General features: G+C 32.1%; 11 protein-coding genes, 1 long non-coding RNA gene and 3 pseudogenes across 14 annotated transcripts; 8 read left to right on the top strand and 7 right to left on the bottom strand.

The window, feature by feature from the left end:
• Positions 1-8,252: 8,252 nt before the first annotated feature.
• Positions 8,253-9,585, top strand: LOC123219017 (annotated as a pseudogene).
• Positions 9,586-19,194: 9,609 nt separating this feature from the next.
• On the top strand, positions 19,195-21,790 carry LOC123218346 (beta-fructofuranosidase, insoluble isoenzyme CWINV1-like). Its single transcript, XM_044639767.1, has 7 exons — positions 19,195-19,390; positions 19,510-19,518; positions 19,607-20,469; positions 20,595-20,753; positions 20,948-21,186; positions 21,273-21,363; positions 21,446-21,790. The coding sequence occupies exons 1-7, from the start codon at positions 19,213-19,215 to the stop codon at positions 21,623-21,625; spliced, it is 1,719 nt and encodes a 572-aa protein (XP_044495702.1). The 5' UTR covers positions 19,195-19,212; the 3' UTR covers positions 21,626-21,790.
• Positions 21,791-23,464: 1,674 nt separating this feature from the next.
• Positions 23,465-25,724, top strand: LOC123218348 (beta-fructofuranosidase, insoluble isoenzyme CWINV1-like). Its single transcript, XM_044639768.1, has 7 exons — positions 23,465-23,538; positions 23,671-23,679; positions 23,753-24,615; positions 24,723-24,881; positions 24,970-25,214; positions 25,291-25,381; positions 25,460-25,724. The coding sequence occupies exons 3-7, from the start codon at positions 23,758-23,760 to the stop codon at positions 25,637-25,639; spliced, it is 1,533 nt and encodes a 510-aa protein (XP_044495703.1). The 5' UTR covers positions 23,465-23,538; positions 23,671-23,679; positions 23,753-23,757; the 3' UTR covers positions 25,640-25,724.
• Positions 25,725-35,115: 9,391 nt separating this feature from the next.
• LOC123219616 (protein SRG1-like) lies at positions 35,116-37,167 on the bottom strand. Its single transcript, XM_044641620.1, has 4 exons — positions 36,895-37,167; positions 36,554-36,795; positions 36,141-36,465; positions 35,116-35,472 (listed from the first exon to the last, which is right to left on the bottom strand). The coding sequence occupies exons 1-4, from the start codon at positions 37,147-37,149 to the stop codon at positions 35,200-35,202; spliced, it is 1,095 nt and encodes a 364-aa protein (XP_044497555.1). The 5' UTR covers positions 37,150-37,167; the 3' UTR covers positions 35,116-35,199.
• A 7,206-nt stretch (positions 37,168-44,373) lies between these two features.
• LOC123219016 (universal stress protein A-like protein) lies at positions 44,374-45,856 on the bottom strand. Its single transcript, XM_044640669.1, has 4 exons — positions 45,679-45,856; positions 45,259-45,326; positions 45,026-45,147; positions 44,374-44,479 (listed from the first exon to the last, which is right to left on the bottom strand). Exons 1-4 carry the CDS (start codon positions 45,854-45,856, stop codon positions 44,374-44,376), a joined length of 474 nt encoding a protein of 157 aa, XP_044496604.1.
• Positions 45,857-54,252: 8,396 nt separating this feature from the next.
• Positions 54,253-56,482, bottom strand: LOC123219495 (protein SRG1-like). The gene is made up of 4 exons (XM_044641483.1): positions 56,165-56,482; positions 55,823-56,064; positions 55,415-55,739; positions 54,253-54,765 (listed from the first exon to the last, which is right to left on the bottom strand). Exons 1-4 carry the CDS (start codon positions 56,465-56,467, stop codon positions 54,493-54,495), a joined length of 1,143 nt encoding a protein of 380 aa, XP_044497418.1. The 5' UTR covers positions 56,468-56,482; the 3' UTR covers positions 54,253-54,492.
• Positions 56,483-65,451: 8,969 nt separating this feature from the next.
• LOC123218437 (protein SRG1-like) lies at positions 65,452-68,154 on the top strand. The gene is made up of 4 exons (XM_044639897.1): positions 65,452-66,038; positions 66,300-66,541; positions 66,630-66,954; positions 67,672-68,154. The coding sequence occupies exons 1-4, from the start codon at positions 65,784-65,786 to the stop codon at positions 67,945-67,947; spliced, it is 1,098 nt and encodes a 365-aa protein (XP_044495832.1). The 5' UTR covers positions 65,452-65,783; the 3' UTR covers positions 67,948-68,154.
• Positions 68,155-74,132: 5,978 nt separating this feature from the next.
• LOC123218242 lies at positions 74,133-76,494 on the top strand (annotated as a pseudogene).
• Positions 76,495-78,280: 1,786 nt separating this feature from the next.
• On the top strand, positions 78,281-80,937 carry LOC123218241 (fructan 6-exohydrolase-like). The gene is made up of 7 exons (XM_044639536.1): positions 78,281-78,536; positions 78,685-78,693; positions 78,869-79,728; positions 79,808-79,966; positions 80,077-80,315; positions 80,424-80,514; positions 80,582-80,937. Exons 1-7 carry the CDS (start codon positions 78,317-78,319, stop codon positions 80,801-80,803), a joined length of 1,800 nt encoding a protein of 599 aa, XP_044495471.1. The 5' UTR covers positions 78,281-78,316; the 3' UTR covers positions 80,804-80,937.
• Positions 80,938-82,490: 1,553 nt separating this feature from the next.
• On the bottom strand, positions 82,491-84,571 carry LOC123218240. The gene is made up of 2 exons (XM_044639535.1): positions 84,004-84,571; positions 82,491-83,218 (listed from the first exon to the last, which is right to left on the bottom strand). Exons 1-2 carry the CDS (start codon positions 84,425-84,427, stop codon positions 82,731-82,733), a joined length of 912 nt encoding a protein of 303 aa, XP_044495470.1. The 5' UTR covers positions 84,428-84,571; the 3' UTR covers positions 82,491-82,730.
• A 3,514-nt stretch (positions 84,572-88,085) lies between these two features.
• Positions 88,086-100,905, top strand: LOC123218239 (WD-40 repeat-containing protein MSI4-like). Its single transcript, XM_044639534.1, has 15 exons — positions 88,086-88,416; positions 96,513-96,576; positions 97,040-97,126; positions 97,266-97,328; positions 97,477-97,542; positions 97,662-97,736; positions 97,956-98,031; positions 98,219-98,444; positions 98,610-98,691; positions 98,929-99,002; positions 99,196-99,307; positions 99,395-99,469; positions 100,090-100,169; positions 100,323-100,422; positions 100,509-100,905. Exons 1-15 carry the CDS (start codon positions 88,289-88,291, stop codon positions 100,605-100,607), a joined length of 1,407 nt encoding a protein of 468 aa, XP_044495469.1. The 5' UTR covers positions 88,086-88,288; the 3' UTR covers positions 100,608-100,905.
• A 1,072-nt stretch (positions 100,906-101,977) lies between these two features.
• Positions 101,978-105,387, top strand: LOC123218237 (transmembrane 9 superfamily member 7-like; the record flags this gene model as incomplete). The annotated part of the gene is made up of 7 exons (XM_044639533.1): positions 101,978-102,145; positions 102,588-102,752; positions 102,888-102,997; positions 103,136-103,244; positions 103,342-103,454; positions 103,743-103,893; positions 103,977-105,387. Coding segments are annotated over 7 exons (1,974 nt in total), but the record flags the coding sequence as incomplete, so codon positions are not given.
• A 495-nt stretch (positions 105,388-105,882) lies between these two features.
• Positions 105,883-106,666, bottom strand: LOC123218238. Its single transcript, XR_006502648.1, has 3 exons — positions 106,572-106,666; positions 106,310-106,469; positions 105,883-106,236 (listed from the first exon to the last, which is right to left on the bottom strand). It is a non-coding gene; the product is annotated as an uncharacterized LOC123218238 (long non-coding RNA).
• Positions 106,667-108,901: 2,235 nt separating this feature from the next.
• LOC123218213 lies at positions 108,902-114,427 on the bottom strand. 3 transcript variants are annotated; one of them, XM_044639506.1, is made up of 7 exons: positions 113,397-114,424; positions 111,251-111,303; positions 110,738-110,825; positions 110,542-110,640; positions 109,938-110,068; positions 109,739-109,827; positions 108,902-109,604 (listed from the first exon to the last, which is right to left on the bottom strand). In XM_044639506.1, the coding sequence occupies exons 1-6, from the start codon at positions 113,982-113,984 to the stop codon at positions 109,788-109,790; spliced, it is 999 nt and encodes a 332-aa protein (XP_044495441.1). In that variant the 5' UTR covers positions 113,985-114,424; the 3' UTR covers positions 108,902-109,604; positions 109,739-109,787. The 3 variants fall into 3 exon arrangements, with proteins under 3 accessions (XP_044495441.1, XP_044495442.1, XP_044495443.1); XM_044639507.1 differs by lacking the exons at positions 108,902-109,604; positions 109,739-109,827 and adding an exon at positions 110,181-110,223 and having other exon boundaries at positions 109,937-110,068; positions 113,397-114,427; XM_044639508.1 differs by lacking the exons at positions 108,902-109,604; positions 109,739-109,827 and adding an exon at positions 110,187-110,223 and having other exon boundaries at positions 109,951-110,068; positions 113,397-114,427.
• A 22,739-nt stretch (positions 114,428-137,166) lies between these two features.
• Positions 137,167-143,602, bottom strand: LOC123219324 (annotated as a pseudogene).
• Positions 143,603-144,179: the final 577 nt, after the last annotated feature.

Raw genomic sequence — 144,179 nt, 5'->3', positions numbered from 1 at the left:
TGATTGCTACATCCTGAATCAAGGTACCACACATCTTTTTTGTTGTCTTTGTTTCTATCCATACACGCCATCAACAACATTTCTTCTTGTGTCTCTGCATAATTTGCCTCTTTCTCCTTACTTGGACATTCCCATTGAAAATGCCCAAGTTTATGATAACAGTAGCATTCCACTGTGGCTTTGTCAAAGTTTTGTCTACCTCTTCCTCATCCTCATCCTCATCCTCTACCTCTAACACTTGTATGACCTCGACCGCTTCCTTCTGATTGATCTCCATAGGTGACCTTCAAAGCATGTTCTTCTTCGATGTGAGTACTCATACGTTGTTCATGTACAAATAAGTTACTTTGCAATTCGTCAATGGTCAAAGTGTCTATATCTTTAGACTCTTCAATAGAGCAAACCACATAATCAAATTTGGGAGTCATGGATCTCAAAATCTTTTCAACGACAACAACATCTCCTTTGTTCTCACCATTTGCTTTCATCTTATTTGCTATTACAAGTGTACGAGCAAAATACTCATTTACAGATTCTCCTGCTTTCATGTGAAGAACTTCAAATTCCTTCTGAAATGTTTACAGTTGTGCACGCTTGACTCGAGTTGTTCCTTGATATTTTTGCTTCATAGAATCCCATATGTTCTTTGTTGTATCCTTGTTAAGGATCGTTTCCAGGATTGAATGATCTAACGCTTGAAATAGATAGTTCTTTGCCTTTAAGTCTTTCAGCTTCTGATCTTCAATGTTCTTTCTCTGTGCATCTGTAAGCATTGCACCTTCTGCTGCTACAGGAATTCCACTCTCGATTAAGCCCCAATACTCCTTTGAACATAAGAAGTTTTCCATGAGCATTGCCCAATGATCGTAGTGCCCATCAAACTTTGGAATTGATGGCTGCACAAATGAACTCTCTGACATCATTGTTGAAGATTGATGTTTCAAATTTTAATCAAGCCCCATGATTGAGCTCTGATACCAAATGTTAATAACAAAAGAAAAGCTTATGAAAAGAATATTGGTACTGAAGATTTCGTCTTATTCAAAAATGAGAAAAATATTGGCTCTTAAATAACCTTACATAACAGCTTGACCAAGAAATAAGCAACCCACGTCTAACAACTCCTAGAGACGTGGAAAGACTAAAACAAACAGAAAATACCACCCTTAACAATAGGGATATTATTTGACTAGATAATTGAACAACTCAACATTTTTCACTCCAAGAGTCGTACACTCCCTCTCCCAGCCAAAGCTTCGATTTTTCACTCCACAACTGCACACTCCCTCTCCCAGCCAAAACTTCTTTGTCTTGTAGTTGGAGGTAAGCTTCTTCCTTCCATCTTTTAATTCTTCTTCGTTTATCCATATGTAAATTAAAGTATTTTTCTGCTTGTCAAGTTTGTCTTCATATTAAAACAGTAAAGCTCTCTGAAAGTTCTTGAAGGTATTTTTTTTGTTCATATACCTACACATACACAAACATGACACATGCACACACACATCAGTACACACCATTTAGGTCTCTTCACTAAAGCACTGCCATTTCATTATGCTGAGCCTAAGTTCATTCATTTTCTTTTACCAAGAACATGCTATTGGAATTTGTACTGTGATAAATTCTCAAATTATAATTGGAATTTGTACCAAGAGCATGCTCTCAATAAAGACAATTAAGAAGTTTATTAACAAATTACTCACTTTGTTATGATTCTATAGATTTCTTCTGCCTCTTTGAGTATGCTTAGACAAAACTCAAGATTCAAGAAATTTTCATTTGATAGTTATTTTCTAAAATCAATTTTAATGAATACAAAATCATTTTCCAATGTTTCCTGGAAACAGAAACATGTTTAATTGTTTTCATTTCATGTAGAAATAGTTCTCAATTTCTTGTTTTCTTAGTGCTATTTATTTTTCTTCAAATTAAATTAGTTAAAAGTTAATAATATTTAAAATTGCTTTATAGATCCTTGGGTTGTAGAGGTGTGAAACTTAGTTTGCTATTTCATTTTTCATATTCATATTTTGTATACAGATTTGTGAAACAATATTGGATGGCAATTAAACGATTTCCTGGTTCCCTTTAATTTTGTGTATTCAGTATGGTTGAAATGTGTTTCTAGTTGTACCTTTTATTCTTTATTCATCTTTTTTTGCTGGATTTCTCTTACTGTCATAAATTTGATAATCATTTCTCTTACTGTCATAAATTTTATTCTAGTTGTATCTTTGATTTTGTGTATTCAGTACGGTTGAAATGTGACTTGTGCATTATAATTATTCTTATTTAAGTGCTTGTATTTGTCCCAAATTTTTTGAACTTAGTTTTAGTATAAATAAAGTTTATTGATTGTGATTCACATTATGGGTTTTAGTATAAGTAAGTCCACATCGCAATAGACTTCATTCAGGTACACTGGAGGCATTGATGTGTTCTCAAAATTGGTTATGGGCTGACCTAAAAGGTAATAAAATGAATTTTTATCAACTTTTATGTAAAGTTAATAATTATTAGATTTTGTCTTTAATTTTTTTTATTTTCTTGAAAGGTGAAGAGTCTTGTTCGACAATCTACGATGATAATGATTCAAAAGATAGTAAGTATTTTTCATTAATCTCTAAAATATTGGTTTTTAAAATATTGCAAGAATTTATTACCTATTTTTTAACGTGTTGTAGTTGATAATTGATGACATGGATTTGAGTTTCACTGTCCAACCTTGATGTTTCGCATATAAGTGGATTTCAATTTTCTAGTCTATTTTAATTAGTTTAATATTTTTAATTACAAATTCGTTAGTATTTCTTATATAAGCTGTTTTTAAATTAATTTTGCTTTTAAAATTGATTATTGCAGGTTAGTTTTTAAAATATTATTTTGTATCAACATGAAGAATTAATGATGATATCAACAAGAAGAGCTACTAATGAAGAGATTAATTATTGCATATTTTTAGATTTTTCAGTTGTGACATGTATTTTTCTTGAAAATTTTTGCAAAAAAGTAGCAGATAGGCCAAGGGATCCAGCTAAGTGGATTGAGATTGCTGATGTTGTAGCAGCATTGTCTATTCTAGTTATTGCTAATGGCGATGTCTTTGAGTATGATGATTTTCAATGCATTAAAAGTGCTACCGGTAGATATTGTCTAATTGTTTTCTTATTTCTTCAAACTTCATAGTGTGATGGAATTGGCAATTTCAATGTATGAAGCAATGATTTGGACATTTAATTATACATCTTTTATTTTATAATATAGGAAAATGTGCTTGAAAGATTTAAATATTTTCTATAAAAGGTGGAACATTATACAGAAGTTGTGAAATCTTTTTGATATATTTTTGTTTAATTAATTTCATTCTAATAAAAAAGATACTTTTTTGTAGTTTCGTAAAATTTATTTATCGATTATTAGAATTATTAATAATGCACCATTGAAGAGTGTATATTTATAAAATATTGAGAAATTAAAATTTATTGACTTGGGTATGGGAAGAGGATTTTTCCCCTTAGGGACGGGGAGAAGATGGGGAGAGGATTTTTCCCCGCGGGGACGGAGAGGGGATGGGAAGGGGACTTTCCTTCGTGAGGAGGGGACGGAGATTTTTTGTTATCCCTGTAACGGGGACGGGCTGAGGACGGGGATTAATATCCCCTACGAGACGGGGACGGGGATTGATATCCCCTCCCCATTGTCATCCCTAATGAATATAGACACTCAATAAATGTTCATGATTTTGATGTTATTCCTTATCAACTTTCTTGATAGTCTCACCGTCAAATGTTCCTTAGGTGCAACTGGCTAGACACCCATCTCAAGTGTCTCTTATGCACTCGTATTGGAAAGGGCATGCATCTCAGATATTGCTTACATCCATTCCCATTGACTTGGACATCCATCTTGAGTGTTGCTTACAGCCCAGAGATGCCCGTCTCAGGCACCGCTTACATCCTCATTGCCTATTAAGTTAATTTCGCTTTCATTACTTGAAATCAAGACATCTCAACAATTGGCCTGTATTTTTTTTTTTTAATATCAGAATGTCTCATCAACTAACTTCTACATGATTTGTAACCGCCTATGCAAAATCATGATTACGTTTTCGGCCTGATCCTTTGCGGATTCTCATGGACACCAAATACGTCCCATGCTTATTAATAGAGCGATAATTACCTTCCCGAGATTTGATGCGAATCACGACATACTCAGCGTGGGTGCATTACGAGCTGCATGAGTTTCAAATGATGCAGGTGCTCCATAACATCTGTGGTTGTGCAAATGGCACCTCATCCTAAAACAAACACATTCCTAAAATGCAGCTATTTTTGTTTAAAGTTGATCAGAGATTTCGTCCTTGCTTGGCGTGTACGTCGTTCATCCAGCGTGCGCGTCGCACGGCCACCGTGCACGCTGTTATGTCTAGGCAGTGTGCGTTGTCTTGACGATCGAGGTGCACAGTTGTCATTCATTTGAATGTCGAGCTTGCACCTGTTAGGAGTCCAACTCTCGGCGGTGACCCAGCCAAGGCACGACCAATCAACTCCCATGCGTTATCATGCCTGGTTGCTACCGTAGCGCACTCCCCTCGTATTCCGATTTGGAATAACCATTATTATAGATTTCTTTACAAGCTTCCAACACATGATCGTCACTTTTATTTCTCATGTAAACTCAAGACTCATCCCAACATGCAACTTTCAATTCATCACCGCATATATCATCATCTCATATCCAAATATGTTCATTCACAAACATCTTACGCATGCATCCTAATGTCAAAAGTATACACACACAAACCATAACAAACATCATCGTCATATGACTGGACTGTGGATTCAGACATACAAAAATTTTAATCACAGAATTTGGCACAAGAAGAAATAGGGATTGAAGGCCTACATCTCCGACGATTACAATGGTTTTTTTGTGGCAAAGGTTTCTTCAACGATTTACTTTTCTGGTTGATGCACAATAGGTTCTCCCCTCTCTCCCTTGTGAGTGTGGATGTTGTGTAAGTCAAAATATATTCGTTAGTCCCCCTTCCGGCACCTTTGCTTTTGAATATAAGCTGAAGGTGATGCTTTACAAGGCAACTCTCCCTTATTCACATTTATCTTGACGCAAATTAATTTGGAAGTCATGATCATCAAGGTTCTTAATCCCCAAATTCCAATTATAACATATGCGTAATCTCCCATAATTTTATATATATATATATATGGACATCATACACAATCTCTGAATACGGGCACATACCCACAATTTGAAAACCAAAATTTGAGCAAACAAAAAAGGTAACACTAGATAATAAAGAAATAATTGAATTGCCCTTTATATTCACCTTACATAAATAAACTAATTCAAACAATTCCTTCATACACGACCTTGGTTGACTCATATATTCATAATCACAAATCACCTGTTACTCACAAAATAGATAGGAAATGGGTGAGAGTTGAACACTCAGTACGTATAAGACCATTATATCATACATTTCTTTTTCTCTTCTTTCATTTCCTTGCTTATCATCTCACAATCCCTATCTCATGAAGTCATCATCAATGAAACACATGTTGACTCAAATTACGATGACATAGAATGTAATGTATGCATGCCATAAAAACAATTTACAAATTGATGAAAGTTTTCTCATAAAACTTTGTTGAATACTATACTAACTATGTCAATCAAACTAAGTTGAGGAAAGGTTTGACACTCTGGCCATATGAGTATCATAAACTCTTGTAGTTTCCCTTTTCATACACAATGTAATTAGACTATCATAACACCATTACTGGGAGTGTGCCTTACTGTAGGCACGTATATGAAAAATCTTACAGGTGCTCTTTTGTAATAACCCTTAAGAAAATACATCTTTAGAACTCATAAGAAATCATGGTTTCATGAGTGTCATAAAACTATACAACTCATGGGATTAAGTCCAACATGCATAACAATAGGAACAAGTTGCATATGGCTCAACATCCTGATGAACTTAGAAAACATGTTAGATCTTCTAAATCATCTCATGTATGAATACTTGATATGTTTTTATAAAAACATAAACTTATGCTCAGGCCCTTATTAAACTTATCTTTTTAGTTTGCTAACACTTTCACCTCTTATATAACTTGCTCATGACTCATGTACTAAGTTCTACGTGCTTCATTCTTCTATGTGTTTGTAATGTCATTTTTAAACTTATGGAACAACTTGTAGAACAAGTGTCAATACACTGAAAACAACTGTTTATCTATTTGGCTATGGAATGGGTATTCACAATTGGGAAATGTGCATTCTCGCTCTACTTTATTGACTGGGCATTATGCTATTTTGAAGGTTTTAAGATTTAGAGTTTACAAGAGAAGAAAATGCACCTCAAAACCAAAGATTCTTCAAAAGTGGAAAAGGTTTGAAGGAGACTAGCCTTATTCAAAAGGAATTTATAAGAAGATTGATATCTCTATGATTATCACCGACAATAAGAGATAAGAAGCAAGGAAGACCTTTTACCCTAAACCCTAATGATAGTTCACATAACTTAGGTCTTTTTTCATAATTTACTAATATGGAATGGTCATTTTTCTATTTAAAATATACATTTTATTTTAACCTAATCTACATATATGGAACGACCATCCACATCCTTGAAATGATTGTTCCATCGAGTTTGTATTGATAAAATCTTTTGTTTTCATCAGAATTTTTAATCCCAATTCAATAAATAACAATTTCCTATTATCTAAAAGTGCAATTCCAACAATGACAACATGTAAAACACCTAAATGAGACCATTATCTATTTGATCTCATACATAATTCAAATTCTTCATAATCCAAGTAGTTATCAACAGTCATAGGATTATGCATACCATAAAAAATTATATAAACATCCAAACATTTTAGTTATCAAATATTGATCTTTCAAATCATATCATTTATCCTGGAATATCATAACTCTTATCTACCACAACTTCCTCAATCATTCATACATTCATACATGAAATTAAAAGTGAAAATAATCTCCTACTTGGATTCCAATGATACACTTGTTGAGACTTGAATTTCCTCTCTTAATTGATCTTTGAGGGTTGAATAACTAATTGATAAATCACAATATTTTTTTTTTCTATTTACATGAATAAATTTAATAATAATAGATTATTTATGCTCCATTTTTATCTTTTATAATTGAATCAGATTTAAGTAATATAGATATCATCATCAAAAATGAAAAAACACTTTAACAGTAAATATTAAAAAATTCTAAATCCTAAATTAAAAAAAATTCTAGAAAAATCATATTATATTTCTAAAATTTCTATCTTATCATACATCATTTTCCCTAGCTGAAAAGAATTTCAAATTTTAATGATTGTGTTACAAAATAGAATTAATCAAACTTGCATTTTTCTATATATGTATCAAGATTGGGCTCTAATGCCAAATAATAAAGATAAACTAGAATTTATCAAACCAATATAAATCAAGTTCAAGTTTTCTTTACAACCAAAACAATGAAGCCAAATTCGATCATTGCAATACTAATCTAGTAAAAATCTTATACAGCAAAAAGTTTCTTACCTTGACCAGGTTAACGATATGAATTGTTGTTTCCAATCATCAAATAATTAAAGGATAAAATGATAAGTTGGTCTGAAATATATAAATTAGGAAGAAAAAAAATAAGATTGTAAGAGATTTTCGATTTTAAAATAACATGATTACAACTTGACATTGTTTGGGTTGAGTTTTATATACTTTATGTAAAACAACGTTTTTTCTATTTTGTAAAATGATGTATTTAATCTTTTGTTAAAGAAAAAAATTAAAAAAATATAACAACATATAATACTAATGTTTAATACAGGTTTAATATGATAAGTATATAAAATTTGTGTTTTACATTATTTAGGTTCAAAGATATGACAGAATATGTTTGAAAAGTATAACAAACGCATGTAATATGCAAATAAAATTCGTCATGACTTTATAATTTTTTTCTCAAGTGTGTTTCTACCAATTTTCTCAAGGTGGGCATTTATTTATTATTTTTGAAGACAATGAATTTCTGTTGTCTTTTATGCTCCAATTCTATGGAAAAAAATCTCCATTTTTCTTTGTTTTGGGAATTTGGAGGTTGATTCTGAGGATTTTTTGTAGCATTTACAGGGCTTTTTTGAGGAGGATTTTGATTGGGTTGGTAATTTTGGTTACTTGTAGCATAAGCCAAGCCACTTTGATTTATACATGGTGCTTAAAATCATTAAGAGTTCTCCTGAAGACCCGTTGGATTACTTGACATATTCATGGAAATTCAACAATGCTAATGAAGGTTTCATTTGCAAGTTTACTGGTGTGGGGTGTTGGCACCCTGATGAGAGCAAAGTTCTCAATATCAGACTCTCATTTTTGGGTCTGAGAGGCCAGTTTCCTCACGGCATCATCAATTGTTCAAGCTTGATTGACTTAGATCTTTCCAACAACGATCTACTTGGACTGTTCCTTCTGATATCTCGAATAGACTCAAGTTTGTGACATTCCGTAATCTTTTGTCGAATAACTTTTGTAGTGAAATCTCCATAAGTTTAGAGAATTGTACTTTCGCGAAGTTGCTTAAGCTCAATAACAATAGGTTTGCGAGCAAAATTCCTTTGAAACTTGGCTTGCTTAACCGTAACAAGGAATTTATGGTAGCCAACAATCTATTGACAGGGCCAGTTCCCTCCTTTCAAAGTTGTTTTGTCATTATGGGTATCGTTCTGTATTACTTGTTGCGTGGAGAAGTTAAGAAGAAGGTAGATGATCCTAAAGGTGACAGATGGGTAACAAGCATCAAAGGCACTAGGGGCATCAAGGCAAGTTATCAGATTCAATATTCTGCTTCTTGTTTTACTGAATTTGCTATAGTTTTGATACTTAATGACACCACCTTATTCATTAACTAATAAGATTGTTATTGTTTTCGGGTTTCGATGTTTAAGAAGTCTGTTTCGAAAATGAGGTTGAGTGATCTTATGAAGGCCACTGACAACTTTAGCTATAAGAACATCATTGGAAGGGGAAGAACTTGAACAATGTGTCTTGGTTTGCTTCCTGATGGTTGTTCCCTTGCGATTAAAAGGTTCCCTTGAGAAAGAATTTGTGTCTGAGATGAATATACTTGGCAGCATTGAGCATCGAAACTTGGTTCCCCTTCTGCGTTTTTCCATGGCAAAGAAGGATAATGTACAAGTACACAGAAAATGGGACAATTTACGACAAATTACATCCTGTGGAACCAGAGGTCAAAAGCTTGGAATGGACATTGAGGCTCAAAGTTTCCATTGGAGAAGCTAGAAGCCTGGCGTTGATTTCAGGTGAGAAACCAACCCATTTGGTGAATGCGCCTGAGAGCTTCAAGGGAAGTTTACTGGAGTGGATCGAACATTTGTCAGATAACTCTACTGTGCAAACTGCCATCGACAAGTCCTTGGTGGAAAATTTTTGGGAAAATTGTAATAAATCCCTCCAATTCTGGTTGAAAAAACATTTTCTTCTACATTCTGATAAGCATTATGTATTTTTGATAAATGGCTACTAGTAAAAAGAAGGTGGAGATTCAAAGGCTTGAAAATGAGCTACAAAGAATAATTAATTCTTTTAAAAGACGGCAACGACTATTCAAAAAATCGCTGCAATATGCCAAGACCAGGGACGATTACCTCTATCCCTCTCAATCACTATCTAAATTGTTGACAAAATTTTTAAAATAACTAAAATAACTAAAAAATTCCATTAATTGACTCCAATATCCCAAGGAAAAAACAATTGTGGTCAACCCTTAACATATATATTAATCTTTCATTCCAAAAAATATTTTTATATCTGCAAATTTTTGACAATTTTTGTTATTAATTTAATAATAAATATTTTTACATATAGTTTTATTTCATGAAATATATCCATTCATATATTTTCTCGTTACTTTTTCAATTCATAAATTACCCATTATATTTTTAATTTCGTTATCTTTTTATGAATACTAATATTATAACATAGCCTCCATAGCCCATTAATATCTTTGATACACATCATCACATCTTTCTGAAGAGAGTTAAATTTAAATTGAATCAAGTAAAGTCAATTTAAACTCGATTCGATTTGAGTAGAGCTAAGCTCAAACTCGTTTTGAAGGTATTCGAGTCTGATTTATTTGAAAAATTCAGTTTGAATCAAGTTTTGAGTTTGACTTAATACTAAAATAATATCGTTTTGATACGTATTAGTTAAAACGAAATTATTTTAATTGTTTCGTATCGAATTTTTTAGATTCGTGAGTTTAACGAGTTAACACCCTTAAACTTTAAGCTCAAATTTAAGAATATTAAATTTTTGAACTTAAATTTAAATTCAAATTTATTTAAAATGAATTCAAACTTAAACTTTAATAAGTTTAATCCGAGCCAGTCTTATTTTTGAATTAAATGTCAGACAAAAAGTCTTCAAAGAATTTTCTGCCTTTCTCGCCGTATATTTCCAAATTTTTATTTTGTGAAAGACCAACTTTATCATCTTGGCCTTTTCCTTTGAACGAGCAAGAAACCACGTGCAATATTTGTTTAATTTATTCAAACATTTATTAATTTATTTATTCCTTTGACATTTCAAACAAACCAAATCTTTTCATAAGTGTCCCACGATATCCAATTTTGTACACAAAGTTGAACATGATAAGATTGTCTGCACATATGTGTAATTGTCACCCTATTCATATAACTTACCATTTTAGATATTAATAAGTATATAATATATTATAATAATTAATCGAGATATTATATTATAGAATATATTATAATGATTTGAAGAGATATCAAAATTATAGAAATAATTGATTTTATATTTACATAAATATATATACTAATATAAAGCTATCAAACTGTTAATGAGTCAGATCAGGCTGGTTATAGCTCAACCCATCAAGCTAATAGATTGGGCCAAGCTTGAGGCCCATATAGTAACCCATTAATATGTGAAGGCTCAAGGCCCAGCCTTATATATAGGGTTGAGCTGAGTCAACCCTTAAATGGGTCAGTTTAGCCCATTTAAACAATTTTTTTAATTTAATTAAAAATTTTAAATACATATTATTTTTCAATTATTAAAACTAAGGACAATACATCAAACATTTTATTTATAATTCATTATTTGTGGCAGAGAAGCCATTACCCTTTGATATATATATTTTTATTTTTTATTTTTTTAAATAATAATGATTGAGCTGAACTAGCCTATGACTCAGTTCGAAAGACTCATATGTTAGACCTGACATATTATAGTGTTAACTGGGCGTTATTTGGTTTGGTCATGGGTTTTAATAATAATATAATAATTTTAAAATTATATATACATATATAGCATTAATCTTCTCAAAATTTTTATTACGTACATTTTCATTAGTAAAATATTCTAATTGAAAAAAATGTATACTTTTTGTTCCTTATAACATGCGACACATGAGTTCACTAGAAATAAATAAGAATTTAACAATAAAACTATATATATAATTTTTATACATAAATAATGATATATTTTTTATGATTAAATATTAGTTTATTTTTAATTTTTAATTATATAATTATATGATGATATATTGTTATTTATACATAAAAATTATGTACATAATATTATTTGTGATTTAATAAATGATTAATAGATTGTACGGAAAAGTAAGAAAAAGGATGAGATCCGCAGATTACGACATAATAATGATTTTTTTATTTTGACTCCTGTAGAGGAAAAGTTGGTCTTGAACTTTTCTTCCATGTTTTTCATTCACATTTTGTTTTACTATTTTGTCCTTAATATTCATATAAAATCTACAATTACTATATTGTCCTTAATATTTAACTTTTGTTATTAATAATTTAAAAATATGAAAAATGATTTAAAAACTTTATATTTACTAATTTAACCCCAAAACTGACTAAGTCGATACCTCAAATAATTTGTGTTAAGTTACAATTTTAACCTTGAATATGCACAGTGACCAAACTTATCTTAATCAATTTCATCCCTTTGCAAAAATTTAGTGTAAAAGTTCTGCTACACAATCTGCTTTATCACCAGAAAGATCAATACCTATCAAGAAATTTGCATGCAACACCAGAAAAAAAAAATAACGAGAGAAAAATAATAAGAGAATAAAAAATAGATGATTATAAGTATTATTTTCATGATTTCATCATCTAATTATTTATATTCTCGTTAAAATTAAATAAATTTATGATTTTAATAAAAGAAAAGCAATTATCAAAAATCTATTTTTTATTATTAAAAAGTTTTAACGATAAAAAAAAATTTATTATCGTTTGTCGTTACCTTATCTCATTAAAAGTATTAACAATGAGAATATTTTTAATTAGAGAAGCTTTAACGATTGGTGACGACAAAATTTTCTATATCGTTAAATTTTAACGACGAAAAATAAACTTTTCATAATCATTTTCTCTTTTTTAAAATTATAAATTTACTTATTTTTAATGAAAATATAAATAATTAATCGATAAAATAAAAAATTAATATTTATAACAATAAATATTTATTTTTTTCTCCATATTGTGAGTGTTTTTTAGTGCAATCCGCATCTATATATTAACCCAACTGTTAAAAATATAGTAAATGGATGTAATCTTTTCATAAAAATATATATATATAGAATATGTGACCTGTTTACAAAAATTCCAACGCCGCGCCGCCGCACACCGCGCCCCCCCCACCCCCCCAAAAAAAAAAGCGGCATTCTAAGGAGCTTCAGATCTATATAATAAAAAATTAGCTATAACACTAATGTCAACAAAAACAAGCATATACTTTCTACGTTCATGGCTGTCATTGTAAATGGTAACTCTGGTGTAAGTTCTTCAACAATAACAGCTACCTACTTACTAATCTTCATCAACAAAATTTTGAAAAATCTTCATTGAAAAAAATTGCTTCATCGGCAAGAATTCCCTTGTCAACAAACTACTTGTATACCAACAGAAACAATGGAACAACAAAGCCACCTTATCAACAAAAAACCCCATCATCAGCAAAAACTCTTTCCTCTACAAACACGACAACTATATCATCAACAAATTTTAATCAAAGTAAATAGACGCTATAACAAATATTCAATTTGGGGATGAAACATTTAACTTTTAAGGCCCATATTTCTGACATTCAAAAACATTTGTTTACTTCTAAAGATAATTTTTTAATTTTTTGAGACGTAAAATTCTTGTCACGTGTTTTAAAATTTGTTGTAGTGAGAAGATTTTGTTCATTAATGATGTTATATGTTAGGTAAGAAAATAGGATTTATGTCTTCATTCAATGAAAAAACGATTTTAACATGAACATTAGATGAAAAAATATTAATCAAATGTTTTTTAGTATGCGAACTTCGATTATTGATAATGAGAATGTATTAAACATTATTCGTAATATACACAATATCATTAAATAAAATGTTATTTTTTACTTGTATCGTATTTTATATTAAATTATATTATATTAAATGGGTATGGCAGGCCATAGTTTGGCCATTCCAATATAAAATTCATATATTTCAATAATTCAATTTTAGGTCCATGATTTAATTATTGATACATATTTGTTAAAAATTGACCTTTTGATCCTGCGCAGAACCCTATTTTTTTTTTTTTTAATGTTATCATGTCCTATTGGATCCATCTGTCAGTCCATTTATCAACACCACGAAATTTAAAACATTAATTAACACTTAACATAATTAATTAATTAATATTATTGTCTTAAATGTCAATTCTAATTAATATATGATCAATAAATATATTAATATTTTTTGTCTGCTACAAATTTGAAGAGTAAAATTCTAGAAAATGTTTCACAAGTAAATATACGATATATTACACTAATGGTAACAAGTACATAGTTTTTTAAATTGAGTAAGATTAAATGTATTAATATTAACTATCATTTAGTGATTGAATATTATAATTTAAAACTAATTAATTATATGCTAACATATTATTATTAATATTTATTATTAATTTATATAATTTAATTATTTATAATTTTATTAGACATTGAATTTTGTAATTATTACAATTTTATTAGAAATTGATTTCAGTAAAACATCATCTTTGACTGAAATATTTGTTTATCCAAAAGGGTTTTCAAAATTTTCATGAGTTTTCACATTGGCGAATGGTAAAAAATTATCATAAGAATTTATAAGAAAATGCTCTCTAACTTGATATATAACAAGCCAATTAATCAATTTCTCTCCCTTCTAAATTTATAAAAGGCCTAAAGATTTATTCCCACCCAAAGACTCTTTAAGTTTTGAAAATTCGAATTTGAAAATTCAAATACCTACCTGTTAGCTATTAAAATTAGAAAAATTCATTAAATCTAAAAGTAGAATTATCATAAAACTAGTAATATTAAAAAAATGAAGTTTTATCTAATTTCTCTATTTAAATTTTAAAAATTAATAATTTTCTCTCAGCTTAAATTTTGAAAACTTAACTTTTGCCCCCTTAGGTTTTTATTTTCTTCTCCAGTGACCATCTCCGTCTCTAGCTGACTTCATCTTTCAACTCATCTTCTTCGTTGGCTCTCTCTCTCTCCATCTTTAGTTTCATTTAGAACGAAGACGAAGGGTTGATTCATCTTCATCCAAAATGACTTTTCAATTTGTTTTTGTCGACAAAGAGACGAAACTCTGTCCCTCTAACGTTCCATTTTGGATAAAGATGAAAAGTTGATTCATCTTCATCTAAAATTACTTTTCAATTCATCTTCATCTCCAGGCATTGACGAAGAGAGAGAGACCTGACAACTATATCATCAACAAATTTTGAATCAAAACAAATAGAAGCTATAATAAATATTTAATTGGGGATGAAAGATTTAACTTAAGGATGACATTTTTTTACATTCACGGATATTTTTTTAGTTTTAAAAACAAATTTTTAACTTTTGGAGATGTAAATTTTTGTCACCTTTTTTCAAATTTGTTGTAGTGAGAAGATTTTGTTCATTAATGATGTTATATTTTAGGTGAGAAAATAGGATTTCTGTTTTCAATCAATGAAAAAATGAATTTAACATAAACATTAGATAAAAAAAAATGTTAATCACATGTTTTTTTCATACGAACTTCTATTATTCAATTTATATAATATAATTGAATAAAATATTATTTTTTACTTGTGACATATTTCATATTAAATTATACTATATTAAATGGGTAATGGTGGTTTGTCCATTCCAATATAAAAATCATATATATATATATATATATATAAAAGTCAATTTATATAGGTAATGATTGTGACTTTGTGAAAGAAATCTATATTTTTGCATGATTTAATTATTGTATATATTTGTTAAAAAAATTAACCTTTTGATACAATGCAAAACGTTCTTTTTTTTTTTTTTTTAAATGTTATCGTGTCCTATTGGATCCATCTATCAATCCATTTATCAACACCACGAAATCTTTAAAAAATTAATTAACCCTTCACATAATTAATTAATTAATATTATTGTCTTAAATGTCAATTCTAATTAATATATGATCAGTAAATATATTAATATTCTTTGCCAGCTACAACTTTGAAAAGTGAAATTCAAGAAAACGTTTCACAAGTAAATATGTGATATATTACACTGATGGTAACAAGTACATAGTTTTTTAAAGGCAAAAAACATTCTAACGAACAAAATTTCATCTTTGTAAGAGAAAATATGTTTTGCTGATAGTTGTAATGTAATCGATAAGAAAAGTTAAACCGAAAGGGAGAGCCAATATGACTAAAGACGACCGTCTTCGACGATAGTTTACAAACCTTAGGAGAAAAATATTGATTTTTCAAACTTTAGGTATGAAAAATTATGTGATTTTCAAATTGAGGAGGGTAAACGTAATAAAATTTTAATTTTTTAAATTTTTTTGTTAAATAACAGTTTTACTCTTACTTATAACTGTGATTTTAAACCATGTAGGTGTGATTTTGAAAACAACACATAAACTTGGGTTTGGGGGGGGGGGGGGAAGGGGGAATAGTCTTCTGGCCTTTTTTAAATAGAGTAAAATTATATTTATTAATAATAAATATTAATTTATATATTAATATTAACTATTATTTAGTGATTAAATATTATTTTAAATATTACTAATTTAAAATCAATTAATTATGTGTTAACACATTATTATTAATATTTATTATTAATATATATAATTTAATTATTTATAATCTTATTAGACATTGATTTTTGTAATTATTATAATTTTATTAGAAATTGGTTTTAGTAAAACATCATCTTTGACTGAAATGTTTGTGTGTCCAAAAGGGTTTTGAAAATTTTCATGAGTTTTCACATTGGCAAATGGTAACTTCATATATATAATAAGCCAACTAATCAATTTCTCTCCCTTCCAAATTAATAAAAGGCCTGAAGGCTTATTCCCACCCAAAGTTTAGTCTATTATCAAACTTTTACATATTAAGTTTCAAAAATTTAAATACTTATCCATTAGTTATTAAAATTAGCCAAATTCATTAAATCTAAAGGTATAATCATCATTTAACCAGTAATATTAAAAAAATAAAATTTTATCTCATTTCCCTACCTAAATTTTAAAAATTAATAATTTCTTATAATATTAAGTTTTGAAAACTTAACTTTTCCCCTCTAATGTTTTTTTTTTCTTCGATGACTATCTTTGTCTCTGGCCGACTTCGTCTTCTCACCCTTTTTTTGTTGGTTGTCTCTCTCCATCTTCAGTTTCATTTCGAACGAATATGAAGAGCCGATTTTTCTTCATCCAAATGACTTTTCGATTTTTTTTTTTTGAAGAAGAGACAAAGCCCTATCCCCCTAGCATCTCATTTTAGAAGAAGATGAAAAGCCGATTCATCTTCACCTGAAATGACTCTTTGATTTGTCTTTGTTGACAAAGAGATGAAGACAATTCATCTTCGTCTTAGTGCATCGATGGAGAGAGAGAGCTGAAGAAGAAGATAGGTGTGAAATGAAGTCGGCTAGAGAAGGAATATAAAACACTCTAGGGGAAAAAAAATTAAGTTTTCAAAACTTAGGCTAAAAAAAAATTGTTAGTTTTAAAATTTAGGTGGTAAAATGAGATAAAATTTTATTTATTTATTAAATAACAATTTTACCTTGTGATTTACAGTATTTTATTAACTTTAATAGTTAACGGGTAGATATTTAGATTTTTAGAATTTAATAAGTGAAAGTTTGACGATAAACTAAACTTTAAGTGAGAATAAGTTTTTAGCAGTAATAAAATAAGAAGATTAATTTATAGAAAAAAAACTTAAGAAAAAAGTGCCATATGCGTCCACTAAAGTTTTGAGATTTTGTGGTACATATCAACTCTTTTTATTATGAAATAACTTACAAGCATTCTACCTGTAGAAAGAAAATGATAAAGGATTGGATCGACTGAAAGTGGTTGGTTAAGAGTTAATTATATCTTCTAATATGATGACCTGTAATTAAAACGAACAACTTAATAGTAACCTTATTGTTTGTCTACAAGAGACAGTCTTAATTAACGTATATTCAAGTTTAATTTCATGCCTGCATGATCCACAACTTTTGCGTAAGATTGCCCTAGCCATGCAGTGATTTGTTTTTGGCGTCGTGCTAAGTTTATTTCCCTCAAAAACGTGTTTAATTTGTTAATTGAATCTTAGTTAGATTGTTTCATTAGTATCATGTGTAACATTATATTTATATGCATATATTTTTAAAAGTCATATTGGGTTTTTACAATGTTGGGTTTATTTCGATTTCTCTTTCCTATGTTTACTTGAAATGTACTATATTCGTTTTGTTAAAAAGTAATAAATATCTTTATTAAAGAGAATTCTAAATAATTTTATAAAAAAGTGTTTGATAATCGAGAAAAGGTAAAAGACTTATCCACAAAGTCTCAAAACCCTAAATATTCATTCATAAACTGTTAAAGTTAATAAAATTCATTACTTTTAAAGATAAAATTATCATTTAATCAATTATATTAAAAAAATAAAACTTTATATCATTTTCCTCTAAAACTTGAAAACTAATAGTTTTCTCATAGGATTAAATTTTGAAAAGTTGCATTCTCCCCCCGTCCCCACTCCCAAAAGGTTTCAATTTTTCAAAGATAATTTTCCGACAAATGACTGCCTTCTTTAATATTCTCTATCCCTCTTAGTGATATCCCTTCCTCTCTAGTAACTTGAAAGTCACTCTCTTTTGACACGATTCGTCTAAGCAAATCAATAAAGATGAATTTCTCATTTTTGTCGATTCATTTGAATGAAAACTCGTCTTCTCCTAAGAAGACAAGTCTAAAAGAAAGGAGAGAGAGGATGCCAACTGTTGGAGAGGGAGAGGTTTTGCCAAAAAATTGAAATCTTTGGTGGAAAATATAAATTTTCAAAATTTAATTTTGTAGGAAATTGTTAGTTTTCTAAATCAAAGAGAAAAAATGTTACAAATTTTTATATTTTTTAATATTACTGGTTAAATAATGATTTTATGTCTAAAATTAATAGATTTTGTTAATTTTAATAGTTCATAAATAAGTATTTAAGTTTTTAAAATTTGGTAGGTGGGAATTTGTGAATAGAATCAACCTTGAGTGGGAAAAAGTCTTTTGGCAAAAAAAAAAAGAAAAAGAAGAAGGTGGGACAAGACCATAAATATTTGCAGAATATAGTTAGATATCTCTCCGGATATCTCTACTTCTGAGTCCGGATTTTCCCTCTGACTAACAAAAAGTCAAGAAAGTTAGTAGAATATTATTTAACAAAAACAAAATAGACAGGATTTTATAAACTATGACATACAAAATTAAATTTTATAGTGTAAATCGAAGTTTAATTATATTATATTGTGAAAGTAAATTGACACATCCATCTTGGGATCTTTCTAAGAATAACACCAAGCTTGACTTTTGACTTTTCTCTGATGATAAACACCACACATCTTTGATCTTCCAAGCTCTTTAATCTCCTTAATTTTAATTTCGCTTTCACTGCTCACATTCACAAAACAAGCAAATCCTTTTACGTCTTTAATTTTAATGTAACAAAATATTTATTATGTTTATATTTATTTTTCCTTTATAAATACCCTGGAAGCTTTCAGTTTTTTCAGAACTCATTGTACCACCAACACCATGGCCGGCTCTTCTCTTGGCCTGTTCCTTTTGTTCTCTCTCTTCCTTGGCCAATGTGTTGTTGAGCTTGAAGCATCTCACCGTGTTTTCCAAAACCTTCAAACTTCTGAACCCACTTCCGAAAGTCAGCCTTACAGAACTGGTTTCCATTTTCAGCCTCCCAAGAACTGGATGAATGGTTTGTTTTGATTTTATTCTCCTTTGTAACTTTCATTAATCTTACATGTTTATTTCCCTTGCTGACATTTGTTCTTTTGTCTTCTGCAATGGAAAATATGGGTGCTTTTGGATATGAAGATCCCAATGGTTAGGATTTTGATTTGAGCTTTTGCTTTAGTTGTGGTTTAATGTAAACGTTTTTGTGTTGACTTAATTAATGAATGCGAATTTTCAGGGCCCATGGTTTACAAGGGAATTTATCACCTGTTTTACCAATACAATCCAAAAGGTGCAGTGTGGGGCAACATTGTGTGGGCTCACTCCACATCAACGGACCTGATTAATTGGATCCCACATGATGCAGCCATCTATCCATCACAGAAATCTGATATCAAAGGTTGCTGGTCAGGCTCCACCACAATGCTCCCTGGAGGAAAACCAGCCATCTTGTACACAGGAATAGACCCAAATGACAAGCAAGTCCAGAATTTGGCTGTGCCCAAAAATTTATCCGACCCTTACCTTACGGAATGGGTCAAGTCACCAAAAAATCCTCTAATGGCACCCACTGCAATCAATCAAATCAATGCCAGCTCTTTCAGAGACCCAACCACTGCCTGGTTGGGCCCTGACAGAATATGGAGAGTGATTATTGGCAGCAAAATTAACTACAAGGGATTAGCAATTTTATACAGAAGCAAAAATTTTGTAAATTGGACTGCGTCAAAACAACCTTTACATTCTGCTGAGCATACTGGAATGTGGGAGTGCCCTGATTTTTATCCAGTGGCTACTGAAGGTGTCTATGGCGTTGATACATCGACGAAGGGATCATCCATTAAGCATGTGTTGAAAGTAAGTTTGGATGACACAAAGCATGAGTATTACACCATTGGAACATATGACACTGCTACAGAAAAATATGTGCCAGATGAAGGTCAAGTGGATAGTGATTCTGGATTAAGGTATGATTATGGTAAATTTTATGCGTCCAAGACGTTTTTCGATAGCGTTACTCTTCGGAGAATTTTGTGGGGATGGATTAATGAATCCTCAAGTGTAGAACATGATATCAAGAAGGGTTGGTCTGGAGTACAGGTAATTTGATGATTGATTAATTTTTGTTTAATTGAGTTGCAAGATCCATGTTATGGGAACAACTTAATTAATAAATATATTAGCGTGAAATCAATGAAAACTTTTTTCTTGTATTCTTTTGGCAGGCAATTCCCAGGAAAATTTGGCTGGATAAATCTGTAAAACAGTTGGTTCAGTGGCCTATTGCTGAAATTGAAAAGCTTCGTGTAAACCAAGTAAAATTTCCAAGCAAATTCCTGAAGGCTGGATCAATTGCTGAAGTTAAAGGTGTCACAGCTTCACAGGTTAGTTAATCTATATCAGCATGCAGTAAAAAACACTAAGAAAATTCATCAAAATTTTGTATTTATACATATATATGTTTACTATAATGTAATGGATAAAGAGCTTTGAATATATGAAATGAGTAATTATCTTCTCCCAAGACTGTTCAACCACTGAGCTAAAAGCCAAAAAATTGGTGGATTTTGTTTGACAGGCTGATATAGAGGTATCATTTAAGATAGCTGAATTTGAGAAAGCAGAAGTTCTGGAGCCAGGTTGGACTAATCCACAGTTGCTTTGTAGTCAAAAGAGTGCTTCAGTGAAAGGAGCGTTAGGTCCATTTGGGTTGCTAGTTTTGAGTTCAAAGAGCCTGGAAGAATACACAGCAGTCTATTTTAGAATTTTCAAGGACCATGAAAAATATGTGGTCCTTATGTGCAGTGACCAAAGCAGGTTCCTCTATTTCTCCATCTCTATTTAATGCCCTGTCAACCTCTCTAAGTCTTGTGTAGTTTTCCTTATTATGTTTTATATGACAGGTCTTCTTTAGACGCTGATAATGATAAGACCACTTATGGAGCCTTTGTTAATGTTGACCCTCTCCATGAAGAGCTCTCATTAAGAAGCCTGGTGAGTTCATCATGTCAAACCAACACCATATTTGATAACATTCCTGCAACAATAATGGTATATTAAATTGTTGCGTTTGCAGATTGATCATTCTATAGTGGAGAGCTTTGGCGGCAAAGGCAAAGCTTGCATAACAGCTAGAGTTTATCCAACTTTGGCAATTGATGATGACGCCCACTTGTATGCATTCAATTATGGAACCGAGAAGATAAACATCACCAGCTTGAGTGCTTGGAGCCTGAAGAAAGCTCAAATTAATTAGTTGAAGTTGGAAGAAGATAAATCAAAGAGCAATAAATAAGACAGATACCGCTAACAAATTCTTAAACATAGAAAAATTTAAGTTTCCTTTTCAGTTGTAGAACGTGAGCCATTGTTATTCAATGCAAAAGTCAATAATACATTTTGAGAAATACTATTATATCAATCCTAATATACTGGTTTATCCTAATATATGCCCTTTATTTGCATATAATACATGTTACATACAACATGTTTTTTGTACACATATTTACTCGTACGGGTTTTGTTGAAGTAAATATTGTTTTGTATTTTGTTAAAGAAAAAAAACACAAAAAGGCAAGGGAAATTAAATTTTTTATCTTAAGTTGCCTTACTTATATATTTATATCACACTTTTCATACCTTAAATATTTTTACCATTTTATATGTTGGAATATCTAAATTGTTCTTATTTTTAATCTTGAGAAATTAAACAAGGTAATATTATTCCTTATTATATATCATAGAAAAAGAACATATATAAATATTTGATATCAATATTTAAAACAAGATTTATATATGTACTAAATAAGATCAAATGAATTTAAAAACTTTTGAATTCAAATCTTATAGGTTAGATATCAAAAATTTTAGGTTTTATTTTTAGTGTTACAATGTGTGAGTTTGTCATTCAATGTGATAGTCTAGCGAGACCTATCAATGTGCATGTCGTGCTGAAATTGACATGACTCACCATGCCATATGTCATATCGGGTTAAGGTTGGCAAAATTGTCGGCATTGACCGATCATGTTGGCCCATAAAATTTGAAGACTTGGGACACGACCTATAGATTGGTGGACCATATTACTATGGACTTTTCCGCAAAAAATTATTTTTTTATAAATTTTTAAAATATTTTATAATTTTTAGGTTTTGTGTCAAACCTATCTATGGGCCCCTAACTGTCCAGTCACATTTGCAAACCTTGATTTGTTGGTCGTGCAAAGCCCGGGCATACCAAAGTCTGTGGGCCAGGACGCCAATTTAGCAGCAGCTGGAGGGTGTCCATTTTAGCAAAACTCTGCGATTCCCTATACAAAACATCTGTAACAAGAAAATAATATTATAAATTGGTGCATCCAAATCAGGCTGATAAATGTGGTAATGGCATGTCTTGACTCATATGTTCCTCGATCTGTCATCAGATCAAATGCTAAAATGCATATAGTCTAAAATATAAGTTTTAGTTTCTAAAATAGCCATATAAATCTAATCATGGACGAAAAAATTTCTTTTTTGTCAACTTAATTTACCAAAAATCTCAACTCAAGGAAATCCTCGGGCGTCAGCTAAAGTGTGTAGGCCAGGACGCCATTTTAGCAGCAGCAGCAGCTGGAGGCTGTCTGTTTTAGCAACTCTGCAATTTCCATATACAAAAAGATTTTGAAAATCTGTAACAAGAAAGATTTATATGGCTAAAATATTGGCGCATCCAAGTCATATTGATAGATGTGGTTATGGCATGTCTTGACTCATATACTCCTTGATTAGTCATCAGATCATTTTAGTTTCTAAAATAGCCATTTCAATCTAATCATAGAGAAAAATTTTCTTCATAGTCAACTTAATTTACAAAAGACCTTAATTTAAGGAAATCCTCAGGCGTCAGCTAATAAATCGCTTGAGCCATCACTTGAAGTTTAATCCTTATAAATAGCAGCCTGGAATGGCGCAAATCATTCAAAACCTGAATCCAGGTTCAACACCATGCGCTTTTCAATCTCTCTAGTCCTATTATTTTCACTTTGCCTTGGCCATGGCATTGTTGAACTTGAAGCATCACATCGCATTTACGACCAACTTCAGATTTCTCTAAATGTTTCCTCTAATTCTACAGATCAACCTTACAGAACTGGTTATCATTTCCAACCTCACAAAAACTGGATCAATGGTGCCCCTCTTTCTTTTAATACTCCTGAATTTTTACTTGCATATTCTTGTTTATATATCTAACAATATTTGCCTTTTCTTCTCTGGGTTTTTGTCCGTTTGACGTTTTGTAATTGTGGCATGGACAATGCAGATCCCAATGGTCAGTATTACACTTGTTCTCTTCTTTGTTTACTGCTAAACAATCACTTTATGCCATAATATGTGCATTGCAGGAGTTATGATTCACAATGGAATTTATCACTTGTTCTACCAATACAATCCCAAAGGTGTGGTGTGGGGCAACATTGTGTGGGCTCATTCTACATCCGAAGATCTCATCAACTGGGTTTCACATGAACCGGCCATCTCCCCTTCTCAGAAATACGATGAAAAGGGCTGCTGGTCTGGTTCTGCCACAATTCTTCCTGGAGACAAACCGGCCATTTTGTACACTGGCATTGACCTTGACAACAACCAGGTTCAAAATTTAGCTTTCCCCAAGAATTTATCCGACCCTTATCTTATAGAATGGGAAAAGTTCCCAAAGAACCCACTGATGGCACCTGATTCCAAAAATGGCATCAATGCGAGCGCATTTAGAGACCCTTCCACCGCCTGGCAAGGCCCTGATAAAGCCTGGAGAGTCGTCATTGGAAGCAAAAACGATGATTTGGGGTTGGCAATTCTTTTCAGGAGTGAAGATTTTATAACTTGGTCCCAGGTTAAACGCCCTCTACATTCTGGCAAGCACACAGGAATGTGGGAGTGTCCTGATTTTTACCCGGTGGCAGTTGATAATGTTACTGGTCTTGATACATCAACTCTTGGTCGTAATGTTAAGCATGTGCTGAAGGTCAGCTTGGATAATACTAAGCATGATTATTACACAACTGGGAATTATAATTACAGGACTGATAAATATATTCCTGATAATGGCTCCATTGAAGGAGACAGAGGATTGAAATATGATTATGGGAAGTTTTATGCTTCCAAGACTTTCTTTGATAGTGCTAGGAATCGGAGAGTCTTGTGGGGATGGATTAATGAATCATCAAGTGTGAAGGATGATGCTAAAAAGGGATGGTCTGGACTTCAGGTAATTTAGTGATTATTAGTCATTACTTACAACCTTTACTATCTAACGAAATCCGCATTTTAAAAAATTTTGTCACCGAAGATTGTATTCTTGTATTCAATTTGCAGGCCATTCCCAGGACGGTTTGGCTTGATAAATCCGGAAAGCAGTTGATACAATGGCCAGTAGCAGAACTTGAGATGCTTCGCGATAATGAAATACATTTACAGCACAAGTCGCTGGATGCAGGATCAACCCACGAAATAACAGGCATCACAGCTGCACAGGTGACTACTTCATGCATATAATAACAAATAATGAACAAACTAACAAAAGAATTTTGTTGATTCCCTCAGTTTCCTTCTGTTTATACAGGCAGACGTTGATATTTCACTTGAGATAACTGACATTAACAAAGCAGAAGTGATCAATTTAAAAAGGCACCATGCTCAAAAGCTTTGCAATGAAAGGAATGCATCAGTTAAAGGCAGTCTTGGTCCATTTGGGTTGAAAGTTTTGGCCTCTAATGATTCTCAAGAGTTCACAGCAGTGTTCTTCAGAATCTTTATACGCAAAGCTAGCAAGCAACCGGTTGTGCTAATGTGCAGTGACCAAAGCAGGTCCATCTCTTCTCTCAGCTAAAGCTGGTCTTGGCCGATTTTATTGATTGATTTCTTATTATACTTGCCATGGCAGATCTTCCTTAAACAATGACAATGACAAGACTACTTATGGAACTTTCTTGAATGTGGATCCCGTTTCAGAGAAAATATCACTAAGGAGCTTGGTAAGACATTAAGAGATTAGACTAAAACACTAAAATTTGTTTTAAAAACATCACCACTTTTGACATTTTTTGCAACAGATTGATCATTCAATAGTGGAGAGCTTTGGTGGAGGAGGCAAGAGTTGCATCACAGCCAGAGTCTATCCAAAGTTGGCGGTTGATGATAAAGCTCATTTGTACGTTTTCAATAATGGGACCGAAGCCGTAAAGGTTGCGAGCTTGAAGGCTTGGAGCTTGAAGGATGCTCATATTAAATGAAGCAAAAAAAGAGAATTTTCAGAGGTTTTACACAACCAAAGGAAAAGAGCAAAACTTGCACGAAATAATGAGGATATGATAGCCCATCGACGGTTTTTTTTTTTTCTCCCCTGGAACAATAGTAGATGAACATAGCTTACATAAATGTTTAGAAAGAGTTGGAGGAGACAACTAAAAGTCTTGAAAAAGAAGAAAACAATTTGAACAACCCAAGGCCTTGAAGTCATATCTCACACTACAACGAGGACAATCAGGGGTGAGCAAAATACCCGAATTGAAATTGGAACTATTGGATATCTTGATTTCAATTTCGAATAAGAATCAAAACTAGCCTACCTTAAGAGGTTTCGGTTCCAATTCTTTGGAACTGACAGTTTTTGGTGAGAACTGGAACCACCGAGGGTAAATTTATCTTTTGCTGTAAAAAAATAATTTAATATCATCTTTAGAAGATGAACTTGCATCACATTTTAAACCTTTAGATTGTACAAAAGAAAATGGTCTGGTCAGAAATTTTAAACTGTTAGCTCAAGGTAGGAGTTAGACTATACCTAGAATTAACCATCTCGGCTCCAAGTAGGATCCTGTTACAAGAGGGATTGGTTCCAGTTTCGGTTCCTGTTTTTAGGTATCAATTGGTTTCAATTTTGATTGCGGTTCCCTGTTTTTTGAAAGGGTATCTGAAATCATTCACCCCTAAGGGCAACTATATCCCACCAAAACTAGGTTAAAAATAATAGTTTTTGTAAAAAAAATAACAATTTTGTTGACTTCTGTCAAATATGGTCTGTGAAATTAGTTGATTTTTTGTGATAAATACACTTAACCGGCAAAATACCATTCATAACTTCTAATTTTTATTAAAAATTAACAACATTTTCCCCCATACTTTATTAAATACATTTTTCTTCCCTGCTTTATAAAACCTTAAACTGTCACCTATGAAGGACAACTTGATTCACATTGAAATAGTATAATTTGATCAAAATTATATTATTTTGATTCAATTTTAGTTAAAATTACACTGGTCATATCGGTGAAATTTCAATTAGAATTGCACCGGAACAGTTTAAGTCTATTCAAAATTGCAACATTTCAGTATTGATGGAATCAGACTGGAATGGTATGATTTTGCACATAATAATACCACACTTTCATGGTTTGGATGAATTTGCCTACATTCACGGGACATGACCAATCCACTCGAAATATCACTAACATAGCGTAAGATAAAATTGTTCAAGACTAATCCCAACCCACACTTGAAAACTCTCCCATATAATTTTATACAGAATCTAAACTATTTACTAAAATCCTATCAGATACATAAAGAACAAGTTGATTCTATTGTAAACAGACTGTGGGTGTGAAGATTAACAACAAAAATAATGAGAATGAACAATCTTGTTGTATTAATTAACCCGGAAATTACAGTTGATGTTACCTGAAAATTACAATGATTATTATTGATATTGCTAAACTTAGTTATTCAAAGAGATTATTGTGAATTTGTGATACTCAAGAAGCTAGTTATTTGAAGAGAGAGCTTCGTCGCTGGAGAAGATGGGTGGGAAGAGGAAGTTAGCCGGAGAGGAGCTTTATCACAGGAGAAGAAGAAAAGAGAAACCCTAAATGGGAAATGCAGTTTTTCAAAGTTTAATCATTTGGGAGGGGGGGTGGGGATTGTTAGTTTTCTAAACTAAAGGGGTAAAAAATATAAATTTTTTTGGTTTTAGGGTTTAGTGGTAAAAAGACGATTTTATTCTTGTCTCTAACAAAAAAATTTTAACCTTAATTAGCTAATGGATGAGCGTTCGGATTTTTCAACTATTATGAGTGTGCTTTAAGATTTAGTTAAAACTTTGGTGGGAAATAGTCCTCTGGCCTTTTATTTTCAATTTCGTATTTTAAACTTATTTTTCACTCACCTGAGAACTCAAACACTTGAACAATTCTTCAGGCAATCATAGTTCTTATTGCTAGGGAAGGCAGTAGTGCGATTAAAAATTGATTTTTGAGAGTGGTGTAAGAAACAGTATCGGAGGAGGTTTATAGTAGCTGAGTAAGTCTATAGTAATGTTACGTTAAAATTATTAGCATATATGCTACTATGCCATATGTAGGGTTTATTAAATAGATTAGTTTTTTGTTTGTTTTGCAGTGATTTGTTAGAGTAATGTTATGAGAACCAACCAAATACATTGATGATGTATCATTAATATATTAATTTTTATTTCATTAGCCATATCACTGTAATGCTACATAAAACCAATTCTTTATTTAAAAATATTAGGAAATTAATTAAAATAGATACCGAATTTGCCACCTAAACCTTTTTCGACAAGATTTCTCAACTTTTACCTTTTTAAGCAAATGATATTTTTTATTTCAAAAATACCCATCATCCTATTTCTTTGTATTTACAAAAGTTTTCACAGATTAATCTTCTTTTATATTTCAAAGTATACAAATTAAACTTAATTTTTCTGTAATGAATAAGATTTAAAGATGAAAAACAGATTAATTTTCGATATAATAATTGATATTTATATATTTTTATACATTTACAAAATGATGGACATAACTAACATAGGATGTGTGGATTGTACCGGGTGAGAAATGGTGCATGTCTCTTCGAAATGGTACAAAAATGAGTGAAAGGGTGGGAGTTTTCTCAAAACGGTGCATTTTTTCAAGCGGGTGCAAAAATGTACAAAAATGTAAAGGGGTATGTGAATCTCTAAAGGGGTGCGTGAAAGAGTGCAATTCGTGAAACTATAAAGGGGTGTCTGAATTTGTAAAAGGGTGCATAAAGTTATGAAAGGGCGCGTGAAAGTGTAAAGAGGTGTGTAAATGTGTAAAGGGGTGCGTGAAAATATAAACAGATGCGTAATAATAATAATAATAATATATAATATAATATAGTATATATTTACATATATAATATATAATATTATATATTATATTATTAATATATTATATATAAAGGGGTGCGTAAAAATGCAAAGGGACGCACCCTTTTGCATTTCCCTGCACCTTTTTATATATTTAAAAAATATATTATATATATTATATTATTAATATAATATATATTTTTTATGTTGTCACACACTTGTTTGCAGTTTTACGCACCTGTTTATATTTTCACGCACCTATTTGTATTTTCACGCACCATTTTTCAATTTTCACACACTATTTTATATTTTTATGCACCCGTTTATATCTTTACACACCAGTTTGTATTTTCACGCACCCCGTTTGTATTTTTACGGACCCGTTTGTATTTTCACGCACCTGTTTTGTATTTTTATACACCCGTTTTGTATTTTTGGCAACTATTTGTATTTTTACACCCCCTTGTTTGTATTTTTATACGCTCATTTGTATTTTTATGCACTCATTTGTATTTTTATGTACCCATTTGTATTTTCACATAGCCCTTTAGCCTTGCCGCACCCTTTCACGCACCCCTTCAGGTTATAACAAAGTGTCACACCCTTTCACGCACCTCTTTAGAGGTTAACGCACCCCTTTCAGAAGCTGACGCACCTTTTTAAGATTTCATGTACCCTTTTATGCATGCATGCACCTCTTAAGAGAATGATGCACCCTTTTATGATTTCATGTACCCCTTCGAAGTTGACACACCTTTTACGATTTCACGCAGTCCTTTACGATTTTGACGCACCCCTTTATGCATGCACGCACCCCTTAAGAGAATGATGCACCATTTTACGATTTCACGTACCCCTTCAAAGTTGACGCACCTTTTACGATTTCACGCAGTCCTTTACGATTTTGATGCACCCCTTCTGAGTTGACACACCCTTTTACGATTTCACTCACCCATTCGGAGTTGACACATGCCCTTCATATTTTCACTCACACCTTCGCATTTCCACGCACCCCTTTACACTTTTGCACATTTTTGCACTCGCTCGAAAAAATGCACCGTTTTATGTTCATCATTTTGTATAGGTATAAAAGTATATAAATATCAATTATTACATCCTAAATTAATCCATTTTTCATCTATAAATCTTATTCATTACAGAAAAATTAAAGTTTAATCCATATACTCTAAAATATAAAAGTTTAATCTGTGAAAACTGTTGTAAATGAAAAGAAATAAAATGAAGGGTATTTTTGGAATGAAAAATACCATTTGCTTCAAAAGGTAAATGTTGAGAAATCTTGCCGAAAAAAGTTTAAGCGACAAATTCGGTGTCTATTTTAATTAATTTCCCAAAAATATTTCGTTGGTAAAAATTTTTGTCCCAATTCATTAATTCATATAATATTATCGTATTTGTTATGTGTTACAATAATAAATGGATTTTATGAAGTTTTCTAATCTTAAGTGTTTGAATTGTGTAGCAATAATAAATGGATTTTTGAATTGTATAGCATTATTCGATGATAATATCATATTTATATGTAAATTTTGACAGTATTAAATTTAAACTTTATACATAAATTTTGACTAAAAGCCATTTCGACACAACTCACCATGACTACGGGTCGTGTTGGGCCCAAGGCCCACACCATTATAGGCCTCCATGTCAGGCTACTCTAATAAAACATATAGACCCATGACAATCTTTAAGTAGTCGTGTTGTGTTGGCCTTTAACAAGCTAGCTTGTTAAAACTAAATTTTTAATTTTAATTAAAATATTTAAATAAAAATCATTTTCTAATCACTAAAACCGAGAAAAATTTCTCAAATATTTTATTGATAATCACTGACTTGTAGCAAAGGAATATCGTTGTTACATAAAAAAAAATATTCAAACATATTACAAATCAATTCATTTATATAATATACAATTACAAATATAAGTACGATACATATATACCATCTACTCGTCTTCAATGTTCAGATTCTTCAATTCTTCAAAAATATTTTCTATGACTTGATTTTGTAACTTAAAGTCAATTTTCACCCAATCTTTCATACACATAATCATTTTGACCATGTGTGGGTCTCAATTGGATCGTCTATCGTCCAACATGCATCACTTGCACTAAAAACATATTTTAATGTTGTAGTAGACATCGGAGGAGTTAGTAGATCTCATGTCATGACATAAGGTATATGAAAACTTTCTAGATTTGCTTTCCACTATGCTAAAACATTTAATTTGTCGTCATTATATTGTTTAATAAAATCTAGATAATGATCAATACTAATACAATTATAAAACTTATTATGATTTGTACTTCAGCTCACAAACTGTTTACCTTTATGCAAGAGTAACTATATGTGTGACTTTTTTTTGCCTAAACTAGTAAAACTTATCTTATATTCTAAAGTTTGTGTTTTCCTTCCATACTACTAGAACTTAGCTCACATTTTGAAGTTTGTGCTCTTCTTTTATATTTATTTTCATAAATACTATATAAGTTTATGCTCTCCTTCCATATTTATTTTCATAAATACTATATATTTCCAATAAAAATTCTTGAATATAGTCTATTCTATTATCTGTTGGAAATTTTTTTTGTAAGTAATTTTTCAGGTTTTATAAGTATGGTAGAAGCTTGAACACTAGTCATTTATTTAAAAGTTCTAATGTTTCATCAGTTTTGCTAACTCTTGTTTTTACTTCTAATAATTTTGCCTTAGAATCTAAAACAATGACAACAACATAAAGGAACTTCGGTCCAATACTTTTTAAATTTTTGTTCTATTTGTGTAGACATATTTTGGAAAATATTATGATATTTATATTCTTAAAAATCACTAATTTTTAATAGATAATACAAAATTAAATATGTAGTTCGATAGTACACACCTGAGTATTGGTTTATGCTTATCTTTAAGGGCTCTAACGTATTCATTAGAGCCATGACAATTTGTCAATCATAATCTGTCAAAAAAATCAGATTTTTCAAATCTTTAAGTTGAGTATTGAAAAAACGTGTTATAATTACTTGATACACTTTGCTAGGGGTGTTCATAATTTGTTTTAAATTGTAAAATCAAACAAAACCACTTAAAAATTATGGTTTAGGACAATTTTCAGACCAAACCAAATTTTCAAACTGTTTTTTTTTTTAGTTTGAGTTGTGGCTAGGACAATTTTCAGACCAAACCAAATTATAAACTGTAAACAGTATTTTTTTTTAAATATATATATAAATATATTTGACAAAATTGTTTAGTAAACAAATAGATGTACAACTTATTTTTTTCATATTTATTTAATCATTTTCTTTACATGTGTATGTGTATATATAACATTTTTATTTTATATGTTTATATTGTAATCTACAAAACTATAATTCAATTAGTTTTATTACTAAAAATGAAAGATTACTGGAAAGATAAATTACCTGAAAAATTATTAAGTATAAATTTATTATATATTTGATAATGTTAGGTAAAATTGATGTGTATAAATAATTATTTTATTTAATTAGAAGTAATAAAAGAATACTAATATATTATTTATTTATTATATGAAAGATTAATAGGTATAAAAATATGTAACATATTATTTATTGTTTTAATAGAAAATTGAGGACATTTTTGTTAAAAAAGTTAAAAAATAAGGATAAAATAGTAATAAATTTAAAATCACTTTAGTAATCTTTAATAATTAAGATAAAGATAGTAATTAAATTACTTATATATTACCCGTTATCATGTTTTAAAAATCAGACCGAACTGGTCGGTCGAACTAGTTGGGCCGTGAATCGGCACTATAGTCGGGTTCTGTTGAAGGCAAAACCGTTTTTGGATTGAAATTGGGTTGGACCGCGGTTGAAGCTGGTTCTCGCTTGAACCGCGATCCAACCCGGTCCATGCAAATCAGGTTCAAGGCTGCATATAAAACATTGTTTTTCTTTTTTCCTCTTCCTTGCAGTGCACGCAGACGTAGTCCTCAGCCGACGAATTTCTCCGATGAATTTCCTGTTCCTTGTCGACGACGGTTTAAGTACGGCTGCTGACTACGACGCTGCCGCCGAGGGGTGTTGGTTTGCAGGCTCACAAGGCAACAGTTCACGGCTATATTTGCAAGTTTCACGGTGACTTCTCATGCTCAACGGTGGCTGACGACGGCGAGTTTCCGTTGTTGTTGTGATCGACGACTTCTCAGGCAACGATAGGAAGCTGGTGTTTTGTAAGGCCTTATAAACTCTTTGGTGGATCAACTGCTTAAGGTTGTGAAAACTTTTGAAAGTTTTAAAGCAAAAGTTTCAAATTTAAAACTGCATGAGTTTGTGATTGTACAGTGAACTAAAGCAATATAAAGTGATAAAAATTGAACTGAAACAAGGGATTGTACACATGCAAATTTTATGATTAAACTGCAATTCCGGTCCGATCGACCGGTTCAAACGGTTCAATCGGTCTGATCGAAACCAGTACTTAAAACGGTTTTTATCCCGGTCCGATTTTGAAAACCTTGCCTATTAGATCAATATTGATAATAAAATATTAGTGAAATCTTTTATTACTTTACAAACAAAACAAACTAATAAAAATAATAAAAGTTAAATTATCAAAGTAATAAAATATTATTCCAACCGAACGCCCCCTCCAATTTATTTTATATGTTTATATTATGTTGTAGAAAAGTATAATTAATTTAATTTTATTAAATAATATGTATTTAGAAGTGTATGATTTTAATTAATTCAAATCATTATTTAAACCAAACTAAACCGTATTTTTTTTAGTTTGGTTTGAAAATTTTTCAAATTGCTTTTTCAGTTTGATTTGAAAATTTTTTTAAACTGCACCATACCAAACCGTGCACACCTCTACCATTCGCATGCTTTTAACATAAAATATGTTAAATTCAACCTAGTTTTAATATCTGCATTTAATTTTTTTTCTACTTAACCCCATTGACTTATATAATTCATGATATGTTTGAATTCGTGATGGAGATAATGAAATATATATGATAACATGTCTAATTGTTAATTTATTATCTTTAGCTATACTCAAACCATTTTAAATTATTAAATTAATAATATGAGATGCATATCTAATATGAAATAATTTTTCATTAAACGATATAAATATATAACATAACATTAATTTAATAACTCTATCATTATTTTTTACATTATCAAAAGTTATTATAAAAATATAACTATTAATATTATATTAATAAAAAATATTAACTAATGTTTGAGAAATTGTAAGACCACAAATAATCTAAATGACTAATAAATTATTTAAGTTTTAAATAATTATTTCACCCCCCTCTAACATTATTTGTCATTACGGGTTTTTCATCGATAATACTAGTTTCAATGTGATGACACTAGAGAGACATCGATCTCAAGCCAAAAATCAATCAGATTTCAATTTGGCTCAAATCACGTCCATTCATAATTATACTATTATGTTAATTACTTTTTAACAAATAATATTCAATTATAAGAATATAAATGTTTCATTACAACTTATAAAACGTGGGAATCTTCTTTTCTCTTCCTAACCTTAGGGTGTCCATGCAAAACCTCCGCGTAAATCAATGTTACTTAATTCTAAAGAAGTGTTTAGAGTTCATAAAAAGCACATAGTCAACTTACTTTATTTTATTTTTTTATCTTTTTATAGTCGAATCTATCACCAAATGCCCTAAATTCTCTGTGCTTTGAAATATTATTTATTTATTTTTATTTTGCTTAAATATTTTTATTAACTTCCTCCACTAATTAGTTTCAACATTTTTTATATTGCTGAGGAATTAATTTAGTGGTACAAGTTTTAGTGTTAATGATAAGTGATCAAGATTCAGGAAATTTAGTTAATGGCTACAACATTACTTCAAGTTATATAATAATTAAATTCATGATTATTAAGATAAAATATTCGGGTTCGACTTCATACTCTTATAAATGCCTTCTAATGTTGGTTTCTCTTCATCCATTATAACTGCATTAACAGTTAATAAAAATTAATGAATTAATGAAGTAGTTGAATTGGTCTGTAAGTCCTCTACCAAGTAAGCTTTTTGTATTCATGTAAAAGGTCCTTGGGTAATTAGTTTCAAAATTACATACCATCATATTGTGAAAGTCAAATTACTTGGAAGAGTACTATACTTTCAAAGGAAAAATTTGGTCATTTTCTGCAGCAAATTTAACAAGTAATGATGGGAGGTTGGCCTCAATATTCTAGAAATTTATTTTAAATTACATTATAGCAATTTAGTTTGTGAACATAGGTATAGAGACTTGTTATATCCAACAATAAACTTACACTGAATTGGGAGTTTTTAACAAAATGTTGCTAAAGGTTCAAACTATCAAGCAAGGATACTCCATAAAAATCAAACTATTAAACAACTTTTAACATTTATCACAACAACATCTTACTATTTTCACTTATTAATAATATTACAAATTGTATACAAATTTTTAAAGCATCACATGAATCAATTTATTTTTCAACACTGCCCTTGTGAAAGCAGACCTGAATGATCAAAGAAACACCTGGAACACACTTGCACACACAATATAATAAAAATCTTACAACACAAGATCATTTATTTCCATGTAGTAATATTATTCATCTAGGTCGTCGACCATTTATTCAGTTATCGTGCTGCATGCCTTCACCATTTTCAATCTTCATGTTGGCCAAGTATTTTTTTCCATTGAGCTTCAGGGAGGAGAAACCTTTAACGTAATCTTCCATCCCTATTTTCTTGAATAATGGTGGGTTTTCAGGGCTTATCAGGCCGCTTGTTGGTCCAATCTCTGCATCGAACCTTGGGTTGACGAAAAAAGCAACTGATATCCTCTCTTTCTCTGTGTTTATCGATGCCCTATGCTCAATGCTCTGATAGACTCCGTTACTTATAATCTGTGCAGATATAACGTTCAAACTCATATATATTCAACATATATAAACAAACAGTTGCTTCAATCTTGGCCGTAAAGCAGTCAGACTCAGAGAGAATTGTATCAAAAAAATTTTTGATATAGACTCACATTAATTATGATTTTAGTTTAATAAAACTGAATAATTGAATAGTTCAATAACAGTTTTCAAATCAGCTTAAGTTATCAATAAAGATAAGTCTAATATACTTATAATTATGATATGAGTAGACACTATTAAAGTGGTCTTTAAAGTTTATTAGACCTTTGATAGAAGACCTATTAACCTTATATGTCCACTTCAAAACCAATTAGTATAGCTTTATTCATTAAAAATTATTATTCAAAGAGGTTTCAAGAGCAGATGAATAGTCTTTCATATGTAGATAATCTCAGTAGTATTATGAAATCACAGTTTTACAAATTTAAATTGCATAATGTGTTAAGTATTTATAATCATAAAGTTTAATTCAATATTTTATAATATGTGTGTAGGTTATGTAGAATTAGGGTTGCAACATTAAAGTTATATATTCGTGTATATTAAATCATACAAATTGATCATGTGTGTAAATATTTATCCGAAAGACCAATTGTAGGAGTGCAGTGACGGTACATAGTATGAAAAAGTAAGAGAGAGCTCTGGCAAACCTCTAGAATATCTCCCAAGTTTATTACAAAAGCTTCAGGAAGGATGCTAAGAGGAATCCAAACGCCGCCCTTTTTAATCTGAAGGCCGTCAACTCCATTAACTTGATGCAAAATAGTGATTCCAGTGGCATCAGAGTGAGGAATAATACCCATAACCACCTCTGGTTTTGAACATGGAGGATAATAATTCAACCTCACTGATTGCATCCCATCCTCAAACAATTCTTCCATTTCTTTAATCTCCATCTTCAGATTCTTCGCTATCATCCCAAGTAGTATTTTGGACAGATTTTGCAATTCCTGGAAGTAACACTCTAAAGTATTCCTGCATGTGCATGCAAATAAATAAGTAAATTAATACTTACAAAATAGTAATCCATTTTTTCCCAGTTTATCATAGACAAATTAATCACCTTAAGGATGAAGGGAGCTCTGGAAAGAGGTATGGTTTTCTCCTGTGAACCGGGTTGGTTATCATAAGCAACCTGTCACCCCAATCAAGTTTTCCGTCGGATCGAACAAGGGATCCATACCCTTCAAACTCACCTGGTTTTATCTTGAATTTCATTTTGTCTTCAACAGGAAGCTTAAAAAATTCTTGGATCTCAAGTTTCAGCTTCTCCAGCAGTGAAAAGCTGACTCCATGGTTCACCAACTACATCATATAACACAAACCCATAACAGTCAGGCTGTTTTTTTATTCGTATTTTATTTAACTATATGAACCTTTATCGTTCTAGTAACGTTTACAAACCTGAAAGATACCCCATTCCTTGCACGTTGCTTCCAGCTTCTCTTGCTCAAGCTCTGTGTGTTCCTTGGAAACCAAACGATCCAGGTCAATGGTGGGGATTGCAGGGAAGTGATCGTTCTCGTTTAAGAGTTTTAGAGGCTCTTGATCGGGACGATGGTAGTTTTTTGGCACAGTAATGTTGGGATCTTTGATGAGTTCCTGAAGGCTAAGTATGGGGAACTCAGAGTTCTCAAGGTGAGGCTGAGATGATGCCATTTTGATCAATATCGCTGCAGGCTCAAACTACATGAATTTGATGAATTTAGCATGGATATTTATATACACAGAAAAAAGAAGGAAATTGATTAAAATTTTTGTAATTTCACGAATTTGATTATTTAGTGTATAATTAATTTAGAGCTGGTTAACCGCTAGAAGCTAGACATTGATGAAAATTCAACTATACAATCAGATTTATGACCCTGAACTTTTGTGCAGAAGACGAAAATTCAACATACTATTACTTCCTATGCAACTGTAATGAACCAAAACATTAAAGTAATTTACTTTTACAAAATTTCAAGCTTTGCTAAATCAATTTCATGTGATCATAAGAAGAATCAGATAAACACAAGTATTAATTAATTTAATCAAAAGATGGTTTTCAAGTAATAATTAATACCTGTCATTTTTTACTTTGTAAATGAAGTTCATAATATGTAACTAAATTAATGAATAACTCTTTTACGAGCAGCACATCGGGAGTTATATGTCCATCCTTTTAATTTTTGATAATAATAAAGAAAATAATATTACGTGTATTCAGTTTTGAATATTTAATTGAATATTTATATTATCTATTATCTCATCAGACTGTTATTTTAATTTAAATTTAAAATTATTCAATAGCATAAAATTTATTCAGTTTTATTATAATGGCTGAAAAATAGACTGATTAAAACTTGGAACTAAAATTCAGTCAATTAACATGTGGATAAATACATATCAACGCATGGTGCATGCTTTCTATCACCATATAAACTTTAATTGGATATTAATTTATTTAGGGTTGCACAAGATGTCAATTCTTGTCTGCGTACGTTAGATTTTAGATTGTTTTTCTTAAATGGATATGGCAAGGGGCCTACCCTTGATAATGGTTGAAAGACCAAACACAATTGTTTAAAACGTCTTCTTACAAGAATAGTGCCAAATCAAGGGTGGGAGTATGCTTAGAACAACAATCCTACGAAAACAACAATCATATGATCTCCCATTTCAATTCCAATCCCAGCCGGACGACAGGGATGAAATCAAAAAACAGAAATCCAGCCAAACAACAGTTTAAAACCAATAACAAGATCTATATTTCTATTTATATTTGTAGTCATTAAATGTAAAATTGCGCCTTTTTCGTTGGGTAGATTTTGAAAGTTTTAACATGTGGATCAAGTCATATATGATATACTATATGATTATTTTTTGAATGAATTTTGATAACGATTATAGATATAATACATTAATAAAACCGATATTACCAATTGTTAAGATAAATCATGCAAATTCACTGACACTTTTTGAAAATTTAATTTTCCAATCTCAACCAAATTCTTTGGTGGGTTCATTGGTTATTATAATTAAGTTGCATGCTTATGCAAAGCCAACCTCATATGAATCTTATATATTAGAGTAATGTTATATGAACACAATTTTGAGTACAAGTAAAATTTATTCAATCACATGATGACATATTATTTGTGTATTCATTTTTGTATTAAAAAATATATATGCATAGTTTTATTGTATACATTAACTAATATATACATTTCAGTGGAACAATTCTTTGTTGTGCATGCTTTAAAAGGGCCAAAAGACTTGTTCTCACCCAAGGATAGGTGTAATCTGAAACTTTTATCCTATAACTTTTAATAACTTAAAGTCCTACCCATAAGTAAAATTGTATTAAAATTTTCAGTTAAAATTAAGGACAAAATCATTATTTAACAAAAAAAAATCTTTAAAACTTAAGTTTTATTATATTTTCTTTTCTCAGTTTGATAATCTAATAATTTTTTTTACCCAAAGTTTAAAAAATGATAATGTTACCCCCAGGGTTTTAAAACCATCACTAGAGATAATGAAGTTTGCTATATTTGATCTCATTCGTCTTTTCACTTGGGTTAGCTCTCCCTGTCGATCAAACTCATGCCTCTGATTAAAGCGATTACCTCCAAATCATTTTCGTTGGAGTATCTTCATTTCAAACAAAGACAAAATTGTCTTCTTCTGAAATAAAAACTATTTCATTTTCATTAGAGGAAATCATTATCGTCAATGGGAGGAACAAATCGATAGGAGGAGATAAGTTGAGAGGGAAAGCCAACTTCTTTTTCCAAACTTTTCATCTTACTTTCGCAAAAAGGAAAGAGAATTTGAAGAGATTTATGCTTTAAATTCATTAAAAAAGTCATCCATGCACATTGTTTCCATACTGTGTGCACTAGATATTGAGTACCCAAGTGAATACTCAAATAACGAGTCATTATAATAAGATATTGTTTTATCTTTATTCGAAAATTTTACCATTATGGGGCGTTTGGTTTAGGTAATATTTTATTATCAAAATAGAAAGATCACCTTGAAGATAGATTACTTAGAAGATTACTTGGTATAAATGATTACCATGTTTGATAAAATTTGATAGGTACAAATAATTATTGTGTTTGATTAAAGATAATAAAAAATTACTAGTAAATTATTTTATATAAATACCCTTGAATATAATTATTTTTAAATATTTTTTATATTATTTATCATATTAATTAAAAATAAATTTATTTTTGTCTCAAAAAATTAATAAATAATAATATAATTATAATAAAATCAAGATTACCTTGATAATTTTTAAATAACTAAGGTGAATGTGGTAATTAGATTACTATCATATTACCTGCCACGTGAGCATTGGTAATAGAAGATTACTGTAATCTGTTATTACTGACAAACCAAACAAGGGAATAAAAGATAGATTACCAAAGTAATCTTCAAAAACTGGAACCAAACGACCTTTTATTGTTTTCTAAAAATTTATCCCTTATTGTGAGAAAGAGTTTATATGAATTTGTGACAATCTTTTAGTTGTTAAGTCAACTCATACCAAAATTTCCATAGCTCAGATGTTGACTTTAAAAAAATGTGACCAAACCATTGAATGAGAATTAAATTAATTGTTCTTATCAACCACCGGCAAGCCAAAATTTTCCACATGATGTTTGACAAATTTATAGGTGACAAACTATATTCATAAATTATAGCCCAAAAACCACGTTTCTAATTTTGGAGACTCAAGACTAAGTTCAAATGTGTGTCTAGTTTGAAGTATTCAATTGGATATCGTCATCATCAATATTACTTTATTAACATTTTTAATTCAAAATAAATTAAATAATATATTCACGTATTATTTAAATATTTAATTAAATATTCAAAAATAAATATATATAGTTGTATTATTCATTTACTGTAATCCATTGAATTTGAATGAAAAGATAAAATTAGTTAATTTTATTGTTAACTAAATAATTTTTAAACTATTAAATTGTCATAAATCAATGGTCATGGATGTACATAAAAATGTGTCTTATATTAGTCTGACCCATATTTAGATTATGCATCATCCATTATACAAAATTGATAATAAATTAAGCGGTTTCAATTCATATAACTTTACAAATATTTATAAATAAAGAAAAAAAATTGAGAAATCAAGATGCTTTCAAAGATTGATGGGTTATTTTTAAACATGTATAGAACTTTCAAATACGATATACTTATTTGCTAGAAAACATGTATAGAATTTTGAATACTTTATTGGGTGTATTTTCATATGATTGTATATTTTTTTATTTATAATTAAAAATATCTCAATCACATAATAATATATCATTTAAATATTAAATTTCTTCCGTAAACTCTAAATTTCTATGCATGCTTTTACTCTTCCACCACTTGCCTTTGCATTAAGTTTCTACATTTAAAGATATGCTCCAAATTCAACGCTAGATGTTAGAATAGGCATTAGAATTTTATGTAATTTTGTAAAGCCGAGTGCAATGTCAACCATGTGTTATTTTTTAAAAGTTTGACTGATAAGCAAATTAATTATATTAACCCCCCAAGTAAAAGTTTGAATGAGAAAGGTGAAAGAGTGTTCAAATAAAAAAATAAGGGGTTTAAAATTTTGATGATATATTAAGATTAAAATTTTAATTTATCTAATATAATAATTATAAAATCAATTATTAAACTCAAAATTTTACGTGTATGACAATTTCATTTGTTATTGTTTTAATTTCTCTGAAGCTACTGGAACAAATCGTGTTTGTTGGTGAGAAAAACAGGATTTAATTCTATCATAATCATACATAAAATTATATTTTGGGTTAACTAGAGTGACAGGTACAAAAATAAATAAATATCTAAACATTATTTCCTTAACATTTAGCTTGGCCCTGGTGTGCCTGCTGGTCCAGACATGAGGATGACTTGCTAACCAACTAATTGCTCAACAAAGGGATCAATATTAATCTCTTCATGAGCCACCAGTAGGGTTTACATTTTATAATTTATAATTTATATTATGAATATCATTTTCAACTCTGCGTGATCCAAAAGGCGTCTAGTTTATAATATTTATATCAATAAAATTATATATACATATTTTTTTTATATAAATATGTATACATATGAATGTGTCAAAACACGTGTAAATTATGTTTTTTATTGCTTTATTAAGTTGATATAGGTCATTCGGGCTGGAATTAAGTGCATTCTTTATCAAAGTAGTTGCAATTGTTCAAAAGTCGTTCATTGAATACTGAAATCGTCATCAATGATGAAAATTGAAGTTAATGCTCAAAAAAAATCAAAGTATTACAAATGAGTGGTTTAGGATTTTCGATTCTACAAGATATCCACCACCCATCGAGATCGCTAATTAGAAAAATCTGTACATTATGAAAACTTAGAAAAGTTTACGACCAAAATTTGATTGGTATATGAAGAAACATATATTAATGGTGTATCGTTGGTAACAATTCATGGAAAATTTTTGTATGTATACAAGGAGGCAAACTATATGCATTCAATTTTGGGTACTTAATTAAGTTTTTAGATGATGTGTCATCATGTGATTAAGTGTTACTTTATCTTTAATTGAAAACCATTTAATCAGATAATAACACATTATCTGAGTATCTAATCAAGTACTTAGTTTGGTACACATAATTTTATTAGTATACAAGTGTGATGACTTCGCATTTCACTCTTCCTTTTTCTAATGTTCTACTCGTCCACTAATAAGGGTAAGACAAAATCATGCATATATTGAATTATTTAAAATTAGGTACTCAAATAATGTGTTATTTTATTTATATATATAAAATTATTATAAGGTGTTATACTAAAAACTGCACTAATAATAAATACATCAAATTGTAAATTGTTATTCCGTGTACGTGATTGAAAATAATAATCAAACTTTGATATTATAATAAACAAAGTACGACTGTTAAGGCAATTTAGTCTTTTACTCAAAAACCTACGCTCACTTTTATATTATTAGTGTTTCTTATACCATTTGACAATGTAATAATATATATATATATATATATATATATATATATATATATATATATATATATATATATATATATATATATATATATATATATATATATATATATGTTAAGAGTGATCCATCATATATTAGCACAATCCTTAATTTGTAGGACAAGAGGTTTAGTTATAAGTGTAATTATATAGTTGAATAATAGAACATTAGTATAATGAATCTAGGCAAATTTCTGTTAGGAAATACAGATAATTGTGTGTTCTTGATTTGATAGAAAGTAATCATTAATCTAGTGAGAGATGAAAAAATTATGTCTAAAAGATCGTGGGGGAATGATTGTAACTATTAAAGTTCTTCTTCTCATTTTTGGATAGAAGGTCTTTAGATTGTATTGTTATATATTTATGCGTAGATGATGTGGTTGTTCACATTATGTCATCAAAAAATGTAAAGGTTAATCTCCTCTTTAATGTCATTTCTGTGAGCGTGATTAAAAAGGAGTCAAACCACACAATAATTGTCCCAAAATTGATTTGTGCCAACCTTGTGTTTTTTGCTATTGAACACATTAATCCTAAAAGAAATGGATTATGGGTGAATGTTTGGATATTCCAAACTTAGCGGGCGGACATTTGACATATCAACAAACCTTGGGTGGGAAATTGTCCTTCGGCCTTCAATATAATATAAACCTCAATAGGCATTGTGTCTATCCAATCTTAATTTTGTCCCCTAAAATATTAGTTACTCTCCAATAATGGCTACTGTTAAATATTAATTACTCCTAGTAAGTGTAACATAAAATATCATATAACCCTGAAAAATACCTACAAAAATTATATTCACCAACTCTCTTCGTTGATTAAGTTAATTGCTTAGTAAGCATGATAAAATTTACTATGCAAATCATGCGTACTAATAGGTGCTTTGCAATTTCATGTTAAATTTACTTTTATTTGTAAAAAATCATAAGGAAATCCTTCTTAATCATTTTTATCATCAATAAAGTCTTTTTCTTTTAAAAAAGTCAATATTCATTCATTAAAATTTTGAAATCCTACCCAAACATAAAATAATAAACATTTAAAATAAACACTAAACTTTAAGTTACGTTCAATTAATCAACGCCTTAAATTAAGCCCTAAACCCATTAACAACAAAATTTCGAATGAAAAATTCATGATTTGAGTTTCTGCGCTTTAATTCAATTCATGGATTGAATATGGATATATTTGCGCTACAAAATCTCATTTATACAAAGGAGTAAAATTGTTTAACCTTGTTATAATGGTTATATTCTTATAATCTCTAAATTATTAGCTAAATTGTATAAACCCCTAAAATGGTTATTAAATTACTCTAAATCCAGAAATTACCGAAATTTTATGACATGGGTGGTGAAAATATTCTAGCATTCCACGTCTCTTTCAATATCCTATATGCTGCCCCGATCATGACGAAGAAAAGTTTCTCTATTTTCAATATTCTTATCTAAATCCTTATATCTTGATTTACTGTAATAACATGAGAGTAATGGATCATATCAAATCGACTTCAACAAAACCCCCATTTCGCTTAGGCTCACTAGTTAGTGGGCCTGACAATGCATTAAAAAGCAAAAATGGAACGCATAACAGAATGCAAGCGAAAGAAATTGTTTAAATCATAAGAAAAAGAAAAAACTATTCTTTCCAGTAAAACCAAAGCAGTAGTCATAGTGTATCAACAAACAGGCTCTGTTTTGATTTAAAAAAGAAAAGAAAAGAAAAGAAAAGAATATTTCTTGCTTGCCTATCTTGTTCTATTATTTCTTTTGTCTTGGTACTCATTTTCTGGCCTCGCATTGACGATGAAGTTGGACGTAGTTCCTAAAGGGCAATATGCCTTTGAGTTGCCTTTTTATTAGCAGTGATAACAGGACAATCAGTATGCTTTATACAGTATTCAGCAGCGCTCTCGCCCCGATTAAAAAACCTAGAAAAAACATAATAATTAATACATAAATACTTCCAAAATAAGGTAAAAAATGAGGGCCAAAAGAGTTATTTCCACTTAAGGTATAGTGAAATCTCTAATACATATCTGTCAATTTTTAAAAACCCAAACACCAATCTATCATCTAATTTCAGTTAGAATTTTTAGTTAGGGTTAAAGATAAAACTATCATTTTATAAGTAATATTAAAAAATTATAATTTTATCCTATTTTTCCTCTCAGATTTTAAAAATTAATAATTTCACCCTATTTTCAAAACTTTCCTAGGGTTTAGCTTCCAAATCTCTAACGCTAAATCCAATATCATCATCAGTAATGAATATTTTTCGATGTCTCTTCTCCTTCCGACGGTCAAACTTCTCTTATTTAAAAGCTTAAGCAATATTGATTGATATTGAAAATAACTCTCAGCTTCGTAAAGAAAATGAAGTTGCTCGTCTTCGTTGGAGAGACAATATTTCATCTTCCCCAACGAAAATCATCTCCTGCTAGGTTTAGAACTATTGGCTTAAAAATAATGCATACCTCCGTATTGAAGCACGTTTTCTAATTCCCAAGACGAGGAGATCCGCGCCGATTCTTTGCGCTTCTTCGCAAATAACTACTTTAGGGTCATCCCCTGGAGCGGTCCAAGATAAATGAGCCACCTAGAACCATTAATTAATTAATTACAGTTAATCATGGTTTAATTAAACGAATTAAATCTTCTATGTATAAGAAGATAGGAATTAATTGAATGATAATCAATCCATGAATACCCCAATCTGAAGACATTTATTATCAAAATAATCCAGCATCTCAAGCGCCTCTTCATATTCTGCATCAGCTGCCCAGAACATTCATTTACGAATAATTATCAGTGGAATATTCTGGGAAACAAAGATCAAAACTCTGAAAATTCTTTTTACGTAAATTTGTTTTTCGTTTCAAGCTCGCGTACAGAAATTTTCACCAATTACTGATGATTTTCTTGATACACCTTCTTGAAACGCAGATTACTTGTCCGTAACATGTTTTTCCATTGAGTTTCTTGGAAACATTTGGCAGCCTCAAGATTTAATTGCTTCGCCGCCATTTTCCAAAGAAACAAACAGGACAATAATAATCCACTACACAGAAGTATTCGCTAAAAATTTTCTTAAACAGAAATAAAGAAGACAAAGAGAATAAGTACGTACGAGGGTATGGTTGGTGGACGTGGAGGATAAAAAGGCCGAAACGATCAACGTTAGTTCGAACAATGTTCTCGAGGATCCATTCGAAGGCTACCTTGCTGCGTTTCGAGGGGTTAGGATACCCTTTCTCGCTGGACTTGTTCACCGCCACCAATATGTCAGTCCTCTCCTGGTCGGCCATTTGTAGTTAAACTCACTCAAAAAGTAGTAGTAACTCAGTGAGTCAACTCTCTCTCTCTCTCTCTTCTTCTTGTACTTTTTTTTGGCTCAGTTAACACTGATGCTGATGTGTTCTGGAGTGAGAAACAAGCTAGCAAGGCAACAGAGAAAGAGGAACCTAGAGAGAAAAAGAAATCAGAGGTGAAGAAGGAAGAAGAAGACGCTGAACAGTTTCATAATTCTCATAACAGAACCAAAATTAGTTACACCCTTTTTTATATCAATTGTCCACCTCAGCATTACATTTCATTATTTATTTAACAAATTAAACGGCAGTATCCAACAAAAAACGACATGGCTCCTGATGAAAAGCGGCGTACAAGCGGCTACATTAGTGATCGTCGTGGAACGTCGACGTTTAAGTGTGGCGCTGGTTCAAATTTGCATCAGATGCTTCCTGTTTTTTCCAGAAGTTACAGAAGAACAATGATGCAAGGGTAAAGAGTCATTAAATACCTGATGTTTTCGTCGGCCATCTGATGCAATTACTTACTAATTAACAAGAATTGATCAAGAAGAAGAAAGAAGGAATTAGATATCATAGAGAGAGAGAATACAAGAACAAGAATGTGAGACGGAATTCTGCTCAACAAAATCGTAATTGTCATTCCCTCCAAGTTTTACATTTTTATACTCCACCTAGCATTAACGACGTCATACAAATTGTACTCCAAATGATAACGCTTTACATCATTTGCTTAACTACAAAACGACAGCGTTCGTACTTCTTCAACATCTACAAAACGACTTTCATGTGTTCCACTTCAATTCAATTACCTGTGCTTCTTCGCATCATCCTCCTGTCTTCAATTCAATTACCATGTGCTTCTTTGCGTCATCCTTCTGTCTTAACAGTTTGTATCAAATACTCCCCCCTCGATTTCCTTGTCCTCAAGGGAAAAAGAAGGGAATTGGTTACGAATGGTATCAGCAAACTCCCAAGTAGCAGTTTCGGGTGTCTCATTTTGCCATTGGATTAATAGCTTAACAGCTGCAGTGTTGCACCTACAAACCATTTTCCTATCAAGAATGCACTGAGGCCAGCGTTGTGGGGTAACCTGTGGAGGTAAGGTAGGAAAAACAACAACTCAAGAGTAAGCAAGTCGTAAGAGGGAAACATGGAAAACATCATGAATCGCTACATCAGTCAGTAGTTGCAGCCTGTATGCTATTGCACCCACTTTGTCTAAGATAGTGAATGGACTAAAGTACTGTGGCTGGAACTTTTGATTGCCTGAATGCATAGTTACTTGTCTATACGGTTGGAGCTTTACATAGACTTGATCTCCAATTTTAAATTGCCTTTCTGAACGTTTACAATCTGCCATCATCTTCATTCTGTGTTGTGCCTTTAATAAGTGTCGTTGGAGTACTTGTATGGTATCTTCACAGGAGCATAATAAGGCATCCACTGTAGATACTTCAGAGTCTTTAGGGAAGTAGGGAATATGTATGGGTGGAGAGTAGCCATAGAGAGCTTCAAAAGGTGTCATCTGGATGCTAGAATGATAATTGGTGTTATACCAATATTCGGCTAAGGGTAACCAATGCAGCCACGTGTTTGGAAGCTCCCTTGCCATGCAACGTAGATATCCTTTAAGACAACGGTTAATGACTTTTGTTTGGCCATCCGTCTGAGGATGGTAAGCTGTGGAAAACTTAAGTGTTACCCCTTACAGTCTAAATAATTCTTGCCAAAATTTACTTAAGAAAACAGTTCCTCTATCACTAATTATGCTTGTAGGATTCCCATGCAATTTGTAAACTTGATCCAGGAAAAGTTGAGCAACTTGGTGAACTGAGAAATGGTGTGTTAAGGCCATGAAATGAGCATATTTTGTTAGTCAATCCACTACCACCAAAATTACTGATTTTCCTTGTGATTTAGGTAGGCCTTCGATAAAATCCATGGAAATCTCATGGAATACTCCAGTTGGCAAGGGTAGAGGTTGCAAGAGTCCTGGTGTGGGTATGTTTTCAGATTTGTACTTTTGGCAAATAGGACAACCTCTTATCTTATGTAATTCCTCACAACTTTCCATATGCCTTTCCAGTATGCTACCGAGGCTAGCTTCTTCATAGTGACTATGACACCCGAATGTCTTCCCAAGGGTGAGTCATGAAATAAAGACAGTAGCTGGTGCTGCAAGGCTGAATTTGAAGCAATTACTAACTTTCCCTTTCTCCTTAATTGTCTATTGAGCCACTCATATTTGGAAAAAGCATTTGCATTATGTTCTTTAGCAGTTATTATTTGTTGCAAGTGGAAATCTTGTTGTCATGCTGCTTCAATCTTAGACAACAGCTCTTGAGGTATGATCACATCAATCACCTGATGAAACTCTTCATTGCAGATTCAAGAAAGAGAATCAGCTGCAATATTTTCTTTTCCCTTCCTGTAATAAATCTCATAATCATATTGCATAAGTTTGGCTAGCCAAGCTTGTTGTTTTGGTGTACTCATATTTTGCTCCAACAAATACTTCAAGCTTTGGTGATCTGTTGTGATCACAAAATGTTGTCCTCTCAAATAATGTTCCATTTTTTTTTTAAAACGAAGAGAATGACAAGCATTTCCCTCTCATAGACTGAAATTAATTAGTTCTGTAGAGATAGTGTCTTGCTAATATATGCAATTGGGTGGCCTTCTTGCATGAGAACAACTCATATACCCCTACTAGAAGCATCAGTTTCAACTTGGAAGGGTTGTGTCATATCAGGCAATGTAAGAACTGAGGTTGTGCACAGTTGATGCTTCAAGGTATCGAAAGAGTCCTGAGTAGAATTAAACAATGCAAAACCATCCTTCTTTAATAATTCAGTTAGGGGGCCAACCAATACTCCATAATTCCTGATAAACCTACGATAGTAACATGCCAATCCCAGGAATCCTCTTAATTGTTTTTGTGTTTTGGGCACTAACCATTCTTTAATAGCATGGACCTTTTGTGGATCAGTTGTTACTCCTTCTCCAGTGATGATGTAACCTAGATACTCTACCTTCAAAGCTCCAAAAGTGCACTTACTTCTCTTTGCATAAAACTGATTTCAGTTGGAGTACTTCTGCCAAATGCTTTAAGTGGTCTGTTTTGTCCCTGCTGTAAATCAATATATCATCAAAGAAGACAAGGATAAATTTTCTCAGGTAAGGTCTAAAGATTTTATTCATGACATTTTGGAAGGTGGAGGCGACATTGATTAAGCCGAAAGGCATAACCATGAACTCATAGTGACCCTCATGTGTTTTAAAAGTTGTTTTGTCTATTGAACCAGTCTCCATTCTTATTTGCCAGTAACCTAAACACAAGTCAATTTTTGAAAAGATTGTTGCCCCCTCCTAACTCATCCAAAAGCTCTTCTATCAAGGGTATTGGGTACCTATCTTTAATTGTTACTTGATTCAAGGCCCTATAGTCTATACACATCCTCCAAGTGCCATTTTTTTTTCACTAATACCACTGGACTTGAGTATGGGCTGTAACTATTCCTTATCACTCCTGCCTCTAACATTTCCTTAATCATTTTCTCAATAATGTCCTTTTGTAGGCTGTCATATCTATAGGGTCTCAAATTGATTGGTTGTACTCCTTCCTTCAACATAATTCTGTGGTCTTGAACTCTAGAAGGTGGTAACTATTTTGGCTCTTCAAAAACCCTGTTGTACTGACCCAACAATGTTTTCAACTCTGTCCATTATTCTTGAGTTACTGAACTAGAAACTTGTACTTCATACAGGTGGTTCGTTACTTCTATTGGTTGAGACCATAACAATTGAATTGAGGCTAATTGATGTTCTTTCTGAAACAACTTACACAAGTGATTCTCTTTAATCATAGTGATGCCTTTATTTCCTTCCCCTTGCAAAAAATATAAATGACCATCCTTCACAAATCTCATTGTTAGCTGCTCGAAATTTCAAGTAATATCCCCAAGTTCTGCTAACCACTGAGCTCCCAAGATTAAATCATAATTCTCAAGCGGTAATGTATAAGTGTCCACTAAAATGAGTTGTCCTTTCACCATGAACTTAAGTCTTTTGCACCATCCCTTACACTAAAGTTCTTGGCCATTGGCCACTGTCACCTGAACTCCTTTAACCTGTTGTATCAAACACCCTAGCTTGCGAGCAGTCTGTTCACTCAAAAAGTTATGTGTACTTCCTAAGTCCACTAATATGTACAACCTTCTTTTACCCTGCATTCCACATAATCTCATAGTTTCGGTAAACCATGCAGTGCTTGTAATGACAGTTGCATCAATCCATATCCTTCTAACAACTCTCCTTCCTTTGGCTCTTCAACCCTCTCAATTCCTTCACTGCCTTCTGTTTCCACCTATAGTTAGATCATATATGCCTGTTTCTTCTTACATTTATGGCCTAGTGTATATTTTTCATCACACCAGAAGCAAAGGTCTTTGGCTCTTTTCTCATCAAAGGTTTTATTAGTGGTTGCCTTTGTAGGGTAGGGATGTGGTAGCCGAGGCCCACTTGGGGTTGGTAATAACCCTGAAGATGTAATCTATTTTGGTATTGGATTATTGGTGACTGCATTAGGTACTATAGGTTTTTGGTTCATTAGCATTTGAAGGGTTCTTATTAGAGGTTTAGGTTGGTTGCTAAATGTTGCTATTGTAATTTCTTGAAGCTTAGCAAGGGAGTAAGCTTCAGTTAGAGTCTTAGGTCTAAACATCCTCACAGGCATCTACAAGGGATCAATTAAACTAGATAAAAAGAAGTTGACGACCTGGTCTTCTCTAATGCCAGCCCTTGGATACAACTCTTCAAAAGTGTCTAAGTATTGTTGAAGAGTACCTACTTGTTTCAGGTTACATAAATTTGCTAAAGGGTTGTCATACCCATAGCTTCCAAATCTTGCTCTCATTGCTTCCACGTACTCTTCCCAAACTACTGCCAAACCATTTCTAGACTTCAAGAAACTTTGGTGCCACTGAATTATTCTTCCCTCCAGATGCAAGGCTGCTATCTTGACACGGTCAACTGTTGACGTTCCATCCACCTTAAAGAAACACTCCACTTTTACAATCCAATTCTCAAAATCATCTCCAAAGAATCACGGAAAATCTAAACGTGTCTGTCTTTCCCATTGTTGTCTCAGTTCTTAGACGTTTCTTGGATGCCTTTCATCCCTTCGATTGATCGCTTGGTTCATAACCTCTGCATGTTGAATACTCAGGCCACTAACAATGTTCTTAAGATCCTCCATCGACTATTGCAATCTGTCTTGTGTTTCTTGTAATTGACCTTGTTGTCGAATTTCTGCTTCTGCGACTACTTGGGTTATCATTTGAGTAATCTCCCTCTTTAGCTCTTGATTGTGTGTTTCTGCCATAGTCAAAGAGGCTCTAATACCACTGATGCAATTACTTACTAATTAACAAGAATTGATCAAGAAGAAGAAAGAAGGAATCAAATATCATAGAGAGAGAGAGAATACAAGAACAAGAATGTGAGACAAGAATTCTGCTCAACAAAATCGTAACTGTCATTCCCTCCAAGTTTTACATTTTTATACTCCACCTAGCATTAACGACGTCGTACAAATTGTACTCTAAACGACAACGCTTTACATCATTTGCTTAACTACAAAACGACAACGTCCGTACTTCTTCAACATCTACAAAACGACCTTCATGTGCGTTCCACTTCAATTCAATTACCTGTGCTTCTTCGCATCATCCTCCTGTCTTCAATTCAATTACCATGTGCTTCTTTGCATCATTTTTCTGTCTTAACAGTTTGTATCACCATCGCTCTTCATTGTCATTGTTATGCCTTATTGTAGTTCTTAAGAGTGTCTTCAAATATTCAAAACATATTTCGGTGTGAAAATGGAGGAAAATGTTAGTTTTGACTTTTTATTTGATTCATTCTTGGTCAATGTTATACTTGGATTACACAATTACATATATAAATAATATATTATTGTCTTGCTTTTACCTTGATAGCCCAGCCACCTAAGTAAATGTGTTTTTTTTTTTTAAAAGAAAACTCCAATATGCTCGGAAATATCAAGTGGCATTCCTCTGTTTTTATAATTTTCGTTCATTCTGTGTTCTTGTTTGATCAAAATTCATTGTTGGGTAAGTTTCTGAGAGTTGGCATTGATGATGATATTATCAAGTCTGTGATAAAGATAAATGTTCAGAGATTGCACTTCCATAATGAGTGATCAATATACTATTTTTAGTTAAATAGCTTGAAGCATTATTGCTTTGTCTTTTAGTTTAATGGGTTCTTGGGAGGTTATGTTTTCAGTGATCCAAATGTTGAATTGTTGCATTTCCTGAGTGAATTTGGTTGTCTAGTGAGCTTGAGGCTAATTTGAGAACTGGGTTTTTTGGTCCTTGTGGCCTGTAGAGGCTGAAAAGTAGCAACTTGAATTTTGATTACTTTTGCCTTTTGTTCAGGGGTCAGTCTTGTAATATGATTCCTGTTTAAGCGGTGATTTGGTCTTATCAGCTTCTGCTGCTTGAAACATACCTGTGTGCTAATCTTAATTACATATGATTGTGTAGACGTCAAGCATTTGAGCTTTCTCTTTGTTAGGTTTAAACTTCCCGGTTGCTGACAATGAAAATTTCGAGTGAGGACGGAAAGCAGTGTCTCTTTGATAGGCTTCATATTTCTGTTTCGAAATTTTTGTAATGCCCTTTCTATGTTTGATTTGAGGAAAATTTAGGTGATTAATTTGCTTAAACTATAATGGAAGCCAAATTCTCCGGCTTTCTAAAGATTGTGAGTGTAATCTTTAGAAGGATGTCCACTTCTAACAATAGAAGCCCTGAAATATGTGATTCTTCCCTAGACAAAACTTGAAAATCTGAGTGTAACAATTTTAAAATCTAAATAAAATCTGCTAATTTTGATTATAGGGAGAAATTACGATAATAGGAAATTTATAGTTCTTTTTCCTTATTTTTTATAATTGTGCATCATTTTGAGACTTTGAAATAATTGTGATTAGAACATAATCAACGTTAATAAACATATTTTGAGAATCAAATTCTTATTATCAGTATTGTTATAACAATAAGAATATTCATCTTTGATATTATATTTAATAACAAGTAAATATTGTTATAACGATAGAGATATTTATCGTAAATATTATATTTAGTGACCAATAAATATTATTATAATGACAGAGATATTTATTATTGATATTATATAAACGGTGAGAATATTAATCATTGATATTACTATTTTAACAAGAGGGTTTACAACTCTAATTATTTATATTAACGATGTGACTTTTCTTCTCGTCGTCAATATTTTTAGCAATAGAAGTTATAATTACGGGATTTTTTCTATTGTTAAAGCTCTTTAACGATAAAAAATAGATTTTTAACAACTAATTTTCCTCTTATTATAACCCTTTTTTTGTAGTGTATGTGGCTCAAATATATAATTTAAATTTGTGACTTATTGTTAAAACGACGTTATTTAAGAATTATTTACTATAATTCAAATCAAGTCATAAGTCAAGTTTAAATCGAATCGAGCTATCTATCCAGCTCGCAAGCCAAATGGGGATGAACTTTCTATAGCTCGAGTTTAACTCAATTTTAAAACGAGTTAAACTTTTTAATTTGAGCTTGATGTATATTCAAAGTAAACGAATTTAAAATAAGTCTAGCCCTACTTTCAGCCACGGCCTTTTCTTGGCTTTTTTGGGGATTCTGCTTCTGCTTTTTTTGGGCTTATAATTTTAATAGAATTATGTGCGCTTTTAAAGTGTGGGCCGCTAGGTTCGTTTCAAGGCTTCGGGCCTTATAATTTGTTCTCAGTTGGCCTACACACGCTTTGTCGTCTTGTTTATATACAAGAGACGACGCGTCATCTCATTATGAAAATGAGTAACTGACGAAACTGCTTCCTTTTTTAGGTTAGATCAGCCAATCGGTGTGTGATTGAGTAAAGGGCATGGATGACAATTGTCGTTCTCCTCAAAAGGCAATTGATGATATGCCGCCTAATGGAAGACTCGTGTACAACATGCCGTCAATCCAGAGGTTTTTGAATGGAGACCCATGAGATTTAGTAAGTAACTTAATGCCCTAAATCCAGAGGCACATAGCCAACTTATTTTATTTTATTTTTAATCTTTTTTGTGGTCGAATCTTTCACCTAAGTAATGAGGGGAGGTTAACATTAATATTCCACATATTTATTTTAAGTTACATTATATGCAATTTAGTTTCTGTAGATAAATATAAAGACTTAATTTATGTCCAAGAATATACTCATATTGAAGTGGAAGATTCTAACAGTATGTTGCTAAGCTAATCTCCCTAGGGTTTACTGTTTAGTGATCACACTTTGTTAAGTAAGGTCACTTTCACAAGAATCAAACTATTAATCTTATTTTTACTTATTAATATATCACAAACTGTAATATATCATACAAATTTTTAAAGAACCAGTTTATTTTTTAGCACTGCCCTATGGAAGCAGGACTGAAAGATCAGACAAATGCCTGGAACACACCGGCACACATAATATGATACACATCTTACAACACAGGATCATTTATTTCCAACTAGTAATATTATTCTTCTAGGTCGTCGACCATTTATTCAGTTATCGTGCTGCGTGCCTTCACCACTTTCAATCTTCAAGTTGGCCAAGTATTTTTTACCGTTAAGCTTCAGGGAGGAGAAACCTGTAACGTAATCTTCCATCCTTATTTTCTTGAATAATGGTGGGTTTTCAGGGCTTATCAGGCTGCTTGCTGGTCCAATCTCTGCATCGAACCTTGGGTTGACGAAAAAAGCAACCGATATCCTCTCTTTCTCTGAGTTTATTGATCCCCTATGCTCTATGCTCTGATAAACTCCATTACTGATCATCTGTGCAGATTTAACGTTCAAACTCATATATACTCATTATATTAAACAAATCATTACTTCAATTTCCATCTTAAACTGGTTAGGGTCCGAGAGAATTGTATTAGATAATTTTTTAACGTAGACTAATATTAATTATGTTTTTAATTTAATAAAATTAGATAATTAAATAATCTAATAATAGTTTTTAGATGAGTTTTAAGTGATTATTAAAGATAAATCTAATATATTTAAAAATTATAATGTAAATATATAATATTAATGTAGATCTTAAAGTTTATTATACTTTTAATGGAAGGTTTATTAATCTTATGTTCACTCCAAAACCAATTCATATAATTCTTACCACTAAAAATTGTCATTCAAAAAGATTTTAAGAGCGAAAGAACAGTTACCTCAGATAATCTTGATTGTATTATGGAATCATAATTTTATGAATTTAAATTTTATAATATTTTAAATATTTATAATCTTAAAGTTTAATTTAGTATTTTATAACCTTGCAAAATGTATATTAAATCCTAAGAATTAATCCTGACCTTAAACTGTTACTTGTATGTCTGAATATATTTATCCGAAAGACCAATTGTAGGAGTGCAGTGACAGTACATCTCCCAATTGTATGAAATAGTAAGAGAGAAGTATAGCAAACCTCTAGAATATCCCCCAAGTTGATTACAAAGGCTTCAGGAAGGATGCTGAGAGGAATCCAAACGCCTTCCTTTTTAATCTGAAGGCCGTCAACTCCATTAACTTGATGCAAAATAGTGATGCCACTGACATCAGAGTGAGGAAGAATACCCATAACCACCTCTGGTTCTGAACATGGAGGATAATAATTCAACCTTACTGATTGCATCCCATCCTCAAACAGTTCTTCCATTTCTTTTATCTCCATCTTCAGATTCTTTGCTATCATCCCAAGCAGTATTTTGGACAGATTTTGCAATTCCTGGAAGTAACACTCTAAAGTATTCCTGCATGTGCATGCAAATAAATAATTAATACTTATCAAATAGTAATCCATTCTTTCCAAGTTTATCATAGACAAATTAATCACCTTAATGATGAAGGGAGCTCTGGAAAGAGGTATGGTTTTCTCCTGTGAACCGGGTTGGTTATCATAAACAACCTGTCACCCCAATCAAGTTTTCCATCGGATCGAGCAAGGGATCCATATCCTTCAAACTCACCTTTTTTTATCTTGAATTTCATTTTGTCTTCAACAGGAAGCTCACAAAATTCCTGGATCTCAAGTTTCAGCTTCTCCATCAGTGAAGAGCTGACTCCATGGTTCACCAACTACATCATAATAACACAAACCCACAACAGTTAGGCTGTTTTTTTATTCGTATTTTATTTAACTATATGAACCTTTATCGTTCTAGTAACGTTTACAAACCTGAAAGATACCCCATTCTTTGCACGTTGCCTCCAACTTCTCTAGCTCAAGCTCTGTGTGTTCCTTGGAAACCAAACGTTCCAAGTCAATGGTGGGGGTTGCAGGAAAGTTATCGTTCCCGTTTAAGAGTTTTAGAGGCTCTTGATCGGGGCGATAGTAGTTGTTTGGCACAGTGATGTTGGGGTCTTTGATGAGTTCCTGAAGGCTAGCCATAGAGAATTCACAGTTCTCAATGTGTGGCTGAGATGATGCCATTTTCATCAATGTCGCTTCAAGCACAAACTGTAGTGCATACCTCCACATGGCAGCATGGATATTTATATATGCAGAAAAAAGAAGGAAATTGATTAAAAATTTTGTAATTTCATGAATTTGATTATTTTGTGTGTAATTAAGTAAGTGCTGTTTAGCTACAAGAAGCTAGACATTGACAGCCATTCACCTATTGTAAATACTAAGAACTATATTATCAGATTTATGATCCTGAGTTTTCTGCAGAGGATGAACATGCAATATACTATTACTTCTTTTGCAGGTGTAATGAACCAAAAATGTAATTGAAGTAATTTATTTTTAACAAAATTTCTAGCTTTGCTATATTAATTTCATGTGATCATGAGAAGAATAAGATAAACAGAAGTATTAGTTAAAAGATGATTTTCAAGTTATGCTTGATACCTGTAATTTTTTACTTGGTAAATGAAGTTAATAACTTAATAACAAGTAGCTAAATTAATGAATAACTCTTTGATGAGCAGCACATTGAGAATAACAAGTCCATTCTTCTAACTTCTAATCAGAACGAAGGAAATAATGTTATATATATTTAATTTTAAACTGAAAAGTAGAATGATAAAAACGTGGAACTAAAATTTCTGTCAATTAACATGTGGATATATCCACCGCATGGTGCATGTGTTCTGTCACCGTATAAACTTTAATCAGATATTAATTTATTTAGGGTTCTATAATATGTCAAATCATACCTATTTATGTATTAAAAAAATATATAGAATACAAAGGGCATACCCTTGATAACAGTTAAAGAATCAAAATACAAATAAATTTATAATTCAACCAATTTTATATTTAATTTGGTTAATAAATAACTGAGCCCTAACCTAAACTTGATCAGCGAGCCAAAAAAAAGTCGTTCAAATTCGAACTCATAAACAAGCAAACTATTCGCAAGCTCCTCGCGAGCTCAATTTGATGCTCATTGGAATTATCAGATACACGTGTTTGTTCACGAGAAAGAGAGATAAACTAACAAAAAGTGGAAAAGAAATAGAAAAGATGGTCCTCTTCCATTATCAAAATTTTATAATGATAAAGAACAGTTTCCAATAAACAATTAAAAACGTGTGAATATGAGCTAGAAAGATATCATTGTCTACTGAAACTGACGTCATCAAATGCTTAAATCAATGCACGAAAATGGAGATGGAGTGTATGTCGAAAGAAGAAGAGAAAGGCCAAAATCAGAAGACTGATGGAGGAGAAGAAGCTGAAATGCATGCATTAAGCCTGAGAAGAGGAGGCCAGAAGATTGAAGAAAAGCTGAAACACGTTCATTAATCGGAGAGGGGAAGTCCTTTTTGCTTTTACCAATGTTTTCCATTTACCAATGTACATTAATTGGAGAAAGAAAAGTCTTCTTTGCTTTGGCCAATGTGCATGTGGAGGTGGCTTTTCTGTAAAATTAATTGGAGAAGAGAAGGCCACCATGCACGGTCATTATTTATATTTACATATAAAGCTTTGAGCTCATTTATATCAATCCTGTTTCATGTTTATTCAAATTAAAAATCTAATTCTTAATCAAATAAATGGCTTGAAATCTTTGTTTAAGAGGTGTTTAATTTAAATAATATTTTATTATCAAAATAAAAAAATTATCTTAAAAATAGATTATTGAAAAGATTATTGTGTATAAATAATTCCTATATTTGATAAAATTTAATAAAAATAAATTATATAAATAATTAACGTGTTTGATTAACAGTAATAAAATAATACTAATAAATTATTTTACTTAAATATCTTTAAATATAATTATTTTTAAATATTTTTATATTATTTATTATATTAATTAAAAATAAATTTATTTTTTCTTAAAAAATTAATAAATAATAATATAATTATAATAAAATTAAAATTACTTTAATAATTTTTTAATACCTAAGATAAAGATAGTAATCAAATTATCACATATATTATTTATTATATCAATATTGATAATAAAATATTATTATAATTTTTTATTACTAATAAATCAAATAAAATAAATAATAAAAAATACATTTCATGGTAATCTTTAAAAGCCGCCAAGCAAGTGGCCCTTACAATTATAATGTCAAATCAAGGGTGGGAGTCTTCTTCAAGCAATGATCCAACAGAAACAACAATCTTAAGTTCTCCCATTTCAATTTAAAGCAGGAGTTCAACCGATCAACAGTCTAAAACCAATATTCAATAAAATGTAAAGTTGCACCTTTGTTGGTGCATAGATTTTGAAAGTTGTAAGGTCTTGAATCAAGTCATCTATGACATCCTATATGATTATTTTTTGAATGAATTTTGATAACTATTCTACATATAACACGTTAACAAAACCAGTATTATCAATAGCCAAGATCAATTACACAAATTAACTGACACCTTTTGAATTTTTAATTTCCCATTCTCACACAAATTCTTTGGTGAGTTCATATGGTTATTATAATTTGCATGCTTATGCAAAGCCAACCTCGGATGAATCTAATACAATAGCTTTAAAAAGATTCACCTTGGCATCTATTTCATCGCTTGCAAAATGTGACAACGTTGTTGATATGATTTAAAGGTTTTCCATGATGCTTAATTATGTTGTTGCATCTTTCTTGTTTTGTATCGCTTGGTCATTACTTTGTTTGGCTTGTGGAAAAAGATGCCTGTCCAAGAAAAAGATAAATATGCTTCTTATTGTTTTCGTTTTTTAATGTATAGACAAATTTCATCTATCTATGTTTAAAGAAATTGTCTTACGAATAATGGAGGCTGACGTGTGTTCAAGAAAGCAACTAAGAGAGGCAGAAATTGTCTTACGAATAATGGAGGCTTACGAATAATGCATAGACAAATGATGAATATTCATTTGGTTAAATATTATATTATTATTAATTTAAAATCTTACCATCACATTATATAATATATAATTTAAATGTTTAATTAAATATTTAAAATTAGGTATACAATATTTTATTATTTTTAAAATTTATCCTTTAATATGAGAAAGAGTTTATATAAATTTGTGGCAATCTTTTAGTGGGTAATTCAACTCATACCAAAATTTCGATAGTTCATATGCTGATTTTAAAAGAAAAAAAAAAATGAGATAGAGAACTATGACCAAACCGTTGAATTAGAATTAAATTATTTGTTCTTATCAATCACCAACAAGCCAAAAGATTAAAAAATCGAATTATTTTCATTGTATAATCTCTTCGAACAGGTCGAAGTTGCGTGAGAGATCTGGCTGTCTAAATTAAGAACGTGCTCAAATGTGTTATATTTTCATATGGCCAAAGGACTATTTTCTGCCCACGTTTTAGTCTAATCTCAAAAATATACTCATAGTAGTTAGAAAGCCTAAATACTCACTCATAAACTAATATCGTTATTTTTCTTCTAAGTCCTAAGATTCTAGAAATTTATATCATTTCCCTCCTTAGTTTAAAAAATTAATATTTCTCCTATTAGGATTAAGTTTTGAAAAGTGACATTTTTGCCCATTTCAAATTTCTTGGTGATTTTCCAATGAATGACGGTCCCTCTCTCTCTCTCAACAATAACTCTCCTCTAGTGTCTTCTGTCCATCTGAAGCTCTCTCCTTTCGATTGGATTTCATCGAGATTCTTTAAATTTAGATGAAACTCTTCATCTAGATGCCTAAGGTCTTGTCCAGATGAATCTTCATCTTCTAGACGATGATGACACATCCAAATCAAGGGTTCATCGTCTCTGGCATCTATCCTTGGTCTAGATGCATCGTCGTTATCCACATGATGACAATTTGTCAAGATTCTTTGAATCCAGACAAAATCCAACCTAAAGGAGAGAGCTTCAAATGGAGAGAAGACCCCAAAGAGAGAGTCATCGCTAGGAGGGAGAGAGCGGTTGTTGTTCACCGAAAAATCGTCTAGAAATTTGAAAGAGGAAAATGTCACTTTTCAAAACTTACTCCTATAGGAGAAATGTTATTTTCCAAACTAGGAGGGAATGATATAAATTTTTAAAATTTTAAGGTTTAAAAGAAACATAATGATTTTATCCTTTTTTCTAATAGAAAATTTTAACAAAAATTAGTTTATGAATAAGTTTTAACTATTATAGGTGTGTTTTTGAAATTAAACTAAAATTTGAATGAAAAATAGTCATTTGGCTATTTTCACATAGTTGTCACATGTTGTTTGACAAATTTATTGGTGACAAACTATATTCATAATTTATAGCCATCTGATTTTCATAAAGTTGTCACATGTTGTTTTAATTTCTCTGATGCTACCAGAACAATTCGCGTTCGTTGATGAGCAGCACAGGCTTTAATTTTATCATAAACATACAAAAAAATTATACGATGGGTCAACAAGAGTGACATGTACAAATATAAATAAATAATTTCTTTAACATTTAGCTTGGCTTTGGTGTGCCAGCTACTCAAGTCATGAGCATATATTAAAGTAGTTCTCTATGAATATTATTTAATTTAGAGGAATCTAAATTAAACCATGTTTCTAATTAAGTTATCAACGATGAAAATTAAAATTAATGCTCAGATAATCAAAGTATTATCATCAATGATGATCATCAACCACACATCGAGATCGTTAATTAGAAAAATCTATACATTATGAAAACTCAGAAACGTTTATGACCAAAATCATAATATATTGCAGATTATTTGTACTAATCAAATAGGGTTGCTTATTAAAGGATATTCTTATAATCTGCAAAAATTTAAAGATTGGTATATGAAGAAGCATATATTAGTGGTCTATCAAAGATTGCTAATAATTTTTTTATTAATGAACAACTTTTGATCAATTCCAAGTGTCACCCAACATTACTTAATCTTAATTAGAAACATGGTTTAATTTAGATTCCTCTTAATTAAATAATATTCATAGAGAACTACTTCAATAAAGTATGCACTTAATTCCCACCCTGATGATCTATATTAACTTAATAAAACAATTAAAAGAAAAAAAACATAATTGACTAACGTTTTGCATTGGATATTAGTATTATAAATATTATAAAATACATGGCTTCCGGAACAGGTTGTAGCTGAAAATGATATTCACAATATAAATTTTAAATTTTAAATTTTAAATTTTGAACCCTAATCGCGACTCATTAAGAGATTAATATTGATTACTTTGTAAAACAATTAACAGAGCCAAGCTAAATGTTAAGGAATAACATTTAGATATTTATTTATATTTGTGCATGCCACTCTTGCTGACCCAGCATATAATTTTATGCATATTTATGATAAAATTAAAGCCTGTGTTTCTCATCATTGAACACGAGCTGTTCGAGTGGCTTATATGAAATCGTGACCAATTCTATGATTATTATACCAAGTAAATCAAAATTTAGGTTTTAATATATGGCCAATAAATTTCAAACATGTTCTCTTTTTGTTTGAATAACTTTCATATTGTTTTTCAGACCATCCTTTATAGATTAATATAATAAATTTGCGAAGCCAACTCTTGAAAAATAACACTTTACAAAATTACATAAAATTCTAATGCCTGTTCCAACATCTAGCATCGAATCTGGGACATACCTTTAAATGTAGAAACTTAATGCAAAAGAAAGTGGTGGATGAGTAAAAGTATGTATCGAAATTTAGAGTATATTAACCATGTCAAGTGATATATAAACTTTGAAGGGAACTTTTAATTTGAGTAATCTTTTATTTCAAAAAATGAAAGATTATCATAAGGATAAATTAACCACAAAATTACTGAATATTTGCTAAAATTTAATAAAATTTAGTAAATAGAAAATAATTATTACATTTGGTTGAAAGTAATGAATAAATATTAAAATATAATTTTATTTAAACGCCCTTAAATATAAATATTTTAAAATATTTTTTATATTTCTAATTACACCAATTGAAAATGAAGTTATTTTTATTCTAAAATAGTAATAAATAAAAATATAATTATAACAAAATTGAGATTAAATTAATAATATTTTAATACTAAAGAGAAAATAGTACCCATATCCTCTTTTATATTATTTAACATATCATCATTATTAATAAAAGATTATTAAATTTTTTATTATTTAATAAATCTAATAAAATAATGTTAATAATAAAATATATATTATTAAAATAATATTTTAATATATGAGTCAATAGTCCCTAAAGGGTATACAAGTGACCTTAGAATATGTTTATAATTATATTAAAGAGTAATATTATGTGTACCCACTTTAGGTATATAAATGTATATATATTCATACGTGTCATCACATAATTGAATATTATTTTATCCTTAATTTAAAATCATCAATTATATAATGACATATATATGTGTGTACAGATTTGTATATCTAAAATGGGTACACATAGTTTTATTGTTATATTAAATTAATGTCACAACCAACTTGAATATAATTATATAGAAATCAAGAAGAAATTATAAAAGATTACTTAAGGATCATATTGCTTTGTTTACACGGGACAATAATATAAGAAATAACAATGTTAAATGTATTAGTTTTGAATACATAATTAGATATTTAAATCATGTATTATTATGTGATTAAGTAATTTTTAATTAAGGATAAAATAAATTTTAATCATATAATGATATATCATTTGGATACCCAATAAAATATTTAAAACTAGATTATATAATTTTATTGTACACATAATTTAACCTATACATGCTTAAAAATAACTCATCAATCTTTGAACGTATCTTGATTTTACAATTCTTTTTCTTTATTTATAAATATTTGTGAAGTTATATGAATTGAAATCGCATAGTTTATTACCAATTTTGTATTATGATGTATAATCTAAACATGGGTTAGACTAATATAACACATTTTTATATATAATCAAACTATATGCATCACTTTTATGTACAACTTTATGCATAAATAACAATGTATTATCATATAATTATGTATTATTTGATCTTTAATTTTTAACTATCTAATTATATAAAAACATATTGTTATTTGTATAAATAATATTAGACTTTTATATAAATCCATGAACATTAATTTGTGGTAATTTAATAGTTTAAAAATCATTTAGTTCAAAATAAAATTAATTGATATTATCTTCTCATTCAAATTCATCGGAGTAGGTAAATTAATAATAAAATCATATACAATTTTGAGGTTTTAATTGAGTAATAATATCTAAATGATTGATTTTAATTGAATGACAAAGAAATATCTAATCATCTAATGAGGACATTTAACTAATTACTCAGAATTAGATATACGTTTGAACTTAGTTTTAGAGTTGTCAAAAATAGAAATGTGATTTTTAGGCTATAAATTATGAATATACTTTGTCACCAATAAATTTGTCAAACAACATGTGACAACTGTATGAAATATAACACATTTGAGCACGCTCATAATTTAGATGGCCAGATCTCTTACGCAACTTCGACCGGTGCCAAGAGATTACAATGGAAACAATTCCATTTTTTAATCTTTTGGCTTGTTAGTTTTGTTCAAAGTTCTCTCTCTTTTATGCTTTTTATTTTAAAATCAACATTTTAAGTATCCACTAAAAAAGTTGAATTATCCACTAAAAAGGATAAATTCTAGAAAATAATAAAGTTATGTACACCAAATTTTAAGTATTTAGGTAATATATGATCATATAATTATGAAATTTTAAATAAATGATAAAGTAAAACATCTAACCATATAATGATTTATCATCTCTAAATGTTGTATTTATGAATTTGAAGCATAAATTATATCAAATTCTCTTTCTTCTTTGAGAAAATAAGGTGCAAAATTTGGACAAGGAAGTTTGGAGATCATGAATTACATACAAAGAGAGTATCAAGTCTACTGCTCAAGCACTTTTTGGTAAGTTTTCTACAAAAGGGAGCGTATTTATGCCTCTGTAAGTTGCTTTCTGGAATACACATCAGCCTCCATTATTCGTAAGACAGTTTCTTTAAGCAAAGATAGATCAAATTTATCTATATATTAAAAAACAAAAACAATGAGAAGCATATTTATCTTTCTCTTCGACTGGTATCAATTTCCACAAGCCAACAAAGTAATGACCAAGCGAGACAAAACAAGAAAGATGCAACAACATAATTAAGCATCATGGAAAACCTTTTTAAATAATCTCAACGGCGTTGCCACATTTTGCAATTGATAAAATAGATGCCAAGGTAAATCTTTTTAAAGCACGCACAGCAAAGAATTGTTCCAGTGAAGAGTATTAGTGATTTTATGAGATTCAACTTTACATTTTACTTACTACAAATATAAATAAAAACACCGATTTTGTCGTTCGTTTTGGGCTATTATTTGGTTGGACTCCTGTTTTTTTATTTCATCTTTGTCCTCTGGTTGGGATTGGTCGAAATGTGAGAAATTATGATTGTTGTTTTTGTTGGATTGTCTATGGAGACTCCCACCCATGATTTGGCACTATAATTGTAGGGGGAGGTTTTGAGCCTTTTGTTTGGTCCTTCAACCATTGTCAAGGGTATGCCCCTTTTATTCTACATATTTTTTCAAAGAAAAACACTCTAAAATCTAATGTAAGCAGACATGATTTGACTTCTTGTTCAACCCTAAAAAAATTAATATCCAATTAAAGTTTATGTGGTGATAGAACACATGCACCATGCGCTAATATTTATATATCCACATGCACCATGCGTTAGTATTTATATATCCACATCTTAATTCACAGAAATTTAGTTCCACGTTTCAATATTTCTATTTTTCAGTTTAATTAGTTTACTGCATAGGCCTTCATTACAATCAAACTAATGACCCAATTAATACTCAAATCTGGGTGTTCTTTTCATTATTATTAGAAATTAAAAGGATGGACTTATGATTCTCGATGTGCTACTCGTCAAAGAGTTATTCATTAATTTAGCTGCTAAATATGGACTTCATTTTCCAAGAAAAAAATTACAGGTATAAGTTATAACTTGAAAATCATCTTAAAAATTAAATTAATTAATACTTGTGTTCATCTGATTCTTCTCATGATCACATAATAAAAATTTAGCAAAGCTCGAAATTTTGTTAAAAATAAACTACTTTAATGTTTTGGTTCATTACACTTGCATAAAAAGCAATAGTATATTGTATCTTCGTCCTCTGCAGAAGTCATAATTCTGATTGTATAGTTTTTAGTATTTACAAACGGTGAATGGCCGTCAATATCTAGCTTCTTGTAGTTAAACAGCACTTAATTAATTATATACAAAATAATCAAATTACAAAAATTTTAATTAATTTTCTTCTTTTTTCTGTGTATATAAATACCCATGCTGCCATATGGAGGTACGTACAGCAGATTGTGCTTGAAGCGACATTGATCAAAATGTTATCATCTCAGTCACACCTTGAGGACTCTGAATTCTCCATGCTTAGCGTTCAGGAGCTCATCAAAGACCCCAACATCACTGTGCCAAACAACTACTATCGTCCCGATCAAGAGCCTCTAAAACTCTTAAACGGGAACGATCACTTCCCTGCAATCCCCACCATTGACTTGGAACGTTTGGTTTCCAAGGAACACACAGAGCTTGAGCTAGAGAAGTTGGAGGCAACGTGCAAAGAATGGGGTATCTTTCAGGTTTGTAAACGTTGCTAGAACGAGAAAGGTTCATATAGTTAATAACTTAGATTAATTTCAGGAACCTAAATATATACAGATGATTAAATTGTTTGTTCTTGGACATGCAAAGAGGTTTCGCGTATTTATCTGTTATTTTAATGTGAAAATAGTGCTATGGATAATATATCGACTTTGAGTGTTAGGCACAAAAGATAATATATTTAAAAAGTTAAATGAAAAACAGCCTGACTCTTGTGGGTTTGTGTTATTATGATGTAGTTGGTGAACCATGGAGTCAGCTCTTCACTGCTGGAGAAGCTGAAACTTGAGATCCAAGAATTTTGTGAGCTTCCTGTTGAAGACAAAATGAAATTCAAGATAAAACCAGGTGAGTTTGAAGGGTATGGATCCCTTGTTCGATCCGACGGAAAACTTGATTGGGGTGACAGGTTGTTTATGATAACCAACCCGGTTCACAGGAGAAAACCATACCTCTTTCCAGAGCTCCCTTCATCATTAAGGTGACTAATTTGTCTATGATAAACTGGGAAAGAATGGATTACTATTTGATGAGTATTAGTTTACTTATTTATTTGCATACACATGCAGGAATACTTTAGAGTGTTACTTCCAGGAATTGCAAAATCTGTCCAAAATACTGCTTGGGATGATAGCAAAGAATCTGAAGATGGAGATCAAAGAAATGGAAGAACTGTTTGAAGATGGCATGCAATTAGTAAGGTTGAATTATTATCCTCCATGTTCAGAACCAGAGGTGGTTATGGGTATTATTCCTCACTCTGATGCCACTGGCATCACTATCTTGCATCAAGTTAATGGAGTTGACGGCCTTCAGATTAAAAAGGATGGCGTTTGGATTCCTCTTAGCATCCCTCCTGAAGCTTTTGTAATAAACTTGGGAGATATTCTTGAGGTTTGCCAAACTTTTCTCTTTTACTGTTTCTTGCTAAATACTGTCACTGCGCTCCTACAATCGGTCTTTCGGATAAATATTTACACGCATATAAATAACAGTTTAAGATCAGGATAAATTTCTAAGATTTAATATATATATATATATATATATATATATATATATATATATATATAAACATATAAGTTTAATGGTGCAATGCTAATTCTACAGTATCATAAAATACTTAATTAAATTTTAGGATTATAAATACTTGGAATGTAATACAAGCTGAATTCGTAAAGTTGTGATTCAGTAATACTAGCGAGATTATACCACATATAAATGACTAATATTTTACTCTTAAAATCTCTCTAAATGATAATTTTTAATAAATAAAACTATACTGATTATTTTTATAGTAGACATATAAGATTAATAGACCGTCTATTAAAGATCTCATAAACCTTAAGACTCATATTAATATTATCTATCTAAATTATAACTTATAAGTATATTAAACTTATTTTTATTAATCACTTAAATTCATCTGAAAACTATTGTTCGACTATTTAATTAATGGTTTTATTAAATCAAAACCATAATTAATATTACCCAATATCAGAAAAATTTTTATTACAATTCCCACGGAGTCTAACTTGTTTAAGAGAATTATTGAAGTAATTACTTGTTTATATAAGTTGAGTATATATGACTATGAACATTAAATCTGCACAGATTATAAGTAACGGAGTCTATCAAAGCATTGAGCACAGGGTAACGATAAACTCAGAGAAAGAGAGGATATCAGTTGCCTTTTTCGTCAACCCAAGGTTCGATGCAGAGATTGGACCAGCGAGAAGCCTGATAAACCCTAAAAACCCACCATTGTTCAAGAAAATAAGGACAGAAGATTACGTCAAAGGTTCCTCCTCCCTGAAGCTCAATGGACAAAAATACTTGGCCAACATGAAGATTGAAAATGTGAAAGCATGCAGCACGATAATTGAATAAATGGTCGACGACCTAGAAGAATAATATTACTATTTGGGAATAAATAAATAACCTTCCGTTGTAAGATTTGTATCATACCGTGTGTGCCGGTGTGTTCCAGGCATATGTCTGATCATTCAGTTCTGCTTCCATAGGGCAGTGCTGAAAAATAATTTGGTTCATGTGATGCTTTAAAAATTTGTGTGATATATTACAGTTTGTAATTTATTAATAAATGAAAATAAGATATTGTTATAATAAATGGTAAAAGTTGTTTAATTGTTTGATTTTTATAGATACCAAGTATGATCACTAAACAATAAACCCTTAGCTCATCTAAATTGAACTTATTTTAGAGTTGTTTATAGATACCAAGTTGTTTATTTGAAAGTCGAACTTCTTTTATTTGATATTATTATTACTGTTATAGAGCTTCTTCTTCTAATAAGGTTTCTTTAACCTCAATATTAGTAAAGTCTTTATCAACACTCTCCATCAGGTTTTTCTTTAATATCTTAAAATAATTGGATAGCATAAATATCAAATTAATGACAAAGAAAACATGTTAATAATATTAATAATAAAACCTATAAAGTAAAATAAAGTTTCAATAAATTAAAGTTGTCACCTAATTTTAATACTTTTCTTAGATTTTTTAGTTAATAATTTAAATAAAAAGTATTAAATAGATTATTAAATTTAATATAATATAATATATGATTAATATTCAATTATCATTAAAAATTATTTCTAACCGTGTGTATTCTTAAATGGGCTTTTTATTCCTATTCTAGGCCCATGTGTATTCTTATTCCAAGCCCATGTGAGAGTGGGTCTTTACGTTCATTCTCAAACTTTTTACATGGGCTTAGAAATATACTTGCAAATTTTTTAAAATTAAGGGTGAGTCTGGGCCTATTCTTACACAGATTTAGGTCTGCCCTAACTTCTTGCATGGGCATAAAATTATATTCCTATGGGCTGTCAAGGAAAATGTCTAGTTAGGAAAATTATTTACCTTATTGATATATTCATCACTGTATCTCTTGTCCCCTTTACCCCTGCCTGAATAAACTGAAAATATATATAATACACACAAAATTAATTTTTAATGAACCTATGATAAGTAATTGAAACCTATGAAGCAGAACGTAGGAATAACATAAGAGTTTTAGGAGTGTTAAATCAAAATTTGACTGGAGCACAACCTTATCCCCATCTAATCCGCATGTAAAAGGAACAAGTAATTGCAGACTCTGTGTGTGTGTGTGTACCGAAATATCAATCAGTCTATTTGAAAGTTTATGGGTGACACAATATATTGCTAGTGAAATTAAGTTGGGTATATTATAGGCTAGTTTATTGATATTAAAAAATAGAAGACATAGAACTAATTCTCAGGAAAGCGTAACATCTTCACAAGTTGGTTGGACACGCAAGAAAATAACTAATTCAAAAACTGCTTCATTCATTCGAGCGCTCTTCAATTACACTCTCTCCTAGTAATCACCAAATTTGATTTCGTAAATTCTGCTTTTGACTCTTCTCTTTCATTGAGCTGGTTAGGATGCCTTGTTGTTACCTCATTAATCCTATGTGTCATAACATTATCCCTGCGTTAAAAAAAAAAAATTGTGTTCTCAAGGTTCCATTTAGGGAAAATCTTCATGAATTAATCAAGGTCCTCCCAGGTTGAGTCTTCTAGTGGTAGTAAGTCCCATTGCACTAGTAGTTGAGAAACTGGTTTCCTTTGTCGCATAATAACTCTTATATCCTCCTATATTTCCACAAGAGTCGAAATTTGTGAAGAATCTTTAGTTAATATATTAGGATCTCAAGTGTAAAGTATGAGACTTGAATCCCACATTAAAAAATATGGACAATTAATGTGGAGTTTATATAGTCATAGGTTCTCTTATTTCAATAACTAGCTTTTGAAGTATGGTTCTTCTAAGATTTATATTATTTGATATCAGAGTCATCACCACGCTCATGTCACATGATTGTAGTGTTTGCCCGAGATTATCATAGAGTTAGTGTACAGCCAACCCGCATGGACATCGGGGTTACAAATCCTACATTGAAAAATATGAACAACTAGTATGGATTTATATGGTTTTAGGTTTTTTCATCTCAATAACTAATTTTTGAAGTGTGATTATACTAAGGTTCATATCATAATGATGGTAAGCTAGTCTAAACTTCAGTAGGATCCCAACATATTTTTGAAGCAATGCAACATGAAAAATGTCAGGTATCTTACTGGCTTAAGGTAATTTTATACGATAAGTCAAACAGCCAATATGTTTAAACTCCTAATAGGGTCCCAAAAAAATGTTGTCCTAACTTCTATTTTGGGTTTGATACAAATTGGCTTTTAATTTACGTAACACCATGGCATCGTTAGAGGAAGACTTTGCAAAATATTGTGACATTGATGAGGCCGACCATATACAATTTGAAATGAAGTCATGCTCGTTGATATATGGAAAGCATTATTATACTAGAATTCTACGCCATGATAAAAGTTTCAACCATTGGTTTGGTTCATCATCACAAAACAAGACAAATAGATCTCTAAATGGTGATTTAGACTTTCAGTTTGTCCATCCATCCCGGGGTGATAGGCACTACTCATGGATAATGCGGTCCCCTAAGGATGTAACAATTCAGTCCAAAAGGAACAGATGAAAATTTTATTACAACCACTAACTATGGATTGAGGAATTCCATGCAATTTGGCAATTCAGCCACAAATTTGGTAGCAACCATTGATACAGTAAAATTAGCCAGTAAAGCTAAAAATGCCCATATATTGAACGTCTATCTACCACCACCATTATGACTGAATTTTCATTAACCATAGGTAAACCAGTAATAAAATCCAAGGATATGTCTTCCCATACTTGATTTGGAATGGGTAAGGGTTATAGTAATCCTCCTGGTTTAAAATTGGTGGATTTAGCTTGCTAACATATTAGGCCATAATCAATAAATTGTTTGACATCTTGGCAAAGACTTGGCTTAATAAAACTGCTTCTAATTTGCATAAATGTACGTAATATACCAGCATGGCCACCCAATGGAGATGCATGAAATTCTTGAAGTATGGCTTGTCATGGGGTATAATTATCCAGAATAACCAATCTGCCCTAAAAATATGATAACCCATTAATGACTTTGTTGTTCAGGAAAATGAGCTGGATGTGTCTAAATAGATTGGATAGCAGCCATGGTAGTTGGATTTGATAGTAGTGTTTGTTGTAATTTTTTTATAAAAATAAATTTGGGTTGTGAGAATCTGTGAAAATAGAAAATTTGGCTTCTTGGCATTTTTGGAGTATCTTCAGGCTTGACATGAATTTGGTGGTATCCCACTTGTAAATTTAATTTATTGAGATAATTTAAACCTCCTAGTTCATCCAATAACTCTTTGATAGTCGAAAATAGAAATTTGTCCCTAACAATCACAGCATTTAGCACTCTAAAATCTTTGCAAAAATGCCGCATGTACTACCACCAAAGAACAACAGAAGGGTTGGTTCTGGGATGTATTATGCCTTCATTTAACATCTCAATAACTAATTTCTCAATCTCAGTTTTCTAAAAGTGAGGATACTTGTAAGGCTACACATTTACAAGCAAAGTTCCTACCAACAAAGAAATATCAAGATTATTACTTCGGAGAGGAGAAAGTCTACTAGGCATCTAAAAAGTCATGACATATTTTGAAGTAATGTCTTCAATTGTGACATTTTCCCCAAACTCAAATTAGGTCTTTCCGGTCAACACAACCCATATGGCTAGAATCTCTAGGCAACAATAATAGGTCATCGATTTAGTGTCATGATAAATTGGTTGTACTGAAGGAAGCCCGTGTTTAATGGCGACCTGCTTTGCAGCTTCACCATTAGATCCCTACAAGTGAGTTACGTGGTAAGATTTTTGTAGTCATGAATCATCGGACCCAAGGTAACCAACCATGTTATTCCCAAAACAATATTAAATCCAGAGAGGAGTAACACATATAAATTAGTAATAACTTCAAAGTTTGCTAATTGAATCTTTGCTTCTTGAATGCAACCTTCGCTAAATAATTTCTCACCACTTCCCACTGCAGCTGCAAAGTTTTAAGTTTGCAGCTTTTGAAGGTCTAAGGAGGAGGCAACTCAAATTCGCATGAAAATATGTTTGTTTCCACTATCAACTAACTCTTGTGCCTTTTCCCCTGCTATCCAACCTTCAAAACGCCATGTTGCAAGGGACGTTGTACCAGACAGAACATTAAATGAAATCTCACCCAAAACATCCTGTTTTTTCTCCTACGAGATTGTTTGACCATTTGTTCTTCTTCTCTTGAGCAAAACTCTTTGTCATCCAGATCTGGATCCAACAAATAAAATTGAGACTTTGATTTACATCGATGGTTGGGAGAATACTTTTCACCGCGATGATAGCACAAACCCTTCTCCCTTTGATGTTGCATTTCCACAGCGGGGATTTTTTTTCACTGGCAATATTGGAGTTGCATTTGTCTTCGTTCTAGCACAACAGTTTGTGTAGTAATCTGACTAGGATGACTTTATGATCCTGGTGTAATTTTTTTCTTTTTTTTGTAAATGAGTTAAACCCACCATTTGGGTTAGATTTATGGGTCTTAGACAAATTACCTCAACTCTAGTATATGGCTTTAACCTTGAAATAAAACAACTTAGCAGAAAATAGGCAATCCCATAGCTGTATTATACAACTCTTCAAATTGGTCGTGATATGCCTCTATCATCGTTGTTTGGACCAATTTCGATAGTGCCCATTGAGGATCGTCGAACTTTGTATGTCCAAATCAAGATTTTAAAGATTTTGTAAATTGATCCCATGAAGTGAATTGCTTGTACGTTGCCATCCACTAAAAACATTGCAAAGCCTTTCCATCTAAATGAAACGAGACCATTGACATTATTTGTTCATGCGATGTTGCCTACTGCACAAAGAATTGTTCAGCATTGAATGTCCATGAGACTGAATAGACTAAATCAAATATTGGAAAATCAAGTCGAGGAGATCTAGCTTGTAGAGGTTCCATTATTTGATCTGTACATGGATTTCCTTGATGTTTCGCCACCATTGATGGAGATGCAACTGTACAGTGATTATTTGGAGGTGATGATTCATGCATTGACTTAACAGCTTAATCTATTTTCCATCCATCAATGTTAACATCAAAAACACATCTATGACTATCAGTTGTCACGTTCCCATGGAAGATTGTATAGCATCCAGACGCTAAGACGCTAAGAATGAGATTGCGCTATAGTCAATTCCTGTAATTGCGCTATGTCTCTCAACGAAAGAACCAATGAAACGATCAAAGGATTTTGAACAAGAAACACACACATACACACAGGAAAAAAAAAAAAAAAAGGAACATATCATATCAATGGTGCCAAAAATATAATTTGTTGATTACCAAAAATAAGCCAACTCTAGTTGGCAAGTCTCCAATACGAAGTGAACAAGAACGGAAAGGAAACTGCTCAAAAATCCCCCTAATCATATGACACTCATTCAATTTAAGATTTTGTATTTTAGCTCAAGGATTGGAATCCTATTAAACTAGAACCTATGGTTTAAATTTTCGTCCAATATTCATCTTAATCTTAACAAAGTACAATTAGCTCTTGCACCATTAGATTAAGATAACAAATTTGAAATTAGATTTTGATTGATTTCCACAAATGAATTTTGAAATAAGTTTTGTGTGTGAGATTAAGAGTTTGTCCTCCTCTTGAACCTTAGATATCATCTTTCCAAAAGTACACATTTATTCAGTTGAATATATATATGTATATAAACAAAAAATACACATTTATTTTGTTGAATCAACTCAAAAATTTATCTCCTAACAATGCAAGATGTGATATAAAGGGTATGAATATTTTGTATTCATTTCGCCCTAAAAATGGGACAAGGCCAATTCCAATACCGTATAATACAGGTTCTTGGACTCCCATCAAATCAAATTTTGAATTTCTATTCCCTTATAATATGGGCAAGACGATTCCACTTTCGTTCTAATTCTAAAACACCTCACTTTGAATTCTGACTTTGAATTTTTCTCTGCATAATTTTCAATGTTCATTTGGCCCTGCAAATGATTTCTGATGTATAAGTAGCCCGCGATGCAGTGCTCTTCCCATCCTCAAAAAATGAGTAAGTCTTGTAATTTTCCATTTTTCTTCTTTTCCCTCCTGCTTAGCCATGCAGTTTTTGAGCTTGAAGCCTCAAACCCTGCTCACAGAAACCTTAAGTTATCTCTACCTTCTTCGTTTCAACCTTACAGGACAGGTTACCATTTCCAGCCTGCCCAGAATTGGATGAGTGGTAATTTATTTTTCTTTTTGTCCGGTCTTCTTGATTTGGTAACTTTAGCTACATATATTTACTGCTAGTTATTTCTCTAACATTTTGTTCCTGTGATCTCTTGTTTTTTTTTATTTCTGGCTTGGAAATTACGTGGACTAAAATCTGCGGTTCCCAACGGTTAGTTCTATGTTTTGATATACAATAATCTTCAACAACTACTTGTTTTCCACTCTTTCTAACTTCAGGAAAATTCTTTCAGGGCCAATGATTTACAAGGGAATTTATCACCTTTTCTACCAATGCAATCCACACGGTGCAACGGTTGGCTCAGGTAACCTGCACTGGGGACACTCTACATCAGCGGACCTGATTAATTGGATCCCACATGAGGAAGCCATCAACCCATCACAGCCGTATGATATCAACGGTTGCTGGTCCGGTTCTGCTACAATTCTACCAGGAGGCAAACCAGTCATCTTGTATACTGGAAGGGACCTAAATAATAAACAAATCCAGAACTTGGCACTGCCCAAAAATTTGTCTGACCCTCACCTTATAGAATGGGTTAAGTCAACAGAAAATCCTGTAATAGAGCCTCCTCAACAAATTGATCCAGACTCATTTAGAGATCCTACAACAGCTTGGCTAGGCCCTGATGACACATGGAGAGTGATCATAGGAGGAAGGCAATTTAACAGCGCTGGATTGGCAATTCTTTACAGAAGCAAAGATTTTGTAAATTGGACTATAGCTGAACAACCATTGCATTCTGAAGAAGAAACTGGAATGTGGGAGTGCCCGGATTTCTTCCCAGTTTTGAATAATAGTTGAAATGGCGTCAATACATCACTGATTGGATTGAACATTAGGCACGTGCTTAAAGCAAGCGCGAAGGGAAGTGACCGATACATTATTGGTAAATATAATGTTACCGCGGACAAGTTCATTCCAGAAGAAGGTTCCATGGTTGGTGTTTCAACTTTAAGATATGATCATGGGAACTTCTATGCTTCAAAAACTTTCTTTGACAGTGCCAAAAACCGGAGGATTTTGTGGGGCTGGATTGATGAATTATCTAGTGAACCTGATGATGTTAAGAAGGGATGGTCCGGATTACAGGTAAATTTGCTAACTTCAATCTCTCAACGGCTTAGTTTCAAGTATCTTTAAACCACATATAACACTCTTTTTTCAACTGAATTTTCAGGCAGTTCCTAGGAGTCTTTGGCTAGGCATATCCGGTAAACAATTGATGCAATGGCCTATAGCTGAAGTTGAGAAACTACGAGAAAATCCAGTAAATTTGCCAAGCAAATTATTGGGGGAAGGATCATCTCTTGAAGTTCTTAATATCACAGCCGCACAGGTTAGATTTTATGTTTATAATCAAAGTCAAAAGAAAAGGTCCGGATGGACGACAACATAAGATTTTATTAAACAGACGTACAATGATGTGATACAATTTTTTCTCGGTTCAATTTGTTTTGCAGGCAGATGTTGAGATATCATTTCAGATAACTGAATTTGAGAAAGCAGAAGTGCTGGACCCAAGTTGGACCAATCCAAAGTCGCTCTGTATCCAAAAGGGTGCATCAGTTAAAGGCGCTCTTGGTCCATTTGGGCTGCTAGTCTTGGCTTCAAAGGACTTAAAAGAATACACAGCAGTGTTCTTCAGGATTTTCAAAAACCATAACAAATATGCAGTTCTCATGTGCAGTGACCAAAGAAGGTTCTTTCCCTCCATTTCTCTCTTTTCCACTAATATTTTTACATTTATTTTCTTAATATAATCCTTTCTTTTTGTATGACAGTTCTTCCTTGGATAATGACAATGAGAAGACAACATATGGAGCTTTTCTGGATGTGGATCCAGTTCATGAGACGCTATCACTAAGAAGCCTGGTGAGTTGATATCAAACACTTAATAATTCCAAATATTGATTCAATTGGGAAATATTATCAAACGGAAACGGTGATATAACTAAGATGACCATGGTTTACTTATCACTTGCATTAATCTTGTAGATTGATCACTCTATAGTGGAGAGTTTCGGTGGAGGAGGAAAAGCCTGTCGGACAGCCAGAGCTTATCCAACTGTAGCAATTGGTGATGAAGCTCACTTGTATGCATTCAATTATGGAACTGAGAAAATCAATGTGACAAGCCTGAGTGCCTGGAGCATGAAAAAGGCTCAAATAAACTGATGCAAAACTGAATAGCTGCGATGGAAGGAGATATCATGCAGATTGCTACATTTACATATTTATAAATAAATTATTCCTATATGAGATATGATATCACCCACTATGTATTTACTTTCTTGGTCAATTTATATATTTACTTTCCCGTCGTCACATTAGATACTCTTGCGGGGGTCAACATCATCAATACACTTAATCAAATAAACTGATGCAAAATAGATTTGGGTTTAATGATAAAATCATAATTTTACTTTTGTCTTTGACAGAAAATTTTAATAATAGTTAGCCCATAAAACCCCTCGGAATGTATATTTGTCTTTGTATTCAAACTTGGGTGGGAAATAATCTTTTGGCCTTAAGTATATTACTTAATGTTGTGCCAAGAAAGAAAATTTGTGTGTTCAATTCGCCCCCCATCATGGGACAAGACCAGTTGAACCAAAATACAGACAAGTATCAATTTTCATTGTCACCAAAAATAAAAAAGTTGAGCAGCTTGACTTCTGACCTGAGCAATATGAAGACACATACGCTGCCTCCAGGATAATTCTCTCTTCAACTTTAATTACACCTCCTCCTAATTTTCATGCTCATTTGGCCCTGCATGTAATTATTTAAGAATGAGTAGCCTGCAATTTGTAAACTTCTCATACTCAAAATGAACCCACCATTTAAGACTAGCACAGTCGTAGGCACGGGGCGCCTAGCCCGTTACCATCACTACAATGGTAAAAAAAAAGAGTATATTTATATCGTTTCAACCAATAAATCGCTTAAAGAATTCATCAAAAATAATATTTCAAACACGTATTAACCATTTCTAGCTAAGAAAGCATAAATTCTCTTAACGAAATTCAATACAAAGCCGATGGAAAACTCCGGCTTCTTCAATTTTCAAAGACAAAAATCGGTACACACTTTTAAATCATAAACTAAACAAACAAAGAAGTATTTTCCCTCAAATAAGAAAAATTTTCAAACCAGAAAATGCAATATCTGAAAAATCTTGAAACAAACCCAAATACGAACACAAATTGATATGATTATTAACCTATGAAGCCATTTTGAAAATGATTAGGACTGAGAAATTGAATGAAAACAAAAAATTGGAGCTGAAATTGTCAAAATCAGTAAAGAGAAATATTGAAGTTAGGATGGATAGGCCGGTGGAAGGGGAAAAAATTTGTGGTGGGCTGTCATATATTGTATAAAAATTGGGATGACATGGACGATTGTTGTCATCTAACAATATACTATGTCGGTAATCAATGGCCAAAGAAAAGAGTAAAAAAAAAAAACTTAAAAATTTGAGATAAGAAAAAAGTTACTTTTTAAAATTTAAATATAAAAATTAAATGTTAATTTTTAAAATTTAAAAAAATAATAATAATAAAATTATATATTTTTAATATTATTGTTAAATAACAATTTCATCTTCATGTTTAATAAAAAAATTAATATGGGATTGAGGATGAATGAAGGTTTTTTTGCCCATTAATACGTGGCAAGACAAATTGCTGTTGCACGAAAATACAGAAAACAACCAATGTATGATATTGACAGTATATTTAGCTAAACAAGTCCCACTTGCAAGTACAGACAGACACAATTTTTTACTATTCCCAGAAGAGCAAACAAATAAGCGCAGCTTGAATGGAGTCTTTTCTTGTATTGTGGGGACACACTGCTTCAAGGCCTTTAAATATTTTTACTCTAGTCCTTTTTTAATTTTGTAATGTTCAAGCCAGCTCAGTGGCCAATCAAAAATGGCCCTGCATATTGTTGAGGAATATACTTTGTCCAAGAAATAATTAACAACATACTCATGTCTTTTGTTCTTGTTATAAAGAAACCAATAGGCTTCTCCAATGCTAAACCCACCATGGCCAGCTCTTGTGTTTCTCTAGTCTTATTGCTCTTTACTCTCCTGCTAGGCCATGGCCTTTTTCAGCTTGAAGCTTCAAAGAATGCCTGCAGAAACACTCATACTGCTCAACCCTACAGAACCAGTTATCATTTCCAGCCCGCCATGAATTGGATGAATGGTAACATTTTCTTTTCTTTTCTTTATTTAAAATTTTCAAGACTAGTTAATCTTGTTGCTATTGTCTACATCTCTAATGATTTCTTGTGTTTATCCTTTGAACATGTCGTGATTGTGGCATGAACAAAATTTCGGGTTTCCTTATGCAGATCCTAATGGTTAGTTTTACTCTTCTGCTCTTGTTTCAGCCTTTACACTGATTATTTTTTCCCAATTCTGTTAAGAAATAATCAAGAGTGTACAGTATTTCGGAGTTTCTGCTTGTGTTAACCGTTGACTTGATGAAATTGTCAAGCAAGGTAATGAGGGATTGATGTAATTTCTTAATTTCAGCTCCTATGATCTACAAGGGAATTTACCACTTGTTCTACCAATACAATCCACAAGCAGCAGTGTGGAACGCCAGCATTGTGTGGGCACATTCTACATCAACTGATCTGATTAATTGGACCCCTCATGATCCTGCCATGTACCCATCACAGCCGTCCGATATTAACGGTTGCTGGTCAGGTTCTGCAACAGTTTTACCTGGAGGTGAACCGGCCATTTTATACACAGGCATTTCCTCAAACAACAAACAAGTTCAAAACCTGGCTGTGCCTAAAAATTCCTCTGATCCTTACCTTACAGAGTGGGTTAAGTCTGCAGAAAATCCACTGATGGAACCCCCTGAAAATATTGATCCAAACTCCTTTAGAGATCCCGCCACAGCTTGGCTAGGCCCAGATGGCACATGGAGAGTGGTCATAGGAAGTGAATTTCAGGATAAGGGATTAGTATTTCTTTACAGAAGCAAAGATTTTGTGCATTGGAGTAAAGCTGAACAACCTTTACATTCTGTTGAGGGTACCGGAATGTGGGAGTGCGTGGATTTTTTCCCAGTTTCTACAGATAGTCTGACAGGCTTGGATACATCAAAAGTTGGACCCAACATTAAGCATGTGATTAAGGCTAGTTTATTTGATACAAAATTTGATTGTTACATTATTGGTACATATGATGTTGACACTGATAAGTTTATCCCTGAGGAGGGTTCTATAGATAAAGTTGCAGGATTAAGATATGATTATGGGAAATTTTATGCTTCAAAGACTTTCTTTGATAGTGCTAACAACAGGAGGATCTTGTGGGCATGGGTTAATGAATCATCCAGTGAGGCTGATGATATCAAGAAGGGTTGGTCTGGATTACAGGTAATTTAGAGATTAATTAATCTGGTTGAGCAAGTCATGTTCAAGTCATTGTTACTTTTTCCTTGTATTCATTTTGCAGGCGATTCCTCGCAGCCTTTGGCTAGATAAATCTGGGAAACAGTTGACGCAATGGCCTATTGTTGAAGTTGAAAGGCTACGTGGACACCAAGTTGAATTGCCAAGCAAATTGTTAGAGGAAGGATCACTGCTTGAAGTCACTGGTATAACAGCTGCACAGGTTAGTTTTTCATTTAGAAGTAATGAAGAGGGAAATGTGGCAACAGATATATCACCTTAACTATATATTCACATGATATATATACATATAAACTATGACATATTTTGCAGGCAGACGTTGAGATATCATTTGCAGTAACAGGGTTTGAGAAAGCAGAAGTTCTGGACTCAAGCTTGACTAATCCGCAGTTGCTCTGTAGCCAATTGGGTTCATCAGTTAAAGGAGCACTAGGGCCATTTGGGTTGCTAGTTTTGGCTTCAAATGACTTAAAGGAATATACAGCAGTGTTCTTTATAATATTCAAAGACCAGGACAAATATGCAGTGCTCATGTGCAGTGACCAAAGCAGGTTTTTTTCTCTATCTTTACTCTCTAAAGCTGTTAATTTCAAACTAAACATCACAAATTTGATCTCTTTTTGAGTCCTATTTTTTCTCATGTTCGGAATTGACTATAGGTCTTCCTTAGATACTGCAAATGATAAGACCACTTTTGGGGCTTTTGTGGAAGTGGATCCAGTTCATGAAAATCTGTCATTAAGGAGCCTGGTGAGTTGAAATAAATAGAAATCCAGCAATTATTTTAGTTCACTTCTAATTCATCACTTTTCCACAGATCGATCACTCTATAGTGGAGAGCTTTGGCGCAGGAGGCAAAGCTTGCATCACAGCTAGAGTCTATCCAGCCTTAGCTATTGATGAAGAAGCCCATTTGTATGCTTTCAATTATGGAACTGAGAAGGTAAAGATCACAAGCCTCAGTGCCTGGAGTATGAAAGAAGCTCGAATCAATAAAATAATACAGCAAGAGGATCACATTACCCTGATGAATTCCTAAAGAAGGAGATGTTACTTACTAAAGTGATTGAAGCAGTGGATTTCTTGGCTTTGAATAAATTATGTCACACCTTTTCATTAAACAATGTAAGGATTTATACAAACAATCTAGCTACTAAAACTAATAAGAATCAATGCAAACTAGCAAATACAATACGAACTAGGAAGTGAAATAGAAAAAAGAAATATACACTAAAAGAGAAATCAAAACTGCCCTAAAATAGCAACATATTCTGTCAACCAATTTGACTTCAAGCAGGTAAATAAATATCAGTAATTCTCAGTTTGCCTCTGTTTGCAGGAAAATCAAACTCCAAAAGAGTAGAAATTCTCTCCTTTCTCGAACTGCGAAAAAAATTTATTTTATCAAATAATGTGGGATAGCAGTCTTATCCCAAAAACCATGATACACATTCCTTAAATAATTTCTTCTTATAATCAAGGTCATGACCGTACATCCCTTGATGCGTGGCGATGTACTGGATTTAAACTCTATGATGTAGGATAATATCCATATTGTCCATGTGGCAAGCTAATACACAGGCATGCACCCCTCATACACAACTGTACAACAAACCAAAATTCACAACCTAATCTACGCTTGACCATTTTCAATCCATAAACATGTATCAAATAGATAGAATGACTAAAATGTCTTTGAATATATCTATGGTTGTTATATGTTGATTTTATCCAATAATCTTATCGCATATTCGAAAATTCAGATGATCACATATTTCAGACTATGTCATGATATGATACAATTCGTGTGAACAACTATACATGCCCTATACATGACCGTTCGTCGTGTTCTACATAAACAAATTAAATTTCATTCTGTAAAGATTCTTTTTTGTTAATTTTATATAACCCTGCACACCCATCCTGTTCACCAATAGTCCTAGCACACTCCAGAGCCATCCATAACCTCTAGCACCTCGAGTCACTTGTGTGTATGCCTCAATGTCATCCTAGACTCGAATCAGGAGCAATTCACACGTCCTAGTGATTAATAAAGACAAAGGAGGGACCAATGAGAGTAAGTAACATTAAAACCCCTTGTGGTTGATTTTATCTTATAACATGATTGTCAAAGGAGTCCTATAAACGGATCCTAAGGTAAGATTAGGGCTTCATGTGTGTTTTAGTTAATTTTAATTTGTTATTCTGCTGTGTTTGTGCATTTTGATGTCATAATCTGTCCCAACACCTACTTCATCGAGTATCGCTCTGATGGCCTGGAAATTTATGTTAAGCTTTTGGACAGCTTCACCAACTCCTCCAAGTACTGCCCACCCTTAGATATTTGCTGCTGTAGGATTGAAGCCAATTGCTCAAAGACAGCAGCAACAATTGCAACAGTCAAGCTAAAGATTGAACTGAATGCAAATGGAAAGTTGAAATGATTGTTATGTCTATACTGTCATAATTCCACCTTTCATTGAGTTCTTGCACTGAAGATCATAGGGAACCAAGATATTCTTCACTTGATGGCTCAAGCAAATTTTGTTTTTATGAGTTTGCGTTCTTGCGAGTTCAGGTATCAGAGTGTTCACAAAGCAGTTCTGATATTCTCTTCATCATGCATCTTTCTTGTTACATTTCAATGATTCTGTAATTCAGCAAAAACTAGTAATCTTAATAACATTTTAACTAAATATTATTTATATAATTATAGATAAAAAAAATTATGAAAATCATTAGCCAAACAGGCTATTAGTTAGAAGTACATTAGTGAACTGGAAAACCAAAGAGTTATTATACATAACAAAGAATACATATATATGCATAAATTACACAGGTGGAAACTATACCAGTTTTTTATGTTTCTGCTGATAAACCACTAAAGAAAGAATTTCTATATTGTAAGTATACTGGCATAAATCCAAAAAATCTATGCTCTATTTCTAGTCTCCAAAATCATCTATTTAGTCGTCATCATCAAATTCTTCCTCTTCCCCTTCTTCATCCAAGTTGCTTTCCTGATCTATTTCCATATCTTCATCATCAACTATAAAGCCTCCCAATGTAGGATCATCTTCATCATCAGTCTCATCTCCCATTGCGGGAGTACCATTATTTTGTGCCAAAATTTTGCTATTTTTTGTACCCTTTTGTGCTTTGCCGCGGTCCTTTGATCTGGTAGAATATGTTGATCTTGGAACCTTCTGCACTTTCGTAATTAGCTCTTTATCTTCTTCACTTTCTCCTGTCCAGTCATCTTCATCATCAGCATTGTCTTTAGCTTTCCCTCTCTTTCTTCTCACACCCCTCTTATTTCTTTTATCACATGCCTCATCTTCTTCATCACTATCTTTTCTGGGTTCCTTAAGGAACCAGTCCCATTTACTTATATCACAGATCATCCCCTTGGGATACTGATCAAATTCATGCCCAATTTCAAGAAAACCAAACTCTGCATTTCACAATGTATTCTACAGTAATTATCAAATTCTGTTATCACTTGCACATCCAATAAATCAAAATATGATCTTAAAATAAATAATATGATTTACTATTATCTAACAGAAGAACTTCAGTTGTTTCAACAAATAAACAAGATAAGAATAGACCACGATGAACGCAGGAAGTTCATATAAAATATACAAGGAGATTTCTCTGCAACAAATATGTAGTGATAAGAAAGTAATCCAAAACAAGGGGTGGTAATCTCAGAACACATTTGCAGACATCTTTTGTAATACTCAAACTAAACAGAAAAGTAAATAAAAAACAAGGAAATCTACTGTTAAATACTGAGATAAGAATAAGAAAAGAAATATTTCAAAGCTCATATTCAACAGTGCTTCTACAAAACACATGAAAATCACTTGAAACACTTCTCCCTCAAAATGCTTTGTCAAAAAGCATAACCCCATTTTAAAAATTCACGTTTTCAGGACAAAAAATAATAATAATAAGTGAACTGTGGATAGTTGGTTGTTCAAAAGACACTTTTAAGGCAAAGCATCAATTCAAGTACTTTCTGAGAATGCATCTCAAAACAGCACCTAAAGAAATCCTTCTTCAGCAAGCAAATGAGCTTCCAAAAAATCCCACTCCCAAAGTCCCAATACAACTACCTTTAACTCTCTAAGCACTATGATCAAGACCAAGCCAAAACAAATTAAATAAAATAAGAACTTCAGAAGACGTTTAAATGTTTTAAAGTTTTTTCAAAAAATACCCTAAAATTCGTACCTTTAACAGGATCAATATTTGACACATCAAGACTCTCCAAAGTCAAACTCGCCTCACTTGACTCGGTATCGTTTTCCTTCTCTTCCTCTTCAAACCCAGTTCTCTTTACAGAAAACCAAACAGGCCCTTGACTTTGACCGCCAAAACACACCCAGTCACCGGCCGTCACGGAACCCTTCTCTGACCTCCTAAAAATCTCAACTTTCCCGCTCTTTCCGCTCCGAACCCAGATGGGGTTCTTCCCTATAACTTCAAAACAAGCGGTTGGCTCTATTACACTCTCGTCGGAGTCTTCCAGTGAAAACACAGCGTGGCGGCGAGATACTGTACGGTCGCTGGTGTTGATGCCTGAACCTCTACCAAACACAGTCTTGCAATTGGGCTTTAGTGCGATTTTTGAACCGTCTTCTCCACAGATTTCCATTGACAAAAGTTTAAGGAAAAGTGAAATAGTTTCAGAATTTAAATCAAAGGCTATTTATGGCGGCCAGGACATCGCCTATAATTCTGTTCAAACCTTAAAATATTTATAGTTTAGAGACTTAGCTTATAAAACAGTTCAATTCAAGCTAAAAAAATTTTAAAAAACTAAACAAATCATAATAAATATTTATTTTAAAATTTTTGTTATTTATTTTAATATATATATATATTATTATATTAAATACAATCATTCAATCCTAATTCTAAAAATGGTATCTGTCACTCCCTCTCAGGCGAAGACACAGCCCACACATAGCTGACCTTGTCACCTTGAACTCTTTGACATCACCTTAGTTTTTTGTCTGCTTAGGTAAACTTAATGAAAGCATTGAAGATCAAACAAACCATAACATGATCTATCTACTAATTTACAAGCTGGCAACCCTACTCGCTAATAGTTATACGGCCAAAACTTTTTTTTTTATTAAATTTATAAATACAACATTTAAAAAAATAATCAATGATTAATAAATAGTTGTTCTATCAACTCATAGATTAAGACAAGACATATATGAGTATACGACTACATTTGAAAGTCGTAATTACAAGAAAACATAAGACTCTACCGTGACTTTTGCAATCTTTTTAATATTAAATTACATTGTTTTATTATCTTGGAACTACCTCATATAATTATGTGCGATGACTTTTTTACAATATTGAAATCATTATGATACCATTAACTTACATAACTATATGTTTCACTTCAACGGTTACACATATAGCTCTAACCTCCAATAATATAAATCCAAGATAGTGAAATGATTATGATGGATACATTTCTAGTATCTTACTAGAACTTTAGTATTATAATACTATTATTCTCTTTACGACACTTAGATAATATTACTATCATAGACATAGACTTTTGGTTTTTTACTCAAACCATATTATAAATCTTAATTGTCTTTTGATCCTCTTGTGTCTTTTTTTTTATACTAATTTTTTTAATTATCTAATGTACTTTACGTTTATACTAATCTCGTCATCAGTAGTTATAGAGATAATACTTGTTTAAGTGAGTATGTACAAACTTAGAAAACCCTAATCAATCCAAAACCCCCAATGCATCCCAAATTTCTTAAAACAAAATTCGCAATATCCTAAATTTTTCTCCTATGAAAACCTAGTTAACTATAACAACCAAAAGATATCAACTAGAATAAAAAATAATCACAAACACGTTAATGAGTCAAAACAAAAATTGAAATGGAGTAACGAATCAGAGCAGAATGAAAACCTCATAAATTTATTTGAGTAATTTTGGTTTCTCCATTGAGATTCAGATGCATTTGAAGATCTTACCATTGCATGAAAGAGAAAGAAACTTTGTCTACTGAACTGAATGAAAATCAATATCAATTTGCGTTGCTTACATAATGTAAATTTTAATGTTAAACGATGTTATTTTATGGTGTAAATTTTACGTAATGCAATATGATATTGATATTGGTTTACATTGATTAAATCAAAGCAAATGACTGTGAGTCTCTCAAATCAAACAACCTATAGCTCAACCTTAATATTGACCAAAAGACTTGTTCCCACCCAAGGTTAAGTGTAAAGACAAACTCACACTCACAAAATTTTAAAAAATCCAAATATCTATTCATCATAGAATTTTTGTTAAAATTTATTGTTAACTATAAGAGTAAAATTGTCATTAAACAATAATATTAAAGAAAAACTAAAATTTTATCTCATTCTCCCTTCTTAGTTTAAAAAATTAACATTTTTTCAACACTCAAAAGTTTGAAAAACTATCTTTTCATCCCTAAGGTTTCATTCATTCACTTCCTTCTTTGGCAATGTTCTCCGGTCAACCTCTTATTTGTTGGCTCTCCCTCCACAACTTGGATGAAGACATGGCCATTGTTCTCCAACCGCGACAAATGCATTCGTGGCCAAAGAATAGGTCTTCATTAATGGTGGTCTAGATCTGGAGCTGATTCAATGAAACTTCTTCATCTGCAAGCTTCGTCAACCTTCACCTGGTGTCATCGACAGTAATAGAGGGAGATGTATAAAAGACTGGTCAACATCGAAACAAATTAACCGCTACCATCACCATTGTCAGATTTTGTAGTAAACCTTAGAGATTTGGGAGAAAAACGTTACATTTTAAAGTTAAGGTTAGAATGAAATACGAGTTTTCAAAATCTGAGAGAGACAATGAAATAAAATTATATATTTTTTGCTATTATTAATAAAACAAAAAATTTACTCTTAGTTTTAACCAAAAAAATTTTAATAACAATTAATCTATAAGTAAATATTTATGTTTTTAAAATATCATGAATGTATCAGAACTTGCATTAATAGTATATACATATATACCACACAACTTATTCACTTAACAAAAATACTACAATAATATTTCCTTTTCCTAAAATGCTCTCATTGATATTACGTATGTAGAAAGATTTTGTGTCTTTTTCATCATCCTTCTAGTAAAACAAAGAATATCTGCAACTTTGAAAAATAATTGAAGCAAATATATGTGATTGAACAATAAATCTCACGAAAAAAATTTAGAAAAAGGAATCGTTAATTATCATAAAGGATTCATATAAACAAAAGGGAGGAAAAGATGAAAATTGTCAAATTTTTTTATAGAATTCATATTTTTTTCAAAGATTTTATAACAAAATCATCTAAATTCAAGTCAGTCTTGATTCAAACCCTTATATTTTGTGTTTTCTTCTTTAACAATTAAAAATCAAATAATGTAAAAAAGATTTATGTTTATGACTTTAGGTGAAATATAATTTTGTTGCGATTTCATGTTGTTTATATTTTTAATGTTATGATTGCATATTGTTATATTGTTTAATGTTGTATTGATGGTTAAAAAAATACAAAAATTCAATTATGGATAAAAATTAGATGAAGAACAGATTGGTGGCTATGCCAACCCTTAGCGTTAACACCAAGGGTTAGTGTTGCCACCAACCCTTGGCTTTCCACCAATCTGTTTTTCGTTTAGTTTTTATTTAGAATTGAAATTTTATGTTTTTTAACCATCAATACAACAGTATAACAACATTAAACAATATAAACAACATGAAATCATAACAAAGTTATATTTCACAAGAAGTCATAAACATAAATCTATTTTAGATGATTTGATTTTCAATTGTTAAAGAAGAAAACACAAAATATAAGAGCTTGAATCAAGACTAACTTGAATTTGAATGATTTTGTTGTGAAATCTTTGTAAGAAATATGAATTTTCTAAAGAAATTTGACAATTTGTATCTTTTTCTCATTTTATTTATATAAATCTTTTATAATAATTAACGATTCCTTTCTCTAAATTTATTTTACGAGATTTATTGTTCAATCACATATGTTTGCTTCAATTATTTTTTAAAGTTGTAGATATTATTTATTTTGTTAGACGGATGATAAAAAAAAAAGAGAAAATCTCTCTATATAAATAATATTAATGAGAGTATTTTAGAAAATAAATATTATTATGACATTTTTGTTAAGTGATTAAATTATATATATGTATATACTATTAAAAAAGGGTTAAATATTCAATATCCCAAAATATACCTTCACCCGGACCTTTGGTACGGGCCATCTCAGACCGAATTGACAATCCATCTCTAGCCAGCATTTTTCGAATCCAAGGATACAAAAGGCAGCTCCCTCTTCGCAGGGGTCCACGTCTTCTGCACACTATTGTCTTGTCTTCTACACATTTCACCTCTCATTTACTTCACTTTTTCACCCAAATACACAAACGGCGGGAAACCGAGAGAAAAAGAAAGAAAAAAAGAAAATCGAAGAGAAAATGAAGGAAAGAACGAAAGGAATGGAAAGATCTGTAGACGAAAGATACACTCAATGGAAGTCTTTAGTTCCTGTCCTCTACGATTGGCTTGCCAATCACAACCTCGTTTGGCCTTCCCTCTCTTGCCGGTCCGTACATTTTCTCTCTTTCTTATTCGCACTATTGTTTTCTTGTTTTCTTTTCGGTGAAAATCTCTTCTTAGAGTGTTGGGGTTTTGCTTTTAATCTTCATGGCTGTTCATAATTAAAATTTAGTGTTGGAGAAGAAGAAAGTTTGCTTTTTTAGGGTTTTTTGACCCTTTTTTCTTCTGTTGCTGTTTGGACTTTTGGTAGAAAAAATAGACATTGGGTGTACACATACTCATTCTATTTCTTGTTTTTCCATTTCTGTTCTGTTATTTTTGGCGGACAGCTCTTCTAAGAGTATTGTGTTTTGGTTTGATCTTCTTGGCTTTTGTATGGACATTTTGTACTGAAGAAGACGAAAGTTTGCTGTTTTAGCTTTCTTGACTCACTTTTCTCGGGTGAGTGTTTGGAATTTTGGAGGAAAGTGTGGACAGTGTCCGATGATTCTGGAATATATACGTGTTTTGTGCTTTTCTATGTGGACTACAAGCTCTTCTGCATGTGTTGTGCTTTTGTTTTGATCTTCGTGGCTACTTTTGATGGAAATACAATGTAGAAGGAGAAGAAAGTTTCTGTTTTAGGGTTTTTGGCCCCTTTTGTTAGGTGGCAATTTGAAGTTTTGGAGGAAAAGATGAATAATGTGATAATGCTGGAATGTGAGCGTGTTGGCATTAGCTTTTCCTAGATGGTCTCTTTGTTTGTTGGGAAAAAGTGCGGGAAAAAAGAAAACAAAATATTTTGTTTTGTCAGGATTATGTTCTTGCTGGTGCTGTCTCTCTCTCTCTCTCTCTCTCTCTCTCTTTCTCTCGTTTCTTTCAGCACCAAGTTCTGCTGCATGTTCTATAATTTTGGTTATGATTTTCATGGCTGCTGTTTGTGATTAGAAGGAGAAAAAAGCAAACTTTTGCGCATGTCAACTCTTATTCTTTGATGGTTCTTTGAAATGTGGTGTAAAAGGGAAAATAGTGTGGTAATGCTGGAATGTAGTATGTATGCATGTTTATGCATAAGGACTATTTCTGTTTTATGCTTTTTTACGGATTTAATGTTGTAGGTTTTTTTTGTTTTCAGCCAATGGGAGGCTAAGTTAGTTAAGTGAAACTCTTGGGGCTTGTTTAGTGGCCAAGGCTTTACTTTGCTTCCAGGTCTGGGTTTGATTCCTCCTCGTAGACAACTTCTTGTAGAAGAGTTGTTAGTTTCTTTCTTTTTGAAAAGAAAAAGAGTGAGGTTTTGTTAAGTGGCTAGATTTTCTTGGTTATCCTGTTCTATGGTTGGGAAAATGTAGGCACAAAAGGATAATAGAGTTTAATATATTTTTTGTATGCATTATGTCCAGGATTATGTTCTTTTGGGGTTTAGATAGAAAGAAAAAGGGTCTCCTAACCATGCTAAATGTTCTTTTGGTGAGTTCTTTTTCTTTTGTTTTCTTTCAATCTCTTAGGTTTTACAAAGAAAAAGGCTCATTAATTTTTAGTCAATGATATGTTTGGATGATGAAAAAGATTGGAAGGGAAAATAATACAACATGTATAATTAAATGTCCTTTTCTGGAAAAATATACAAACAATTTTTTTTGCTCCCTGCGACATCTTTTGTCCTTCTGATTCACTTTTTCTGCTTTCTCATTTTTATTGTTATATTTTTCATGGTCATCTCACTACTGTTCTGTTATTAGATAATGAAGCAAGGTTGCATAGAGGTTTTTGTTCTCTTCAACTATTGAAAATTTGATTATAAAGAATATTATTATAATTTTTTTTGGCTTATATTTTCATACATTTTTGTTGGAAAGTTCTCTTTTATAGTATATTGTTTCTTATTCATATTTATGTTATCTTGTTATTCTTTTATCTTAGGCAGGTTGTTTAGGAGTAGTTATAGGATAATTATTTTGATTATTCTATTCTTTGTTCTTTCTGTTGTTTCTTTCTGGTTTAGTGGAAGAGTTCTATTATCTTGTTTCTTTCTGTATAGCTCTATGTGTTGTCCACAGTTTATTCAATAAAATTATTAGAAAAAACATTCTCTTGATATCAATTTTCATGGTATTAGGGCGGGAATTTTTTTTGTGTCTCTTTTCGGCTTTTTACTATCTCTTGAGGTCTTCCTTCTCGACCTTTCTCTTTGCTTGGCAACTTTTTTTATAATTTATTTGACTCTGCCAAAAACACAGAATTCTTGTTCCTTTACACTATTTTTGTCTGCACAAAACTGGTCATCTTTTTTCCTCCTCATTCCGTCCGTTTTTAAGTTCTTTTCCAATGTTTTTCTCTACTGGCTCCAATGATAAATGCAACAATGACAAGAAGCACTCAAAATTTCAGTGGTTTGGTAGTGACCACTACCTCCTATGCTTCAACTATTTCATCTTCCCCCCCTATTCCCTCTATTGTGCATGAGTCCTGCTCAATACAAACTACTCAACATAAGTTGCATGAAGGAAACATTTTGGAGTAGTCTCAATCAGTCTTGTCGGTGATAAAAGGCATGGGAAAAGTTGATTGTCTCACTGAAGCAATAGCAAAGACTAGTGAGGATAACTTAGATGTACTGTTTGGTTGACCAAGAACTTGCTAGTGGTAGTGATGTCTTGGTTGGTGAACTCCATGGAACCTAAAATCAGCATAAACTATTTATTCTACAAATCTGCAATGGATAATTGAAACACAATGATAGAGTATTCTGATCTTGAAAACTCAACATAGTTTATTTAGATTAAATCTGCAGTTAAGGAGTGCAAACAAGGAGACAAGATCGTAACAGATTATTACCACACTTTAATAGGATTGTGGCAAGAGATGGACTCGTTTGTCAACATTGATTGGCACGGTATTGTAGACAACAAGATGTGCTAGTACAAGAAAAAAGACATTCTTTTTTCCGTGGTCACAAGGACCTTGATGAAGTAGAAGGGTGGATCTTTGGGACCAAACCCCTTCTCAATATTTAGAACTTTATAAAGGTTTGTTGGGATGACAGTTGAAAGAAGTGATGCTTGGTGGGAGCCAAGACAATGTGACTACAGAATACTAAGCAGATTGGCGGTGATACTCAGTGGAATAAAAAAGGAATGCGGTGTGATCTTGTTAACAATTTAATCACAATAAAGATAAATGCTAGAAACTTCATGGAAAAGCCTAGAAACCAAGGCATTCAGAATTGGCAATGGAATTGACACGAAACCAAGGCAATCAGAATCCACAATGGAATTAACAAGGAACCAAGGCAGTCAGAATCCACAATGGAATTAACATGAAACCAAAGGTTACAAAGCTATGTTATAAGACAATTAATCATAAATCTTCGTGTTTACCACAAAATTACTTGAACAAGTATAACTTCTTATCAACAACGCCTAGCCAAGGCTCTTGGACCCCAATCCTACCACGTACTGTTGCTCAGAAAGGTAAACATTCTTCAGCTCTAAGTGTTGTTTCACGAAAGGCTTGTTTACGGAATATAGATTTTGGAGCTTTGAATCATATGACTAGTAACCATAACCTGTTTTGCACATAAACCCCATATTCTGGAAACTTTAAGATTCAAATTGCAGACAGTTCACTTTCTTTAGTTGCAGAATGTCACTACTAGACTTTTGAATATAACAATAAATTATGTTTTACATGTTCCCAAGCTTACATGCAATTTAATGTCAATCAATAAACTAGCCAAGGATCTCAATAGTGTTGCTAAATTCTTTTCTTTATGCTGTGAATTCAAGGATTTACATTTAAGGAAGATGATTGGCAATGCTAAGGAAAAAGAAGGTTTATACTACCTATTGGAGACATCATCTGTGAAAAAACAAGCACTAACTTTGGGAAGTGAATATTTTTCTACTTTCAATAAAATCCTGTTATGGCATAATAATCTTGGTCAGCCTAGTGTTTCTCATTTAAGAACTTTGTTTCCATATTTTCAAATAAAATTATGAATAAAAATGTTCAATCTTTGTCATATGATATTTGTCAATTTGCAAAACATTTGTGTACTACTTATCCCAGTCATCCCTACAAAAGTTTTAAACCATTTTGCTTGATCCATAGTGATATTTGTGGACCTTCTCATGAAAAAAATATTATAGGGGCACATTGGTGTATTACTTTTATTGATGATCACACTTGTGTATGTTGGGTCTTCTTTATGAAAGAAAATTTTGATATTTGTTTCATTGTTCCACAATTTTGCAGAATGGTTGAAACATAATTTGAAACCAAAATACTGATTTTTTGAAAAGATAATGGCCTCAAATATTTTTCATCCATCCTTAGTAGTTTTCTTTTAGAAAAAAGGGGTTATTTATCAAAGTTCGGGCCTCTTTACCCCTTATCAAAATGAGATTGAAGAACAAAAAAGCTATCATCTGTTAGAAATGGTCGCGTCCTTCAATTTAAAACTCCATTAGATGCCTTGTTATCTGTTTTTCCACAAGATAGATTGGCCTCATCTCTTTCCATCGAAATCTTTGGTTGTATTGCTTTTCTTTGTAATACCAATCCTACTTGAAGCAAAATAGAACCTAGATCAATTAAATGTGTTTTATTGGTTATTCTCCATGTAAAAAAGGATATGTATGTTTCTATCCAGAATTAAAGAAATCTTTTGTCTCCTTAGATGTCACCTTTTTCGAGCATTCAAGGGGATAATTCATTGGAAAATAGTGTTTGGCAATTTTCTTGTGTCCTAACATCTCTTTTGTTCCAATCTTAGTCTTCCCTAATCCTACTTCAACCTTGTCCTCCTTTGTCCTTGTCTACCTAATCATCTCTGAATATGCCAAAAGTAGAAAATGAATTGGAAACAGGAACAAATTCCCGTAATCTCAAATCTGTAAAGCTAGGTGTTCATTCATGGAAGGTGAAGCCAAAGTAATCAATCTTTAACAACACAGTCAAGAGTTGGACCTGAATGCAAATCCTATAGTGCCCATAATCTAGAGAGGTGAAACAATTGTACCATTGATTGAGAAGGATGGAATAGATGTTGAGGATCTTGATTTGCCAATTGCACTAAGAAAAGAACTCCAAAGTTGTACCCAACACTCAATCGTCGATTTCATGACCATTGATTGTTTGAGTGGTGCCTTTCATGCTATGACCGAAAGAATTGAAGAAGAAAAAAGTCCATCAACTATCCAGAATGCTCTTAAGGATCCTAATGGCAAGCAGTAGTGTTGGAGAAAAGTAAGGGTGGATTCGAGCCAAGTTAAGTTTAAGCTTGGGCTTACTTGAGCTCAGCTAGAGTCATGTGAGTCGACTGGAGCTTGATGAGTTTTAACAAAGCCGAGCTCGATTTGATTAGCTAAGCTTGAGCTCAACTCAACTTAGCTCGATACTATAGCTTAAATATATATATATATATAAATTATAAATTTTATACTTTATAATAAATTTAAAAATTATGTGTTCAAATAAAAGAAAACATGAAAAGTTATAATGAGAGAAGTTGAAGTGCGAGAGTCCCACACTAGAAAGATAGCAACTTCCTTCACCCACTATAAATAAAGACTCAAGTCTTAACCAAATATCAACTTTCAAATTTGTATCTCTCTTGTATAGGTGAGATTGATTTTAACTCACCTCACTCATTATAAATAAGTCTCATTTTTTTCTAATAACAATTCAATTTCTTAACATGTTGACTTTTATTAGAGAACATGATTTTTATAATATCTTTTTTAAAATTCAAAAAAATTGTTGTGCTCGGCCCTAAGCTCGAGCTCACTAAAATTTTAAAACTATGACTTGAGCTCAGGCTCAAGCCATGGTTGCTCAATTCGGACTTGTTCAAGCTAGGTTGGAAATCAAGCTCAAGCTAGCTTAATTTGAATCAAATGAAAGCTTCGATTCATAATGATCCTTGGGAAACTATTGATTACCAAGGGAAAGAAGACATTCAGATGCAAATGGTTTTACCATCAAATACAATTTAGATGGTAAGATAGAATGATACATGACTCGTTTAGTTGCAAAAGGTTTTACCTAGACATTCAGGGTAGATTACATAGAGACAATTGCGTTGGTGTCGAAACTAAACGTGATATAGGTTATTCTATCTATTGCAGTAAATCTTGATTGGCCATTACATCAGCTTGGTGTAAAGAATGTTTTCCTAAATGGAGATCTTTAAGAAGTCTATAAGTATCCTCCTCTAGGTTTTATTTAGGATTACAACAAGGTGCACAAGCTAAAGAAGTCTTTTTATGGCCTTAAATAGTCACCTTGTGCATGGTTTGACAAGTTCTCCATATTCTTAAAAAGGCATTCATTTGCTCAAGGTCAAGTTGATCATACTCTTTTTGTTAAAACATTCACCAAGTGATAAAAATTTGTTTTGATGGTGTATGTAGACAATATTATTGTGACAGAATGTGATGAAGACAAAGTGAAGCTACTAAAAGAGATTCTTGGGAAGGGATTTGAAAAAAAAGACTCGGGGCAATTAAAATATTTTCTCGGCATAGAGGTTGCCAGGGGTAACGGTGGAAATGTAATTGTAATTTCTCAGAGGAAGTACAGTGTTGATCTATTGAAAGAAAAAAACATTGCTTGGTTGTAGACTGACATTCTCTCCTATAGACCTGAGCTCTAAGCTTGGAAAGGGGTGATAAGGAAATTTTGTGGATAAGGTGAGCTATCAACATGTGGTAGGAAGACTTATCTACCTTTCACATACTCCAGATCGCACTTTTGTTGTAAGTACTGTAAGTCAATACATGCACTCACCTCGACAGGAACATCTTAATGTTGTAATCATATCTTGAGGTAGCGAAATTCAAGAAGATTTCTCAAAGAAATGTAGAAAGTTTTATTGAAACTGATTGGGTTGGATCAATTGGAGACCAAAGATCTACTTCTAGCTATTGTACCAAAATTTGGGGCAACATAGTGACTTGGAGAAGCAAAAATCAATTAGTGGTTGTTCATAGTAGTGCAGAGGCAGAATACAAGGCTTTAGCTTTTGGGTTGTGTGAATTAATTTGGCTAAGAAGAGTTTTAGAAGAAATTGGGGTGATTAAGCGGGGTCCTATAAAGTTGTACTGTGACAGTATTGTCCATAATCTTGTGTATCATGATGGAACGAAGCATATGAAGGTGGATAAACATTTTATTAAAGAGAAGATTGAATCTCTGGTCGTGTGCAAGATTTCTACAAAACAACAGGTTTCTGATGATCTAACAAAGGGACTTCATATTTCAGATTTTGAAGCTTTGGTTGACAAGTTGGGATTGTTTAGTATTTATTCACCAACTGTAGGGGAAGTGTTGGAAACTGGAAAGTTTTCAAATTCAAAATTTGTTTTTTATTCATATTTATATTATCTTGTTATTCCATTATCCAATTTCAGTTGTATAGGAGTAGTTATAGGTTAAATATTTGATTATTCTATTCTTTGTTTTTTCTGTTGTTTCTTTCCTGGTTTAGTGGAAGAGTTCTGTTAGGGTCCTAGAGTTGTATAGCTCCATATATTGTACATGGTTTATTCTTTAAAATTATTAGAAAAACATACTCTTGATCTCAGTTTTCAATTTGCTTAGTAATTTATGGAATATATTCTTGGCATGGTGGCATAACACAAAAGCTGGGCAGGAAAACAAGTCAGGAGTACTTGAAAAAGGGTAGACATGTGGCAGAAGCAATCTTGGTGGTTAGAGGAGAAATAGAATAAAAAGGGAATCTGAGCCTGAGAGGAGAGTGGGATTATTTTTCTGATTGAGGGAGAGAGTTTAGCATCTCGAAAGCTAAACAATTCTGGGAGAGATTCCAGCCTTTTGAAGAGACTGATTAGGGAGTGTCTTTGCTACTTTCTTAATCTGTAACTTGCTGTCTTTCTTAAACACAGCCACAATCAATACAAACTTCAATTATTTCTTTAACATATCTGTTGTTTCCTAACATATTGATGGAAAGAGAAGAAACTTGAATTGAAGTTTTTTCCCCCTAGATATCATTTGGCCATTCTTTAATTGATTTGTGTGTTTATATTTGTATATATGCATTTTTTGGTGGTGGTACACTTGAAAATTCTTGATATTCTTTCTAACAGAAGTTCATTCTTAAAGTGAATATCTAATCATTGTCTAAATTTGTACCAATAGATGGGGTCCACAACTTGATCAAGCTACCTACAAGAATCGTCAGCGTCTTTACCTTTCTGAACAGGCAAGCGACTCTTTTTGAAAAGCACTTAACTCTACTTTTGCTTATTGTTTAGTTGCTTGATGTCTTCTTCGGACTCAGGATTTATACTGTGAATGGAAAGAACCTGGCAGAAATTTCATTTAGTATGGTTAATATCTTGTCCTCTTTGAAAACTTGTGGCTTTCAGAGTTAGATGTGCATAAAGCCAGATCTAGTTGCAAAGAATTGGAAATGTGGTGCTCTTGTGCGGCTAAACAATAATATGTGGCATGTTGGTAGACACAATCTGCAATTTTCACATTACTGAACTTGGCATTGATTTTTGCCATGTTTGTGTTCTTTGGTATTGTAATGCCTGCCTTATTTAGGTGGCATAATTTATATAAATGTGTCTCTTGTTTTTTTCATTGCACAGCTTTCTTCATATTCTGTTTGTGGGATTTTGATTATTCCTCTTGTTTTGTTTTCATTTTTTTGTACCTAGACTGATGGCAGTGTTCCAAATACACTTGTAATAGCAAACTGTGAGATTGTTAAACCTAGGGTTGCTGCTGCAGAGCACATAGCCCAGGTGATGTTCTTATAAATAACCGCTGTTAATTTTTCCCCTCTGGCTGCCCACTTAATCATTTTATTCCCTATTTTATTGCATTGGCTTTGCTTGGTCTATTGAATACTTGTGGTATCTTTTCTCTCTTGATTTATTATAGTTCAATGAAGAAGCACGCTCTCCCTTTGTGAAGAAGTATAAAACAATTATTCATCCTGGCGAGGTATCATCACCTTCTCTTCTTTGTCATTTTCTGGTCTTTGTGACTCTATGAGTTCTCATGGGTAATTTGTTGACTTCAATGGGAAGCATGACTTGGTAATTTAGCTTTCAATAGAAGCTTATTAGTATCTATGGTTATGATTTCACAGGTGAACAGAATCAGGGAACTCCCACAAAACAGTAAAATAGTAGCCACACACACTGACAGTCCTGATGTAAGCATCCATCTCTTGTGTTACTTTAAGAGAATCAAGGGTCTAAATTCTATTTGAATTTGAGGTTTGTAAATTGATGAAGCCAAATGTAAATAAAGTTCTTTGGATATTCAAAACAGGTACTCATTTGGGATGTTGAGGCTCAACCCAACCGTCATGCTGTCCTGGGAGCTACAGAGTCTCGTCCTGATCTGGTGGATTTTGTTAATGAATAATTCTTATCACCGTTGTTTATTTTCAATTATGATTTTATATGAAATTAAGCGTTTAGCGGGTATTTGGCCACTTAGAATTTAATCCCAAAGTGTACATATGCAGAGACATAGAGAGAGTTCAGCTGTTCCCATAGCTTTGGTATTGGTTGTCCACTTTCCAAATTGAGCCTTGCTAACCTAGAGCATGTCATCTTGCAGATATTGACTGGGCACCAAGATAATGCTGAATTTGCTCTTGCTATGAGTCCAACTCAGCCATTTGTGCTTTCTGGAGGTTTTTTTCCTTATTTCTTTAGGTTTATTGTATTTGTGTGATTTAATCACTAAAGTTGCCAGCAGTAATATATGTTGTATTATTTTTTGGTATTTTATTGGTAAGGTTGGTTGTCAATATTGTAGGACTGTGTATTCCTGTGGAATATCTTGCCAAATTATCTTGTTGATTGAGAATTTTTTGACAGGTAAGGACAAGTCAGTTGTTTTATGGAGTATTCAAGATTATGTCTCAACTTTGGCGGCGGAACCAGCTTCTACAAAATCTCCAGGATCTGCTGGTGCCAATACTAAAAGCTCATCTAAGGGTGGTGGGAGTACTGATAAACCTACAGAGAGCCGCTCTATTGGACCGCGGGGTATCTTCCTAGGGCATGAGGACACTGTTGAAGATGTTCAGTTCTGCCCATCAAGGTAACTGGAATGATCTTGTTAAAAATGCATGGGTTATGTGTTAAATTTTTTTATTTTAAGTGATCTGCTGAAATTGCCACTGAAATTATTATGCAATATTCTGTAGAAGCAGTAAAGAATCTCTCCATGTTTACTGAATATGTTCTGTATATTCTGTATTTGTAGTGCACAGGAGTTCTGCAGTGTAGGTGATGATTCTTGCCTTGTACTATGGGATGCCAGAACTGGTTCTACTCCGGCTTTGAAGGTAACTGTTCTTTGCTGCGTATCTATCCATTTTCTTTTAGTTTTCTGCTCTGTTTTGATCTTTTTCTTCCAGAGAATTAGATATTAATTTTATCTTTTCGAGAAGGGATTTATTAAGAGAATGTGGTGTCTTGGGGACCCAGACTAGAAGTCCTCACTAACAAATGAATACTGTTTTTCTCCCACATCTTCAAATTTGACTTTGATTTGTATTGGCTCTATTGTGTTGTAAGGGCAGGTTGAAAAAGCTCATAATGCTGATATTCATTGTGTTGACTGGAACCTTCATGATGTAAATCTCATTCTGACAGGGTAATAAATCTGAGACATTCTTTCTTTGGTTGTACCCTTTTGTGAAACTGTAATTAACAGAATGAATATTGATTTTCTGCCATTTTGTTTTACATATATTTATTCACCTTTCTGAACTGATAATTTAATATTCAGGAAATGCGGTCTATGTTTTTCTTTCGGTTGTCTTTAATGCACATTGCTTTTACTGCAGGTCTGCTGATAACACAATTCACATGTTTGACCGTCGAAACATCGTGTCTGGTGGAGTTGGGACTCCTGTTCATGTATTTGAGGGTCACAGTGCTGCTGTCCTTTGTGTGCAGGTAACTCCAGTTGCTTTTCCTTTTATGTCTTTAGGAATGTAGTCCATTATTTTTCTTCTTGTCTAACATATATGCATTTGTTTCCAGTGGTCACCAGACAAGTCATCCATCTTTGGCAGTTCAGCAGAGGATGGAATTTTAAACATCTGGGATTATGAGAAGGTGAGAAGCAATGAAGTTTTGTCCATGGCAACGATATTATCTCTTTCTCCTGTGGGTGAACATTTATAGAAATGGCATTTGAAATGGATAATAAACTAGAAAATTAACTAGACTAAGCAAAATGGTGTCTTTTAAGAATAATAATTTTTAAAGGCAGAGGAGAAATGTTGAGTTAGAATGTGATAAGAAGTGTAAGTTTATATTACTGATATATTAATCCTTTAAATGTTTTGTTTACAACATTCAAAAGCTTCAATAAGACTTAAGTAATAAAATGTGAATTAGCACGTAATCAGTACCGTTAGTATACTTTGTTGGATTCCATTCACGAGTGAGCCTACTTTGGACTGAGACTATTTCATTAAGTATAAATTAGCATTATATTACAGTTTTCTTTAAATCATGAGTTTCAGATTAAAGTGTTGACATTTAAGCATGTTATAGCGTGTTTTATGAATGTTAAGTTGCCAATTGGACCATCGTTGATGTATCACAATCGTCCACTTGTACATTATCTATGTCTCATGTTTCTGGATTTCCTTTTTCGGTCTCCACCCCATTCTATGTACTCCAGCAACCAGTGCCATGCCTGATGCCTTCCTGAATTTCTTGTTTCTCAGATTGGTAAAAAGCAAGACTCTACTGGATCAAGAGCGCCAAATTCTCCACCAGGCTTATTCTTCCGACATGCTGGGCATAGGTAATGGATCCTGTATCTTTCAGACATGTTATTATCTTTTGGTGTATACCAGACGTAACATATCCGGTTTGTTTGCAACTGTTAACATTCATCGTTGTTACATTCAAACAAGATTTTCTCATATGATTAACAATTTTCATGTATATGATTCAGGGACAAGGTTGTCGACTTCAACTGGAATGCATCTGATCCATGGACAATCGTCAGTGTGTCTGATGATTGTGAGAGTACTGGAGGAGGTGGCACACTTCAGGTAACAAATTTTCTCCAATTTTTTTCTAAAACAGCGCAAAGTTGTTCTTCATTCTTTTAATTGGTGTTGCCATTGTTGCTGTGCAGATATGGCGGATGATTGATCTGATCTACCGGCCGGAGGATGAGGTTTTGGCGGAGCTGGACACGTTCAAATCTCACATTCTCAGTTGTGAAAAAAATTAAGTTGGCCATCACTTAAAAGTTCACTGGACGTTTCGTTGTATGTTGTGCTAATGCTCAACCTTTAGATTCTAGACACTCGCAATTAGAAAGTTCATATTTTGTGGGGGTTTGAATGTTTTAATTAGATTTAGAAGGGTCAATTAAGTATTTATATTAAGGTATGTTTGTTCAAGGTTTACAAATTGAGAAACCAAAAAGTGGGAAATTAAATGACTGTTTTTCTTTTTTTTTTTCAAAAGAGTAATGTTATATATACATATTTTTAATACATAATTTAGGTATACAGATGATTTGTTATTATATGAGTATGTGTTCTTTTATCTTTAATTCGATATTATTTTATTATATAATAATATATTATTTGTGTACTTAAATTGTGTATTAAAAATATGTATTTATACTTTTATTATTTTTGGCTAAAAGACATTCTCGCCCAAGGTTTATTATAAGTTTAAATTGGTCTTTGTTAAGTAATAAAAAATTAACTTATCATTCGTAGGACGTTAAAATTAATAGAAATTGTTAGGTTAAGGTAAAATCATTGTTTAATAAGTAATATATTAAAGATAAGAAAATATTATTTATTTTTTTGGTAAGTTTAGAAAATTAATAATTTTTTTGAAATTAAATTTAAAAAATCATATTTTTCTTTTTTCAGGGTATACATTTTTGGGTAAATTTTCTTTGACCCTCCTTCCCTTTTCGTTGGAGATGAAGAGTTTAACAAAGATAATCTAATTTTCGTTGTCGGAGAAGATGAAGGGGAGTGAGAGGATTTAAAAATACAAAACTTAAAAGGAGTAAAATGTTATTTTTTTTAAAGTTTAATTCGAGAACAAGGTTAAGAGTCAGGAGCGGTGGTAGAATTATTAATTTTTTAAATTTAAAAGAAAAATTAATAATATTTTATTATTTTTAATATATTTTTTATTAAATAATTATTTTATTTTTAAAATTAATTATTTTTGTTCATTTTAATATCCTATAAGTGAGAATTTTGATTTTCAGTTTTTAACAAATACTAATTGGATTTGCAATAAACCCTGGGTGGGATTATGTCTTTTGGCCATTATTTTTTTTATTATTTAATGAAATAATATTGATTTATAAAATTAAATAAGAACCCTTCTTATTGGAATACCATCTTCTGAAAAAACAACAGATTGACTAATATTACATTTAAAAACTTGTACTATTAGAATTTTAATTTTGTTACTTACAAAATTAGATTTTTATTTATAAAATAAGTTTCAATATTATTTTTAGGAATATTTTAATTATCAATTTATTAACCCGAAAATTAACTGAAAAAATGAAATTTTTATTTTTGGAAATGCAAGATAAAAGGCCAGACCCAGACCCCACTCTAACTCCATAAACCACTTTCTTCTCTTGGCTCATCTTTCTCTGTAAAAATGGAGAAACCCAAAGTCTCCCCAACGACGAAAATAACGGCAACACTTTTCTTCACTCTCCTTTTTATCTCCTCTGCTCACTCTTTTTATCTTCCCGGTGTTGCCCCTCGTAATTTTCAACGAGTAAGCTATCTCTAGACCTGTCTCTGTTTTACATTTTCTTGTCGTCTTTAAGTCCATCATTGTCGTTTTACTGTTCGTTTCCTTGGTGGGTTTTGTTTGTCTTGTGATTTTGCTTCTGCCCTTTTCGTGTTTTGTTTCCTTCTGCTGTGTAGAGTTGGATCTGAGGTTTTTAGTGTTTGATCTGTTGTGATACGTGGTCGTTTTGGTTTATGGTTTCTGGGTTTGTTTTGGATCTGGGATTGTTTGTGTGTTGGTTACTATTTGTTGTGGGTTGTGTTTGTGTGTAAAGATTTGGGCTTGATTTAGTTTGGTTTTCAAGTTCTGTTGCTTCTGTGTTTTAGATTCTGTTGTCTTAGCTTGTAATTTTGGAGATGATATGGTGCAATTGTTATCCTAGAACCTGTCATGATGGACTATTCTTGATGCATTTTGTGCTGAACAGAGGGATCCACTCAACGTCAAAGTTAACAAGTTGTCTTCTACAAAGACACAACTGCCATATGACTACTACTTCTTGAAATATTGTAAGCCCAAGAAGATTTTGAACAGTGCAGAAAATTTGGGGGAGGTTCTTCGTGGTGATAGGATTGAAAATTCTGTATATCAGGTGAGCAAGTATCCCATTTGTGTTATATTGTTTATTTGTATTTAATAGCAAACTGAAATGATGAAAACACCTTGTGTTGTTGACATCATTCTTTTACCTTTTAAATTTGGATCTAAGTACGTAATTGTACTGCAGTTTGAAATGAGAGAGGATATGCCCTGCAAAGTAGCCTGTCGAGTGAAACTTAATGCTGAAGCCACAAAAAATTTCAGGGAAAAGATTGATGATGAATATCGGGTTAATTTGTAAGTGATGGATATTTTATATACTATTTGTCCATGTTATGCACTTATTATTTATCTTTCCAGTGGACATATATTTTGTTAATGGTTCACTAAAAAATCTTTCTTGTTTGCACTGAAAGCTCCATAATGGATTTGCAGGATTCTTGACAACCTTCCAGTTGCAGTACGTAGACAAAGAAGGGATGGAAGCCAGTCTACCACATATGACCATGGTTTTCGTGTTGGGTTCAAAGGAAACTACCAAGGGGTATGCAGCAAGCAGAAAGCAATAGCTACTGTAGAATAGTTTTCTGCCTATCTTCTTATTAGTATTTTATTTTATTTTATTTTTTTAATTATCACAGAGCAAGGAGGAGAAATACTTTATCAATAACCACTTGAGCTTCAGAGTCATGTATCACAAGGATCCTGAAACTGATTCTGCACGAATTGTTGGGTTTGAAGTTACTCCAAACAGGTTTGTACTGTTCTCCTTCACGTTGCTTTTGTTTAATTCTGGCATTTTGTTGTAATTTGGTGTTCGGTTAATTGTCTTCATTAATTTGTTTGTCTGGGGAGTTATGTAAATTTATGTGATCTTTAAAATTGTTAAGTGTTTATTGTTCATCGCTGTATACTGTGCATGTGTTGCACTTTGTGATATGTAGAGAAAGTAGGGACTTTTCTGCGACATGCTCATTTGCTTTTGGTTGTCAAAGTATTAGCTTATTCATGCATTTGCTTTTTCATTGATCCTTGCAATCAGTATTAATCATGAGTACAAGGAATGGGATGAGAAGAATCCTCAGTTGAGTACTTGCAATAAAGACACCAAAAATTTAGTTCAAGGAACTGCTGTTCCTCAAGAAGTTGACAAAGATAAGGAAGTTGTGTTCACATATGATGTTACCTTCAAGGTACTGTCTTTATAAATTCTTTGATTCATCTCTTCCTCCAACATATTGCCAAGTTTTATCTCAGCTTACTCTGAACATTTTAGGAGAGTGATATCAAATGGGCATCTCGCTGGGATACATACCTCCTCATGAATGATGATCAGATCCATTGGTTCTCCATCATAAACTCACTGATGATTGTCTTATTCCTTTCTGGTATGGTGGCCATGATCATGATGAGAACTCTGTACAGAGATATCGCAAACTATAATCAGTTGGAAACCCAAGATGAGGCTCAAGAAGAAACAGGATGGAAACTTGTTCATGGAGATGTCTTCAGGGCACCAGTCAATGCTGGTTTACTTTGTGTTTATATTGGTACAGGAGTCCAGATCTTCGGGATGACACTGGTAACAATGATTTTTGCTTTACTGGGGTTCCTATCTCCATCCAACCGGGGAGGGCTTATGACTGCTATGGTTCTCTTGTGGGTTTTCATGGGCTTATTTGCTGGTTACTCATCAGCACGATTGTACAAAATGTTCAAGGGCACAGAGTGGAAGAGAAATACATTGAAAACTGCCTTTATGTTCCCGGGTATACTTTTTGCTATCTTCTTCATACTAAATGCCTTAATCTGGGGAGAGCAATCTTCTGGTGCAGTACCATTTGGAACAATGTTTGCTCTTGTTTTCTTATGGTTTGGTATATCGGTTCCCTTGGTCTTTGTGGGTAGTTACTTAGGCTTCAAAAAGCCAGCCATTGAAGATCCTGTTAAGACAAACAAGATTCCTAGGCAGATACCAGAGCAGGCATGGTACATGAAACCTGTGTTCTCCATACTAATTGGAGGCATTCTTCCATTTGGAGCTGTCTTCATTGAGCTCTTCTTCATCTTGACATCAATATGGCTGAACCAGTTCTATTACATCTTTGGCTTCCTTTTCATAGTATTTATCATCCTATTGATCACTTGCGCTGAGATTACTATAGTGCTCTGCTACTTCCAGTTATGCAGTGAAGACTACAACTGGTGGTGGAGATCTTACCTTACTGCTGGCTCCTCAGCGCTGTACCTTTTCCTCTACTCAATTTTCTACTTCTTCACCAAGTTGGAAATCACAAAGTTTGTTTCTGGCATCCTTTACTTTGGTTACATGATCATTATTTCATATGCTTTCTTTGTCTTGACTGGGACTATCGGCTTCTATGCCTGCTTCTGGTTTGTACGGAAAATCTATTCCTCTGTGAAAATCGACTGATCAAAATATTGCAGAAAAAGGGTGAGCGCTACTATGAAACTTTAGATGAAAATAGATGAAACAAAGGAGTTACTGTTTTGACTGTATCTGGAGAATTACACCGTGGGAGTTTGTTACCCGATCTTGTGAAAACATTTATATTTTGGAGTAGGATTAGCACTGAATATGTTGTTATGCTTACAAATATGAAAGTTATGAACTTTGTGTACGTACATCTATTAGTTTTTATGCAAGAAGTTGAGCTGTTGAGTTAGTTGCCATGTCATTATAGTACTAATCAATATATCAACTCTCACTGTCACAATCTTAAATTTCTCAGTTCTTTGACTTCTTGTTTGTGGCTTGGTTACTAGTACTCTGTAACACTGAAATGAATGGTCTGCATTTATGTTAACAGCCAATTCATGTGGTACTTTTGACTCCTTAGAAAGGATTTAATAGTCAGTATTGATTTGGGTTTTATTAACTGAGCATTAGTTTGTGTTAATTTGTGCGTATAACTGTGTTATCGGTATGTTATTGGATGATTTTAAATTCTCGAAAAGCTAGATCTGAATCTGATATGTACACGACTCATGCCTTTAGATTCTAAAAGATTTCAGCATTCTTAATATCCCATAGATGCTGAAAGATTTCGGTATTCTTGATATCTCAAAGGATGCTAAAATATTTGTTTATAAATGGAGTAACAAGCACGTGAATGAAGAGAAGCCTCTGGCTCCCCACACTGTGAGACAAGCCTTTAGAATAACTACAAAATCACCAGAAAGGATGTGATATGCCTGCTTTAAAAAGACCAAGCTGTCTTTCACATAAAAACACAATTATTTTCACGGGGCTTCAAGTAGCCCCATTTTGAAATTGAGGCGCAATGAATGGCTCTTGAAAAACTTACCTTTTATTCTGAAAAAAATTGGACCGTTAATCTTCTTTGTTCGTTGCTTTGCCGTCACTTTTTAGCTTTCAATGCTTCAATAACTGCTGAAAAATCCCGATCACTAAGGCCATGAGATTTTGCCATCTTGTATGGTTCATTCGCAGCTGCTGCAATCAGAGTTGGCTAAGAAACAGGTTCTGCGAATCCTAAGGCAATCCTCAGATCCTGCCAACATAATAATTGTAAGATTATATAGCATATGTTTCTGAGATTTTGAGATTTCAGGGATATTACAAACCTTCTGCTGATGCTTCAAGGGAAATGCAGTAGGGTAGAGTGATTTAGCCATTGATGGACCTTTAAGTGAGTACATTGGAGCACTGATGGCACCCTGTGACACTACCTCAACTGGTAAATTTGGATCGAGTCCTCAACTGTTTCATAGAGAGACTTGTCACCTGAAAAATTGAAGCCAATGCCTTACTTTCTGACCAAAATAACTAACTTCGGGGCAAATGAATAATACTAAATCATACTAGTGATGAGTGACAAAAGCTTACCGGCAGTAAGAAATATTAGTTGTCCATCTTTCGCTGGCTTTTGGAGCCTGATACAGGAGCCTGCACAGGAAATGTTAAAGCTTGATGAAAGATGCCCTCTCACAAAATGTACTTTATGCAAGTTTTGAGATTAAGTGAATCTAAAGGTGGGAGGGGGTTGGGCCGCCCTGGGCCCTCTGTTTTTAGCCTAGTTTACGAGAACACGATTCATTACTGCAATAGGTTGTGCCAAGCTCGTGGGTTAGATAGACTATACCATGCGCTAGTAAGACCCCTTATTATACGAAATGTGCCAAAAAATAAAAAAAATTAAAATTTAAAATGTGTTCCTACACTAGCAAAACATCTCTTGGCTTGGCTTTTGTCTAGTCACTAGTCTTTGGGCTGAAATTTTTTTATTTTTTTATTTTCTATATAAACCTTTCTCTCCCACTCTTGAAACCATATCAAAAATATAATTTCTCAATCTATCTCTACATATTCTTCATTCAATTTTAATTTCAAACTCTCTCAAATTTCAACCAAATTTTAATTCTATCTAGCAATTTAGTTTCTATTTATTTAACAATTTTTTATTTTTTTAATTATTTTTTTGTATTCGGTTAATAAATTAATTTTTTAAATTAAATATTAAATTTTACAAATTTATATGTACTTTCAAATTGATACAACCAATTATTGTAAACGGTAGCCAAATCCTTCAAATCATATTTTGTATTTTTTTTTTTAAATTATATAAAATCATTTTCTAATATTTATTGTCATATTTTAATTAAAAAAAACTCTTTATTTTATCAATGATGTCATGTTAAAATTTTTATGACTCGTCACAGTAGTGGGTTGTGCTCTCGCAGGCCAAGGTAAAAAAAGGGGGCTTAGGCTAAGCTTTGGCCAGCCCGGCCCAATTCCTTTGCCACCTCTAGTCCAATGTCATGAATATGACTTCTAACACATGTTTTAAAATATCTAATGAGATTACATGGTCCATATTTTCCATCACAAACATTTATTTCTTTACACTTCTACATTTGCACCTTTTATTACCATCCTTGGAAATCTTTGAAATTGCATCCAAGAAATTCCAAACTTGAGACCAAACATGTATATGGATAAATTCAGCGTGACCACAAGTCGTGTGGTGCCGAGGCCCTCCAAAGGATGGGCCTTGTAGGATGTTTTATCCTATTGGAATGGCAGGGCTTGGGGCATCACAAGGGTTTCATAGATTGGGCCTTTGTAGACTTTTAGTGGGTAAACCCACATGCTTTACAGATTAGTCAACCATATTATATAATTTTTATTTTTTTAAAATTATTTTATTTTTTGTGAATAATGTTATGATAGCTTGTGGGCCTTACCCAAAGGCCCCCAACACGACCAATGAGTTGTGCCAATGCAAGTCATGCTTTTTTTGTGCGAGCTGAGTTATCTTGACCCTTTGACATGTCTACCTGAGACCTATTTGGCACGTTGTTCTTTCCTTCAACTATGGGATCCAATTTACTTGATCCTTGTATTTCATCAAGTTCCATAACATCATTTCCCTCTGTATTTATTGTAGTATCTAAAGTTTGACCCTCTAATGAGAAATTGATGTGAATCCCCTATCTCACCATCATCTAAGATACAAAGTTGTATAAAGATTCAAATTATAAAAAGTACAACCTTTTTATATCCTCACAAGCATGAAAAACAAAAGAACTAGCATAAAAACCACAACAGACTAATTAAAATCCAAATTTTCTTTATACATATACTTCATTTTGTTTCTTTTGTCTATATGTACCGAAAAAAGAAAAAATCAATTACCATTACTCTAAAAGATAGTTTGCATAATAAAAGAAAAAGTTTTATGTATAAAAATATATGAACCTCTTAACTTACTTAATTTAATAATTAGAGTTTGTTCTGTTCCATGTGATTAATTATAAGATAATGTATTGGTCCGACAAAAAATTAAAAAAAAAAAAATCAATTGCCACTTTTTGGGAAATTTTCTAAGCCACAAAATTGTGGTCATTACCGACCGAAGTAATCACCCACCGCGCAGCACAAGAATTAATTCAGGCAAGTAGATGCAATGTTAATTTAATAAGATGTGATGTTGCACAGGCAGCTGAACCAAGAAAATTAAATGTGGTTCAAGTAATAACAGGGGTACTGGTCCGTCAAGCTAATCGGTCTCTTTCGCTTTCACCATCAATCGGTCTCTTTTACTTTCACCACTCAAACTAACCTTTGAAGTTCACTAACATTTAATTTCATTTCAGTAAGTTTCAGCATGATATTATGATGAAAGTTAGTTGTTGGAGATATCGAAGCAAGTGGATGACGGTTGATTTCCGAAGTGAAATTAGTACTGCAGACTTAATAGACAAGGCATGCAGTCATATTCATTTGAACAACTCGCTCCCCGCCTCTGCATTCATCATATCACTGATAAGCACACACTGGGTTAAAGCACATACTGCGCACAGACATATCAGTTTTTGTGGGCATTCACTTGGCAACATTACCCACAAACATGGGCCAAGTACGACCATTTCATTCAAGGAACCAATAAAACTAACACAGATTTTCCTCCTGATAGATCAACACAAGAATGCCAAATCATAAGTACAGAACAAAACCAACCAACGGGGAATTGTTGCAATGGTTGAATGTTTTCACTTGTTATAATTGGCTTCTACTATAGCCAAAACTACCCAACCCACAAGTGAAACAAAGAGGGGCTCCTGGTAGTTCGGCAAAAACTTTTCAAACCTCTAATAACAGCAGAAAGCACCACCCTGTCAAGTTCATAGCTTCGGTCGGTATGGCCCTGGAGTTCTATTGTCATGATAAACATTTTTATCAAGTTACAATTCCATGAAAAACATTTTATACATCAGAAGCTATGTAAATAGAGTTTTGGCAGGATGCTGAATCAATTTTGTGATGGTTAGTAATTATAGATGCCAAAATCCATAAGAACATGGTATACTACATCAAGGTTCATTGTGTATCGGATTGAGTAGTTGCCGCCTCAAAAACCTAGACAGAAAAATCAAAAGAAGATGTCAAGACCATTATTTTCTTCAACAAAACAACCAAAGGAAGCATATAGGCAACCGAAAATAGAAAATTTACTGCAATGATGCATAGTTTTAGGTATTAGAAATACATACTACAAAAACTGATTCCACAAGTACAGTTAACTAAAGCTGCTAAACAATGTCATCTGCCGGGGGACAATCTCGATCTCCCATTCTTTTGCCTGAGTGTAGAAATTTAAGAAAAATGTAATTTGATAAGCAATGGGAAAAGAACATTTGGAATAAAATCAAAATTTTGTTAGCAGATAGGAATTTCAGATAAGCAACAAACCAAAACGAATCCTTCTTCTCTTGTGCTAATAGTTCCTCAAAAGAAATGTCAGTAAATTCTTCTGTGTCTGTGCTTTTTGTCGACTCAGTGGACTTGGCCTTCTCCTCCATGGAAGCATGAACTTCAAGCATCTTTAATAAATAGATCACAACTATGAGAATACAGGAGAAAGAGATATTTGCAAGTATGAAGACAGAATCAGTCAAACAATCTAATCAAATAATGGTTAAACAAAATATTAACTTTTACTCTTTTGTGCATAGTATCTGAGATGAAAACCACCAACCTGCAAAAATCCATGTATATTACATCATTCTAAATGAGTGTTGCTGTTGTTATGCAAAAAAAAAAAAAAATGACAAGTCCAGTTTTGAGCTCATCTCTCACAATCTATGATAATATTTTTTACAGCAACAGATACAGAAATACATAAATATGATGGTGTTCCTTCATGTTGTAATTACAGTTATCCAATATTATCTGTATGCATATAAATTTATGAAGAACTTATTCTTAAAGCACAAGAAAGCATCCAAAACAAGCACAACTTTGATTAAAAGCCCGCAATCAACTATAATCCCAGCTTAACTGTTTGACTTGTTACCTTCTTGTATACTGGTGAAAGCTTAAGCTGTCGTTGAAGCCAATTATAGACAAATGCATCATCCTCTAATCTCTTTTGTTCCTTCTCTAGCTTGAATAACTAATGGGATCAATGAAGTAATCCTCTTTTAGAAAAGACCAATAAACATGGTACCTACTCCATTCTACAACTATATCAAATAAAATCTAGAAATCACCTGTTGGCAAATGCGATCAACTGATGATCTATCTGCCTTGTTTAACAGAGCCTTTGTTATTGTAAACTTGCGGTTAATGGCCTCAGACCTGTAATACAAATTTGAAGAATTATCTAAGTTCTGATTCAGGAGAAGCTTGGGGAAGTGAAATTTAGATAGGACTAGTTGATAGATCAGAAATTCGTAGAAAACTACAACGTAAAACAAGGGAGTCAGAGGATAAAGAAATTTTAAAGTTTAAATGGAAGTCTTGAGGACAGAAAAGTTGTAGTACGAGGTCACATAGGAGACACAAAGCATGTAAGCACAATCGATCAAAAACTAATTGGACCTATTAGGTCAGAAAATTAAGTTACAAACAACGAAACAGCAGAAAAGAAAATTATTCACTGCAATGAGGAAATAGAATATAATAAAGACTTCAAAAGAAACAAAAGATGGTGATTTGTCACGAATATTAAAAAATTAGAATAAATAGATATTTTGCTTTCGGAAAATTATTTTCAAACTGACTTGTGCTCTAAATCATCTTTGGCCTCTGTCAAACAATGAGCAAATTCTGCCACCTGTATTATGCAATAAAATAAAGAATTGTTATGTTGCAGATGTAACAGTATTAATATGTAAATATAATAGCAATATTTAGTTTTCCAAACGCCACACAGCTTACATATGCAAGGATTTTCTAATTATGATACCCAGAACAATTCACATAACTTTGTGATCAATCTATCCATCAGACAAGAACAAACTGAACTACAAAGTTCTTCTAAATTTGCACATTCTGATATCTAGTAGAGTGCAGCATGAGCCAAATTGCAGGCTTAGCTTATTAAAATAAAATATAGCAAAAAGAACAAATTGCACAAAGAGATTATAAACACGTGCTTTGCATTGTGATACAACATATCATCACCTTCTTGTGCTGCACCAGCTCAAGCAAAAACAGATAGAAAGGGATTCATGGAGTGATTACAATACAAACTCAAACCTTATCAAATTTTCATCATCATTTCTCCAGGTAGGACAACTCAAAAGTCTACTTATATCATGCAGTACAAGAGAATCAGAAAAAGGAAACAACAAGTTCATAATGGTTATATCTCAATTCTCCCAGGAAAGTTTCACCATAAATTGTTTCATAAACATGTGATGTCACATGCACATATCTGCCTCATGCTGACTTTTTGAGGGAAAATTAAAAATTATAAGCCTGCAAAGTTTCGCCGTTGAATCTAGACTCAACATGGTACAGCTTTTTAGCTCAGATAGTCTGATCCAAAATTTTAGGAGAAGGCATTTTAGATTTTCACTTAATCTCAGTTTTACATTAACAAGTTTTCAAGTAAATGGTCCTAAAGTATTTTAGTTGTATGTGTAACACATTAAAGGCTTTTATCCTATCAGTAGAATGCATTTCAAACTTCCACCTAATATCAATTTTACATCAGTACGCCCCAAAGTAACAGGATAATCAACTACAACTGTGATTTGTATTTACAACATTAAAGGTCAATCCTATCATTGAACAAAAGGTGCATATTTTTTTCATTAGTATTAGTACATGTAAACCAAGAAAAGCAAACACACATGCATGCACACAAAACAGGAGAAAGAAAACCACTTGAAACAGAGTGAACCACTCTAGAACAGACTGGAATTCCAACACTTCCATCATAAGTTAGTAAAGGAGATCATAGTGTGACCTAAAATCTACGTTATGTTATGACAAAAGTGATACTATTCCTCCCTCCATCAGCCCATAGATGCCACTGGTTAATATTTTACTTTTTTATCTAAAATCCACAGAAAACACTTCTCCTCTCTACCCAGTCCTTTTGTAATCCAAGTAATTAGAACTAACTGCTGCACTCTATCCCCTCAACTTTTACGAAAAAGAAAACTACTCATGCTTTCTACACACCTAACAAGTCCACTGAGCACGATTCACATATAATTTAAGCAGCCTTCTTCCAGAGCATTAGACCTGGTAAAAGAAATCCTCCTTATGTCCCCTTAGCATATGCAACAAATAAAGCCTTTACTAACAAAAATGTCATTGTGCACTTCCATTCATAAATTCTACGGTTGCAAGGTCATTGTCAAACAGGTAAAGGTGCTTGATCTCTAAATCTATCATGTCAAACAACCACTGGTATAAAATCATAACCCACTTCGAAAAGATAAGCACTATTAATTGTAGCATGAAGGTTTTCTTGCACACCTCTAATTGTTTAATTACAAATTCATCTCTATGTGCCATTGATCAGCCACATTATTGGATATGATCAGCTCACCATCTCATAAAAAAAAACTCACTCATTAATGGACCCTGGACTCAAAACATAAGTTTTTGTTCTGCAAATTATGTTAACAGCCGCTTAGCATGAACAAGTAATTTCTCAACCAGGTGCCTTCCCCCACACGCCAAAAAAGAGGGAAAAATAAACGTTTTAAATGAGTATTTTTCTCCAAATGGCATAACAAACCAGATCTAAATTTAAAATAATAATAATAATGATGATCACGATAATAATAATAATAATAATTCAACAAAATCAGTTTCCAACCCTCAATAAACTTATAATTTAACCAAAATAAATAAACAAAAACATAAACTTTACAGAAACAAAAAGGAAATAAAAGAACAAAATTTAACCTGGGCAAGTGTCAACTTTTTGCTTTCATGACACTGAACAAGATGATCATACTGTTGCTTGATCTTCCTCTGAGTTGCACTACTTGATCCTGTAAATGGATATAAATAAACCAATTCGTGTTTCAAATTATCCGAATCCGAATTTCTTTTATCTTTTTCCTCACCCTCCTTCTCTTCACCATTACTTTCTTCTTCACCTTTGGAATCCAATTTCTTCTTCTTACTTTTCTTCTTCTTCTTCTTCACTATCTTACTATCATCCCCACCTGACCCTGCACCGTCACTACTCTCATCCACCTCCTTCTCGTGACCCAACCCATTCCCGTCCGGAATCTCACACTTTTTCTTGGCAAAAAATTTCGCCCATTTGGCAGCAGTTTTCGCCGGCAGGATCTCAAGCAACAGCTGTGCTGCCAATGGGTTCTGGTCATTTTCCCGCTCTTGACTGACCGAAGCATTCTTCAAAGCTAATGCATACTCCTTCTCCACTTGTTCAAGACAATCAGTTTTCTTGAGGGTAATAATGACACACACAACGAAGATGATGGACAAGAACAAGAAAGAAAAAACTAAAAGCAAGAACAACATGAGGGCCAAAAGTAACTTGACTTAAACAAATATAAATATAAAAATACAATCTTTTTACACAACACCCATCATCACGAACACCAAAGTGTAGTGGAGGTTGGTGGAGCTCGTTTGTTTGTGTTGGAAGTGAGGTGGTTGTGTTAAATGTTTTTGTTTGTGTTGGCTAAAGGTTTTTCTATAAAGAAAGCAAAGGAAGACGACGGAGACGAAGACGCAGATGAAGAAAAAGATGATAATGATGCTACAATGAGATGAGTTTTGGTGAGTGGTTTGGCTTGTTGATGGCCGTTGATGGCGAAATGGGAAAGGTGGAGTGTAGATTGGGGAAGGTGGAGTGGAGATTGGGGCAGGTGCAGGTGAAAGTAAATCGAAAGTTCGCACTAATTTTTCCCCGGTAGTTTTTCATTTTTTATTTTTTTCAGTGTCCTACCCCTGACTCGGATTATCTTGATACGAATCAATTATATTATCAAATAAAACTCTAGGTTTAATGGCTGACTCATGACCACTCAACGCCAATAATATGCCTTAAGTAGGGATGGCAATGGGGAGGGCGGGGAGGGGATAAAAAAAAAATCTCCGTCCCCTCCCCATCCCCGTCCCGTCCCCGCGGAAAAAATCCCCTCTCCATATTCGTAAATATAAATTTTAATTCCGTTATATATTTCAATAAATAAAATAAATTATATTCTTCAAAAATATCACTTGTTACAAGAACTACAAAATATTCATTGTTATTTTAGTTTAAATACAAAGTTTTCATAAAATCTAACAATATGCAATAATCAATTTCTTCATTAGTAGCTCTTCATGTATGTGATTTAGGGTAATTTTATGATAACATTAAATTTAATACTTTTTATTCACTTTAATTGATTTTATCAAGTTATAATTTGTTTTTTTTTTTTCGTAAAACCTGGTGGATTGACTAACTGAAGTTGAAATAGAATTAATTTGGTACATTTGTATTTTATGGTAATGAGATTCTGGGGTTTTTTTAATATATTAGATTAATAGTTTAGAAATTAGTAAAAGCTAATAATTGATAATTCAAAAATTAGTAAAATTAAAGTTATAATTTTAATAAATCATAATGTAAAAATTTCTATAACTTAATAGTTTATAAATTATTATATTAATATATTAGATTTAAGGGGCGGGGCGAGGACATATGTATCCCCGTTCTCGCCCCGTCCCCGATTACGGAGATTTTTTTCATCCCCATTCCCTCCCCTTTCCCCGTTTTTATCGGGGAATCCCCTACCCGTTAAGGTCGGGGAGGGTCGGGACCCCTAAAGTCGGGCTCAAATTGCCATCTCTAGCCTTAAGTATCTCAATAAAAGATTTTGATTAGACATGGATTAACATAATTTGATTGTCCTTGTAGGATCGAATGGTCTAAGAGGGGGGGGTGAATTAGGCAATTTTAAAACTATCTTTACCAAATTTGAGAATTAAAGCAATTTATTCAAATCAAATAATGTTGCCTATTTTTAATCCAATGTATGAAAATAACTAAAATATCTCAAACAATCAATACAATCAAAATAACATAACATAAAATATAAGTTTAAGGGAAGAGAAAATCAAACACGCGATGTATAGTGGTTCGGCTCAACCCGGCCTACGTCCACTCCTCCAAGCTTTCTCCCTTGGAGTATTCCACTAATCTTTGGTTGACTAAATCTCAACCAAGCTTTTCTTCACAACCAAAATAGCTTCCAAGGTGCTATTAACCTTTACAAATATTGAAACACAATTTCTCTCACAAGAAATTTTCTAATCTCTCCAAGAGTGAACCTCACTCTTTTATAACACGAATTTTAGTATGAATGTTGAAATATGATCTCTCTCAAAGTGTATATGAAAGTTAAAGCTTAGTACAACCCAAAGCAAATGAAATTACAAAGTGTAAAAGCAAGGGTTTTGATTAGAGAGAATAATTTGCAAGTCAATAGCTCAAAACTAATTTGCTCTCAAATATATGAAAGTTCTTGGTGGCAAAAGTTCTTTTCGAACGCAATTGATTGGGTTTATATAAGGGAAAATAAGGAAAGTTACCGTTATGCATAAAGATAGCCGTTTTAATTTTCCAGAAAACGCACAATTCGGTCGATCGGATGGAATTCGGTCAACCGGATGTGACGTGGCACTTCCGTGGAGCTTACGTGGCACTAGCCGTTGGAAAAATTCAAACCAACATTCGGTCGACCGAATTTCTGAAGCCAAAATACATGGCTTCTGGATAATTCGGAAGCTGATTCGGTCGGTGAAATTCGGTTGACCGAATTTATAACATTTTACCCCCTGAATTTTCAAAAATCACAATTTGACCCCTAAAACTTTGAAAAGTGACAATTTAACCCATTTTTGAAAATTCTTTCAAACAACTTTAAGATATGAAAATGTAATTCACAAAACTTCATCATTTTAAAAGAATTAATAAACTTTGGTGAAAGCATTGGCTTAAACCAATAAGTTTGAAAAACAACATTTTAACCCAAAATGTGAAAGGTATGAAAATGAGTTTTCAAGTGAGCTATCCCATGCAAATAAATATTCTAATCAAAACGAATGCTCTAAATTACAAATATATCTACCTAACACTTGAGTTTTTCTTCAAATCTTCAATAATTCTTCAATTGACTCTTCTCTTTCATTTCCATCTTGAAACTCCTTCAAGTGCATTAGATAAATCCTTGCAATCTAAGCTCACACTCAAGTAAAATCATTAGTCAATATGTTTAGGGACATATTAGTTTGTTATCATCAAAATAAGAGCATAATGACTCCTCAAGTCAACAATCTCCCCCTTTTTGATGATGACAAACACATATGCACTTCAAGGAATTTAGTAAAATATATCAATGAATGTATTTCCTTGAAGTTAAGAAACACTTGATTTTAAAAAAATTTTGCAAGAGTTCGCCTTAAAAAATCAAGTTTCCTCCCCCTGAATATATGCAAATAATAATATGTTTAACATTAATCTCATCAATCACATATATCTTCATCAAAATATCCACAACATCCACAACATATATCTTCATTAAAATATCCACATCATCAATGAAATGAAAGTAGCAATTGCTAATCAAACTTTTCTCCCCCTTTGTCATTATCAAAAAGAATAAGGCAATGGATAAAATGACATAATCAAGGAGACAAAAGAATGTGAAAGCAAATGACCACCAAAATGGCCCAAAAATAACCATCAAGACATAGTGCATGAATATAATGTCTAAATAAGTATGAGCATCAAAATAAGAGCATTAACAATTCAAACAAGATAAAACATAAAAGCATGTGGAAAATCCATAGATTTGTCATTATAAAAAGGAAAATAAGCAAGATATATATCCACAAGGCAAAGAAAGACTAAAATACCTTAACACATACATAGAAGATATGATTATCAAGGCTAAACCAATAAAAAAAAAATCCAAACAATCATAATCATCCAAGTAAGAGTACAAGTGTTTAACTATGCACAAACTAATCACATAAGTATCAACTTAAATAAAATGAAGCACAAGAGTAAGTTTTCAAATGGAAAATAGAGAAGAAGTATAAATGTCATATTGAGTGCAATAAAATGAGATGAAATGCACCATGGCTTCAAATGTATGTACAAGGGCAAAAATGTAAATGAACATTCTCACATTTGAAATTTGAATACACACCCAAGTTAAAAATGGTGAGAGAAATCCAATGGTATAGTTGAAATCCAAAAAGAATAACCAAAAAAAAATTTTAAGACAAAAACCAAATTTTGGATGAATTGGAGCAAAATTCAAATTTTTAGGGTCTAAAATCTTTAGAGATTTTATTAAAAATTTAGGTGAACTATGATGTTTTTGAAAGATAATTTTGTTTAGAAAGTGTAGAAAAAAAAATGTTGGGAACCAATTTGAAGAAAAGAAAAAAAAATTGAAGAAACATGATGAAAAAAGGTGGAGAAACATTTTGCCCTTATACATTGCAGAATCACTGTAGCAAACGGTCGACCGAATTTTCCAATTCGTCAGCCGAATTCTGCAAAATTCTGGTGTATATTTTATGCACTTTGTTGTCCCATATTGAGTATAAACAACCCAAAATGATCCAACTATGCAATTTTGACTCAATAACATAAAATACAACGAAATTTGATGCTAAATATAAGGAAAAATTAAATCAAACACATCAAAAATCAATACAAGAATAATTGGTACAAGGAAACTATCAAATATGGTCAAACATGAAATGATACACAAGGCATATTTGACACTTTCGATTCAACCAAAACACCACAACCACAATGATATTTAAGTGCAAATGCTAATGTGGTGATTCCATGATCCCAAGTTCACCTCTAATTTTGCAAAAACGTTCTTCTCCAAGAGGTTTTGTAAAAATATCCGCAAGTTGATTTTCGGTGAATACAAAATCAAGACAAATATCACCCTTTTGAACATGGTCTCGAATAAAATGATATCTAATTTCTATATGCTTGGTTCGAGAGTGTTGAATGGGATTTTTGGATAAGCTAATAGCACTTGTGTTGTCACACAAGATTGGAGTTTTAGATAGGCTAACTCCATAATCCCTAAGGGTTTGTTGCATCCACAAGGCTTGAGCACAACAACTACCGGCGGCAATATATTCCGCTTCCGCGGTTGATAAAGCTACGGAGTTTTGTTTCCTTGAAAACCATGAAACTAATGCATGACCTAGAAAATGACAAGTACTACTAGTACTTTTTCTATCGACTTGGCTTCCGGCAAAGTCGGCATCCGAATAGCTCACTAGGTCAAAAGAAGTTTCTCTAGGATACCACAACCCTAAAAATCTAGTGCCATGTAAATATTTGAAAATTCTTTTTAGGGCTTTTAAATGAGATTCCTTGGGACATGATTGGAATCGAGCACACAAGCATACACTAAACATAATATAGAGTCTACTAGCCGTCAAATATAAAAGAGAGCCAATCATACCTCTATACATTTTAACATCAACATTTGGCCCACTCTCATCTTTGGTGAGCTTGATAGTTGAACTCATTGGTGTGCTTGAAGCTTTTAGTCCTTCCATGCCAAACTTCGTTAATAAGTCCTTGATGTATGAAGATTGGTTGATGAAGATACCCTCTTTGCTTTGCTTGATATTAAGTCCGAGAAAATACTTGAGTTCTCCCATCATGCTCATTTCAAATTCTTTGCTCATGAGGTTAGAAAATTCTTCACACAAAGAGACATTAGTAGATCCAAAAATGATATCATCAACATAAATTTGAACTAAAAGAATATCATTTTCTTTTCTCTTAATAAACAATGTAGTATCTACTTTTCCAATGCAAAAGTCTTTTTCAAGCAAGAATTTACTCAAACGTTCATACCATGCTCGAGGTGCTTGTTTTAAACCATAAAGAGCTTTTTGAAGTTTAAAAACATGGTTTGGGAAATCATGACTTTCAAACCCGGGAGGTTGTTCAACATAAACTTCCTCCATGATAAATCCATTTAAGAAAGCACTTTTGACATCCATTTGATATAAAATAAAATTTTTGGAACATGCAAATGCCAAAAGCATCCTAATGGATTCTAGTCTAGCTACCGGTGCAAAAGTTTCTTCAAAATCTATTCCCTCCTCTTGGTTGTAGCCTTGAGCCACTAATCTAGCTTTATTTCTAACAACCACTCCGGATTCATCCATTTTGTTTCTAAAAACCCATTTTGTGCCAATAACGGATTGATGATCCGGACGAGGGACTAGTTCCCAAACATTATTTCTTTCAAATTGATTTAGTTCCTCTTGCATGGCTAAAATCCAAAATTCATCATTTAATGCATCATGAAATGTTTTTGGTTCAAATTGTGAAAGAAATGCTAAATTATTACAAAGATTAAAAGATGATCTAGTTTTAACACCTTGATTTTTCTCACCAATAATTAATTCTTTAAGATGAGCATTTGCATACCTCCAAGCCTTAGGAAGATCTTTATCTTTATCTTCTTCATGTTCTAGCTCTTGTTTTGCTTCATCCTTATCATCATTTGGTGAATCATGAATTTCCGTTTGGTCACCATTTTTAACTTGATCATCATCAATATCAACTTGCACACTAGTTAAAGGATTAGATTCATCAAAAATAACATGCATGGATTCCTCAACTACTAGTGTCCTTTTGTTAAACACTCTATATGCTTTGCTAGATGATGAATATCCAAGAAAAATGCCAATGTCCGATTTTGAATCAAATTTTCCTAAGTTGTCTTTTGTGTTCAAAATAAAGCATTTGCATCCAAAAACTTTAAAATAACCAATATTTGGTTTTTTTGTTTTTCCAAAGTTCATATGGAGTTAAATCTAAAGATGGTCTTATTAAAACACGATTTAAAACATAGCATGCGGTGTTTACGGCTTCCGCCCAAAAATATTGAGGTAAAGCTTTTTCATTTAACATGGTTCTAGCCATCTCTTGAATTGTCCTATTCTTTCTTTCAACAACACCATTTTGTTGGGGAGTTCTAGGACAAGAGAATTGATGTTCAATATCATGCTCATCACAAAAGTTTTCGAATAAATGATTTTCAAATTCTCCCCCATGATCACTTCTAATGCAAGAAATATGCATTTCTTTTTCTTTTTGTATTTTCTTGATAAATTTTGAAAATGCATGGAGGGCTTCATCTTTTGATGCAAGAAAAAGTACCCAAGTGAATCTTGAAAAATCATCAACAATAACAAAAGCATAATGTTTTCCACTTAGGCTTGCGGTTCTTGAAGGACCAAAAAGATCAATATGAAAAAGTTGCAAAGGTCTAGATGTAGAAATATGTGTTTTACTTTTAAAAGAATTTTTTGTTTGTTTACCAAATTGACATGCATCACAAATTTTATCTTTAATAAAATCTATTTTCGGAAGACCTTTTACAAGCTCCTTCTTGGAGATTTTTGAAATCAAGTCCATGCTAGCATGACCTAATCTTCTATGCCACAACCAACTATTTTCATGCAATGCGGAGAAACATAGATTTTCATGAGATGCATTTTCTACATTTATAGTGTAAACATTTCCATCTCTATTTCCTACACAACTTGTTTTTCCATCATTCATATTTTCTATAGTGCAACTATTTGGCTCAAAAATGACTTTAAATCCTTTATCACATAGTTGACTAATGCTAAGGAGATTATGTTTAAGACTATCTACCAAAAGAACATTTTCAATGATAATATGAGAATTGTTACCAATATCTCCAATGCCAATAATTTTACCCTTCGCATTGTCTCCAAAGGTGACATGACCTCCATCTTTCTTGCTTATTGTCGAGAAAAGTGAGATATCTCCGGTCATGTGTCTTGAGCAAGCGCTATCGAGGAACCATTTGCTTTTCTTCCTTTTATTTTTTAGGTTCCTAAACACAATGGAAGATTCAAGAATTTGACTTAGGTACCCAAATCATGTTGGGTCCTTGGTGGTTAGTTTTTGTTCCCTTAGGAACCCACACTTTCTTAGTGCCCATATGATGTTTCTTTTGAATTGGGCAAGATGATGAGATATGACCTTTACTTCCACAATAATTGCAAGTTATATTTGATTCACTTGAAGTTGAAGCTTTAACAAAATAATTTTTTAAATATTTTGCCTTGATAAAAGGTTTGTAACCAAGTCCTCTTTTGTTTAAGACTCCCCTTTGCACACCAAGCATTTTATCAAGAATGTCTTTTCCATTTTTAAATTTTAAAACTATTTCACTTAAATCCTTTGCTCCCCTTTTTAAAACTTCAATTTCATTTTCTATAATTTCTTTTTCCTTTTTGGCTATGCAAAGATCATTTTCAAACTTTTGTTTTTCTTTTTCAAAAATGGAATACTTTTTTTCTTCATTTTCTTTTCCTTTAAGCTTAAGGATTTTTTGGTTATGATTTTCATTTTCTTTCCTTAAGGACTCATTTTCCTTTTCCAAATTAAAATTTTTCTTTTTAAGGGTTGCATTTTTAGACATGCAAAGAGCAAGTTTTTCATTCATCTCTTCAAGTGTATCATATAACTCTTCATATGAGGGGTTTTCATCTATCTCATCATCTATGTCATCTAAATCATCAAAAGTATTAGATGAGTTAGAGTTAGTTACCTCATTATTTGTAGTTGCCATGAAACACATGTTGGCCACTTCATTATCCTCCCTTTCGGATTCACTTTCATCGCTATCGTCCCACGTAGCTTTCATTGCTTTCTTTTTCGATCTACCAATTTTGAGGAGAGGGCAATCATATTTGATGTGTCCCGGCTTCTTGCATTCATAACACACAATTTGTTCCCTCCTTTGTCTTTCTCCCCTTTCACCTTTAGAAGCATCCCTTTTTATGAAGTTTCCATTTCTTCTTAGCTTTCTATTCCTTAGAAGCTTTCCAATCTTTCTACTCAAGAGTGCAATGTCTTCATCTTCATCATTTGATGTCTCCTCTTCCTCTTCTAGGAACTTTTCATTCTCTTTGATTGATGATTTGAAGGCAATACTCTTTTTCTTCTTTTCCACTTCTTCAATTTGTCGTTGCTTCATAGTAAGCTCATGAGTGAGAAGTGAACCTAAAAGTTCTTCAAGAGGTAGAGTCTTGACATCCTTTGCTTCTTCGATTGCCGTCACTTTGGGATCCCAAGAGGGAGGCAAGCATCTAAGAAGTTTCTTGACATTTTCTTGGTTAGTATAAACTTTGCCAAGATTTTTCAATTCATTCACAATAGTAATAAATCTATCAAACATGTCACTAATGGTTTCATTTTCATTCATCCTAAACAACTCGTATGAGTGTGTGAGCATGCTAATTTTAGTCTCTTTGACTTGTGAAGTCCCCTCATTTGACACCATCAATAATTCCCAAATTTCTTTAGCCGAGGTACAAGCTTGTACCTTGTTAAAGTTATATTCATTTAATGCACAATACAACACATTCATAGCTCTAGCATTAATGGCAATATTCTTCTTATCTTGAGGGGTCATTTCTTCCCTAGTTTTGGGCACTTGTTTTCCATCCACTTCTTTCATAGGAATAAAAGGTCCATCTTGCACTACATCCCACAATTCATAATCACTTTGAAGGAAAATCGACATGCGATTTTTCCTATGGGCATATCCGGTGCCATCAAACAATGGCGGTTTATTAGGGGCAAGCCCTTCACTAACGGTATGGGATTTTCCTAGGTTCATGGCCATTGCTCTAAACGGTTAAGTTTATGAGAATGAGCAACCAAGCTCTGATACCAATTGTAGGATCGAATGGCCTAAGAGGGGGGGTGAATTAGGCAATTTTAAAACTATCTTTACCAAATTTGAGAATTAAAGCAATTTATTCAAATCAAATAATGTTGCCTATTTTTAATCCAATGTATGAAAATAACTAAAATATCTCAAACAATCAATACAATCAAAATAACATAACATAAAATATAAGTTTAAGGGAAGAGAAAATCAAACACGCGATGTATAGTGGTTCGGCTCAACCCGGCCTACGTCCACTCCTCCAAGCTTTCTCCCTTGGAGTATTCCACTAATCCTTGGTTGACTAAACCTCAACCAAGCTTTTCTTCACAACCAAAATAGCTTCCAAGGTGCTATTAACCTTTACAAATGTTGAAACACAATTTCTCTCACAAGAAATTTTCTAATCTCTCCAAGAGTGAACCTCACTCTTTTATAACACGAATTTTAGTATGAATGTTGAAATATGATCTCTCTCAAAGTGTATATGAAAGTTAAAGCTTAGTACAACCCAAAGCAAATGAAATTACAAAGTGTAAAAGCAAGGGTTTTGATTAGAGAGAATAATTTGCAAGTCAATAGCTCAAAACTAATTTGCTCTCAAATATATGAAAGTTCTTGGTGGCAAAAGTTCTTTTCGAACGCAATTGATTGGGTTTATATAAGGGAAAATAAGGAAAGTTACCGTTATGCACAAAGATAGCCGTTTTAATTTTCCAGAAAATGCACAATTCGATCGACCGGATGGAATTCGGTCAACCGAATGTGACGTGGCACTTCCGTGGAGCTTACGTGGCACTAGCCGTTGGAAAAATTCAAACCAACATTCGGTCGACCGAATTTCTGAAGCCAAAATACATGGCTTCTGGATAATTCGGAAGCTGATTCGGTCGGTGAAATTCGGTTGACCGAATTTATTACATTTTACCCCCTGAATTTTCAAAAATCACAATTTGACCCCTAAAACTTTGAAAAGTGACAATTTAACCCATTTTTGAAAATTCTTTCAAACAACTTTAAGATATGAAAATGTAATTCACAAAACTTCATCATTTTAAAAGAATTAATAAACTTTGGTGAAAGCATTGGCTTAAACCAATAAGTTTGAAAAACAACATTTTAACCCAAAATGTGAAAGGTATGAAAATGAGTTTTCAAGTGAGCTATCCCATGCAAATAAATATTCTAATCAAAACGAATGCTCTAAATTACAAATATATCTACCTAACACTTGAGTTTTTCTTCAAATCTTCAATAATTCTTCAATTGACTCTTCTCTTTCATTTCCATCTTGAAACTCCTTTAAGTGCATTAGATAAATCCTTACAATCTAAGCTCACACTCAAGTAAAATCATTAGTCAATATGTTTAGGGACATATTAGTTTGTTATCATCAAAATAAGAGCATAATGACTCCTCAAGTCAACAGTCCTCTCATCTCAATGAGAACTTTGTATAATTTGATTATAATAGTAAAATCAAATCGAACTATTTAAAAATTACAGTTTTATTTAATTTTATTTGTAAAATAATTTAATTTAAATTGATAAATTTTTAAAATGCAATTTTTAGTTTGGATTATGATTTCAATAATTTTTAAATCAAATCAAATCATAAATTATATTTTTTAATATATATATATATATATATATATATATATATATATATATATATATATATATATATATATATATATATATATATATATTCTCTATTCATTTTATATATTTATATTATGTTAGAGAAAATTCTAATTTTTTGAGTAAAATTATGTGTACAATTTGAGGTGATAACTTATGATTGAATGATGTGATTGTTTATTTTTTCATATAAAAATCACTTAATTAGATACTACCATATTAGTTTATAGAATTTGTTTATACATAGTATTACTTATAATTTAATTGACTTTATTAAATAATATATATTTAAAAGTAAATAATTTTAATATACTTTTACTAATATTAAATTCTCGAATAATTAATCCTAAAAATTCTTGATTTCTTAAATCAAATTAAGACTCTTTGAAGACTTAGTTTTAGAATAAAATTATATATACAAATAAATTGTATAAACTTATTTGTATAAGTTAAAGTGATAACCCATGATTAAGTGATATGACTGTTTCTTTTTTTCTTACTTCAAAATCATCTAATTAGATAATATTATCTCAATTTATACAAATAAATTTGAATGATTTGTTTATATATATAATATTATTCTATTCATTGAAACTCTATGTCAATAGAAAATTGATTTTAGAAAAAAAGACTTCAAAAAATAACAAAAAACTTAAATTAAAACTCTAGCTAAAATTGTCTCATACGATTTAGAAATTTCATATACATACGACTTCAACTCATCAGACTATCTCACCTTATCATATCATGTCACGTCACGTCACCTTACCACATAATCAAGTCATGTTGATTATTCACTTATCCACATTTTTTGCTATTTATCTTATGTCTTCAATGTTATTAGAGGAGTTCAGTTTGAGATACTCTATCTTTTATTATTATTATTGTTTTATTTGATTTGTAAAATAATAAAATATTTTTATATTTTTATATTATTAATGATAATATAATAAATAATATTTGAACTTTTAAACCCTAAACCCTAATCAAGTAGTTGCACTCCTACTTGATTTATTCACTGACCTTCCTCCCACTAAGTAGTCTTAGACCCGAGAGTGATTCAATTCACTTCTTTAATCGCTAAGAAAAATAACTTTTCTTCCCATATTATTCAGCTAGATATTAACATATTAGTAAAGGTATATTAATTTTATTACTATTTTACCCTTATATATTTAATTGTAAAACCAAAAATACTTATAATTTTCAATTAAAATAATAAATACAATAGATAATACATAAAAAAATATATTGATAATAAGATGATAATTAAAAAATAATTTAATTATTCTATTTCTTAATAAAATATTATAATATATTATTATATAAAATATATTTTAAAAAACATACAAAACAAATATTATAATATAAAATATGTTAGTTTAACTAAATACAACATTTATTTATATTCAATAATCTTTTAAAAGTATTTAAGAAAAATAATATATTATTATTCATGACCTTCAACTAAATATAATAATTATTTATATACACCAATCTTATTAAATATAATAATAAATTAATACTTAGTAATCTTTCAGTTCATTTATTTTTATGAGAATTTTTATTTTTAGTAATAAAATATTATCTAAACCAAACACACCATTAGTATTTTACATCGAATCATCATTTTACAATGTTTTTAAATTTAAAAATAGTAATTAGTTTAGCCAAAAATATATATTCAATAGATATTATATTTAATTAATAAAAATGTCTTCAGATTTCTATCATGGTTCAATACCATTGTTTGTTTCTTACTTTCAAACATTGTAGTATGCTAATTTATGTACATTTGATTTAGATTATTTTTTATTACTAAAAATGAAAATTCTCATCAAAATAAATTATCTAAAAAAACTGGATATTTAATATTACTACATTTTATAAATTTGACGGGTAAAAGTAATTATTATATTTGATTGAAGTAACAAAAAAATATTAATATATTATTTTACTTAAATATCTTTAAAAGATTATTAGGTATAAATTAGCATTATGTTTAATTCAACTAGCATATTTTATGTTAAAATATTTGTTTTATGTATTTTATAAAATATTCTCCATATTAATAATATAGTCTAATTTTTTTTTCATATTATCAAATTATGAAATAAATAAATTAAATTATTTTCTAGTTGTTATCCAATTAGCAATATATATTTTTTAAATAATTTTTATATTATTTATTATTTTAATTGAAAATCAAGGGTATTTTTGTCTTAAAATTCTAATAAATAAGGATAAAATAGTAATAAAATTAAGATTACACTGATAATATTTTAATATATAAAATGGATGTGGTAATCAAATTATCTCATATCTTTTTTGTCACACTATCATTAATAATAAAAAATTATTGAAATATTTTATTACTTTACAAACTAAATAAGATAATAATAATAATAATAAATAGATTATTACAATAATCAAATATTACTCCAAAACAAACTTCTTTGAGAAGCAAGTGTAATGGATTTCTAAATCGTAAAAATAAAAAATAGAAACATTGTTTGAGAAATCAATGTTTCTCCTGAAATTGAATAAAAATTTTATATGTTAAAACCTGAGCGATGTTACTACAATCCTTTGGAAGAATAATATTTACCAACACTAAAAATTAAAGTTTTAAAGATCAAATAGAGAAATAAATATTAATATTCTGTATTGAATATTCCATATTGATATTGGGGTAGTTAATTAAAATATTCAAAATTAAGGGGGTGTATATGAAATTAGATGATATTTCAAGGGTTATACCAATAAAATAAAGTTTGATGAATTTGCCCCAATATATAAAGGATGTTTTGATCGAGGTTGTTTATATTCAAACTTCACTTAAAGCCAAACTCCAAACCATTATGGCAAAAAATCTATCACCCAATAATCACATTTCGCTTGAAATAGGTTCAAAGGCATGTATAAAGTATATAATTCATTTTTTTAGAGTTTTTTTTTTTATAATTGTTGTGATGGTTTTAAGGATAGGTTTGTGTTTTACTCCAAGGTGGTGTTTAAGATTCTCTTTTTAATTTTTTAATTATGAATGTTGTGTTTATTAAGTTGAAATTGGTAAGGCTAAGGTGCATTATTTGGCTTGAAATTCAAATTTTGGCTATGAAATGGTTTATTTTTTGTTGGTAGGCATAAATTAACTAATATGCAACAAATCATATCTACTAGCGAGATTTCAACAAAAGAGGGCAAAATATAATTTTAATGTAATCAAATTGAGAGGGTAAATTGGTATTTTGTTAGGTCTGGTGCAAAAATTTGAATAAATGCATAAGAATAAATATTTAAAACTTCATACAAAGCACACAAAATTCAAACCTTAAATTAAGGCAATGAATCGATGCATATGAAATTGAGAAGAAACATACACGATTTAGAAAACTTTATCCACGTTGTTGTCTCCTCTCTAAGATCTCTTTGTGATAAAATCTACCATAAGGAAAGGAAAGCCACTACTTATCCACACGGGGTACCATAGTTACTACAATCAAGGAAAAGGTAATTAGGGACACAAGGAAAGTGCTAGCAATCCTTAGGATTAGACTAATTGTGAGTGGAAGAGGTTTGAGAGTCAAAATTAGGATTTTCTTATGTTTTTTAAATAACTGTTAGTCAGAGCGAAATAACACTTCAATTTATAGTTCACTCTGATGAAACCCCTAGTTAAAGGTTTGAAAGAGAATTAGGATTTTTGTTGTTTTTATATGTTATGTGATGTTAGAACATGTTATAAACATCTTGGAATTGATTTGGTATAATCAAGTTACAGAGAAATGGTTGAGAATGGCCTAAAACCTATCTCCAATCCATCATGTATGACTTGTTAGAGTATATGCTTTAAAGTCAGTCTATTTAGGTTGTTTATGTAATTATCATCCTAGGATGTTCTTATTTATCATTAATAAAAGGTAGTTATTCATTTATTAGTCTTTTGTATTATTGGATATATGTTTGATGAATGCCCTTAGATTAGTATAATTATAACGAGGGGATTAACGTGTCATTTGATTGTGAAAATCCTATGAGTAGGGCTGGATTCGAGCCGAGCCGAGCTCGGCTCGCAGCCAGCTCGGGCTCGGCTCGGTTTTTTAATGGCCGGCTCGAGTTCGGCTCGAGCTCGACTCGAGCCGAATTCGGCTCGGCTCGAGTTCGGCTCGTTTTGGGTTCGGCTCAGTAACGGCTCGGCTCGGCTCGTTTTTCATATCAAAACGACACCGTTTTGTGTATATATGAGGATCAAAACGACGTCGTTTTGTATAAAAAATTTTTAAAAAAATATACCGAGCCAGCTCGGGCTCGGCTCGAGCTCGATCGAGCCGGACAGAGCCCGGCTCGTTTCGGGCTCGAACCGAGCCGAGCCGAGCTCGAGCCCGAGCTGGCTCGGCTCGAATCCAGCCCTACCTATGAGTACATATGATGGTAAATCTGGAAACGTCTATCTTAGTATTATTTTAAACAAAGACACAAATAACACAATAAGGTTATTATAATATTAAACAATCATACATAAATGTTGTCAGTGTCAATTTGGAACAATACGTGAGTGCATGTTGACTACATGTCCACTAAACAAACCTCCCAACATGATTCCACATTGATGGTAACCCTAGTATTTATGAAATATATTCTTTAATAGATAGTAATCCATATGATCTCTAGACTTGAGGTTATTGAAATATTTCATAGACCAATTAGTTTAGTTTGACACTAGTCTAGTATAATCTTTTCAAAGAGTTATTAGTGCAATAGTGATCAACTATGTCGAAAAGTGCAGTAAAACTATAGTGGATCATTAGAGGATTCATCACCCCTAGTATAGGAAAAAGATATCATATGATGTTTGATTGACAACTACAACCAATGGAATATATGGCCACGGTGTTGATAAGGATCGATGCCTAAATCCAATTCAACCCAATTGTTGTCTTGGAAGTCAAGATAACTAATATTGACATTACTTTTGTACCTCGGTCTTGATGAGATATCAACATATAAGATATTTGACTACATATAAACTCTACCACTAAAAGGTTATATTAGTTAATATAGACTTTTAGTATCTTAGGAGATTATGATGTTTTGCTAAAGATTGTTTGTGGTTTATGAATAAAAATGATGATTAATTGTAAATTAATCGTGAATTTTATTCATTACTAGTATATTAGGGAACCTAGGGGTCACGCACATAAGTGAATGTTTGTTATGACTTGAAATATTAAAGTGTAAAACACAAAGAGTGAATCACTTTGGGTTGGTAAATTTAGATATCTAAAATTATGTTTAAAAATATTTAGAAATAAATATTTAAAACATAATTAAAGGCTCAATAATATTATTAAAAGGTTTGGGTCAATTGTGCAAATATCCAATGATTTGGGTTGGAGTGTATGAAGGAGTCATTAGGGTTATAGTATAAATTCATGACATAACATAATCCTAGCCGTTCTTTTAGTTTTTATATTTCTTCAAAATTTCTTCTCTAATCTTTCAATATATTTAACAAGTTTCCATAGACTATCACCTGTAAGAACCCTTGTCGTCGTAGAGCTCATGTGTGGATGAGTAAGACCTTGTAGAGATTATGAAGGAAGTGTTTTCAATATGGGATAGATTTGAGGTAGATTTGAAGAGAATGAGCTACCAAACACATGTATGTAGGTTTCTATCCTTTTTTAACATGCATAATTTGACCTTTGATTCTAAGGATCGGATTTTTCATACAAATTTTTATTTTTATTCCGTTCTAATCTCTTATAATGCATGACAAGTTCCTGCACAATTATACCATGGTATAGGGTAATTGTGTAATGATTTTGTTATGAATTTTAAGTGCGAATAAATGGTCATGTATAAAGCATGCACAACCATTCATTGATTAGGTTATAGATACCAATGGCCGAAGGGTGATCGTACAGAGGACTCATGCATCCATTTGTAACACGTAGGTTGATATATAATAAACGCCATGTAGAAGGGATGAGATATGGGGTAGTTGTGTAATGACTAAGTGTTTGTCACTCACCCCTCTCTATTTGATTTTGTAGGTGAGATATGATTGATGGTTGTGTGGCGACAATTCAGCTCAGGTAGAAGTATGAGGATTTTTAAAATATTTTATGTTTTATGATGTTATTAACATTTGTTTATGGATTATGTACACACACTTTCCTTAAATTGACTTTGATAATTCGTTTATAACATTTGAGGTTATTTTACATTTTGTTTTATTTGAGAGTATTTATGGTTTATGCTGAAAGTTTTATTACCTTGTATGTCTATTAAGCTTCCTTAGAAAGGTAAGATTTTCAGAGGGGTGATACAAAATCTTTAATACCAATAACAAAATAACCAAAAATACATTTTCATACCTTCAATTCATTCAAGTTTCTCACTAATTTCATGATTTTAAGTCAAATTTTAATTATTGGAGTTGGAAATGATTCAATGAATAGTATTCAAAGGTTAGAGATGAAGGCAATCTCAATATTGTTTGAAATATTTGGTTATATTCATATAACTCATAATGGGTTGGCTAAAATAATATAAACCCACTAAAATGATTAATTTAATTTTTTTTTTAATTATCATTGTAAAACTAATTTTAGAAATAAATCTTATATATACCACATCAATCAAATTAACAAAGATGAATAATAGAGTGACATTAAATATTTTATTAGAAGAATTTGTATATAATTTTTATGTTTCCTTAATAAATATTATTTTTATGGAGTTGTCATAACCATGGTAAATTCTTTTTTTTTATTTATGTGATTTCTAGTAATAATATATTTTACTTTTTTGGTCTTTTGACTATTTTCCTTTTATAAAAGGCCAAATCCCACTAAAGGTTTGATGAAATTTGAAATTCCTATTTGTTAACTTTTAAAAATCTAAATACTCACTTTTCTATTAAAATTCACTGTTAAGATTAAAAGTAAAAATATTAAAAAACTAAAAATGTATTATATTTTTCTCTCTCTTAGTTTGAAAATTTAACAATTTCTCCCCACTTAAGTTTAAAAAGTGACTATTTTCTCCTTAGGGTTTTAATTTTTTTCTTAGATTTTTTGGAGAGCTTCTCCATCATCATCAATGTTGATCTCTTCCTCCCAACACTTTCTCTCTCTCTCCCTCCAGACATTGTCGATTTCCATCATCAACGATAAACAATCATTGACAAATTGACAACACATGAAAGAGGACGACAGACAACAAACAACAGACGACACACAAACTAAGGTAGAGGATGAATAAAACCCAATTGTAACAATGATTTGTCCCAATCATGGATTTCAAATCCAATTGTTGTTTGTCATCATCTATGACGTCTGGAGGGAGAGGGAGAGAGACTGTTGGGAGGAAGAGATCGACATTGATGGCGGTGGAAAAGCTCCCTAGAAAATTTAGGAAAAAAATTAAAACCCTAGGGAGGAAATGGTCACTTTTCAAACCTTGGATAGACGAAAATTATTAAATTTTTAAACTAAGAGAAGAAATATAATAAATTTTTAGTTCTTTTAGATGTTTTTAGCTAAATGATTTTTTTTTTTTAACTCTAACAATGAATTTTAATAGAATTGTGGGTATCTGAGTTTTTGAAAATGAATAAATAAAAGTTTGAGATTTCATCAAACCTTGGTTAGGAATAAGTCTTTTAACCCTTTATGTAAACTTCAATAGAAGTGATATGAGACAAATTTGATAATATTATTAATTTGGTAGTCCATATTTAATTGAATAATATTATTGATTAAAAGTTCATATTTGATTGAATTTATATAAGAGATAAAACAATTTTTTTTAATGTCAAAAGCTCGAATAGATATTTATTGTTTTTATATTATGAAGTTTCACACTTAAAATTTTTAACCTAAACACATTACTTAATTAGGGCTTGTAAATTGAACACGTGGAATGTGCTAAATTTTTTATTTTTATTCCCTTATACTCGTTGTAGATAAACCCTTAACAAGTTATGTATACATATTTTAAGTATACAAAATAAGTACATTAATAATATATCATTATATGATTGAATAATTTTGAATTAAAAATAAAATAACCTCTAAGTCAATAATGACTGATCATTTATATGCTTATTTTATATACTCAAAAAATATATATATAACATTATTCTATGGGATATTAATTAAAATCGACAATAATTTTTTCGCCTAAACTTTTTTAAGCAAATGTACAGCGGTTTTATTTTTATAAACAAATTTAATTTTAATTTCAAGCGTACCCTCTCGGCTAATTAGATTACTTTCAGCTACTTACATCACTCTTGGCTAATTACGTTAAATTTGACATAATTTTTTCAAAAATTTGATAAATTCTGATTCGAAAATTCAATGAGTCATGTTTTAAGGATTCAAAACATATTTGAAAATTGATAAATTTTTGTTCAAATACAGATAGAAACGAAAAGATTAGCATAAGCAAAGAGAATAGTGAGTGTGAATGGGTGATACGTAAAGTGCGTAGAATACATAAAGGGTGTGTAAGGTAAGTAACGGGCGCGTAGGGTGTACAAAGGTTGTATAAGAATTATATATAATATATAAATATTAAAAAAAACAAACATAGGTGTGAAGAAGTCCACGCACTCGCATGCACCTCTTTCGCACCGGATATATATATATATGTTGGGTGCGAAAGAGGTGCGTGCGGGTGCATGCACTTCTTTGCATCTTTGTTTGTCTTTTTTTTATATTTATATATTATATATAATTTTTACACACCTTATGCACCGCTCATTCGCACTCACCATTCTCTTTACTTATGCTAATCTTTTCATTTCTATCTGTATTTGAGCAAAAATTTATCAATTTTCAAAAATATTTTGAATTCTTAAAATATGACTTACTAAATCTTCGAATCATAACTTATTAAATCTTTAAAAAAATTACATCAAATTCAACGTAATTAACGGAAAGTGACATAATTAATTGAGAGGGTATTTTTAGAGTTAAAATTAAATTTGCTTATAAAAATAAAATCACTGTACATTTACCTAAAAAAGTTTAGACGAAAAAATTATTGTCAGTTTTAATTAATATCTCTTATTTTATCTTAACCCTATAATTTAACCTTGAATTTTAATTGATGTTATGCAATAAATGGTAATTATTACAGACCATAAAAACATTCTTGTTTTCAAGTATTCATTGATCCGAATAAATAAATAAAATGTCTTTACATTTGTATGATATTATAAAATGTCAGAGGAACCATAATTTATGATAAATTATCATTACATTTATATGATATGGTACACAAAAATCAAAAGTACATTTTATTGAATAGACCATCGATGATAAGGTCATCAAGTCAAGATTATGTCTCAATCAATTGCTTAGGACAATTATTTGTGTTTCATAATTTTATCATATTATAAAATTCATGGGCTTCTTTTTATTATGGCTAAAAATGGGTGACCCTTTTAATCTAAAGGAATCAAAATAGGGTTTCAAGAGGAAAGTCAACTTAGAATGCTACATATAGGAAAATTAAGTGTCAAGTCAATATAGAATGTATTATGCCTATGTCAAATGTTATACCTTGGTTTAATAGCTCTACTTTATAAAATATTATTTGTAAAATAAAAATAATGATTCTAAGAGTTATTAAAACTGTTGAAATATTAGAATTTTCAAAAAATAAGTTTAGGTTCGAGTTTTTGTCTCTAATAACTATGTCTTGGGTTTACTCATCCAATTAATATGTATTGGATCCTCAATTATTAAAAAAAACAAAATCATAAAGAATAATTATTCCCTGTGTTTATTTATGATTTTAAAGTATTGCAATAAAAAAGGTGTTATAAGGGATACCAAATCCAAAAAAAGGGCTGACATTATAGGAAGGGAGAATAATCCTATGCTAAAGTAGGAACTAACCTTTTATGATTTTATAAATTAAGATTTAAGAATTAAATTATAATATTAGATTATGATTCTCTAAAGACATAATTCAACTCTTGCCTTATATAAAATCTTAAGAAAATTTTGATAAGGGTATGATTCAATAGTGTAATGTTATGTGCACAAATAACGACGTATCATTATGTGATTAGACAGTTAAAAATTAAAGATAAAATAACATCCAATCACATGGTGATATATCATTATTTGTGTGCATAGTATTATTTAATAATATTATATATACAACTTTATGTAAAAACAACGATGTATCATCAGATAATTGAGTGTTGTTTTATCTTTAATTTTCAACTATCTAATTATATGATGATATGTCATTGTCTATATACAAAAGTTATGTATATAACACTACTCATACAAGATTACTCATTTTTTAAAGGGCAAAGAACTATTTCCCACCCATTTTTTAGGCCTATCTCAAACCTATACCTACAGGAGATCAAAAACCTTTTTTCCCACCCATGACCAAACTGCTGTCCAATTTTTTAGTTAGGGAAAGGGGTAAAATCATCATTTTATTGTTTAAAACTTTAAAATTCACCATTTCCCCCCTCCAGGTTTTAAAAACTAAAAACTAACCCATCCTCAAAGTTTGAAAAGTTTAGATTTTACCCCTAGGATTTGTTTCCTTCTCCGGCCATCACCGACGGTCGATGCATTCGTAGCCTAGATCTGGACGATGAAGCGTCGTCCAGATCTAGAAGAACAGACAAAGGACGACGCTTCGTTGTCACGTCTGGATAATGCGATGAGCGACGAAGGACAATGGAGCATCGTCCTTCGTCGTCTGGGTGGAGCGACGAAGGGAGACCTCTTCGTTGCACGGTGGTGCGACAAAAAGATCTTTGTCTCTTCATTGCACCACCGTCGTGGCATCAGGAGAAGGAGGAGGTCGGTGACGACGTCGGAGACAACGTCAAATGATGAAGTTGAAGAATGGGGTGAAACTGCTAGTTTTGAAAGTTATGGGGGGCAGCTGCGTTTTGAAAAATATGAAAATCCTAGGTTTAGGGGTGAAAATGTTAGTTTTCAAAGTTTAACAACTTTAAATAAAGGTGAAATATTAGTTTCTAAAACCTAAGGGGATGAAAAGTAATAAACTTTATAACTTTTTAATATAAACAGTAAAATGATGATTTTGCCCCTGTTACTAACTGAAAAATTAGACGATAGTTTGGTCATGGGTGGAAAAAAAGGTTTTTGATCTCTCATGGATATAGGTTTGAGAATGACCTAAAAAATGGATGAGAAATAATCCTTTTCCCTTTTTTAAATAATATATGAGTAATCTTACCCATGTATATCAGTAAATCTTACCCAAAAAAAAAAAGTCGGTGAAGGCATTAGGTAGGTTCTTTGAAAATTTTCCATGGGCTTGGTTGGGCTGTGCTGGGTTGTTGCTCCTCCTTTATGATTCTTTCCCACACGATGCCTACAGTTCTAGTCTGAATAAAGTGTTAGGTGACAATACCAGAGTTAGATAAAGGTCAATTTTTTTCATAGTACTAGAAAATGAAAATTTTGTCAAGGAAGATGAATGATTTTAGCAAGATTCCCATATGGTCCATTTTGTCACTTATTGTTGTATTCTTTTCATGGATCATATTGACTTGTATATACATACATACATACATAACATTATAAAATGTCATCTGTCACATTATAAACGAGGATGGTTATAATATGGATGTGATGATGTTATTGAATAGGCCAAATCAATACATATTGTTGAATGACAACACATGAAACATAAGGTTTAACTAATCCTACCCAAACATCTAAACAGAATACTGGTTTCTCTGTACCATCATGCTGGCACAGCTTGGGTGTGTTAGAATGATCAATGATTCTTTCTGACAAAGTTTGTCACTACATTGACAATGATCAAGAGGAAGACAAAATGAGACAGTTTCACTTTATCAACATATAATACGACAAAAACTGACCTATACGATGTCCAAATGACCAAAACACTATCCAACTACTGCCCATTTTTGAAGTACAGAGAGGCTTCGACTGTGAAAGAAATTAAGACTATTGCTGCACATGCTCACCTACATTCCTCTCCTGCATGCCGACAATGGTATTTTATTTCCCACTTGTTATTCTAAATCCTTAGAACACGCGGTGTTGATATATCTATATGCCTTTTGACGCTCACCATGTGCCATGTGAGTGAAATTTAATAGTGTAAGAGAACTAGGAGAGTTCAAGATATACAAATCTTACTTTCTCAGTGAATGCTCTTTATATCCCTACAGATTATGTAGCTCAAAGCTAAAAATATCTGAAAAATGCAAGTGGTTGTGCCAATGGAAAGAAAACTAGAGAGAAATTGGATAAGTTTGATATCTTATTACCATTTCAGAGTACTTTCTTACAAGAACATAGCAATGGAAAGAATTAATTGCCTCCAAGAACATTACAAACATGAAATGTATTATAATTTTTGGGAACCAGAGGTTTTCCATATTCTAGATCTAAAAGATTGGCACATGGACTCAATTGGATCATCTCAATGTGCTAGGACAAATCTTCTTCCATCTCTTTTACTTTTGGAATAAAATACGCAGGGCAGCAATAAGCAAGCCAGTTTATATACATTAAGCTTATCCTCAATCATTTTCACAATTTAACTGGGGCTTTCAACCACGTGGTGTGTTGTATATTTGTACAACTTCACCGTGGAAGAAGCCAAATCAAATGGTTGGACTGATCTTGGATTTGTAAAGTAAGTTTACCAAAGAATACTACACCCAAAAATGCTATATTGCAGGGTAAGAAATGGAACCTTCTTTAATCCATTTCATTAAGTTGAGATGAAGCAGCTCATCAGCTGCAAACAGCTTCCACGGCCAGCTGCTTCATGACACTGGGGCATGGGTCTCCACCAAACATTTCGGGAGCTACAGTTACAGTGCACATGTTCTGTCCAACACAAAGCTGCAGCAATAAAATCAAAGTCATTATTTAAAATCTTTGGAGAAAATGAGGCAAAAAGAAAAATCAGTAAGACCTGCAGATACAACCATATAGAGTTTTGAAACTCATGCCTAGAAATAATAACAATGAGGACCTTAACAGTAAACAAGAAATTGTATGCCAAAAGGAAACAAAGAAACTTAAGAACCCTGTATCTCAGACTCAAAAACCGCGAGGACTTTATGCATAAGGTAATAAATATTATGGCATACCCTTTGGAAAGCATCATAGGAGTGGAAAGCATGACAGCTTCCTTGTTGGTAGCTTCCACAAACCCCTTGTGGTGTTCCAAAGCTAGCAAACTTTATCGATGAGATTTTCTGCCCAGGGCCACACATTAAGTGTGCTTTAGGCCTTAGGGGTTTGTGTACTTTACCAGAGGCTTGCATCTGATAGTTAACAAGGGTTGGCTGCCACTCGTACATATAAGCACATACGCTGTCTATTTTTCTCCTAACCAAAGAAATTCCATTGGGATTTCCTCCCTGTTCTTCAAACACAACCAACAAGTTCCCTGTTGGGTTTAGCCATGACTGAGGGACATGATACCTGAAATTATGGACCAGTTAGTCCAGAAGAAATCAACAATTTAATGAAAAAACAAGGTGAAATCAACTTCCATATGAACAAAGCTATAATACAAAGTAGTTTCCCCTACCATCTTTGAGAGGCATCTCCACAATTGCTTGCACATTTCTTCTCATTATAAGTTCCAGTATAACTACAATAACCACAATTACCGGACGCTTTATATGCAGGCCAGTAGCGTCCAAGACTCTGTCCATTTATCCACACTTGACCTTTACTCATACTACGCATATCTAGAGCTAGTGGAGAATTTCCGGCAGGAGCATTGAAGGTAGTCTGGAAAAAGGGCATGAAGACATCAATTGGTGACTTGACAGTCTTTTGTGACTTGCTTTGTATAAACTAAGTTTGATCTCATAGAATTAAAAAATTAGCTTTGGGTGAGATTTAAGACACTCACTTTGTACCACGTCAGCGGTTGCTTTCGAGTCACAAATGATCCCTGTGCCCACTCAACTGCAGAACTACCGCTGAGAGAGTGAAGACTCAGCCTTTCTCCTTCAAGGCCAACCTGAGCCAGAACATGCAATTTTATGAGATATCTAGGGTGTTGGAGCAATGAGAGAAGATACAGTTCAGTGGCTGAATATAAACCTTGTAGGACCATTTCTGCCATGACAAATCTCTCCTTCCCTCGTTGAGACCGTTCAGTGTAACAGGACCAAGAATGCCAGCATTCCATCTCTCAAAATGTGGACCAACATTCTGAACTCAAAGCACAAGCAGCAGCAAGAATTGTATAGTCAAATCCAAACTGTTGTGGATGTTGCTAACAGAAATAAGATGCATGAGAAGAGAGAAACATACCGGGAGACCAACAGCAATGCTTAGAAGTGCAATTTTGTTGATTCCGGCTCTCATTTTCACACCTTGACTATATGTTAGTTTTGGGAATTCTAGACTCCCATATGCAGTTCCTGCCAAAAGAAAGCGCATTTTAAGACAGGAAATGAGGAAGAAAAGGTGATTGAACTAGTAAAAAGTAGTACATGCCCTATGACATATGATTACCAGAAAAAGAAATTTAAACTTTTATAGCATGCTTTACTAGTGTATCAAAAATTTAGTCATGTTTCAATTCATAGACTCTGAGTTTTTACTGAATCCTGAAAGCAGAATTGAGATGGTTCCAGGACAAAAACAAGCAAGAACACCATTAAACCAAAATATGCACCCACCTGAGAATTGACCATTGACAAAAATATGCAAAGCATGGCCAGCTGATAAGACAGTAAGAACAGGATCATTTCCACCCCTCAAGAATCCCTCATTGGCATCAATCTTAACACTGTAAATGAATAATAAAGTTGTAAAAGACGAGAAAACCAATTGTAATCAAGAAGTTTAAACAAAAATATATTTAGTTATAAATGCACGAAAAAAGAAAATAATAGAAAGGGGCACTTATTTATGGTCACTTACTCCGTTGTGTACCACAAATAGTCAGAAAGATCTCTAGTTGCATTAATCTGCTCCAACAACCCAGTCACTGTGAATGTACTGTCATCATATGAGGCTGGTTCTTCATTAAATGCTTGCCAAGAGAATGCTCCATGCATAGGTACAGGAGTCATCTTCATCTGTGAACTTTGGGCACCAACCTAGACAGAGAATTGTTGTAATTGTCAACAAATGGTTTATTGTGAAGTGCTAAAATGGATCAACGAGTGTGGGCAAGCTTAGCTAACTAAACTACAGAAACTCAATTTATCAAAAGCTATTTCTCACCCTTGCAGTGTTATAAACAGTGTTCTTGCAATTGGGTAGAATGCTGATAGACCAGGGAGGCAAATTGTAATGCTGATTTCCAAAAGATACTTTTGCAACAGACTCCTGATGATAGTTAGCAAGGAATGCAGCACAAGCGCCAGATTTTGATTTGAATACGTGAGCCTGTATGCAGGAGTAAGGTTAATTTCCAAAACAATACTACAATTAGAAAGAGAACATACATTATTAATTGGAAAAGAGAAGTTGACCTCTTGATAGTTTCCAAGCGACAGCACAAATGGATCAGCAGATACTAGAGCTGGTTCACACAGTTTTATTGCCCTATGCAAATCTTTCAAATGACCCCATTTGGGTTGCCTCAATAGTCCTGGATAAAGGATAAAATTATAGAGATTATTCACACATGCGAAACATTTTAATTATGGCAAATGAGACAATTCAAGTATGGTTCAAAAACATATTTGGGAAGGAAAAAAGACAATCCTAGACACACGTTAACGTGGGAAACACTTAATAGTATAATAGTTTAAAAGCCTCATTAATAAAGACATTTAATTTTTTTCAATTGTATTGTAACAGCAGATTTCTAGTTTGATGATGGAAGGACTTGTCAGTATAACAGGAGACCTTTTTTCAGTTAGATACCATTTTGACTAGTAAAATTCTAAAAAAAAATTATAACCGATAAAAAGAAACTAAAAAAGTGACCTTATGGCAATCTGGCCATATCACTAATCCGCAGAAGCTCGACATGAATCAAAAGGGTTGTCTTACCTTAGGAAGCTAAAAGATTCATAACATGTATTTATGATTTTAGACTGCTGAACTGGATAACTTCAGGAAATAAAATATGAATTTTTCTGGCATACCATATTCATCAAGAGGAGCATCATAGTCATAGCTAGTAGCAATGAAAGGACCACCAGCAGTCCGGCCAAAATTTGTTCCCCCATGATACTGAAAATTCAAATGCAGTAGGTGAAAATTCAATCAACTAGTCCAGGGATTTAACTGCTAGGTAAAATTCAGCAACCAATTGAATTACCATGTAATAGTTAATAAACGCTCCCCCCTTTTGTATAAATTTAGCAACTGAAAAAGCCAAGTCCTCAACTGGCCTGTGAGGAACTGCTCCTCCAAATTCAGTATACCTTCAGGGAGAATAAAGGAATAGCTGGATTATTAACCCACAAATAACCTGTAGATTATAAACTTGTGTTCTAGAATAAGAAGAAGACAAACAAAGAGGGATCCAAGTTACAAAGCATGTAATTTACCAGCCAGTCCAGGCTTCAGTCCACATCTTGGGTTTATAAGCCTTGTTTGGTGAGAAGTAATCGCAATAGAATCCATTGCAGGTGTTAATCTGTTGAAATAAAATATAACAACTAGAAGCATATGCCAGAGGGAACAATAATAAAATGACAGGACTTAAGACCTTATGTATTCAATAGCCAAAAAGCTTAACCGATATGATTTTGCATTGTCGGGTTAAACATAGTTTACTTATCTAGCATCCCAAAAGCAACAAAGAAAAATATTACTATTAGCATTAACATCCAGCAGTATTGATGGAAGTAAAAAACAGTATGACTTAATAAATAGGGAGGAGACAAGGCCATGTATCCATAATTACAAATCTTCATTGGCAAAAGGGAATAAAATAAAGACAAAGTGTAACAGATGTGAGTGAGAAAGCCCAAAGCTGATCCATGTGAGTGCAAGGAATAATAATAATTGATTCATCCATGTCCAGAAAAGAGACAACAAACTATAAACTAGCAACCCCACTGAGATAAGAAAAATAGCATCAGAACCATCAACACTGTATATGCAACATACCATGAGAGAATAAAAGAAGAAAAAGTTCAGTGATACTTACCACGGGATCAGGTGCATCATCTTGCTTGCACATGACCCACGGGACACCAGTCCCAAGATCCACAGCCATCTTAGCTGCCCATTGGGTGTAAGCTTGACCTGGGGCACCAATTTCATACTCCATAGGTCCATATTCATTTTCTATCTATCAAAAAAAAAAAAAAGATAGAGAAGATACTCTGCTTAGTACCCTACCTTAAGCTATCAAATAAAGAACGAGAACACGAAAATATCCATGTTTTATAAATAATAAGAAAGCTTCAAGACTGGGAAACAATTAAAGCATGGTTATATAACTACCTGGGATAGGATTATCGGACCACCTTGAGTCTCAAACAACTTCTCAGCTTTCATCATATTGACAATCTTGGTTGTAAATCTTTGCATTTGTGCCTTCATTACAGTAATTCAGAGACCATGTTAGGGACCAATACAATAAAGAAGAAACACATTAATGAAATGAGACACAAAGAAAATGCAGGTGTAAGGATGAATTGAGACAAACCTTAAAAGGTCCGTTATCTGTTCTGAAATCAATTCCTGGTATGTATTTGAGCCAAACAGGAAATCCACTGAGAACAAAAAGGGAAAGTTTTGCTTTAATTTCCCAAAAGTTCAAAAATTGAGTTCCTTTATTTATTTTTTCTCTGAAAAATTGTATTAATGTAAGCATTTACCCAAAGTTCCACTCAGCACAAACATAAGGACCAATTCTGAGATGCACATAAAGGCCTGCTTGCTTCACCAGCTTAATGAACTTCACCAGATCATATTTCCCCCAAAATAATACTGCAACCAAAAAGACAATAAATCAAGAACCATTAACAAATCTGAAACATATCTTTACCAAAATAGAAAGTGAAAGTGTTTTGATTACTTTGCCAGGAGAAGGCTCGTGACCATTCCAAAAAACATAAGTTTGAATCACATCCAAGCCTCCATCTTTCGCTTTCTGTATAAGATCTGGCCACATCTGCAACAACATAAAAAGGAACAAAATTTACACCAACCCAGCCAGATGGTAAAAAGGGAAAAAAAAAAAAAAACCCAGAAAAGCTGAGAACTTTAAGCAAACAAGAAACACCCTTAAGCACATTTACCTCAGGAGAGCTTCTGGGGTAGTGAATGGATCCAGAAATGAGGATTCTCCTCCTGCCATTAATGGTAATAGCCTTAGAGTCATAAGACACGGAGGCTTCAACAGCACTATAAAGGAGGCTAGAACAACCCAACAAAAGAAGAAACAAAAATGCATCACACATTGCAGGGCTCTCTCTCTTGAAGAACCCCATCATCACCACCATTTATTTTAATGAAATGGAGTAAATGAGCCGTCTCTATGGGTTGCCTGCAACAAAGGAAAAAGCCCTTTTGTTTGTTATTCCTTCTCTCTTTTACACACTTTATTCTCTGCTTGTTTATGTGAAAAGAAAGGCAAAGCAGAAGCAACCCAGCTAGCTGTTCCTTCTGGTTCTCTTTCTTCTACTCTCTCTCTTTTGGTTTTTACACTCTACTAAATAGTGCTGGTTGCGGAGGTTTCAAAGTGCCGCCTTGCCCCCAGTGTTTTTATTTTATTTTAATTTTTTACGTTGCCCAAAACAAGTGTTTTGCAGCTGCTTTTATAGATTAGAAAAATAGAAGTTTTGAGGCTGAGTGTGGACCCATTTTGCATAGTATTGGACCAAATGGTCATTTAAATGATAAAATAAAAAATTTTATGTATGCAAGAGAATAAATTCAAGTTATTTCGAATAATATATAAAAATTAATTTTTAATTTATTTGATTCAATAATTATGTAATCAATTATTGAATCCAAAATTTATTATATTCAATCTTATCAAATGTAATAATCTAATTTGAATGAAATTTTTTTAATTATTTGAATTAAAAAGAATTTTCATATATTTCTTACTAAAAGTTCTTGTCCTAATAAAACATTTCTTCTTGGTGGCATATAATTGGTTAACAATAAAATAATATATATTTATTTTAAATATATAATGATATATATACGTTTATATATGTCATTATATAATTTAATATTATCTTATTTTTAATTTAAAATTATTCAATCAAGTAAAATATTTATATATTCAAAATAGATATACATAATTTTATTGACAGGATAATGTTAATCACGAATTTGAATCTTGTTTCCAAGGTA

Source organism: Mangifera indica, chromosome 6 (assembly GCF_011075055.1).
Source record: "Mangifera indica cultivar Alphonso chromosome 6, CATAS_Mindica_2.1, whole genome shotgun sequence".
Classification (NCBI taxonomy): domain Eukaryota; kingdom Viridiplantae; phylum Streptophyta; class Magnoliopsida; order Sapindales; family Anacardiaceae; genus Mangifera; species Mangifera indica.
Note: the sequence above shows the minus strand (reverse complement) of the source record. Positions and strands in the feature narration are given on the sequence as shown.

Coding starts and splice junctions, on each gene's coding strand:
- LOC123218241 (XM_044639536.1), top strand. CDS start 78,317: ATGTCTTTTGTTCTTGTTATAAAGAAACCAATAGGCTTCTCCAATGCT. Junction 79,967..80,076: donor CTGGTATAACAGCTGCACAG/GTTAGTTTTTCA, acceptor CATATTTTGCAG/GCAGACGTTGAGATATCATT. Junction 80,515..80,581: donor ATCTGTCATTAAGGAGCCTG/GTGAGTTGAAAT, acceptor ACTTTTCCACAG/ATCGATCACTCTATAGTGGA.
- LOC123218348 (XM_044639768.1), top strand. CDS start 23,758: ATGATTCACAATGGAATTTATCACTTGTTCTACCAATACAATCCCAAA. Junction 24,882..24,969: donor CAGGCATCACAGCTGCACAG/GTGACTACTTCA, acceptor CTGTTTATACAG/GCAGACGTTGATATTTCACT. Junction 25,215..25,290: donor ATGTGCAGTGACCAAAGCAG/GTCCATCTCTTC, acceptor TTGCCATGGCAG/ATCTTCCTTAAACAATGACA.
- LOC123218346 (XM_044639767.1), top strand. CDS start 19,213: ATGGCCGGCTCTTCTCTTGGCCTGTTCCTTTTGTTCTCTCTCTTCCTT. Junction 20,470..20,594: donor AGGGTTGGTCTGGAGTACAG/GTAATTTGATGA, acceptor TTCTTTTGGCAG/GCAATTCCCAGGAAAATTTG. Junction 21,187..21,272: donor ATGTGCAGTGACCAAAGCAG/GTTCCTCTATTT, acceptor TTTATATGACAG/GTCTTCTTTAGACGCTGATA.
- LOC123218240 (XM_044639535.1), bottom strand. CDS start 84,427: ATGGAAATCTGTGGAGAAGACGGTTCAAAAATCGCACTAAAGCCCAAT. Junction 83,219..84,003: donor AAATATTGATCCTGTTAAAG/GTACGAATTTTA, acceptor TGTGAAATGCAG/AGTTTGGTTTTCTTGAAATT.
- LOC123218437 (XM_044639897.1), top strand. CDS start 65,784: ATGTTATCATCTCAGTCACACCTTGAGGACTCTGAATTCTCCATGCTT. Junction 66,039..66,299: donor AAGAATGGGGTATCTTTCAG/GTTTGTAAACGT, acceptor ATTATGATGTAG/TTGGTGAACCATGGAGTCAG. Junction 66,955..67,671: donor ACTTGGGAGATATTCTTGAG/GTTTGCCAAACT, acceptor AAATCTGCACAG/ATTATAAGTAACGGAGTCTA.
- LOC123219616 (XM_044641620.1), bottom strand. CDS start 37,149: ATGGCATCATCTCAGCCTCACCTTGAGAACTCTGAGTTCCCCATACTT. Junction 36,466..36,553: donor GAGCTCCCTTCATCCTTAAG/GTGATTAATTTG, acceptor ATGCACATGCAG/GAATACTTTAGAGTGTTACT. Junction 35,473..36,140: donor ACTTGGGAGATATTCTAGAG/GTTTGCCAGAGC, acceptor ATATCTGCACAG/ATTATAAGTAACGGAGTCTA.
- LOC123218239 (XM_044639534.1), top strand. CDS start 88,289: ATGAAGGAAAGAACGAAAGGAATGGAAAGATCTGTAGACGAAAGATAC. Junction 98,445..98,609: donor GTTCAGTTCTGCCCATCAAG/GTAACTGGAATG, acceptor CTGTATTTGTAG/TGCACAGGAGTTCTGCAGTG. Junction 100,423..100,508: donor GAGGAGGTGGCACACTTCAG/GTAACAAATTTT, acceptor GTTGCTGTGCAG/ATATGGCGGATGATTGATCT.
- LOC123219495 (XM_044641483.1), bottom strand. CDS start 56,467: ATGTGGAGGTATGCACTACAGTTTGTGCTTGAAGCGACATTGATGAAA. Junction 56,065..56,164: donor AAGAATGGGGTATCTTTCAG/GTTTGTAAACGT, acceptor ATTATGATGTAG/TTGGTGAACCATGGAGTCAG. Junction 54,766..55,414: donor ACTTGGGGGATATTCTAGAG/GTTTGCTATACT, acceptor AAATCTGCACAG/ATGATCAGTAATGGAGTTTA.
- LOC123219016 (XM_044640669.1), bottom strand. CDS start 45,856: ATGGCCGACCAGGAGAGGACTGACATATTGGTGGCGGTGAACAAGTCC. Junction 45,148..45,258: donor ATAAATGTCTTCAGATTGGG/GTATTCATGGAT, acceptor TAATGGTTCTAG/GTGGCTCATTTATCTTGGAC. Junction 44,480..45,025: donor AAACGTGCTTCAATACGGAG/GTATGCATTATT, acceptor TGTTTTTTCTAG/GTTTTTTAATCGGGGCGAGA.
- LOC123218213 (XM_044639506.1), bottom strand. CDS start 113,984: ATGTTGTTCTTGCTTTTAGTTTTTTCTTTCTTGTTCTTGTCCATCATC. Junction 110,826..111,250: donor AAAGATGATTTAGAGCACAA/GTCAGTTTGAAA, acceptor TTTGTATTACAG/GTCTGAGGCCATTAACCGCA. Junction 110,069..110,541: donor TTTCACCAGTATACAAGAAG/GTAACAAGTCAA, acceptor TATTTATTAAAG/ATGCTTGAAGTTCATGCTTC.